Source organism: Eumetopias jubatus, unplaced genomic scaffold (genome assembly GCF_037043125.1).
Source record: "Eumetopias jubatus isolate StellerSeaLion01/CBP00866 unplaced genomic scaffold, mEumJub1_p1.0 scaffold_17, whole genome shotgun sequence".
NCBI lineage: Eukaryota > Metazoa > Chordata > Mammalia > Carnivora > Otariidae > Eumetopias > Eumetopias jubatus.
The window spans coordinates 12282721-12386545 of record NW_028274823.1 but is presented as its reverse complement, the minus strand read 5'-3'; the positions used below and the strand labels follow the sequence as shown (position 1 = coordinate 12386545).

The following is a 103825-nucleotide window of genomic DNA, read 5'->3' as shown; positions in this document are numbered from 1 at the left end:
CATGGGGTGGACACATATGGCCCTCTTGGGCTGGAAGTCCCCCTGATTCCTTCCAAGCCCCCAGGGGTTTGGAGACACTTTCCCCTCGGCCAGTTTTACCCTTCCCCCCAACCCCCGATTCCTGTTCCATCTTATGCCCCCACCCTCCTCCCCCAGCGAGGACAGACCAGAGGTTCAACAATCCTTATCAGACTGCGGACGGCAGCCGGCCAGAATAACAGGCCTTTATTTGTTTAAAAACAGAACTATAAACCAAACCAAAGAAATGCATTATTTTTTTCCAGATATGTAAAAGAAAATACATTCTTGTTATTGCAAGTGAAGAGTGAGGGAGAGGAAATGGGTGGTGGTCACTGAAGGGACAGATCCCCCCACTGAAGTGTCTGGGGTGGTGTTTGCTGGAGGGGCCCCAGCCCCAGAAGGTCACGGCCTCTCACTGTGCAGTCTGTGGTTCATGGGGTGGGGATGGCCTCGGGAAAGGAGGGAGGCATATCTGGGCTGAAGCAGGTCAACTCAGCCCTAGGAGGTGGCAGGCAGAAAAGGCAATAGATGTATGCAGGGTCAAGGCTCAGGGACGGGGGCCTTGACACCATCTGAGAGCCTCCGAGTACAAGGAGTTCACATTATTTAATGTAGAGATTCAACTCTACCGTCCCGGGAGTGAGAAATGACCATTTTAGGGCGCCTGGGTGGCTCCGTCGTTAAGCGTCTGCCTTCGGCTCAGGTCGTGATCGCAGGGTCCTGGGATCGAGGCCCGCATCGGGCTCCCTGCTCCGCGGGAAGCCTGCTTCTCCCTCTGCCACTCCCCCTGCTTGTGTTCCCTCTCTCGCTGTGTCTCTCTCTATCAGATAAATAAATATCTTAAAAAAAAAAAAAGACCATTTTAATCGTTGAGGCAGGCCCACGCCCTGTGCCATGCAGGGAGACTATCCCTCCTGAGTAAGCCCAAGGGGGATGCCTGGGTCTGATCAGCTGCTGCCCCTGCCCAACTCGGCGAGATCGTCTTGCCCCTGAGTGTAATTCCAGAGTGTGAGGAGGCCTATTTTTCACCAGGCTGGGCCCTCCTTTGAGGCCGACCACTGGGCTAGGTGTTTGTCCTCAGACCTGGGCATCTGTTCCACCCTGGTCTTCAACTTAGTGCCTTCTCAAGGGGCTTCCACGGGAAATTCTGACCAAGCGTGATTTTCACCTGACGCAAAGGAGAGAGGGCACAGGGACAATGAGACTCATGGAACCGAAGGAGGGTGGATTTAGGGGTCTGTTGGGTCTCGGGAACTTGGGAGAATAAAGCTCCATCCCCGCTGACCCAAAGTGGCCTCAGATGGACCTCACCTTGTCCATAGGAGGCTGGGCAACTCTGGCTACCAGCAGGCCCCCTTGGGGATTCTGGGATGAACCTTGGGCATTTCCAGGGGTGATCCCCCACTCCACCTCACCCTCACTGAGGCCTTAGCCCCTCCCCACTTTATGGCCTTAATTAAGCCTCTGGTGAAATGGGGTAAAAAGTTCCCCCCCAGAAAATGTGGGGACCCCTGAATTAGATGTCCACCGCTGCCCCAACAGATGAGACGCTTTTGGGTGGTGTTCAGACCCCAAGTTAAATGTAAATGGGCATCCGAGATAAAGAATTTCCTTGCTATTTATTTTTAAGTTTTTCTGGTTACAAGGGAAGCCTGTCTGGGAGGGCGACCACAGAGTCCCGTGGAACAGGGGCTTAAACAACAGATTTCTTTTCTCACAGTTCTGGAGGCTTAAGTGTTGGCAGGACTAGTTTCTTCTGAGGCCTCCTCCCGACTTGAAGATGGCTGTCTTGCCCCTCTGTCCGCACGTGGTCTTCCCTCTCTGCCGTTCCGTGCCCTCGTCCCCCCTTTTCAGAGGGACCCCAGTCAGATTGGATTAGGTCACTCTCATAACCTCGTTTGCACTGAGTCACCCCTTTAAAGGCCCTGTCTCCAAATACGGTCACATGCGGAGGCACTGGGGCTTGGGACTTCACCCTCTGAATTTTCAGGGGAGACACAAACATTCAGACCATAACATTTCGAGAGCGGGGTCTAACGAGTCTGGGCCCCACCACGTCCAGGCTGCGACACACCAGGCACGTTGTTTGAATTCCGTGTGCTTATGTCTGTATCTCACAGAGAGTGCTAAGGACCAAGACCAAGCAAGCTAACACACGCGGAGTGCTTAGCCTAGTAGCAGGTCCACAGTGAGTCCTTGATTCACATTAGCTATTGTAACGACCAGAAAAAGAATCCCGAAAGAGCTGAATCCCATGTGTGTGTGTTTGTTTATTGTGTGCGTGTGCGCACACGTGCACAATGTGGGTATTTATTTTTTAAAAGGAAAGAATCTAGGAACCAACAACCCATACAACTCTAGCACAGGTAGACGCTCACTCTGGGGAAGGAAAGGAACCGGCAAATAGTCAATGAGCGCGCGGACTCCATGGGCACCTCCTGGGGCCAAGTTCAAATGCACGTTCCCCGGGGCCCATCCCAGCGCAGGGACTCTTTAGGATGGGGGCTTGGGCATCTACTTTAACAAGTGCTCTGAGTAATTCTGATGTACTCCATGCGTTAGAACCACTGACCTGGAGCCAAGCTTGACTCCCTAAAGGGCCCTTCTCAGCAATGTCCCTTGTTAGGAGTATCCTCCCATAACTGACTGGAATATAGAAATGCAGGGGGGTTTGTTGCTGCTTTGCTCTGTTTGGTTTTTAAGTCAACTTTTTAAATTTTGAGATCATTGCAGATTCCTATGCAGTGGTAAGAGATCGTAGAATGAGGTCCCGTGTACCCCTCACCTGTTTCCCCCAATGCTGACATCTCTGACACACGAATATAGCAGCCCAAGCAGGACGTTGATGTGGATCCAGCTGACAGAGCACATCCATCGGCACAAGGGGCCTTAATGCTGCCGTTCTGGAACCAACCCCTTCCTCCTGCCCCACAGCCTCCTCACCCCCTGGCAGCCACCGGAGAAGTGGCAGGAAGGGAGGCTACAGCAGAGCGCACACGCTCCAAGCAGAATGACCAGTCCGGCAGTAGAAGAGCCCCAGGGCTCGGCAGCATGAGCCAAAGGGGCTCGTTGTTTTGGGAAAATACTCCAGAGACAAATGTGTTCAACAGAGCTGCGCGGATTTAGGGAAGCCCCAAGTGCGGTGTGAGCGAACTTGAAGTCTACGAAGACCCAGAGGTAGAGTGGAAAGGACACGGGCCTGGCCATCAGGGGCCCCACGCTCTCTGCCGGCCCCTGTTGGGGGGGATGGGGGCACAGTCCGCAGGAGGTCACAGCATTCCTGCCTCTCGGCGTCTGAACCGAAGGAATAAAGACGCCGCTCAGCCCCGTCCCGCTCTAGACCTCTGTGATACTTGAAGTAAGCTTCGTAGACTGAAGAGCATCTTGGAACCTGTTTTTTCTCCATGAAAATAAAAACGAGGCCAGTGAACCGGTTCTACCCCTAAAGAAACCGTGTGGTTTCTACAGCCTGAACTTGAGCAATGCTGGAACGTCAGGAAATTCTTTCCTTCTGTTGCATCTCATAAAATCTTCTGATGTGGTACCTGCTCTGTTATCCCCCCTTCGATTTCATGTAGAAGCTGGGCAAATGAGTTGTCTCAAAAAACGCATTTTATTGTCCCTCGTTCCCGCCCCTCTGCCCCCTTCCGTCACCCTTGCCTCCTTGGGGACCCACCAAAGGAGGTTCTTGCGAGAGGAGAGATGTGCAGAGAGTCCTCTGAGATGAGCTGCCACGGGGTTTGTTTGCTTTTCCTTTTCATCCAAATTCCTAATGCCTCCGATCCAGCACCTGCAAATTTTCCTGACGTATCCTTTGAACTTGCTGCACGTGAACCGGTGGACGGGTTCATCTTTCAGTGGCCATGTATGTGGCCTCCCCCACCCCACCTGTGTCGGAGAGATGCCCTGTTCCCCCTTTCCTACCCCACCCCCAAACAGCAACAACAAAATGGAAATGAGAAGTTCAACAGTAGACGTGGCTCTCTGTAAACACCCGGGAGAAAATAAAGCCCTTGGCTCCCTGGGCCTGCTCCCTTTCACGGCTGAGCTGAGAACCCTATCAGCAGTCCCCATGCTGAGGGACACGTCCAGGCAGGACAGATGTAATTTAGCAGCAGTGTTTGTGTGTGCAGAATAGATAGCAAAATCCCACATAATGCCTCAGCAAACATACTGTCACTCATGTTCACAAACAATTCGATGGGTTTTTTAAAAGTGCCTACAACCAGCAAAGAAAGGCCCGGGGCGGGGGGGGCGCGGAAAGAGTGACAATTCAGCCTCACATTCCAAAGTTACTTGAGATTTGTTCTGGGGACAGAGAAGCCAAACCAACTTGGTGACTCTTTAGGCCAAAGTTTGGATAGATGGAGAGCCAGGTGCTCAAAGGGCAGGTGGCGGGAGAAGCACCAGATTCATGGTGAGAAAAGTAAGCTTAAAGACCTGGGTGTTCCTTGCAGCTGTAATACATGCCTCTGAGTCTTACTTTTGCCATCTGCTTAATGGGCACAGTGATGCCTGCGTGTTCTCTCCAGACTTGCAGCGAGGCTCAAAGGACAGCACCTGGAGGAGTGAGTGCTTTGTGATTGATGGGGTGGGAGTTGTTGTTTAGGGAACTCAAAAGACAGTGCCATTGCCAAGGTAAATCAAGTGACCAGAGCCTCCCTAACCACACCCCATAACACAGAGCACTAACCCCTCCGCAGGGGCAGTCCCACCTGCCTCTCCTCGTGGAGCCCAGGGATTAACAAAGTAACCCTTATAAAACCCAGAACCTCCATGGTCTAGCCTCAGAGCACTGAAGAAGCACACACAGTCCAACATGTTTTCTTTTTGTTCCTTCCAAACCCTGAAGGAGATCAAAATGCCGAGTTCCAGGAACTTACTAAAACCCCTGTTTCTCTCCCACGCCCTTCCCTCGCCCCCTCCCCGAGTCACTGGGCAACCCCCCCCCCCCGCCCCCGCTCCTCCCTCCCTCCCGCTCCACCTTTCTGGGTTATGTGGCTCCACCTAACCTCTCTGGGTCCGAAAGAACCCTTCCTCTTTGTGTGTGGGATGGTGACCCAGCTTTTTGGCAAGGATGGGATTCTTGCAGGCAGCTGGTAACAGCGGAAGGCTCCCGGGTTAGTATTTATTATCCCACTGAAATTGTTTCGTTTGATGGTGTCCTCCAAGGTCTCCGGGGCCCAAACTTAAGAGCTTGTAGAAATGTTGAAATAAATCTTGCCTCGGGAATATCCTTTCTGTCCTAAATCTCCCCTAAGCTCACTTCCTGCTTTCCCTCAGGGTGAACATGAAGATGTGAGTTCCTGTCGCTGCTGAGAAGCATCTTCCAGAACATAAACCCGCCGCCCCAGCTAGTCGAATCGCCGGTGACATCTGCACATCCCCTGGCAGGCCACATTCCACCAGTGCGTGCCAGGCCTCTGCCCGAGTGTCTCCGGAGACGGGGGGCTCTCCTCCTGCCTCCTGAGGCCGAGCGCATGCTGCTTGGCTTCTTCCTGAGCAAATCCTCCCGAAGGGCCCCCTGGCCTTCACTGCCCAGGTTCTGCACCTTCCCACCCCACAGAACCGGCTCCCTATGGGGGATTGGAGGAAGTCGAAAGAGATGATCCAGAAGTGTCCACACAGTGCCTAGTGAAACAGATGTGCCCCAAATATCTGAGCATATGAATGTTTTTAAGGCACATGATTGAACCTTGACCAATCAGAATTCCGATGGCTTCTTGTCGGATTCGCAGCTGCAACTGTTCGTGAGCAGGGGACAGGGAAGTCGCTGCAGTGCAGAGGCTGAAGGAGCGGAGACCCCAGCTGCAGCTGCTGCAGAGGGCAGGTGCCGGGCACAGCCGGCCACTTACCACGGGGCCGCGGGGCTCCTTGTCTGTAGGACGGGGTTAATGCTCGCTGCACAGCCAGCCTTTTAATTTCAGGGGAGATGATGTAGGTGTGAGCTGGAAAGAACTGTGTAAACTTATGGGATATAAACTTATTAAGGAATGAGGAAAGAAACCCTAGAAAGACCCCACCCCCAAACTTTCCATTTAGAATTTTAAATCATTTACTCCAGGAATGTCAATAGTTGCTCAGAAAAAGAGCCCCCAGATCCTCCCCCCACCGAGATTTGGGGGAAATGGCCTTATTTGCTATGGAATGGGAAGGAGAAAAATACGAGGTCGCATCAGTCAATAGCCCTGGAAAACTGTGCCAACCACCATTAAGTTAAATCTCACCCGACCCTGAGTGGTGCCTTGAAGATACATTATTTGCACCCCTCTCCCCTTACCCCGCTGGGGGAACTCAAGAGCCGGGCCGGGCTTCTTCATCTCTGGGTCCCACACACCGCAGAGCTCAGGGACTGTCACATGAGCTGCGCTTACCCGGTGCTGGGCTTGAGAGAACAGGGGAGTGAGAAGCAGTCACAAGGCCGCCAAACTCACTCTCTTGGCTGGAGCAGGACCCAGGCTCTGTTGGAGGACACTCTACTTTCCCATCTTTCCCCATTTTCTTCTCTGCGGGTGGACTCTGTGTCAGAGATGAACTGGAAGGCTTGTCCTAACACAGGGTCTTTGGATTATGCGGGGGGTTGGGGAGGGTAGTGAGCTCAAGAGTGTTCATTTTAATTTTTTTCTAAGATTTTGTTTTATTTATTTGACAGAGAGGTAGAGAGAGAGCACAAGTAGGGAGAGAGGCAGGCAGAGGGAGAGGGAGAAGCAGGCTCCCGGCTGAGCAGGGAGCCCGACGCAGGACTCGATCCCAGGACCCTGGGATCATGACCTGAGCCGAAAGCAGCCGCTTAGCCAACTGAGCCACCCAGGCGCCTCCAAGAGTGTTCATTTTAATACGCTTCCCAGATGTTTCTGGAGCAAAGCAGACAGGAAGCGCAGCTCTAGGTTAGAAGGCAGTCTTTCTGTTCACCTAGCTGAGACACACCTGTCCTTGTTCCCGTGGACTTCAAACAACTTGGGACACTTGCTGAGGAAATTACCAGAGACTATATTCATCTCATAGTCCCCACAGATCCCACAGCAAACCAGCAGGAGTACCCTAGAATGTTCTACATTTTCAAGGGAAATACAGTGACAGCAGATGCTGTGAATTAGCTCAAGTTAGTTCACAAGTTCAACATTAGATCACGCTACATTCCTTTCCATGGAGTCCTATCTTTGCAAAGCTGGGTTTTTGGTGGTCGCTGTGACAAAAAGTCCCACACGAAAACCACTATGGGACAGGACATGAGGCTAGTGGCGTCAATCTGATTCCAAGGTCTGAGAAACTGGGGGGGGGGGTTCTGAACAGGTGCACACATTCCGTTAGTAAGTATTCTCAGTTATTTTTGAATGAAACAGAACTAATCTTGTAAATGTTCCATTTGTGTTAGGTTTTCTTTTCTTTTTTTCCAATCAGCTGCTAAGTGGTGAGACAAAAATGCTTATGAAGTTGTCTGGACCTGTTTAATAAATGGAATAAATTTTTGTTTGTAACCTTGGGACATTGAAATTTCCTGAGACACCAGTGGCATCATGAACTGAGAAAATTCAGGAGCCTCTGGGCTCACAGGAAAGGTCAGGAGAGGTGGTGTTCTCTCCTCCTCAGAAGCAAAGGAAATATAAGTTAGATGACACCAGGAAGAGACAAGAAATGGAACAAAAATGTAGGGCATTTTACACTACACTTAGCCTGGTTTCTTCATTATATAAAAACTTAAAAAGATGGGGAGACCGGTCTAACTGAGAGACATTACCATGCCTCCTCCTCAATTGGATCCTGGTTTGGAAAAAGGATGTTTCCAAGTATGCTTTAGCTCAGGAAGTTTGAATATGGAGTAGGTATTAGAGGATCTTGGGAATAGCTGTTCATTTTATTAGGCGTAATAAATATTCTTTTAGGTGAACCATCTTGTCTAATTTTTAAAATCTGGGAAAAATATGAACAGATAGAGGAAACACGGCAGAGTGTCAATTATCAAGTAGACAATAATTTTATTATAACCATAATTAAACTTTTATAAATATTCTGAAATTATGCCTATAAAACATTTTTTTTAAGTCCTGGTTTAGTGATAAGCTGAGCGAAAAAATTTGTCAGCACTGAAGAAGCTGGGATGTAAAGACATGGACAAGTGCCCTGAAAATCCCTCCCCAATTTGCCACAAAATTGTATAAAAGCAAAATGGCACCTTGGCTGCTAAGGGTTTTGCCACATGACTGATTTCTAATGGCAAAGAATCAGAAGAAAGTCTGAAAGAGCTCTGTGCATGGAGGAGAGGCCACTTGGTTCTCGCTCCGCGCAGCTGGACAAGGAGTTGGGGACAGTGCATGGACACTCTCCATCTGCTGCGAGCCATAAAATGTGGCAGGTAGGAAGGAGGAGAAGCAAGGTGGGAACTCTGGCTTCCTCGATGCCCCCCTGGTTTCAGGGCTCAGGTCAATGTTCCTGTGGGTTCCTGGGCATCTTAAGAAGGTGCCCCTTAAAAACTATACCCCAGGGGCGCCTGGGTGGCTCAGATGGTTGGACGTCTGCCTTCGGCTCAGGTCATGATCCCGGGGTCCTGGGATCGAGCCCCCCGTCGGGCTCCCTGCTCAGCAGGGAGCCTGCTCCTCCCTCTCCCTCTGCCTCTCCCCTGCGCATGCTCTCTCTCTCTCTCTCTCTCTCTCTCTGTATCTTTGTTTCAAATGAATAAATAAAATCTTAAAAAAAAAAAAAACTATACCCCAGATGCTGGTGGTGCTTCCATATTCCCTGAGCTGCCCACTTAAGATTTGTCTACTCTCCTGAACATCAGTTTTATCTCAAAAAAAGTCCCCCATCCCCCCCCCCAAATAATCAATCCAGAGAGCAGGGGAAGAAAGTAAAATTTTAGCCTCTTATCTTGGAAGCTTCAGGAATAATAACTACATTTCAGAACAAACACCAGAGCTGAAAGACGGGGATTTGGAGATATATTTTAAAATCCAGCCATGGGAGAGGGAGAGACTTAATATCTCCACTGTTTTAAACCTTTAAGCCCCTGCACACACAGCCAGTCATTTCTTGATCTCCTTGTTAATATAACTTTTAGTAGCAGGCAGTTTATTGCATGAAGTCCTAGAGTTCTTTAAGTAATAAACTCGCATCAAAACACTGTTACCAAGGGTTTAAAAAAAAATAGCAGACTTTAGAAATGAATGAAATGAAGAAAACAGTCTCCCACTGATGGCCCCGGGGGCGGGGTTAACTGGGGTCTCCAGAGGCCAAGGTAGGGGCATGGGGGACAGGTGCGGGGCTAAGAACCAGTGGAAAGAGAAAGAAAACCTCAGTGCAAGCCCCGAAAGTGCCTCATCCTCCTGCCTGAACAGCCCTGGGACTGTGGGAGCTAGGAAGGGTAGAGCAGCTACCCCACCTCCCTGCCCAGTCTCAGCCTCCGTGCCGCTCACACCTGGATGCCGAGGTGGTGGCCTTGGTCAGCGGACACACACGTGGTAGTTCCAGGGCTGCCCCGTCCCTAGGCCCATGCTCTCTGAAGCTGATTGGCCAGAAACCCCTTTAGGGCTGGACCTGGGGAGGAAGGACAGCAGTGCACCTGCGGGGGTGGGGCTGGGGGTTGGGGGGGTGCCCAGGGCCTCAGGGGGTCCCGCACCGCTCGCTCCCTCCACAGCTCGCTAGCTCCCCCGTGAGCCCAAGCCAGGAACTTCAGGAAGGCGATCCTGCCGGGATCCTCGGCCCGAGGACTCTGGGGCGTCCTGGCCATCCTGCAAAGCACGAGGGCAACTCCTCCCTGGCATGCCTGCCAAGGGAAAGTCACCGAGGATTCGAGTGTCTCCACAGAGGACACCTGGACTCCCGTCCCCGTCCTCCTGATGCAAAATGCCTCCAGGGGAGACTGCTGGTTCCCTATCTTCACTGTGTTTCCCTTGTGGGATGCCAAACCCCGCTGTCGGCTAACCCCTCTCAGACTTCTTTCCCTTTCTCTTGTCCACTTGGCTGGACTAGGAACCTGGCTCCAGGTGGGCAATGGAGCTATCTCCTGGCCTTGTTACTGAATCCCCAGGCCCTCTCAGGTCTCTCCTCACCGCCCCCCACTCTGCCCCGGCTGCCCTCTGCTGGGGCTTCCTCCTGGGCCCTCACCCTCTCCTGCTTGGAGATCCACCTACTTTCAACTTCCGTCATTTTAAGGACATGCAGATCCAGCTCCCTGGCCCTGGGTCTTTTCCTGCTGCCAAAAAACAGGGGGAAGAGCCCCAGCCAAGGAGTCAGAAATCAGCCCAGACCAGGAATCTAGTAGGCCTTCCCTGTGTGACCTTGGACAGATCACACAACCTCTATGGATCGCTAATAGCTATTGACCTGCTAAGGGCCAGGCACTGTGCTATGCACATTACGTGTATTATCTCCTTGAATCTTATGTTGGAACCAAGGTTATCCCCATCGAACAGTTGCAGACACAGGCTTGGAAAGATATGTGACTTGCCTAAGATCACACAGCTAAAAAGTGAAGGACAAACTCCATGACATGATCTTAACCAAAATTCCCATGCTAACCAATCGTAAAATAATAATAATAATATAATAATAGAGATAATTGAGAGAGTTTCTTCCACTGCTAAGATTCTAGAGGAAGCTACAAATTTAGTAAAAATGGACCCACATTTTCATGTCCAGATCACCCACCTAGAAAAATTCAGAGAAATGCTCCCTCTGGGAGGGGCAGGGTCAGCCTTCCTGGGGGATCAGGCTCTCCCCTCTATAATCATCAGGATCTGTGAATACAGATATTTATCAAGCAGCCTACAGCACTGTATTCTTCCCCCTTCTTTTTAGGAGGGTTGGGGTGGGGGCGCATGTGGACCAAAAGCTACATACTTGCAAAGGCATCCTTCCTCTGGAGACCAAGAAGCAGCAAATTCTTTTCCTGGGAACATCTCTATCATGCAGACATCTGTTACTCTTAGGCGATCTGTATGCCATAACAGTTTAAAAAACAGTGTTTAAATGCTTAAATAAGAAGAAAACAGTTTGCCCGTGTTGCAAAACAGCATATAAACCGTACCGGAATTAGCACAAGGGAAACATTTATCTTCCCTAGATAATCTTGAAACTGGACTTTTTTGGGGGATGGTGTATAATTATGTTTACTGGCATGGAAAGATGGTCATGATGTATCACTAAAGGAAAAAACTGGTGGCAAATACAAAACCGGTCTGTTTAAAGGAGCATTTGACTCTTACCTCTCTAGTCGGGGCAAAGCCCCTTCTGCATGTCCTGCAAAAGAAAAGTAAAAGAGCAGCTGGGTGGTGGCCTTCTCCCTGGGAGAACAGAGAGGAAATTCTCTTTTCTCTAGTTGGAATGGCCAAAGGTTGGCCCAGGCTGAAATCTGGCCCCACTCAGGACCATGACAGGAGGTGTCCTGTGGGGTCTGAAAGACCTGCATTCTAATCCTGCCACTATCAGCCATGAGCTGTGGTCCAGGTTTGGTGCCTCTGAAGAGCATTTCCCCGGGGATACGGTGGAAGTGTCCTACCATCTGCAGTGGGCCTCGCCCAATGCCCAGCCTCCGGGAGGCACCCAGGAAATGGTGGGTCTCTCCCATCCTCCCAGTTCTCCATTTTTATGACCATCACAAGAGTTGGCCATTAGCAATGGGCAACACCAAGGTGCTAGACTGTGCAGGAAATCAACCAAAATTCAAGATGCTGATCCATTTGGCATTTCATTCGCTCATTCAGGAAGCGTTTACGGAGGGCCTGCTGCTCTGTGGCTGCTCTGGGCCGAGCACTGGGCTCACGACCCAGAACACAGTGAAACACAGGTGTCCTGTTCCTTAGGGAGAGAGGTCACAAACCTGTAACAGATAAATAGTCATGTGCCAGGCTCCGAAGGGGCTGGGAATGGGCCTATAGGTGGAGGACAGCTTAGCAGGGTCCTCAGGAAAGGCCCCTCCCAGGAGCTAACGTGTGACCTCACACCAGGAACGGAGCCAGCCACACCAAGGTCATGAGGGCACAGCCCATGAGAAGCCGTGGAAAGCAGCATCTCGGATCAGAAAGTAGGTCCGGGAGCCGTGGCGGGGCAGAAGGTGAGGGGGCCTGGGCTCGGCTCTCCTGGCCTCGGCTCTCCCGGCCTCTGATTTTTTTCTTCTGCAAACAAGGAAGGCCTGGCAGGGGCTTGCGCAGGGGAGCAGCACGGGGAGGTTCGTGCTTCTACGAGATAGCTGCTGGGTGCCGTTGGGGAGCAGGAGTGCAGGGTGGAGGATGGGCCATCGGGAGGCTGTCTCGGGCTTTGGGGCTGGCGGGGAGGGAGGCAGCTGGGCCTGGCTGGGGCCGGGCTGTGGACTTGGGGAGGCATATTTGGGCTCGATTTTGGAGACAATCTAGAGGACCAGCTGATGAATCAGACATAGAAGTACGGGAAAGGGGAGGTTCTTAGGCTACAGCCAGGTGCCCCTACCCGGGGGCATTGTGGGAATTGGCCAAGGGCCCCCTATCCCCAGACGGATGCAGCACTGTGAACGCCCCCCCAAGCACCCAGGGGGGGCATGACCCGCAGGCCCCTCACTCAGAGGTCCCAAGAGGGTGGCCCCCCAGGTTTCTGCTTGAGCAAGTTTGGACTCGCAAAGCGTGCAGAGCCTGTGGGAATCCGAGGAGAACTAGCCTGCTGTGCCCAGGGTCTGGGAGACACTTGGGCAGTGATCTTGCCCCCGGCATGAGCTTTCTGCCCTCCTCACCCTGGCGCCAGCCTTCCCTCAGTGCCCACTGCCTTGGATGCAACCAACCTTAGGAAGAAGCACAAGTTTAAAAAACCTGGATGCTAATGGTACAACAAGACCATTTAGCACTTGAATAAATGCACGTTCTAGAACATCTGCAGCCAGAACGAAGGTAAATAATGAGACACTATGAGTCATGACTGTGCTTGCCTAGCAGTTTACAAAGATCATAAACAAAGCGTGCTCCCAAATTCAGAGCTGGGACCTGGCGGTGGGTACCAATTCGTCAGGCCTCGGCGCTGTAACACAGGAAGGGGCCTGTGTCCTTGTGAGCAAAACCACAACGGGAAACTTGGCCAAACTAATTCTTCACTTCCCAGAAGTCACCTGAGACTGGAAGGAAAAGCTTATGCTCACAAGAACAGAGCACCCATTCTCCTGTTTTTGGAAGCAGTCATTTCCCCAGAGTCAACATAAAAGCCCGATGTCCTGATATTTAGAGGAAAGATAAAACAACTGAGTTTACAAACTGAAGAGATGAGCACAACCAGCCAGTCACGTCCCAGTGGACCCTCTCCCGGGGTGGGGGGTGGGGGCTGGTCACTCCTGGGTCCAGTATTTGGCCTGGGATCTAGCAGGGGGTCGCTCAGCCTCTGTCCAGGCAGAGGGCGGGCCTGAAAGGGAGCTGGGGTCGGGGGCCAGAATGCTTGGTTCCAGCCTCAGACTCTCCCACTCACAGGCATGCTCCTGTCTGACTCAGGTCCCTGGTCCTTGTTTCCCGTCTCTAAAATGGGGGAAGTACCTATTCCCCTCCCCCTCCACTTTCTTTTTTTTTTTTCAAAGCAGGCTCCACGCCCAGCATGGAGCCCAACGTGGGGCTCAACCTCATGACCCTGAGATCAAAACCTGAGCTGAGTTCAAGAGTCGGATACTTAACGAACTGAGCCACCCGGTGCCCCGAGTTGCCCTACTTTTTAAGCTTTGGTGTAAGAGGCACCGGGAGAGAAGCCTTGAAGGGGGGCTCTGCGTGTAGGTTAGGCGCCACCCATGCCTAGGAGGGAGAGCTGCCCGTGAGAAGGCAGGGCAGTGAGGACCGTGCGAAGGACACGGACCATAGCCCCCTCCTAGAAAGCCAGCCAGGTCAGAGAGTGGATCCGGGGGTGTCCTTAAGGACTGCGAGGTCACAGAGGAAAATGCCACCCAGGCCGTGCTCTCTGCACAAAGGAAGGCGAGCTCAGGGCACAAACTCTGCAGTGGGCAGAGCATGTGTGAATGGCCTGTCACAGGCAATGGGGAGTGACGGGGCCTACAGCCACCTGGCGGGGACACTCACATTCTGTCCTAGGCATTTGCATGGAAAGATTTAAAACATCTGCCCTGTCACGCATCTATAGCCTGCAGGTTGAGAGTGTGAGACCCCACAGACTCTTGTACTAAGCATTTTTAAAAATTTTTTTTCTGACATCGGGGGCCTTGCTGACCCTGGAGTGAAGCCCTTCCCAGGGCTCGCCCGTTCCTAGAGCTAGCACACCACTGGGGCTACCTAACCGATCCAGAGCTCCTCTCCCAACCACATCCTTTCTCAGGTTCTCACCGGGCTCTCACCCTCTGAGCCACCTGCCCTCATCATCTGGGCCCAGGTACCGGACAACCAGGGACAGCCCCGGGGCCCCAGAGCCTGGGGAGGTGATTCAAACTGGCCAACCCCACGCCTGCTTACCTCGCTTGGCCTTTCCCAAGGAAACCACAACAGATGCCCTTGGCCACAGCTTCCCGCCGTTCCCTCCGCCTCCTGACCGGCCCTGGGGGCTCCCCAGCCCCAGGCAGCTCTGCATGGCATGGCCTGCCCCTCCTCTCAGGACCTGTCACAAACTCCCTTGGCAATGGTCATCATCTCCCGATCTCCTCCCCACACCTGAGAACAAAACCTCCATTTGGTAACACCTGTGCATGCCACGAGCACATGACTCCTCACGGCTGCCCCCCACCCCACCCCGGGAATCTTGGCACCCAGCCTGGCTGCTGGCCCCCTGCCGACACGACTGAGATCCTAATCAACACGTGCCTGGATGGTCAGATGAGGGTGGTCAGGGGGGTGAGGGTGAAAGCTGGGGAGAAGCTTCTCTCTGGCTGCCTGGATTCCCCCACTTCCGGCTTGCTTCCGCAGTGGCTTCAGGAAGCTGAGTTCTGTCCAGGCCTCAGCTTGGCTCTTGGCGGAGACGTGGGCAGCCAGGCCGGGGCAAGCCAGAGGGAGTGGCAGGAGTGCGCGTTAAACGTCCGTGGCTCGCATCCCCCTGGCGCCCAGCTTTTCAGGCAGCTCCTTCATGACCGGCTTCCCTTTGCTAGACCATCTCCTGTATGGCTCTGTTTCCTTTATTCAGGTGCTTATAAAGCGGCCACCACTCTAAAGGGTCTCGGAGCCCAGTAAGAGGGTTCCCGGCCCAGCTGCAGTGCCCCGTACAAGGCTCTCCCAGGGGAGCACCGAGCCACTTGCTCAACCCTCTGGGGACCCCAAGTTACCCTCGCTCCACAATGGTGCGGTGTGGTGGGTGTGCAGCCCTGCACTTTTCTGGTTAGGAAACCGCAAATTGCAAATAGAGGATGGCGTGTCCCTTGCTTGTCTGTCTCAGTGACAAGACCTCGTCCCAGGGAGAGAGAGCCTGTCTGGGATGTCCTGGGGAAGGCAGGGAACCCCCGTAAGGGGATCAAACATTTGCCGTTTCTGATGAATGCTCAGTCGGGTGACTTGGTTCTCAGCAATGAATGGCTCCATGAAGGCTGTCCCTTCCCCAGGCCCGAGATGGACAGACAGGAAACCTTCAACCACAGCAAGTGGACAATGACGCTGGGGAATCAGGGGAAGAGCAGAGGGGTTCCTGTGAGGGGAGGGTCATCGTCGCAAACTGGCTCACTCAGAACAGAACCTGTCTCTGCCCATTATCCCATAAGGACTAAACTCTGTTCCCTTCTCTCTCAAAACTATCCTGGTGTGATTAATAAACTACGCAGTCCCCCTCGACATCAGGGAATTTTGCAAATGGAAAAGTCTGAGTGGGAAAGCTCACAAGTAACAGTCTGGTTGCTCTGTTTGTACAAACAGGAGCTAAAGGTTTGGCAAACATGCTGGAGAGGTCTGGCAGCAGCAGATGGTGGGAGCAAGCAGCAGAAGGGAACCGGGCCTGACCTTGGGCTCTGCTCGCAAAGGGGCGGCAGGCGGGGGCGGGGGGGGCGGGTTCCTGGGCCGGCTGGCACAGCCCGGGCCAAGCAGGGCTTCACTCACAGCCTCTCCACCCAAGAAGAGACTTTCAAAGAGCATTTCTTTCCCCTTGTTGGAGTGCCAAGCCCGGAGTTAACAAATCCAGTAAAGGGTAGGGCAGAGGAGAAAGGGTTCCAATGTGTCCCCAGACGGGCTATGGGAGAACAGAACATCCCCCCAACTCCGTCATCGGCACGGGCCAATTCATTCAATACCACCTTGCGTTGTCGCGGGGACCCTGAGAAATTTTGCATTTATCTTTCTTCCGGGTTGAGATCTTGTTTCTGTCAAGATGAACTATTTATCTGTGTTTCATGACATGTCACGGACTGTAGGCAAAGCCAGGACAAACCCACACATAAGAAATAACCCTCCGAGGGTGCTCATACACAGCTCCCCAAATCTATAGAGGCTGTCAGTGATGACTTTTCTTTTCCCAGCCCCGAACTTACTCTTGACAAGTATTTAACCAAAAGGCGCCTGACAGACGACACTCCCAGGGGCCTGAGTTTGTCAGATCAACTCATTCTCGAGCTCATTTGCCAAGTGAATCTGTGGACATGCATGACCCCTCCCCCAGAGGCCAGGCAAAGACTTAAAAGGTAACAGGTGGCTCTAAGTTTCACCTGGTGGCCTCAGAGGACGTTTAATCAAGTTACAAAATGCTCAAAGTATCCAGTGTTTAAGGACTCTTCTGCTTGTGTGTGTGTGTGTGTGTGTGTGTGTGTGTGTGTGTGTGTGAACTAAAACTTCAAAGCTATTTGTTTTTTTTTATGTAAGATTAGCCATCATGCAAAACTCATGGTCAAGCAGTTAATAAAATACACATATCCCATGGGAGGGTTTTGTACATTTCAGTCCTTACAGATAACAAAGCAATTATAAACCCTGCGCGGTCCTGAGAGGGAGTTCCTTCGCTTCTGAAAGCCACCAGTCCTGCCAGCTCTTTGGCAGCTCATGTGTTATAAATTCTCGAAGCCCTTTTAGCTGCAGTTTGGGCATCAGGGGGATCTTCTTCCTCTTCCTCGGTTCGCTTGTGTTTTAAAAACAAGTCAGACTTCAAGAAGCGGCTGTAGCTGTCATACTTCATGAGGTTGAAGATCTAAGGAGGAAAGAAAAAGAGAGTCTAAAAGTTGAGGCTAATCAGACCATGAGTCATTCTACCAAATGTTTATTAAATACCTATCATGTGCCAAAGAAGGCAACTATGTGCAAAACACACAAAGCTAGTAAGTCACGTGCTGGGCAAGGAAAATTTCCTGGATGGTTTTTTGGTCATTATGAGACCGTCTCAACGGAATATAATAGTTAGCCACACGAACAAATCTACCTTTATCTTCCTCGGAAGTATAATTGCACACAGCACTGATTCATACCCTTGTGTCAAGAAGTCCGTTAAGAATCTCCACTTTATTTGGATAACACAGGGATGTGTTTCTCCAGAAACTTGAGATGGCAGAACAGAAACCATTCCTGTAGAGAGGGTGGTTATTGGAAAGGCCACTGTCCTCTCAGATGATGCCAATATTGTTAAGAATCCCCCGGAAGTCCGGCATCCAAGATCTCAAATAAACCTGTTATTATGCCAAGAAACAAAATGGGGCTTCTTTAACGCAGGCAGGGGAGGGAAAGGACCCTGTTAGCGAGGAGAGGCTCTGGGAACAGGCCCTAATTAAAGGAGCAGCTGGCTGCAGCATGCGGACCCCTGCACACTCGTTCAGCCCAGGAGCATGGCTCTGGGAAAGCGATGACTCTCGGGTATGTTCTGCAGGTACAAGGGGAGGACCCCGGATGGAGCCTAAGTATCCTGGATTATAGGGCTGCCTCCTGCACCACAGGTCCCCAGAGAATTGCCCCCTCTCCTTAGCCGTGGTCCCTGTTCCCAGCGTCCTCCCTCCCCCACTCCTACGCGACCCTTTGCCACCCTCCTCCCTTGCCCTACAAAACTGGTGGAGAAAAGAGAAGCTTTTCCCGGCTGTTGCGGAGTACCGTCTCTTGAGAAGTCTTCCTCCTCCTCTCTCTCTCAAACCTCTCAACTGAATTTTCAGGACATTCTGCAGATGAAAGATCCACACCGTGCACCCTGGTGTCTTCGCTTCCTGCACTATGATGGGCTCAACAAGTGGAAAGTTCCAGAGGTGTCTAGAATGTCACTCACAGCCAGGTGGGGTTATCAAGTGGGTGGTAAAACCCTGACACCTTTTAAATTTGACCTCTCCCAACACACACGCAAACTATTTTGAAACCGAATGTCTGATGGAGCCGAAGGACTCAAAACACCTCCCAGGGGGATGGGAGACCTGGAACCTTCTGCCTTTGTACCTTCCTTCCCCCAAGATGGCTTCACCCACAAAGAGAAGTGCCTAAATCATTCTGCTATCATCAGAGTCCACTGCTCAGGGAAAGATTTAGGGCTTTGTGTTTTCCTTAAACTCTTGCACTAGTGCCCGCCCTTCCTTCCCTGGGTGTCGCTCCAGTCCCGCCTCAGATCTGCAGCTGTTCAGGAAGAGCACACCTCCGTAAGTTCCCACCTTGTGCCTCTCCTTGGCCATCACCTCCTTCTATAGCAATCTTGCAATCCGAGACTGATTTGCTGAGGTTTGGAGAAAGCATTCGTTTTAAAACAACAACAACAAAAACTCCCAGAAAACACAAAAAGCAGAGCCAAGGGCAAGGCGGGGGACGAGGAATGCCATTATCGTTCCGCGGCCTCCCACAGATGTGCTGTGCAGGTGTAACCATCCCTCACCACCTGCGTTATTCAGCTTTTCCAAGCATAGAGCTCCCAGAGGGCACTTTGACATGCCCACCTAGCTGGGAGGCTGAAGCGAGGCTCCGAGTGACTCACGAAAGCCGCCTCGTGAGGACCCCTCCTTGCTCTCAGCCCTGCACCCTCTCCCACGCCAGGTCCGCAGCAGATGGGACCCACCACCGCCAGCAGGATGCGGTTCGACCCAAGTGTCTCGTCTGAAGTCTCTGCGTGTGGGAGTGGGACATCCTGTTTGCCTGCCGTGGCTCAGAGGCTCACACTTCAAAGAAGAGAAGAAAAAGGCTCCCCAGGACGGAGGAGGCGGGGGACAGAGGGCAGGGGGTGGCTTGGGCTGGGCGGTGGGCAGGACTCGGCCTTCGGGAGATCCCTAGAGGCCGCAGGCTCTCGGCACTCCGCGGTTGCCAGCCAGCTTGAGGGGACAGGGCCGCCAACTATTTAACAGGAGCGTAAGGGCCACTCCCTGCCATGGGCAGGTGTGAAATGCCCATGAAGGCTTTCGGGCTGGGGCTCCCTCCACCAGGGGCCTTCGCCTGCCCCTTGGAGCTGTGCAGTTACCAGGTGGTGGCCGCAGCCATCCGACCCCTATGGGAAAAGGAAAAAGCAAAATGATATCGCTCCCAATGGCCAGATTTTCCGGGGCTGCGAGCTGCCTAAATAGCTCATCGCTGCCACCAGCGAAGGGGCTCCTGGGCACTGGCCTTGGAGCGTATGGCAACAGGGTGCTCCCATCCCAGGGCCCCCCCATTGGGGGTGCTCAGTGAAAATGGCTTGGAGGATAGAGAATGCTCCTAAAAATTCCCTTCCCAGAAAGTGGCCAAAGGCAGCATACCCAGCTGCTGACCGCAGGCCACACCCTTATTTGTCACAGGGCAAATGGCCGCGACCAGGGTCCAGTAAATACCTGCCCAGTGAATGAACAGAAACCACCCGACATGCAGGGATGGAGGGCTGGCGAAATGAACCAAGGGGGTACCAACCCCACCAAGAGCACCTTCCAGCCCAGCGCAAGGCCGCGCACGGAGCATTCTCTTGTTTAATCCTCACTGAGACCCTATGAGACCTGATTGCAAAGAAGAAACTAGGCCTCAGAGGTTCAGTGCTTTGCCCCCGTGGGCGGCGCATTCATCTGCTGGGGCTGCCGTAAGAAGTAACACAGACTGCGGGACTCAAACAAAAGAAAGTTCTCTCCTCGCCTTTCTGGAGGCTGGGAGTCTAAAATGAAGGTGTTGGCAGGGTGGGTTTCTTCTGAGGCCTCTCTCCTTGGCTTATTTAGATGGCCCCCAACTGAGGAGGGTTCAACTTACGATTTTTTGACTTTATACTGCTGCAAAAATGACACACATTCAGCACAAACCATACTTCGAATGTCGAATTTGGATCTTTTCCCGTGCCAGCGATAAGTGGTCGGATCCTCTCTGGTGATGCTGCCTGTGATCACGGGCGCAAACAGCTCATACTGACAACCATCCTACGCCCATACAGCTGTTCTGTTTCCACTTCCAGTACGGTATTCCATAAACTATGTGAGATATCCAACCCTTCATTGTAAAACAGGCTTTGTGTTAGATGATTTCAATGAGCCGTAGGCTAATGTAAGTGTCGGGAGCACGTTCAAGGGGGCCAGGCTAAGCCGTGAGGTTCGGTAGGTTAGACGGGTTTAATAGCATCTTCAACTTGCAGTATTTTCCATTTATTGTCGGGATGCACCTCCATGTTGAGTCGAGGAAGATCTCTACGTGGTGGTCTTCCCCGTGTCCTCACACATTCTTCCCTCTGTGTGTGTCTATGTCCTAAACACCTCTTCTTAGAAGGACACCAGTTGTATTGGATTAGGGGCTACCCCAATGACCTCATTTTACATTCATTATCTCCTTAAAGGTCCTATCTTTAAACACAGTCACATTCTGAGGTACTGGGGCTTAGGACTCCAATATCAGATTTTGGAGAAGACACAGGCCATAGCAGCCCAAGAGAGATGGGCAGGATGCGAACACGGGCCACCTCGCTCCCGAGCCCACACTCCGAACCGCTAGGCTGTCCTGCCACTCACCTGGCAGACCAGGAGGCAGTCACTGAAAATGAAGTCTACAAAAAGAGTTAGACGTGGAAAGAATGCAACATGTGATTGTTACACGTCTAAACACTAAATTTAAAAAATGTGCTAAAATGAAAAACAATCCCAAATATGTTCCTCAAGATTGTATCTGTGGGGGCGCCTGGCTGGCTCAGTTGGAAGAGTGTGTGTCTCTTGATCTCGGGGTCATGAGCTTGAGCCCCATGTTGGGTGTAGAGATTACTTAAAAAAATAAAAAAATCTTTTTAAAAAAGTATTTGTGTGTATAATGGGAAACAAATGTCCCTAAAAATCAGTGTGGTGGGTTGAATGGGGGACCCGCAAAGTGTACGTCCACCTGGAACCTGAGAACGTGACCTTATCTGGAATAGGGTTAGTTGAGGATCTCGCGATGACATCATCTTCCAAAAAGTGGTGTCTTCCTAGGAAGAGAGAACACACGGAGGGACACAGAGAGAAGAAGTAACATGAAGGCAGAAGCAACGATCAGAGTGATGCAGCCACAAGCCAAGGAACAGCAGGAATGCCAGCCCTCACCAGAAACCAGGAGGAGGCAGGGAGAGATCCTTCCGTAGAGCCTACCAGAGGAACACAACCCTGCCGACACCTCGACTTCAGACTTCTGGCCTCCTGAACTGAGAGAATAGATTTCTGTTTTAAGCAACTCAGTTTGAGATCATTGGTTAAGACAGCCCTTGGAAACTAACAGTCGGCTTCTTGATTTCAGCTCACTCCTGCTTGTGCATAGACAATGAGATGGCCCTAGGCGTTCCAGAAGGTTCTACAAGAGAAGGACTCTCTGATGGGGAGAACTGGCCTCACGGGGCCTGAACTGAGAGCATCACCCTTCCAACACACCTCAAGTTGTCTGTGGGGAAGAGAAAGCAGAAGGTGGAGACCAATCGGGGGTGGGGTTGGGGCTCCAGATGGGCAGACGGCATCAGAGCAGAGCGATACAGCAGACGGACGGTCCTTCTGAGAGACAGGCAGCCGATGAAGCAGAAAACCCCAGTTGGCAGCTAAGGGGCATTCCATACATTTTTTTTTTTTTTTTTTTTTTGGCCAAGATAGCTGGGGCTCAGCAGGTTGCAGGTTTGGGCAGCCCCACATCTGTCAGTGGCATATGCCTCGACTATAAACTATTTAGCATCATTGCCTTGGGCTCCACTCCTGCAGGTGGCCAGAGGTGGAACTCTCAGCGATATAGGCAGAGGGAGCCTCCTGCCCACGGGCATCGATGTGCCGGGTCCCGTCACACAACCAGGGCCCCTCCTTCTCCAGATCCTGGGCCGCTGATTGATTAGGATTGGCCTTTCTGCGAGGGAGAATATCCATGCGGTGCTTCAGCTGGAGGTTGTTCCGAATCTGCTGCTCCAAGAAAGGACACCCTCCCAGAAGCACGCTCGTCCGTGGAGAAGACCGGACGCTTAAGCAGGCTTGAAGCCCCCTCGGGAAAGATTTCATCACTGTCTCCAGTAAGTGCATTTCAAGCCTAATCTTTTAATGCCTCTCAGACAGCAGGAACATGAAAAGACCTAAATGAGCATCCTCCCTCCTTTCCAAACCCCTCTGCCATGTTATTTCAACTGGATGCAAGGAGGAAAAGAAATCCTTTAATGCAGCAGAAAATTTTAGTAGTGAGATTTCATATTTGCTTCAAGAACTGGGTTCTTGAAAGAAGGTGGCAAGCGCCACCATCTCTGAACTGCGCCTTCTAGAACATGCTCTCTTCCCACGCACCCAGACCATAGACATGCTTTCCTACCCACATGTACAGACAGAAAGTGCAAAGAAAGCAAGCTGCCTCCCTCCAGCCCTGAGGCCATGAAATGATCAGAGGCCATGGGGCAGGGCACACACAGGGATGTCCCCACCACAGAAGTTCAAGACCGTCTCCGCCCACCCCCCATCTTCTGAGTGGAGTGCATCCAGAAGAAGGTCTGAGGGCAGTCAGCAGAGAGCAGCTCAGCTCAGCCCTTGTCCCAACCTGCCAGGCCAGGCCGTGGAAGTTTCTCTCCCGCTTCCTGGACAGGCTGCCAGAGAAGGATTCCATGCCGGGTGGGATCAAAACTCCAGAAGGAGGGTGGACATGGGCAGAGAAGGAGAGATCCCTGCTCGAGGGTGACATCCCCTCACAGACCCATGGGTCTGGTGTTGTCACACGGAGCAGCGGGGCACTTGGTTCACTTTTTCCTGGAGTCCATCACACTCAAATCCAAGGCTCAAATGACATGCTTTTACATGGAGTGAAGGTATTTTATTTTTGCCTTAACTCAGGAGGAAAGTGAAAAGCTATTCTAGCACCCACCGGAACTTCTTCCCCTAAATACCTTTTTAAAGGTATAAAAAAACAAACTCAAAGTATTTCAAATACTATCCTTCCTGCCCCACCCCAACCCTCCTAAGGCTGTGGTAGACGCAGGGAGCCAACTTTTCTTCCATTTGAATGAAAGCCCACGACCTGCCCCTTCGGGCTTTGCACACTGGCAAATGCCAGTTTCGGAACTGGACTTAATCTTCAGGGGCAGATGTCAGCTAGCACCCACGAGGCAGAGGCGCCCAGAATCCCCGGGCGCAGCCACCACTGCAGACTGGGAGATACAGGGGGTGGGGGAGGGAGTGGACCCCCACCTGACCCCGGAAGCATGGCAGCCCCTCCCCCACGGCCAGGTCCTCACCCACCGGCCCACCCCTTCTTGATGTCTAAAAAGGAAGTGTTTCTCACTTCTCGGGTTCTGGGGAAATTCAAAGTAAAGACGCTGCCAACAAGGGGCCGGGCGCATGGTTCCTTTCTCTGTCAAGGATGTGGCTGGGAGCACTGAAATCTCACCGAAGCTGTTTCTACATTTTTTTTTTTTTTTTTTAAGCATCAGAGGTTGAGGGCTTCCTTTCCCGTGGAGAAGGCCACCTGCATTCTGCCTTCCCCAGACCAGACTTAGCACCAAGCCTGGGTGAGAGTGTCCCGGCAGCACTTGAAACCTGCTTTAAGTGTAGGCCCTGGGATTCCTCAGGTTTAAGAAAGAAGAATGAGCAGCCCTGCTCCCCCTCAAACCTTCTCTTTCATGGTCCCAGAAAGCAATGATTTCAAGGTGCCATGTGCAATGATCTTGACCCTCCCATCACCTCCAATCTCCTCGTTGTCCCAGAGGGAACCAATCTGGCTAGTCTGTGGAATTCAAACCAGAGCCTTCAGAGCAAGAAAGGTGTGTAGAATGGTGCAGAAGAGACACTTCTAGGCGCAGAGTTGTGTTTTAAGTCATTGACATGGCACAATCTCAAGTCACTGAGCAGATTTCAAAGCGTTCCATTCTTACACCTTCAGGGAAGGGTCTGGAAGGATATGAAACATACGGGCGTTCCTGTTAGGGAGGGAGAGGGAAGGCACGGCCTGAGGGGTTTTAACGTTTTACTTCAGACCCTCCTGGGTTATGTGAATTTTCTTTTCTTCTCAACAATGAACATGTAGTTATTGAACAACTAAAATTCATTTTCAGGGGCGCCTGGGTGGTTCCATCAGTTAAGCGCCCGACTCTTGGTTTTGGCTTAGGTCGTGATCTCAGGGTCTTGAGATCGAGCCCCACATGGGGCTCCGCACTCAGCACGGAGTCTCTCTCAGCTCAGGTTCTCTCTCTCCCTCTGCCCCTCCCCCCACTTGTGCTCCCTCTAAATAAGTATATAAAATCTTTAAAAAAAAATAATTTTTAAAATTAACCCGCTCAGAATCTTAGGTGACACAGTAACGGGATGTGCTCACGGCTCATGCTGGCCAAGTGGGTCCCTGGGCCGGCCCTCCTCCCTGGAGCTCCCAGCCATGTGGCGGAGCGGCCCGGTGTGTTCACCCCACTGAGCAGACAAGGCCAGCAGGGACGGGCACTGTCATCTCTTGTACAAAGGAAAGCATGTTAGGCTGCTGAGACCGATTTGATCCCTTCATGTCATAGCTGACTCGGTGCCTGAGGGACCGACAGGGATGTTCTAGAATCAGCCAGGCCGGCGGTACACAAGAGCCCGGCGGGGCAAGGGAGACAGGTAAGGGAAAGGAGAAGGCGAGAGCCCTGGCGGGTCTTTCAAGGCCAAAGACAGCGCTGCTGTGAAGCATGTGCGGAAGGAAAGTGGCGGCCCCGACCAGGAGGAGGGCAAGGCCGGCTCCCACGGGGCGGCAGGTCGGTAGGAAGGGTCCAGGTGCGCAGGAAGCCCCACACCCACGCGGGGTCCCCTCTCAGGCTAGTCGGGTCGCCTTCCCCTGGGGTGAACTTTCTCACTTGTAAACCGAGGTGCCAGCTCCCAGCTTCAAACAGATGCACAATGAAAGCACTGTGGAACCGGTGAGGAGGCTCAGCCCCGATGTCTTCCCGAAGTCACGTCGGGGCAGAAAGCTACACATTATTGGCTGTTTCTAGGTGGGGACCCGAGGCTCAGTGAGGGTAAGCCACGGCCACTCTGCTATGGCTTTGGAAGCTGGGGTTTCTCAACCTCAGCACTGTTGATATTTGGGGCCGGATAATTCTGTGTCGTGTGGGGCTGCCCCGTGCGTTATATTTAGCAGCATCCTGGCCTCCACCCACGAGGTGCTGGTGGCGCCCCCACCCCTGTTGTGACAGCCAGAAAGGTCTCTCCAGACATTGCGCAGGATCCCCTGGGGAGGGAGGCAAAATGGTCCCCAGTCAAGAACTACTGCATGAAGTTAAAGTTTATCTTCATGTGACATTCTAAAGGACACGCGCAGTAACACTCACGGAGGGCCCTGAGTAAACACACCACAGATACGCCTGCGTTTCGCCTCCCAAGCGTCTTATCATAACCTCCATTTCACCAAAGAGGAAGCTGAGGCACAGAGAGGGACTGCATCTTGCCCAATGTTTCACAGCTACTAAATTCTAAAGTCAAAGGAAAGGGGGGAAACGTCAGGTCTAAGGAAATAGGGGTGTGGCTAGCAGGGAGTGACTTTTTAACATCAGGGCACTGGAGGTCTGCAGACGGCATCTGGTTACCATAGCTTCGGGGCCTAACCCCAGCCAGTCCCTCCTGACTTAGTTTCTACCATTCTTCCTCACTGACTATATACTCCAGCCGTACTGACCTCCTCCAACACACCTAGCAGATCCCCACCCCAGGGCCTCTGCACTTGATGTTGCCGCCCCCTGGAAGGTCCTGCCCCCTTCTTACCTGGCTTCCCCTTGCCAGTCAGGGCTCAGTCACCACCTCAGGGAGACCTCCTTGACCACGAGATCCAAAGTAGGCCCCTCCCAGTCACTTTTAGCCCACTACCTGCTGTATTTACTTCATAGCTTTTATCTTTTTCTGTCTTCATGGTTGGAGGGGGGCTGATTTCTTCTCTGCACACACAGTTCCTATAGCATGGTCCCTGGTACAGAGTAGGCTCTCCATCGAGATCGTAGCATAAGGGAGTGAATGAAAGAACAAATACCAGCAAACCAACCAGAACTGAAATAGACCTGCCAGCAGAGGATTTTTATAAGGAAAAAAAAAGGCCCTGCAGGGAATTGCAATTCATTGAAAAAAACCCAACTCTTTGTAAGGTCGCCTCCTCCTTCCCGCTTCCCACAATTTAAATTTGTCCTTTGATTCCAGGCTAAGGTTCCAAGGAAACAGCCACCGTCCAGCCCCCACCTCTCCTGGCCTTCCCAGTGTTGTGCTGAGCACACAACCGGGCCACGTTTGCAGAACTGAGTTAAATCAGAGAATGATCTCTCCACTTCCACAAGTTTTCAAAGTGATGGAGTTTTAATCCCCCAAACTTCTCTTAAGATAGCAAAATGTCTAACACAATCCTTCACAGGACATGTCAACCACAATTTCAGCCTGATGAATCGGGGATCGGGATCACTAATGGTGTCACCATCCCATAGCACAGGGATGCCTCCGGGGTGGTGCGTGGGGCTGGGGGCCCCCACACTCGGCTCCAGATATCGCTGTGCTGTGGTTTGAAGTTGAGTTTCGTTTTTCTGTCTCTGCCCTGCCTGTCAGTTGTTGCTTCTTGCTGCCCATCCCTGCCCGGCCTCCACCAGCATCTCCAATCTGCCATGACCTGAGAAGCCGAGGCCGCTAGAACTGTGTGTAAACCAAGAATAAACAGGACTTGAATGAAGACCCAAGAAGCTCTCCTTTAAATCAGATGCGTGGATGTGGGGTCATCTAATTTAATGCTCACGGAAGATTTTCCCACCCTTCTAGGCTCCAGCTGCGCCCCTGAGGAAGGGCTGAGGCTCCCTGAAGTCTCCCTGGTGAACGGGGTGCGAAGGGAGCGTGAAGGAGACACTCAGAAAGCTCTGTCTGAGCCAAGTGGTGCTCAACACAGCCAGAGCCACTGAGCGGGGCAGGGCTCGAGTTAGGTGAGCTCTGTGGTTCCAAACATGCTCCTCTTGGCTTCAAACTCCTGCACTTAGAAACACAGGGCCCTCCAGGGGGGCCTTTGGGGCACAGAGAGCTACAGGCCATGCTGAGCGCACATTTTGATGGTTACCAGCACGGCTTTTGAAAGGCAGAGTTTTCCAAAGTGAAAGAGAACGCAGAAGCCCTTCCCAGGCGTTCGCTGTGGAATCAGCTCTGATTCCAAATACCTTATACTTTAAAGTACCCTGGGAAGCTTTTAAAAGACTCCGAGGTCCATGGGGCGCCTGGGTGGCTCAGTTGGTTGGGCATCCGACTTTGGTTTCAGCTCAGGTCATGATCTCATGGGTCATGGGATCGAGCCCCAGGTGGGGCTCCATGCTTGGTGGGAAGTCTGCTTCTCCCTCTCCTTCTGCCCCTCCCCCCTCTAAAATAAATGAATAAATCTTTAAAAGAAAAAAAAAAGACTAAGAGGTCCAGGTGGGGCAGATATCCTCACGTAGCTATGGACACAAGAAGTGCCTTTTCACCATACATTCTATTTCCTTTCCCGCCACAAATCCATGTCCATGGTGTCCTTCCCACTGGCTCAAAACCACCACCTCCAGGAAGCCCTCAACAAGTCACCCACAGCCACTGGAATTCCTTCAACACCTAAATTTAGTTCAGGATTCAATTCACGTGGAGTTTGCCCTTGCCACCGTGTCAGCTGGAAAACATTCTCGAACTACTTTCCATCTTTGTATTTGCTACCTGTATAACTGTTCCTAATCTCACTCTGAGCAAAGATGGGGTGTCGTGGATGCTGGGACAGGCTCTGGGCTCTGTGCCCACTCCAGATGATCCAAAAAAGGCCAACCGAGGCACTGTACCCGTTCCCTGAGTGTGGTGCCAGGACCTGAAGCATCAGCAGCACTTGGGAACTTAAGGAGGCAAAGTCTCAGGCCACCTGGGAACCATCACATCTGAAGGTTAACTCTGGGGGTGAGGCCTAGCATCTGTTTGCACAAGCCCTCCAGATGGGTCTGCACTTGCTCACCGGTGAGGGCTGCTGAATGAAGCTAAAAACTCATTTGCACCTGTGAGCCAAGGATGGAGCCAGCAGAAGCTTGTTTGGTCTGTGTTCCATCGTCAACAAGGGTATAGATAACATTTCATAAGCGCACTCTGAATAGTCACATCTGTAAATTCATGTCTAAGAAATCTCTGGAGTGCAGTTTCGTCCCTTTTCCTATTACCACTGGCATATCTCATTAAAAAGCTTGCCAGAAAACTAATTTACCCCTTACAGGTCCATTTTTTAAACTCCATTTTTTCCTGCGTTAAGTGGAATAAAGTGCCAAACGTTAAGCTTTTCCTTATAACTCAGGAACCTCACTATGAACTAGCTTACAGCCTTGGGCCACCAGCAGTGGGTGGCCATGTTTAGATATTTGCACAAAAACAGCCCCAGTTTCCCTACCACTGTGACTCCTTGTGCTTGCTTTCTAGAATTTTCTCTCTGTTCCTACCTTCAGCGGTTACATGTTGCTTCCTCAGTGTGGGCTCCTGGAATAGCTCCAGCCTCCCTTCTACCCCTGGTTGAGAAGACAGATAACCCTGCTGGTTCAAACTGTGTGTAGACCAAAAGTAGGCAGGCCTGAGGGAGCCTCCTACAGATCAAATCCCGAGCCTGGCATTCCAGTCCCCTCTTGTTCACCAACCATGGCCCTTCAGGGTGCCTTAGCTTGCCCAGCCAGAGGGGATGGCTTCTGGAGTGTCTAACATTCTTCCAGCCTGGGAATAAATGTCACATCCAGGGGTAGGCAGGGAAGTCAGGTTACCTGGTCCTGGAGTTTCTGGAACATCAGTGGGTGTGGTTCTTCCAGTATCTTCTCATTGAGCCGGGACTGCCCCTCGACATTGACTTGGGATGAGGCCTTGCTGGACAGGAAGGTCATGTAGATCTCTTTTGCCTTTTCCTGCATCTGGAGGAGACACAGGGATCCTGTTACCTGGGAGCCCAGTTCTCTACTCCAGCCAGACCCAGAAGCAGCTCCAACACCCTTGGGGGCTCTGGCTGCCACCCCGGGGCTAAGCTCTGTGTTGGGAGGGCTCGTGATGGGCCTAGCCCCTACCCCCACCCCTGCCACACATCTGTCACGAAATTGCAACACTATCCATTTGGAAATGAAGAGAGAAAGAATCCCGGCCCAGAGTGAATGACAGTCTGCACCATTCAGGACCATCCTGTGAAGCCTCCAAATGAAGGACTCGAGGGAATATTGTTCAGTCATAAAAAGGAGCAAAGCAAGGACACACACTACAACACGGTGGAACCTTGGAAACTTTGTGCTGAGGAAAGAAGCCAGGCCCTAAAGGCCACACACTGCATGGTTCCATTCACGTGAAATATCCAAAAGAGGCAGATCCACAGAGGCAGAAGGCTGGAGTGATGGCTCAGAGCTGGGGGAAGGGGGCAAGGGGGAGCGACTGCAAATGGGTAAGGGGTTTCTCTGCAGGACAATAAAAGATTTCTGGAACTAGGGGTGCCGGGTGGCTCAGTTGGTTAAGAGACTGCCTTCGGCTCAGGTCATGATCCTGGAGTGCCGGGATCGAGTCCCGCGTCAGGCTCCCTGCTCAACAGGGAGTCTGCTTCTCCCTCTGACCCTCCCCCCTCTCATGTGCTCTCTCTCTCTCTCTCTCTCTCAGGTAAATAAATAAAATCTTAAAAAAAAAAAAAAGATTTCTAGAACTGGATAGTGTGAACGTACTTAACGCTGCTGAACTGTATACTTTAAAATGATTAAAACAGTAAAAATGAGAGCCCTAAAAAATGGTTAAGTGGTAGATTTATGCTATGAGTGTTTCACCACAATTTAAAAAATCAAGTTTGGGGCGCCTGCGTGGTGAAGTCGGTTAAGCATCCGACTCCTGATTTTAGCTCAGGTCATGATCTCAGGGTCGCGAGATGGAGCCCCACGTTGGGCTCCATCCTGGGTGTGGAGGCTTCTTTTTTTTTTTTTTTTAAAGATTTTATTTATTTATTTGAGAGAGAGAATGAGAGAGAGAGAGAGAGCATGAGAGGAGGGAGGGTCAGAGGGAGAATCAGACTCCCCGCTGAGCAGGGAGCCCGATGTGGGACTCGATCCCGGGACTCCAGGATCATGACCTGAGCCGAAGGCAGTCGCTTAACCAACTGAGCCACCCAGGCGCCCGGGTGTGGAGGCTTCTTAAGACTCTCTCTCTCCCTCTCCCTCTGCCCCTTCCCCCTCTAAAAAAATAAAATAAAAGTTAAAAATAAAAATAAAAAAGATAAAAAACCAAGTTAAACCATGCACACATATCCCAACCGGTCATCAAGCACCTAGTATGCCTGAGACACATGCTAGGGGTTTTACAGCTATGATCCCATTTCCTTAATCTCCTGATCATCCAGCAAAGGACCATTTCCTGTTGACGCCACTTCCCTGATGAGGACACAGAGGAGAGGCAATGTGGCTTCTTCAAGGAGCCTGCAGGGAGACTGAGGGCTGTTTGGCTCCAAAGCCTTGCATCCCCCCAACCCTCCTGGCCCCAGTCCACGCCTGTAAGCTACATCACCCCCTCTAGGGGTCCAGTCAGTCCACATTCCAGGACAGGAATTTTTTTGGTACTGGGATATGAGCCTAAGCAAAGCGGAGAAGGCTCGCTGCCCACCCTGAGTCCCAAGTGCCGACCTGCTGGAAAGCATCAGTCCTAAGTAGATACAGGCCCTTAAAATGCTTCTAAGCACAGTTGGAAAAGATACACCCACGTGCATTCAGGTTGCAGCGAAAACCTAGAGCAAAAACACTTAGGGTAAGTGCTCTCTGTCTTAAAAAGAGCATGCCTCCTTGCTGGGGCTGCACAAGGCAGCCTGGTCCTCCAGGGCATTCCCTGAGGGTTCTATTTTCTCCTTGAGAAAGGAGGCACCTCGCTGGTGGCCAAGATGGGGGTCAGTTCTCTGAACATTATAGCCTCACCTAGTACCTCACCCACAGAGCAAGTCGGGAGACCAATGCTTCTGACCTGCAGTCACGGAACCATGATGTGGGGGGTAGGGGGAACAGGGGGGCTTCATGGGGCCCAGAGAAGAGCCATTGTCTCCAGAGAGCCCACCTGGGACCCTGAACAGGCTGCAGAGCTCGGCTCAGGACAGCCCAGGCTCTGGAAACATTTGGCCTTCTGGAAACCACCAGAAGGCTTCAATACTTGGTGCTTGAAAGGAGGGGAGTTTAACTTATTTTGGTTCCAGGGACTAGTTGACAAAAGATGCCATGAGGCCAAGGCTTGACCACCCTACCCCCCTCCCCAGAAAGAAAGTCTTGACAGTACCATACAGGAAGACTACCCGGCTGGGGGATCAACACCCCAGGCCATGGTGTCATTTCTGGATCAACTATTGCTGTGAACCATTAATTGATGTCCAACTCAACAACACAGGAACATCTTAGGCTAAATATGGCTACTCCAAGGGACAAGTCCGGAGGCCATTGCAGAGATCCAGGCAGGGCAGCACTTTGGAGTTTCCTGCTTTCCAAAGACCCACCGCTCCATGAAGTCACGAGCCCCATTCCCACCACCCCTTCTGTCCGTGAGGAACAATTTTGGAAAACCACTTCCTGTTTTAACAATACTTCATGAAAATACAATTCCAACTAGTCTGATCAGCAAACTCCATGCAGAGCTCTGGAAATAGAAATCACTTTGGGTCTCCCCTCCCCCTTGAACATTCACACACACACACACACACACACACACACACACACACATGTTTTCCAGATGAATCCAGGCTATCTTGGGTGGTTCTGCAAAGGAGAAGTGTACCGAGTAGCTTGAGGCTTGGAGGTGGGGGTGGGAGGGGCCAGGAGGAGAGGAAGCAGGTTGGGGGGGTGGTGAAGGTATGCTAGCCTCTGGGAGGCTCAGCCCCACCCTGAGGTCACCAGCCACCCCTCCTGAGTCTGTCTGGGAAGAGTGTGGGGTCCCCGAGGCACCCAGTCCAGGGCCGACCTGGTGTATGGCTACCCCCACCCGTGGCTGAACACACACAGGGGAATGGCTTCAGCCACAGAACTTATCTGGGCTGGAATAGGAAGCGTGACTGAAAAGGGAAACCCTTAGACTGCAGACCACAGGCTAGTCACGGGAAGGCCTGATGCCCATGCCGAGAACTCTTAACAAAAAAGAAGAACCGGGTCTCTCGAGTTATTTTGGTAGATTTTCCATCGCTCTGTTAACCCTCTTCTAGCCTCCGCCGGGACGGGGACAGAACATGCACCACCAGACTGGTGGAGCTGCCCGGGTCTACGGTTCTGGGTGTGAGCTGGAAGGATGGCCAGCTTCTCTTCCCCAGCCCGGCCTGCCTCCCCCAGGACACCTGCTCTGCGGAGAGCCAACAGGCCCGGCATCTGACCCTGCCTGTCCAGAAGGTGCTAGAAAAGGATCCCCCCTGGGCCCATGTGATGACTCCTGGCATCAACCTGAGGACCGCCTGTGGGAATGTTTGCACCCATATGAGCTTCTCCCAGATAACCTGTGAGTCTGGGGCCTTCCCTCCAGCCTGGTAATGCGTCAGCCATAACAATGCTCAGGCAGAAGTCAGCGCTCAAGCGCTGCTCCCTCAGCGCATGCGTGTGGAGGGGACGCAAATTCACTTACTATCAGCCCAAGACACAGCAATCTACCCAGAAGAACAACAAAAGCATCAGCATCCCAAAGCTCCCTGCTCTTTCTTCTCTCCCCCATCCATTAAGGGGCTGAAACTTTTTCCACCGGGAAAAAAAAAACCTCCTCCTTCTCCACGTGCCCTTATTGCTAATGACTTCCCTACTCCTGACTTCTTCCTGAAACATCTCAAAGGAAAAGCATGCACTTTGTATCTCCATCATCCCTGTGCCCCCCTCCACGGCCTGCTCAACCTGGCTTCCGCCCACCTGCCGCCCACCTCCCAGCCTCCCACTGACAGGCGCCGGTGCCTCAGTCCCTCAGACCTTCTTCTGGTCTGCTCTCTGGCCCCTGGCTGCCCTCTCAGGATCCTCCAACACCTTCCTGTTTCTATCTGTCTCCTTCGTAGGTTCCCATCTCTCTGTCCCCCCATAAATTCTGGGGTTCCCATACTTCCACCCTAGCGAGGATGCTTTCCTAACCACGTGCTCTCCCAAGATTTCAGCCCAACCCTCTTCCCCAAGCTCCTGGCCATAGAGCTAACTGATTTCTAGAAATGTGGGCTTGGCTGTCCCACAGACACCTCCAACTTAACACCAAAAAGCAAAGCAGCCCCTCCTGGCCAATGGGTCCTGCCATCTCTACTTCAGGAAGCTGAGAGCCACAGTACCCAACACCTGTCTCACCCCACACTGCACCTGTCACCAAGATCTGTTCACTCAGTTCACTCTGCCTCCTTCACGTGCCTGCACAGTCCGTCCTTGTCCATTCCCAGCACTCGGCCCGAGACAGACCGCAGGAGAGGACACATGAGAAAAGTTAAGGATTGGGCCACTACCTTTATTCATATCAGCTTCAGAAAAAGAAGGAGGCAAAGAAAATATCAACTAGACGATGCGAGAATATTTCTGAGAACTGGCTCAGGAAATGGAAAGCAGTTGGAGGGACAGCGGATGGCTCTGCAGAGAGCGTGACAACAAACGTGCACCTGCACGGGTGCGGAGGGGGGTGCCAACAAGGAGCATCCGAAAATGGCAGGAACTCAGGGGGCATCAGGTGGCTCAGACAGAAGGGACAAGGAGGGCAGCAGAAAGAAGCCATTAGACCCCCAGAGCCCTGATACCCCCAACCCTGAGCAGTTATTCCCCCATCCCTTCTCCATGAGAGACTAGAGTTTTTCCACTAGAGAAACCGACTCAGGGAAGCTGCAAAACAGATGCGCGAGGAGGGCAAGGATGAGACAGCAAACGGGGAAGCGGAACTCTACCACGGACCCCCAGCAAAACCCTCCCAGCCCCGCGCACTGGATGTACGTGTGGTTTACAGGCATATCAGGCTTGTGGCCGCCAGGAAGAGACTACAGGGCCCCAGTCTAGAGAAAACAAAAGCAGAAAGAAATTCCACAGAAGGATGTGGAAATAAAGTTGAAATCTCCAAAAGAGAAGTGGGAACCAAAAGCCAAAGAGATGAAAAAAATGGGAGGGAAAAGAGGTAAAAGTGAAGGTCTCGCTCTGTTCAGGGGAGGAGGGCCGTCACTGGGAAAGAGGCCAGAGAAAATGGAAGGAAAGGAGTCACCAAAAGTCACGACAATCATAACAACCTAACATTGCCCAGAACTACACATTTCCAGATTAAAAGGCTCCACAAAACGCCCACGTGGTGGATGAACCCCAACCCCCCAAAGCCTCTGACTATACAGTTGTAGAATATTCGTGATGAAAAGAAGAACATATGCTAATCCAGAGGGAAAAGAGCAAAAGAAACAAAACAGTTTACATATAAAATACTAATTCTTAACAAAAATGGAAGACAACGGGGCAGGTGTGTTCCAAGGTCTAAAGCAGTGTCAACCTAGAATTCATTTCTGTTCCATCACAGTATCAGTGAAGTGGGAGAGTAGGGGAAAAAATAACATTTTCACTCAACAAGATCTTTAAATGTCCACCTGCCATGTCCCCTTCCGCAGGAAGCTGCTGCTGGCCGTGTCGCCCCAGGATGAGGGAGTGACTCGGGACAGAGGAGGTCCCGGGTCCTGGAAGCAGGCGAGGGGCCGAGGAATGCCCGTGGTGGCAAAGGAAGGCCTGGGGATGCCCCGGTGGGAGCTGTGGTCAGAGGGCCCCCAGGGGATGGTTCCCAGGTGAACCCCAGCTGCAGAGGCGAACCGAGAGGCCTGAGCCCACGCAATACCGTGTCGAGAGGCATTTTAGAGGGCTGCTGGAGGTTATAAAAATAAGAAAAAAACAAGATGGTCCAAGAAGAAAAAACATGGAAGCATCCCCTTTGGCTCAGCAGCAAACAGGAAAGAGACTTCATTGTGAAAATACAGTAGACAGGGATGTAAGTAAGTGAAAGCTCGGTTATAGCAAGAGGAAGCTGGTAGATAACATCTAGAAGTGATGAGTTAGCTCGGAAGGAACAGGGGCACAGGGCCAGCCAGTGCTGGGTCTAAACCACGCCGGGAGCAGCTGAGCTCCGCTCGGGCCAGCCTGGACCCAGTCAAACCCATGCTGAAAGGCACAGCAAGAACCAGAGGGGGAGTGAAATCTGGAGGGTGCTGCGGTGTGAAGGGCACCAACCCATCTTAAGGAGCGTGGGTCACTTGGGGATTTTTGAATATATATATATATATATATATTTTTTTTTTTTTTAAATAAAGAAGATGGTGTTGTAGCCTTTTAGGAAAACCTTTACTTTGGTACTTTATTTTTTTTTTAAGATTTTATTTATTTATTTATTTAAGAGAGAGCGAGAGCGAGAGAGAAAGAGCACACGAGTTGGTTGGGGGAGGGGCAGAGGGAGAGGGAGAAGCAGCTAAGCAAGAAGCCGGATGGGGGGTTCCTTCCCAGGACCCTGGGATCATGACCTGAGTTGAAGACAGACGCTTAACTGACTAAGCCACCCAGGCGCCCCTGCTTTAGTACTTTATATAAGAACCTCAAACACTCTAAATCCTGAATCAGGTTGTAGTGTTAAATAATATGTAATTAAAATCATAAATACCATAGATCCCTTCCCCTATAACCCTGTTAACTCTAAAACACTATAAAAAGGCAAGATACCATTATATTTAAATACCAGTACCAGTCCCTCTCGGAGCTATGATTATTAGAAACCTGCGCTGCGGGGCGCCTGGGTGGCTTAGTTGGTTAAACATCTCTTGATTTCAGCTGGGGTCATGATCTCAGGGTTGTGAAACTGAGCCTCACGTCAGGTTCCCCACTCAGCTCAGAGTCTGCTTGAGACTCTCTCTCTCTCTCCCTCTGCCCCTCCCCCCCACACTCGCACATTCTCCCTCTCTCTCTCTCTCTCTCTCTCTCTCTCAAATAAATAAATAAATCTAAAAAAAAAAGAAAGAAACCTGCACTGCCCCACCCCTCCCCCTCCCCCACTCCTGGCTTGGTTTTTACAAATCTGCACAAACTGCCATGTCCATCTCCACTCTGTCACAGAGTGAACAAGCCCAGTATGCACATGCTGCTGAGTGAATGAATGAGTGAATGAATTCAGGGATACCCAACATCTCGTTGGAGCTTTTCCTGAGGTTTTATCACTCATAAACGCTGCTCAGTTTTAGAAAACAGATCCATCTTTCATGCGAATTCATGAATTCATGGGGGAGAGGCACTTTTCAGAAAAATTTCAAGCCATAAAGAAATTGGGGAGGGAGAGAAGTGCTTTGAAAGCTGTGTGCTGATTATGAACACCCTGAAAGGTACAACAACCCTAGGTTCCCCAAGGGGGGCGGGGGTGTGGGGCATCACCCTCCCAACCTCCGAAAGCCCAGCATCCCTGCCGCACACGCAGAGTGTCAGGACCTTCCCCTTCCCTTGGCGAAGCATGGGCCAGGGAAGAGAGCGGGGCGGGCACAGTGCAGGTCCACTGCTCGGAGCTTCTGAGAAAACATGTCTGTCCCTGGGGCCATCACCGCAGCGGGAGGGGAGGGTGCTAGGACCCCGCCCCCGGTGGGTCCTCAGGTGCCAGCCTACCTGAGTGGGGAGAGCGGGAAGTAAACAGCACCAGGCGGCTCTAGGCACTTGGATACAGTGTGGGGTGAAGACAGACAAGGATCTCAGACCCACAGAGCCCGCGTGATAGAGGGAAGACAAGACAGTACAGACAGGAAATAAAGAAATCCTACACACAAGAGGCCAGAGAAGTTGTAAGTGCCTTGGAGAGATCCAGCTGGATAATCCTAGGGAAAGAATGAAAAAACAAGCCAGCGCAGAGCCTATTTAAAATCATGGAGGGGCGCCTGGGTGGCTCAGTCAGTCATAACCTCAGGGTGGTGGGATGGAGAGCCCCATGTCAGGCTCCGCGCTCAGCACGGGGTCTGCTTGAGACTCTCTCCCCTTCTGCCCCTCCCACTCATGCTCTCTCTCTCTCTCTCTCTCTCTAAAATAAACAAATCTTTAAAAATAAATAAATAATAAATAAAGTAACGGAAGCAACATAAGAGTCACATGGATCCCACCACCACCTCCATTCACTGTAGAGATACGCCCTCGACAGGCTCCCCGCTGGACCAGACAGGACGAGTCTTATTGTGAAACTCGGTTGGGCTCACTTCTCCCCCTGCCTCCATCCTCCTCCACTTTTTAAAATTAGTGCTTTGGAACTTACTCCTGGTTTTACTTCCCCTATAGCCAGACCCGCTGGAGAATACACAGGCCCCGCAGTCAGAGACCTGGGTCTGCGCTCTGGCCCCGTCTGTACCAGGCCGGGCAGCGTGGGCAAGCGGCTGCGTGCCCTCCCAAACCACAGCCCACACATCTGGAAGGATGGGGACAGTCATGAGGCTCAGGGTGATAACCCAGATGAGGTCTGGGTGCCTCAGGCCTCACGGATGCGTGCTTGCTTCCCAGCACTGTCTGCCTTCTCGGGCGGCTGGCTGGTGAGGCACTCACTGCATGTTCTAGGCTTCAGGACACGAACCTTCAAGGGGTCATATGCTGGGTGTCAGGGTGGGGGTGCAGCGAGGGGCTGGAAGCTCTGTCTGTAGGTTGTGGATGGGCCAGGGCAACCCAACCCCGTGGCCTTCCAGTGTTCACCTGGACTCCCAGGCTCTCCAGGTGTGAGCTCCCCTCCCCCCCAGCCTCAAGCCCAGAAGAACTGGCCTGCCCCTCATGCACCACTCTCCCACCACCTGGCCTGCCTTCGGCTCTTCTCTCCAGGCTGTCCTCTCCACATGCTACCCCCATCCCCAAACTCCACTTCAGGTGTCAGCTTCCCCACCGACCCCCATCTAGGCTCCCACGGAACCCACACTTCCCATTTCTCTGCTCAGCACACTTGCAAACGCTTGTTTAACAAGCTGCTTTCCTTCTCCATGCCTGTTCCCTAAAGAAGCTCATCTGTATTTGTCCCTGTGTGTCCCCCACACACTTTACAAGGCCTGGCCCTGAGCAGGCCCTCCACAGAGGTCTGGTGAACTCAACTGAGTCTAAGGACACACGAGCATGGTGTGCAGGGAGAGCATCCGGGGACCTCAGAATGCTGGTCCAAGTCCCAGCTCAGCTGTGGGGGGGCCTCCGTCCCGATTAGTACAATGTGGTGGCAGAGTGGTGGAGGGAGGGCCGGCCGACCTGTAGGCCCCTCTCACCCCCAACACATAAAGAATATGGCAGAAGAATGGACATCTGTTTGCCTGCTGGGCTCTCGCCTAGTGTTTTAGCCTGAGGCTGAACAAATCAAATTGCACAGTCCAGCATTTATGGACAGTGGCCCCTGGGCCCTGTCTTGGGTGCTGGGGCTGAAGGAAAACAATGAGCACTCCTGTCTCTAGGGTGGCATCCCAGCTTTCCAGGGCAGGCAGACTCACCTGCTCACTTTTCCCCAGAGGCCATTCACCACCTGGGAGGCTCAGACAAAGTCATCCAGGGAAGAGAAGAAGCCCAAAGGAAGCAAATGCCAACGGTCCTGCTTGGGAAGGCTTTCTAGGCTGACTTAGGAAATTCAAGCTAAAGGGAACCTAGCTTAGCATCCACCTTCAACCTCACAGAGAGGAAGGTGGTAGAAGGAAGGCCCCGCTGCTCCATCTTGGGGGAAGTGTGTCTGAGTCAGGAAAAGGCTCTAAACACACCAATGACAAACATTTTCCAAGCTGTTGTCTACAAACACGTAACGGCCGCTGGCTTCGTGGAATCCAGGTTTTGGAGACAGAGGCTCAAAAGCTGGCAGCCCACAAACTGCATCTGCCCATGGATGTGTTTTGTTTGGCGGGCAAGGTTTTACATTTTTTTACAAATTAGTTCCAACATTTATTCCTAAGAATCCAAATGTCCAACTTCTCTGGAAAACCAGGCAGCACTGGGCTGAAGATGGAAGAAGTTGCCTTAGGAAGAAAGGCCCGCCTCTTAGGGTTCTGGGGGCAAGGGTGGGCAAGGGAAGACCTGGGTGGGCAGAACTCAAAGCACGGAAAGCCCAGACAGCCACAGGCCCCAAAGTCAGCTAAAGAATCAGCCACAGCTCCTAGAGGCGGGGCTGGCTACCCACAATGGCTCCAGTCCCCACCACTCCCTATAACCTCACACCAAAAGCTTCATGGATTCATGTTTATTCACAGGCCCCTGTAGGCATTTAGCTGGTAGCCTCTTAGACATACACAGGCATAGGCCTCACAAACATACCCAGTCCATGGGCCTTCTTCCCCATAATCTCCTCCACCTCCCCTCGCACCCAGGCTTCAAGGACAGAAAATCTGCTGACATGAAAATTAAAGGTTACCTCCTGCAAAGAGCACACATCTACCCAGGAGAACAGTCAGAAACTTTCTATGTGGGACGCCTGCCAACTACAGGATGTTTTGTAAAGATACGTTGAATAATTGACAATCTATCTGATTCAAGTTGCACTTTTATCGCCACACATCTGTTTATTGTTTTACTACATCCATACAAAATGCCGACATGTCAAACTCTGGGGAAGCATCCTCATAACTTATTCATGAAGAAAAAAATCGTGCACAATGATAAACTCGAAATGACAGAAATCGTTATTTTTACTTTAACTATTTGTCCATTTGAACAGCTCCATTTAAAAATTAACACACTTTGGGGTGCCTGGATGTTAGTGAAGAGGCTGCCTTCAGCTCGGGTCATGATCCCGGGGTCCTGGGATCAAGTCCTGCAATGGGCTCCCTGCTCAGCAGGGGGTCTGCTTCTCCCTCTGCCCCTCCCCCCAGCTCGTGCACACTCTCTCTCTCCCTCTCTCAAAAATAAATAAAATATTTTTTAAAAATTGACACACTTTTTAAATTATTAATATTTGATCAACACAAGATACCCAATTTGAAGCTTCAGTCTTTCCCCAAATCCAATATGGCTCAGATTTCTTTAGGCAATTTCAAAGTCTATTGGAAAGGCAGCTGTAACTTTATAATGAGAGGGGGAAAAAATTATCAAGAACGTGATCACAGACTGGAAGGCATACCTGCTTCTTATCCTGTGTTTTCTTAAAGTCTTCACATGCTAGCCAAAATAAAACATTTTCTTCACTGAATTCCTTTTTTAAAAATTCCTATGGATAAAAAGAAGGAAAAACATCAAGCAGTATTCCACTTTAAGGAAAGAAAGAAAGAAAGAATGCATTTTCCCTCAAGGGCTGGTTTGGCAAAATGAAACTAATGAGTATGGTTCAATCACCCTTTGAAAACTCCATCCTGAAAAACAAAGCGTATGTTTAGTGTTAAAGCTAGAATTTCATGTGCATTTGAACTTAATGACTTGGACATCGTCAGGAAGAGTAAAAATGAAGCAGGAATCTCCTCACAAGTCTAAGACGACAATAAATTACCAAAGAGTAAATTTAAGTGGGAGATATATTAGTTCCTTCCAGACAGTGTTTAAACAAAGTACATTCCTCTAAAATCAGGCCCATTTTTTTTAAACAAAAGAAAAAAAAATATTAAGCATGTCTAAAAATGTCATGATTAAAACTATTTTAAGTTGGAGGTGTGTTTTCTTTTGTCAGCTGTTTGGGGGTTAGCAGCACAGCCCGCCATCCCGCTGTGCGCAGAATAGGGTCCTTCCCGAGATCTAGATGGTGTTCCCAGTGGCCTAGTGTCCAGGAATGTTAGTAGTCCAGCCGGACACCCCCTCCCTTGGCGCTGCAACAGGGACCAACAGCATCAGGGCTTATGCTGACCTGAGCCAAGACTTAAAGACAGAAGGCAGTGGGACTCAGGCAGATACGGGGGATTCTCGAAATTCACATGTGGTTCTTCTGACACCTGGGGTTTCTGCTACCCAAAACAGTTCTTTCTAGGCAGCGCCGACACGCCCCATCCATCAGCCCTCCTCTTGGAGTTCAACTTCACTTCTCCAGCTGTTGTCCACCTCTCTCACAGGGTTAATAATGAATCCCTTCACATCAGAGAGACCCAGACCACCTCCTCCCAGGTGTCACAGAGCTAGAAATTCTTTGTGGATTCTGCCAATGAGCAAAGTGCCTCTTTTCCCATCACCGCCTCCCCCTCCCATCCAACTATATAAAAACCAGAAACAGTTTGTGCGTGCCGCTCAGCTCTGGTCCAAGGCTATCCGGGAGAGCGTCTCCACCTTGGCCATGGCAAGTGAGAAGTCCTTATTCTCAGGTTGGGACACACACACAGTGAAAAACCAGCCTGTGTTTCCCCCACAGGTGTCTACACTTCTTCATGTGCTGCATCGATCCCGGTCAACAATGAAAAAGGCAAACCCTAAATCTTTTCACGCCTTCTGGGTCTTCAAGCAGATTCTCCAGAGAGGCCGCCCATTTGGCTGTGCTCTTGGGGTTCTGCTGGCTACTGCTGGAACTCCCGTCGCTGCCGTGGATGTCTGCAAAGCAAAGTTCAGACTGGGTATGTGGTCCAAAGATACTTCCATGTAAAAATATCTGCAAATAATGGTCGTCGTCATCACCACTGTGGCTAATACAGGTTATGTGCCAGAATCTATTCCAGGCACTTAATACGGGGAACTCGTTCTAGTCCCGATGATAACCTTAGGAAGGAGGCACTGCCATTTCCTCCATCTTACAGCTGAGGGAAACTGAGGCTTAGAGCAATGACAAGAGGGCCGTGTCCTTGCCCACCACTCTCCATCCATCCTTCCCCCCACCCACGTGTCCTCTGGCCAACCCTCAGGCAGCCCTCGAGGCTCACTCAGACCATCCTCCCCAGGACCCTGACACAATGGCAGCTGCTTCCCCGTTACACTTTGTGCACAGTCTTGTAATTATCGTGCTGTCTTGTGATGATTTGCATGACTGACGCACTAGTCTAAAAGCTTCTGCATATCTTTATGTTGTATCGGCAACATGTAGCTCATTGCTTGGCACATCAATAAAAGTTTGCACCAGGGTTGGGCCAAGGGTGGGAAAAGGGAGACACTGGCTGCAGGTGCAAGGTTTCAGGGGGTTGCTAAAAAACTCAGGCATCAAGATAAATGGTATTTTCATGCAAGATTTTGAAAAATCAAAATGTGCAAAGAATTCCATAACATGGGGCGCCTGGGTGGCTCAGTTGGTGGAGTGTCTGCCCTCGGCTCGGGTCATGATTTTGGGGTCCTGGGATCGAGCCCCATGTTGGGCTCCCTGCTCAGTGGGGAGCCTGCTTTTCCCTCTCTCTCTGCCTCTCACCCCGCTTGTTCTGTCTCTCACTCCATCAAATAAATAAATAAAATCTTAAAAAATTCCAAAACAAACAAAATACCAAAATTGTAAATAAAGACAGGATCGGTATTACTGATTTTTCCTTTGCCTCCAATATGGTTCAGCATCACACCGTTACTATGTGTGTAAGTTGAATGAATCTTTGTACTCGCACATCTGCTGCCTTCTCTTCCTCAAGACACCTGAAAAGTGTCTTGACTAAAGGAAAGGGGGCAGGGGACCTCCAACTAACACACTCTGACTACTTGCTGCGAGCAAGTGACAACACAACATGCCTCATTCTACAGAATTCGGCCCCTTCCTGGAGTCAAGGGAAAAAAACATGGAATGTCACTTCGGGTGGGCCCAGGTTCCAAACCCAGTTAGGCAATTCAAACTGTGTGGTAAGGGGCAAAATTCTGTGTGCAAGATAAAGCTAATCCTCCTATCTGGCTGGTTATCCAAAAGACTAAAAGGGGAAGCACATCAGGCATCTAGAAGCTCACAGTAGACTCAACAAATGTTAGTTCCTCTCTCTTGCCTAAATAATGATTTATCAAGTGAACTCTTTTCATAGCTAATACTTTTTCTCCATTGCCTTTTTTCATTTAAAGGTACAAACCTGTTTCTATAAAGCAAAGTTTGAATGTAGGAGAAAATACGCTTTTAACTAAAAAATCAGCAAAGCAAACCATTTGAAAAGGATAAATGAAAAAAGTCCTATGAATATTAATTGCTGCAAACAGCTAGGATGCCATACAGGTTAAAATGTTTTTGGAAGAAAGTTGTATCTGAATACATTGGCCTTAACAGGAACTCAGCTTGCATGATCTTTCATGTTCTATTGGGGGTCCAACGCACGTGTTAATTTCTCAAGCAGCTGGGACCCTGTCTCCCAGCATCTGGGAGAACTACCTGGATTTTAGACATTCGCTGGCTGACTGGGACTAAAAAGCAGAAGCCAGAAGCCCCGTGAAGGGTTGGGGACTGTGTTTCAATACGCACCGGTGAGAATGTAAGCACGTAATGAGCACGTAAGAGAATGATCTGGGACAAACCTATTCCTTCCATCGAGAAGCAAACTCGCTCAAACACAACACAAATGGACCTGATGCTTCTCTAGAGTGCATCTTCAGTCCGTGGATATTACATTAGTTCCCTGCTCTCTTTGCAAATGCTAGAACGGCAAGCCTCTGAACACTGAGTTTCTTCCCGACAAAGTACAAATCGAATCAAGAGATCACCATTATAAGAAAGTTCGGCGAGAGGGTTCATTCTGCCAAGCATTTCGCCAATTTACTCTCCTGTTCGTGAATACAGCTTGACAATTTGCTGCCCTCCCTCAGCAGATCTCCTCTGACAGAAATACATGCGGAGACACAAGTGGGCCGCTCCCGGGAACAGTCTTAGGCAGCCACAAATTTCTCCTGCTGTCACACACCACCTACTTTGCCCATAAGTTTTCAACCTTGGTCTGAAAGGGTTCCAAAGCTCCTGACATTCTTCTCAACAATAAACCAGACCACATTTGGGTTTTTGCTGCTACGCTCTCTTGCAAATAAATGCACTTGGTGGACTCCCATTTAAGCAAAATGGGAGATAAGATATCTGGCCCCACCATTTGATAGTTGCCACCTCCCCCAACCCTTAATTCGTACTCCAATCATTTTGCATATTAGATTTCTGTGCCAGCTTTCATTTGATCAAAGACTGTTATAACTCAATACCACTAGTCTGGTCTTGTCCCCTTATTTTATAGACTGGGAAATAAAGCTTTGGAGGATAAAATAAGGGGTTCAGAGGGTAAATGACCTACCCAAGGTGACCCAACTAAAGAACTGCTCTATGGAACCAGTATTGGGACTTCAAAGTGAAGGTGACTGTCCCTCCCAGGCCCACCTCCACAGAACCCCAGGGGCTCCTCCAGAACACGGGACTTGGCAAATAAATGGCCCTTCCTCCCAGTTCTCGGCTGGGCTACCATCTCCCTGCCATCGAGAGTAATGAAATACATCGACTCCCACACTGTTACGGAAGGGCACAGAATTTCTAGGTCTGGCTCAGGAAGTCCACCAAGATGCAGCTACTCTCCACAGCCATGGCCACTGGTGTCTGGCTTTGGTGCCCTTGATAAAGACAAATTCCTTCTTGCCTTTTTTGCCCACTTTCTGCCCCCACCATTCTTACCGTGGTTATCTTTTTCCCACACTCTGATGTGTTTTTGCTTTTCCCAGAAGTATTGTTTTGAATTTTTCCATGACTTCCTGATTGCCTTTCAATTTTGATAAAAGCTTTTGGCTATGCCTTTTTTTCCTTAATCCTTATTGATTGTTATTGATACAGATAGATAGCTCTAAATAGAACCACATTTGCAAACTCCATTCATTTAATGGTGTATCTCTCTTTTTTAAGATTTTTTTAAAAAGATTTTATCCATTTATTTGACAGAGAGAGAGAGAGCACAAGTAGGCAGAGAGGCAGGGAGAGGGAGAAGCAGGCTCCCTGCTGAGCAGGGAGCCCGATGCGGGACTCAATCCCAGGACCCTGGGATCATGACCTGAGCCGAAGGCAGCCGCTTAACCGGCTGAGCCACCCAGGCGCCCTTTAAGATTTTATTTATTTTTGACACAGAGAGAGTGTACAAGCAGGGGAAGCAGCAGAGGGAGAGGGAGAAGCAGGTTCCCGCTGAGCAGAGAGCCCCACGTGGGGCTCGATCCCAGGACCCCGGGATCATGACCTGAGCCGAAGGCAGATGCTTAACTGTCTGAGCCACCCAGGCACCCCTAATGGTGTATCTCTTTTCCAAGTCATGCTCCTGACCTCCAGAGAGACTGAGCAGAGCCCCCCCCATCTGGCACTGCCCTAGAGATCACCCCTCAAGTCGGGTCATTTCTATTACTCAGGGTCCCCCCACTCAGGAGACTTTCACTACTTCTCAATGCATGTAAGTAAAGGCTTCCTAAGACAAGTTCACCTTAAATGTTACAATCAGTCCAGCAATTATAAGAAAAAGGAATAACTTTTCTCTATAGTATGCAGGTTTACTTCTGAACTTAAGAATAAAGCAAAACCAAGAGTTCCCAGCTTCCCAACTCCTGGCACCTGGGGCCATAAAGGTATAATATTCTTTGTTTTTTCATTGATAAAAATTGACATTTTAGATGGATTACAACACAAGAAGGTAAGCTTGGAATGCACAGGAGGAAAAAGAAGTCAAATGTACTTTTCTAGCAGCTTTAAGATCACTCAAGCTAGTAAGGAACTATCGGTGACAACATTTGTTTCAATTTTGTCCAGCTCTGTTTATCTTGTCTTGTTTAGTTTACCTATAAAATATCTTTACAATGAAAAAAAATTTTTAACCTCCTGAGGTCTTTAAAGCATTTTAGATCAGATTTTTGTAGGCACAATACTTATTTTTCAATAAATTTATATTCAGATTAATCTGTCATTAGCTAATAACAACAGCGAACACTTACACATTGCTTACAGTGTGCCGGGGACAGCTTCAAGCTTTTTCTGTGGCTTAAATCATTCATACCTCACAATGACCCTGTGCTTAATATTATCCCCATTTCAGATGACGAAGCACAGATGAGGCACAGGAACTTGCAAGGGTCACCCAGCTAGGAAAGGGGGGGACCGTGCTCCAAGCACAGCTCCAGAGCCCACGCTCTTTATCACGAGACTCTACTGTCATTTTTGTTTTTGATAACTGCTGGTCTTCACACTCACAATGGCCTTGAAGAGAAAGACAAAAACTGCACCGTGGGAAAAGACTGGGAAAACCAAGAGGGAATTCAGTGCAAACAAAAACCCACACCAGACCGGGCCAGAATCATCTAGCATGCAAACACAATGTACATACGTTTTCCATTTACATTTATGCTGTTCTGTGTGGTTTCTGACTTCAGCAAAAGCCATTATTTCAAAGATACAGATGGCTGAGGCTGGTTGCTTGCAGTGTATTTCATAATGCATTATTTATAGATGCTATGATGTCATATCTACCAGAGACCTTCTCCAGACATTAATTCCTTGGAAATCCATACTCAAAAGGCATCTGTAACACTCATCGGAACCGAAGGCCTACAGCATGGATTCCTGCTATTAGTCTGCAGGAAGGTCTGGATAATGATCCTGCATAGACAATATTCCCAAGTCAAATAGTGTCCTAGTAAAATCTCAATACCCAACTTCCTCAAAGCAGAGTCAGCGTACATTATCAAAGAGTCTATCCTAAGTACCCCCAAAACTTACAGCATTATTAAAGAAAACAAACCAAACATTCAAGCCCAGGAAGAGGCCGAAATGTTCACTCTAAATTCTGAAGCAGTTTGGTGCAACACATACACACACTCACACACACTCACACACACACACACACACACACACACACACACACACACACACACCATACTCCCATAAATATTCAAGGAAAAGTGCACACCCCAAGAACCTTATTTAAAACCTCACATCAGGGGCACCTGGGTGGCTCAGTCAGTTAAGCATCCGACTCTTGATTTCAGCTCAGGTCAGGATCTCAGGGTTGTGAGATGGAGCCCTGTGGTGGGCTCCACACTCAGCACAGAATCTGCTTGAGATTCTTTCCCTCTCCCTCCCCCTCTGCCCCTCCCCTCCCTGTCTCTCTCCCAAATAAATAAATAAAATCTTTAAAACCTCATATCAACTATACCACATCAAACATTTTACATTTTTTTTTAAAAAGTCATCCAAAAAAAAAAAAAGTCATCCAAACTTAGAAGCAGAGAATCAGTTTGTTACAACTGGTGATCTATGTAAGGTTCCGGAGAAAGTGGGTCATGGAAACGCTCTATCTAAATATTACTTAAGTGTTTATCGGCTCCAGTATCTAACTTCTGAGAATAACTACCCTTCAAGGATGCAATTCCCTCGGTGGGGAGTTTTGCGTGAAGTGCAATTAGCAGAATATAATAATAAAAATGAAAAAGTTTTAAAATGATCATAATAATAGCAAGCATTAAAGACCAAAGAAGGCAAGCAGGCTACAGAGGGCTGGCTGGACTCAGAAAAGGCATCATGGCTTTTTTTTTTTTTTTTTTACAAGAAGCCAGAGACCTCAGAGAAAGCCAAGGGCTCAGGCGGGGCCTCCCAAGGGCACCTGTGTCCCTGTGTCTACACTCCACTCTCCCCCCCAGCCCCTGCCTTGCGCCGCTGTCGGCTGGGCGGTGGGCAAGCTGAGGACATCTGCCCAAGGGGGGTGGGGGCCAGTCCTTACGTTCCATGCTCTGGGGTCCACCTGAGGATTCTCACGAAGCCCAGGAACCCACTGCCTTCTCAGAGACGCTTCGTGGGAGACAGGCCGGGGGCTGCGGGGCTCCTGAGCACCCTTGAATCTGGAGGAAAAACAAGACTCCACATCCTCTTTTGAGTGGACTAAACAACAGATGGCCACTGGCTTCCAGTTTCTACCAGAGGGAAGGAAATCAGAACGCCAGACTGTTATTTGTAGCCTCCCTAGAATCTCTACTTTCTAGGCAAAGGCCCAGAAAAAAATAAAATTACCCAGGAGCTCTACCCTGGGGGTGAAAATGAAGACCCTGTCCTGATTCCCTTCACCTCCCAGAGGCCTGTGCTACCCGCCACCTCCCCCAGGGCCTGACACTTGTGCACAGATGTGCCCTCGCTCCCCCGGGGCCCCTACGGCCGGGCGGGCAAGTGACCTTCTCCCTCCAGCATCAGCGGGACTGTGCATTTCTTGAGGAGGATCTGTGTCTTCCCTGCGGTCCGCCATGTCTGGCGCTCATGTTCACGTTTACATTGATGGATGTTTTCTGATAGATTGGGGGCGAGACAGCGAGCAGGACCGCTGTCAAAATAGCTGCCTAAGCGCTTGCTATAGATCTCGTCTCCACCTCACAGCAACCTGCCCAGGTCGGGCTCATCGGGGGTCCATTTTACAGAGGAGGAAACTGAGGCACAGTGAGGTTAAGTAACATGCTCCGAGGAGCAAGCAAAGAAGGGGACAAGGTGCGACTCAGCCCCAAGCCCTCCGGCTGCAGCGCCTGGGAAGGGAAGGGCGGTGACAGACACAAGTGAAAGGCGGGGCCCTCTTTCTCACAGAACTTAAAATTAATTGAGAAGATGAGACCAGGAGTTCCCACATGGCTATCTGCCCACAATGCCACAGGCTGGCATGAAGTTTTTTTTCACTGGTTCATGAAGAAATGAAAATAAAGATAAGGAAATAGTTACCACTTAAGCTGTCTTGGTACCATCAAGGCGGCCTTGGGTTGTTTTTAGGAAAGAGATCATTATATTTATTTACATGGTCAAAAATTCAAGAGACACAGTGGGAGCACAGGGGGGGGCAGGGCTTCCTGTCAGCTCTGTCCCTCAGCCACCCAGTGCCTCTCCCCGGACACAACAACCTCTAGAAAATTCTGGTGGATCAGGACATTTCCTTACATGAGATTCTGTCTTTACTCTCTGGGGTGTTCAAATGCCCTTTCATTCATGGAATGATAGAGATGGTTGATGACGGCGTTGTTTTTAATGTCCTGACTGGAGAAAGGAAGAAAGGGGGGTAAAGGAAGAAGGGGCGGGAGGAGAGGAAAGAGAAAAGTTGTCAGCTCCATATTCATATATATATATATATATATATATATATGAATAAAATATATATATTTTAAACTCTAAATATATCTTAGCAAGATAACTAAATGGATACTGTGTGAACTCATGCAGGTAGCTCTGGGCTTGGGTCAGAGATTTAAGTTCTCTGGTCTGTCCCTTCTGAAATAGGTGGCTCCGGACAAGTCCCTGCCCCTTGGTGGCCTCTACAGTTGTCCAGGGAGAGAAAAAACAGGCTGCATTTCGGGGGCAGAGAGGGAGGGAGGCTGGAGGCTGGGGAGAGCGGCCCTGCTGAGGCAGGGGGAGACCCAGCTGTGGGAGAAGACTCAAGACAGAGGACACCCTCGGAAGCAAAGGGGCAGAAGTGGGAATGCGCAGCCCCCACGGGCAGAGTGAGAGCAGGGGGGCTGGGCCTGGGAGAGAAGGCAGGCCCGAGGAGGGGTCCCTGAGCGCTGCGCAGAGGGGACAGCACAGCTGACCCGCAGGCCCTCGGCAAGGCCCTGGAGGGATGGGAACTTGCTTAGAAGGGAAATGAGTCCCCGGATGTCTGCAAGGGGCTGTTCCCCCCGCAGGGGATGTCTCCTGACCACTCTTATCAGGGAGCTGCTGCTGTCGCCTTCCCGCGGCCCCCTTTGCCCCCACCGCCCCTCTAGGGCTGCAGCAGAGGAGAGCTATCTGGGGGAAGCAGAAGACAACCAGCAAGAGGAAATTTAGTACAATTTAAACAGCAACTTTCTGAGCCCAGCGCCCTGGGCGGAGGGGATTACTCAAGCACAGCGGAGGATGTGCCTAAGTCCACCCAGGAAGCCCCAGGAAATGGCCCACCAGGCACCTGCCAGGTTCGCCAAATTTCTAACAGTGCGGGAAGGAGATGTCAATCACATACAAAGTCAATGAAGGCAAATAGAGCTCCAGTAGCCCCTGACACCCACCCGTCTAGAGGGTGCTCTTGGTGGCATTCAGAGCTGACACCACGGACTCAGTCGGCTCATGGGCTGACCACGCTGGTCTAAAACAACAACCCCTCAGCCCAGCCCGGCCTCTCTGTCCCTGAGCTGCTCTCCCTGAACCCACAGCCGGGCCTGTGATGTTCCGCAGAGAAAGTTTCCCCAGAGGCCAAGACTGCCCTGCTCGCTGCTGGGTTGTTAAAACAAAGACATGAAGTTGCTATGTTGACTGTCATCTTTAAATAAAAACTTAAGCCCAGCAATAAATCCGAAACTGGTCCCAACGGTTTAATGGGATGATATACAACAGACCCCCAGGGGAGGGCCAAGGCCTGCCCGGCAGGGTGGGGATTCCCTCCGCGGGCCACCCCTCAGTCTGCTCGCAGCGGGAAGCCTGTGGCCTTGGCTTTGCTTTCCAGGTGAGTGGCACCACGATTACCATCAACAGTGTGAGCCGTCGTGCGGGGCGAGGGGGTGGGCAGACAGACTTCAGTGGCATAAGAATCAACCTGGGCCCTTACTGAAAATGCAGCTTCCTCTCCCTTCCACCTCGGACTCCCAAGACTGAATCAGTGGGTCCAGGTGTGGCCTGGAAAGCTGCATTTTATCCACCCCCTTCGCGCTCCCAGTGGGTTCATGAACACACTTTGAGAAATCTCCAAAAGGAAAAACAAGGGAATTGCACTTTGAACCTTGGAATTAGGGGTTAGGAACTCCAAACTCTGAGCTTGAAGACATGGTCTCCAATAAGGTTTTGCTGAAAAGCAAGGAAAGTCTAGACAGTAGAAGGTTCTGGGAGGCAGGACTGCGGCTGGGTCCATATCAGGAGTCTGCAGGGCTGGATCCACCACTGGTAGGGCTGGAAGCTTATACAATTTGGAGAGCCAGTTTAGGAAAAATAATTTAGAGTTACCAAATAAAAATGTAGTACAGGGTCCCATGGATCGCTTGGCTAGCTTCCCAGTACCTCTGCCTTGGGGCCCACATTCCCTTTCTCACTTGACTCCTTTTCTCACTGCTGGATGGTGATGCCCAAAAGGCAGGGCCTCATTTGCCCTTTCCCATCAGTGGGGTACACTTTAAACCTAAAAATCCAATGGCGTTTGGGCTCTTGGAGGCCAGGCACCCAATACCAAACCATGATGCTTACTTAGCTACTAATCTTTCTATATGCCACCTAATCCCACGTCGTAAGGCTGAAAAGTGGCTGCCCCAAAAGAGGTACACTCCAAGAGTGTCCTCAAATTGCCCATCTTTCTGGGGTACAACCCTCACCCATATAACACCCCCCAAACCAGGGATGCCCCAAAACATTGCAAAGCAATGAATAACCAGGCAGAGATGTTCAGAGCAGCTCTGTTTATAATACGAAAGGGGGAAACCAACCATTATTACTCATTTATTACGTGCCAGGCATTGCACTAGGGACTTCATATGTTCTGGTGTGTCTAATCCCAGGACTCTATGAAACCCACTTTATAGATGGGAAAACAGACACAGAGGTGTGTCAGTAAACCAGCTCTCCTAGAAAAAAAAAAAAAAAAGCTTGATCTTTAGCATTTGCCCATTTCCATGGTAAAAATATCCACCAAGAGCCAATTTCAGGCTATCTGTGATTTAGCACCCAGTTCTTAAATTTCCCGATAATTTAGCAATTGGCTCAGAGGTCAGAAACTTGCCCAAGGTCACTGAATGATAGAGTCGGGGTGGGAACCAGGAGTTGAACTTGAGTCCAGGCTCTGACTACAGCTCCACAGGCCTGTGAAGAGCCACCAAAAGGGAACGGCTAAAAGAAACATCCGAAGCAATCCTTTGACCCACAGACAACACAGCAAGATGTACAAAGCCCACTGACACAAATATAAGCTCTTTACAATGACCCTATGAAGTCCTACTTTATGACGGGTGTCCTGAGTATTAAACACAATGATTTGCATCAGTTGATGGACAGGAAACCAGCTCCCTCTTTAAGGGCTCACAGAGGGATAGCTGTTTTATTCCCATTTTGCAGATCCTCATTTGCACAGAACTCGAAGTTTTCACAGCGGTGGAGGTGAGATTTGGTCCCAGCCGGTCTGGTCCCAGTCCATCCTCTTAATGCAATGTCCCTCATAAAATATGATATTCAGGGAAAACAGGACACTGACCAACATGTCCAGACTCCTAGCACTAGGAAGAAGTGAGTCTGCTAGTGGAAGGCAGCAGAAAAGCCTCTGAACTCCACCGTCAGGCCAACGTGGGTTTCAAAGATTCTCCATCACCCCCTAAGTGTGACTTGGGGCAGGGTACCTAACAGCTCCCCGCTTCAGTTCCCTCTTCTGGAAAGTAGCCTTAACAGTACCTATCTCACAGGCTGGCCCCTAAGGGTGGAGAGAGAACACAGAACTGGGTGAACAGATTCCTGGGCCCACATTAAGAGCTCAAAGGAGCATAGCCACAACTGTGAACGAAAAGGGTAAGGTGGCTGGCATCAAAGGCATGGTCTCATCTTCACCGTGGATTCTTTGTCCTACCGAATTGCTCCAAATTGTGCCTCAGGCTGGTCCATTGTGACAGCCAAGCCGAGTCCACCCACGGTAAGGTCAGCGCTCCCCTGGCGCGAACTACAGATGTGCCTTCTCCACCCTGGTTGTTCACCCTCCTCGGCGGCCCCATATTTCGGCCCCGCAGCGCAGAACTGAAGGCGCCGGGCGGCCCGGGCCCCGCTGCCAGTCCGATCCCGGGGGTCCAGCCCTGCCTGCTCCGGGCGCTGCGCGGGCATCGTTCGCACCAACGCCCGCAGCGGAGAGAGGCAGAGAACTCCAGAAGGGAAGGAGCCCGCGCGACTTTCTGCTTTCGGATCTAGAGCCCGTACTCCCTCCAAAGTTTGGGGGTGTATGGGATCTCCTTTTTTCTCCCAGACCATCACTAAAAAGAAAACTCCTGTTGTTCCCCCTTTTCTCCAAACTTCCCCCCGCAGCGCCGCTCGGGGCTCTGCGCTCCCGCGGCGGCTGCGACCGCAGGGACGCCGGACGGAGCGAGGAGAAGTGGCGCGGTCCGCGGGGACCCTCGCCGGGTGGGATCGCCAAGCCGCGCCCGAGCACAGGAGGGAGGGAAGGATGCCCGGGACCCTGGGCGGGCAGTGTCGGCAGAAGCGGCTCCTCTGGGCGCCCGATCCCCAGCCCGCGGGGCCCGGAGCCGCTTACCTGACGGCGGCCGCTTCCTGCTGAGCCGGCTCACGGCGCGGTTAAACATCGCCGCGGTCGCCCGGGGAGGAAGGAGGAGCAGCCGGGCGGCGCGGCAGCTGAGCCGGAGGACCGAGAGGAGGAGGAGGCCGACCAGGAGGAGGAGCCCGCTCAGCACCGCCCCGGCGCGCCCGCCCCCGCCCCGCCGCCCTCCCCACCGCCAGGCGCCGCGTGGCGCGCTCCGTGCGCCCTGCCCGCCCGCGCCGGCGGGGGCCCAGCAGTGCACCCTCAGGGGCCCGGGTGGCTCAGGGCGGCCCCGGGTGACCAAACGTCGAGGCCCGGCCCCGCGCTCGGGATGGAGTGCACTGGCCTGGAGGGAGCCCGCGCCGCCCGTGGCTTAGGAACCCTGCCCGGGCAGCCGCGCGCCCCGGGGGCCCCCCCGCCGCCCCCGCGGAGGTCGCCAAAGCAGCCGCCCAGGGCCCCGCCCCGCCCGCCTCGAGACTCGGCGTCCATCCCGGTCTCCCGCCCTCTTCCTGCAGCCGCGAGAAATGGGCACGGCGCCGCAGGCGCACCGCGCTCCGTGGCTCCGTGCGCCTTCGGGAGGCGGCAGGCCGGGGTCCCCTCCCGCTACACGGACGCGGAAGCCGAGGCCTCGAGGTTCTGCAAAACCCGGACGCGGCCCACGGCCTTCGCCTCCTCGCCCCCGGGATCCAGGATCCCCGCGGGCCTGGACCTGCCCGCCCCTCCACTCCGTGGCTGCCCGGCCGTCCCACGGCCGCGAAAGCCGGTGGGGCATGGCCAGGGTCCGGGCCGCGGGGAGCGAGCCGAGCTGCAATGCGCGGGCGCCGGGTGAACTTGGATGCCTTCTCCCCGTGGCCTGGAGGCTCCAGGGGCCTGCCTCGGTGGAATTCTGCAGGAACCCTTAGGGTTCCAGCGCCGAGAGATGCCTCTGCCCCTCACAGAGACTGGTTGGGGACACTTCTCTAACTTTGGGGACACGTGGTACAGCTTCCGGCAGGGCCTTTAGCTCAACTCTCGGAGTCACTCAGGTCCACACTGAGCTCCGGCTTGATTTCTCCTCTCCCACCACCAGTCACCTGCTCAGCGCGGCGCGCCCCCTCTATCTATTGTCTCATTTCTGTGCAAAACAGCCCCCAAGGGGGTGTCATTAGCCTCATTTTCTTGAGCGTTCGGTTTGCGAAGAATTGTCTTTCTGGCGAGTCTTATTTCTCTCCTTGTGTATCTGGCTTTGTCTCCAAATTGGTCTTTTATTTTTAGCTGTGCTAATTGCTATTTTTCTAAACCGCTCCCCAGTCGTCGGGCCCTGCCACCCATCCTTTTGCAGTGTTTTCTCTAGCTGGCACTTTCTTTTATATCTTCTATTCTGAGCGGCCCGTTCTGCTCATTTTTTCTCCCTCTTCTACCCACCCGCTCCGTCCCAATTCCGCCCCATCGCTGGCCTTCTGTGGTTGCTTCTTGTTTCTGGCCCTACCTTTGCCCTCTCAAAGCCACTTTTCCCCCGAGTATTTCTGAGCACCCACTCTCCCCTGCTGCCAGGAGAGCTTTTTCTGGCTCCTGAAGATAGTGAAGATTACCGGGGTTTTGAGCTTCCCTGGAGGATGGTCACTACGGGGACCAGGAACAAACTTAGAACCCAGCAGAAAAGCTCAATTTAAAAAACGCCTCCTTCTGTCCTTGGCCTACTCTGGGGGTGGGCTCCCCACCTGCTTCCACACCCTTTGTAACATACTGCAACCACAGGCGGCAGCTTCCCCGGTTGGAAGAGCAGGGCTTTGAAACTCAGGCAGAGTCCTGGATCCAAATGAGGTTGCTACATTCTCGAAGCACTGCAGAGGGTATCTGCGCTGTGGATCTCCCCAGAAAACCATCCCAGAGACCAAATTACGTAAGATGACAGGTAATCCTAACACAGGAAACGAGACTGGCACAGTGGGTAAGTACCAGGCATAGCTAAATATGCCAGCTGCCAGGTCCAGCCCCACAAGTGTCCTGAAATGCCCTGAGGGTGGCCTAAGACATACCCATGAGTGCCTCCTGAGCTAAGAAGGCGGCTAGGCCTTTCTGAAATAGGGGGAAAATAGCCCAGCTTCAAACCACTTTCACTGTCCTGTTAGCATATTAGATGGTGAGTTCAAAAATAAAGACCATGGTCAAGGTTTAATGTACACAGTTTAGAATTTCTGCTTTGGAACATTAAGAGACTGTCTGGGTGAAGTTGTTTTAAATATCTGTTTTAAGTGTCTAAAGATCCAAAAGTCAGTTTTCAACAGGCACTGTAGAAAAGACCAAATATACAAGTATAGAGCTTCAGGGTTCCTAAAGCTTGCCAAAAGAACACACACACACACACACACACACACACACACACACACACACACACACAATTAAGTTCTGCCTGCGGTTTGCATGTGGGCTGACAGTGCCCACCATCCAGATAACATCACTCACTTTCTGTAGCTCATCTCAAGCCTTCTCAAATGATGATAACCAATCTGGACAGGCAGCTTGGCCTCTTCCTATCCCTGTTGGGTCTCAGCTTTGGTTGAACAATCTTCATCCAGGCAAGCAAGGAGAAAGAGCCTGGGATGTCAGAGTGGTCATTGACTTCAAAGTTGAATATTTTTTGTTCTATTCAGAAACCTTTAAAAATTAGTAAGCTGTGACTATATTATGGAATTTCTTATATTTTATTATATAGTATTTTAGAGTCTCTCATAAAGAATATTCTAGGCCAGTTGAGGCAGGTGAATTATATAGTGAGATAAATAAATAAGTGCAAATAAGTGCCTGACTTGGAGCCAAGAGACCTGGGTACCAGTCCTGGGCGCATGCCAGCCCAGCTGAGCGTCTTCAAACACAGCCTCACGGGATTGGACAAGGAAAGGATGCCACCTACATTCTAAGGGTGTGGTGTTCACCAGCAATAAACAAGAAAGCCACCTGGCACAGTGCCTGACACATGTAAGCTCATAAAAATTTACTGGAATCTGAATTACTCTTGCTCCCCCTTACAGTGCTGCTTTAATAAACTTTAGCCTATGTGCAGTGAGAAGTGACATTTTAAAAAGAAAATATGGGGAATGGGCAGGGTTGGTAACAACCTGGCAGAGGGAAAGAAGGACAGGCAGAGAGAAAGGAGGAAAGTAAATTGTTACAACCTCTCTGGAAGACAAGAGAGGCAGATATGTTAAGATACATATTTGGCAACATGTGTAAAAGCTTTCAAAATGTTTATACCCATCGGACCAGTGAATACTCCTACAACTAGTAATTTATGCTGAAGAAAGACTAAGAGGGGCAAAGACTTCTGGGTACTGTTGAACATCCCAACTCCTCTTTCACTGCTGCTGTTTATAGTGCTGTAAATACTCATTAATGGAGTGACTAAGTGACAGTATATTCCTATGACGGGATATTTAAAAGTTGTAAGAACTGTTTTTTTTTATTGAAAAAAATCAGGATACAAATATAGAGAAATTGTTCACTGGGGAAGGAGAGGAAATACAGTCGATTTATGTAGAGAAAACTTGCAGAAAACTATACCAAAACGTTACTAGCACTTATATCTAGATGGGATAAGGGGTGGTTTTAATTTTCATTATTACATTTTCCAGTTTTGCAAAATTTCTGTGATATATATGCTCTTAAATCAGGAAAAAACATCAGTAGTTGGAAACTGGTCAAAATCTCTATGGGGTTTAATATACCGATATTTAAACCCACATTCTTACAACATGAGTTTTGCTATCTTTAAACTCTGCATTTCCCATGGAGGGAGCAAGCAGACACCAATGGCCTTTCCCATCTTTGATCTCCCTTGCATATCAAGTCACACATTCATGGCATATCACAGCTGGAGGTCAGCGGATTACCCTGCAGATCAGGAAACTGAGGCCCAGGGTGCTTGGGTGACTCAGTCAGTTAAGCTTCTGCCTTTGGCTCAGGTCATGATCTTGGGGTCCTGGGATCGAGCCCCACATCGGGCTCCTTGCTAGGGGTAGAGCCTGCTTCTCCTTCTCCCTCTGCCTGCCGCTCCCCCTGCTTGTGTGCTCTCTCTCTAATAAATAAAATCTTAAAAAAAAAAAAAAAGGAAACTGAGGCCCAGAGAGCTTCGAAGAGAATGAGGATGTGTTGCTAGGTCTCCTGAGAGATTTGAGCCCGTTCTTCCCTCCCCGCTCTTGAACCACTCTCCTAGGTTTCCTTCTGCCACATTTGCTGTTCCCCCCCCCCACCACCACCACCCCTTCTTCGCAAAACTGGGCACCGCATGCTCAGTCTTTGGAGCTCTTCTCTTGCACACTTACTCCCCTGATCATCTCATCAAGTCTTGTGTTTTTATTTTATTTTATTTTATTTTTTTTGTTTACAACAATACCATAATACAACATTGAATTATTACAGTGCAGTGGTTATAATTAAGTTCACAATCGAATATTCGCAGCCCAAACCCCAGACACACTACAATCACCCAACTGCTTACAAACGGGAGGGATCGGTGCAAGCAGCTGCCGTGTGAGGAGCGAAAATCAGAATCGGTACGGCTTTGCTGGCAGCGGGGCTCGACACCGAGGCTCGGCACCGACAGCCCCCTACTACTCGGGGAGGCCCCGGGCCGCCCTCACTTTGAGTCTTGGTCTTTCTTTTCATCCAAAAGGGCCGGGCGGATCCCCAGCTTTTTCAGTTCCTCCACCAGGTCCCCATTCTGGTGCATCTGCAGCAGAATGTCACAGCCCCCCACGAACTCGCCTTTGAGGTACACCTGCGGGATGGTGGGCCAGTTGGAATAGTCTTTAATGCCTTGTCGGAGCTGGGGGTCGTCCAGCACGTTGTAGGCCGCGTAGTCGCGGACGCCGTGCAGCCGCAGGATCTGCACCACCGCGTTGCTGAAGCCGCACTGGGGCTGCTCCGGAGTCCCCTTGAGGAAGACCACCACCTTGTCCTTCTTCACCAGGGCGTCCAGCTGCTCCGCCGAGCTGCCCCCGCCGCCGCCCGAGCCCGCCGTCCGCACGCCCGGGCCCCGCAGACTGCCGCCGCCCGCACCGCGCCCCCAGCGGAGCAGAGCCGCCGCTGCCCGGCTCAGGGATCCGCTCATCCCCGCACGCCCGCCGGACCCCTCGATGGCCCGGACCTCGGCTCGGCCTCCCCACCCGTAGCCTTCCCTGGGCCCAAGTCTTGTGTTTTTAATACCGTTTAAAAAAAAAAAAAAAGACTTTAGAGCAGTTTTAGGTTTACAGAAAAATTGAACAGAACATACAGAAGAGTTCCCATATGCTTCTTGCCCCCCAACATGCACAGCACCCCCATATCCACCTCCCCCACCAGAGGGGTATGTTTGTTACAACTGATTGAACCTACGTGAAACGTCACAGTCACCCAAGCCCATATGAAATCCCATCTTTATACCACAGAACTCCCACACTTCTCTCTCCAGCCTGGACTTGCCTGCTTGATATCTTCTCTTGGATGCCTAATGAGACCTCTCAAACTGAGTGTGTCCAGAATGGATCCTCCTCTTCTGGCCCACACCTGATCCACCTACAGCCTTCTCATCTCAATTAAGGGCAACTCCACCCTTCCCGTTGCTGAGACCAATTATCTGGGAGTCATCTCTGATCATTGTTTTTCTCACACCTCACATCTCATCCATCAAGTCATCCTGCAGGTTCGACCTCCCAAATGAACCCAAGGGAGTCTATGCTTTCACCATTTCCATCTGCACTATAAGCACCTTGTCCAAGGCCCCACCCACCGCCTGGACTAGAGGCGCGGCTTCCTACAGGTCTCACTGCCTCTGCCTCGCTGCAGTCTGTTACAAACCCAGCACCTAGAGGGATCATTGAAACAAGGGAAGTCTCACCACAACCTTCTGCTCAGACTGCACTGGGGCCTCCCTGTTACCCCAGGAGAAAGCCCAAGCCCCTTATAAGGACCGACAAGGCCGCATGTGACCAAGACCTCCATTCCCCTCTGACCTCCTTTCCAGGTCTTCCCTCTGCCCTCCAACTCATCTGCTCCCGCCCAACCTCCTTATCCGCCGAACACCTCCGCACGCTCCCACCTCATGACCTTTGCACCGGCTATCCCCTCTGTCTGGCACACTCCCTCAGTTGCTTCAGGTCTTCGGCCAGATGTTACCTCATCAGTGTTAAAATGGCAACCCCACCTCCTGTACTTCCGCGTCCCCTTTCCTCCATCCTGGCCATGGGGCTCCGCATAGCATGTAGCACCTTCTAGCATAGTGCATTTTACTCGTTATGTTTGCTGACTGTTTCTCCACACGGCCCCTACATCTTCCCTACCTTCCATTCTCCCTGGAGTCCCAGCCCCTGGAGGAGGGCCTGTCACACAAGAAGCACTCAACAAAATGTGTTGATGACCCAAGACAACCCTGATCTCTTCTCTCCCAAATCCCCAGTCAGATGACAGAGAAGCTGCTAAACACAAGGTATATTTTTATAGTAAGGTATAAATCTAGACAAGGTGTATGGAAATGGAGGCAATGATGGAAGAGAGATTTCAACCAATCTGAAAGCAGATGGGAATGCAGAAACTGTTAAGTCAGAAATTCTACTTTTTACATATCTACTCAAGAGAAATGAAAACAAATGTCCACACTAAAACTTGTACACAAGTGTTCATAGCAACATTGTTTTTATTTTATTTATTCAAGAGGAGAGATAGAGCTCACAAGGGGGGAGAAGGGCAGAGGGAGAGGGAGAAGAAGGCTCCCCGATGAGCAGGGAATCCAACTCGGAGCTCGATCCCAGGACCCTAGGATCATGACCTGAGCCGAAGGAAGACGCTCAACCAATTGAGCCACCCAGGCGCCCTCATAGCAACATGACTGATAATAGCCCCAAAGTGGAAACAGCCCAAATGCACATCAACCGACAAATGGATAAACTGTGCCGTATCCTTACAATGGAATATTATTTGGCAATAAAAAGGAATGAAGTCCTAACGCATGCTACAACACAAATGAACCTAAAAAAAATGTTGCACTGGGTGAAAAGAACCATCACAGAATAGCATACATCATATAAAGTCCAAAATAGGCAAATTGGTAGAGACAGAAAGTAGATTAGTGGTTACCTAAACCCTAAGCAAGGAGAGCGTGGGCAGGGACTGTTGATAAGTACAAGCTTGCTTTGGGGAGGATGATGAAAAAGTCCTAAAATGAGATTATGGTGATGGTTGCACAACTCTGTAAATATATCAAAAATCATTTAATTGTGTGTTCAAATAGGTAAACTCGATGGTATACAAATTATGTCTCAACAAAATTGTTTACTTTTTTTTAATTAACAAAGATCAAAAACAGATCACATACAAAAGTTCAGAACTCAAACTGTCATCGGACTCCTTGGAAAGCTACTGGAAGATATGTTGCACCAAAAATGGGGGCACTTACTATGTGCTCGGCACCATTCTAAACTTCTCATTTAACAACCCCTTACAGGGGGCTCAATTCTAGACTGCCTCTACAGGTGGCTAGATCACCAACTGCAAGTAAAATTGTGGCTCTTCGTGGATTAAAAAGCACATCCACACATATTTTTATTCAATCTTCACTAACACGGTGATAGGGGAGTTTATAGATGTAGAAACCGTGTCCTAGAGGTCTGGAGAACGGCTCAATGTCACAGGTAGAGGTGAAAGATGAAGGCTGGAGTTCAGGTCTCTTGGGTCCTGGTGCTCTTTGCATGACTGCCTCCCACCCCAGGAAAAAAATGATTTAAAAAAATCCCTGTTCCAGGTGTCTACTTTGTAACTCTGTACCCTGGTGTTATTTTTAAATGTTGAAGAATCCAGGATTCTTAACATGGACCTTCCTTCAAATCTAGATTCAAAAACGTCCTCTGAAAAGCAAACGACAGAAACAACAAAAAATGCGTGGGTGTAGGTGCACACCTACACCTACACAGACGCATATAAGGTGTGACCATTAACATAATACTATTCTGGGGTTCCTGAACATCACACTGCCAACACCCATCTCCCATGAAGTACTGCCGCATTCCGTGTAATCACAGACACCCCACAGAGGCGACTGGGTAGCCACCACTGCTAAGACCTTTTCAAAAACTTCTCCTTTGGGATGTCATGTTCTCCTGGGTATTTCTCACAGTGAATGCTATCTTGTGGACCTATCCTGCGGTTTTGGGAAACCGCCAAAAGCTATTTGATAAAAACCCGCGTACTGAGGTGCAAGAGATGGCAGGGTGGGGCTAGAGCAGGGACAGAGGACACAGCTGTAAAATCCCTGAGCCAGCTGACCGGTGTGCCTTATAAACCAAGCCCCAAAGTGAATTCAAAAAAACCAACATTTGGGAAGAGAATTCCAGCTGACTCCTTTTAAAGATAAACACATATTTCACATCTTGGATATGTAAAATCTGGCATGGTTAGGAGAAATTCACTTTACAAAAGCAAAAAGTTACATTACTAAAGTTTATGGCCATCATATAATATACCCACAAGTGTTCCTTACAACTTAATAAAAACAATGGACACTTTGTGAACTAATCAGCCCCATAAGACAGAATTCAATTAGAAAAAAATTTTTTTAAATCATTTTTAACCCAAGCCTCATAGATATTAAAAAATGCAAAAGTTTTAATGATTTTTATTCAGTCTTCTGGTTATTCATCTATGCTTATAATCTCTAAAACTCTTTAAAATGCTTTTTAAAATCCTAAAACCCTTGGGGCACCTGGGTGGCTCAGATGGTTGGGCAACTGCCTTCGGCTCAGGTCATGATCCCGGAGTCCTGGAATCGAGTCCCGCATGGGGCTCCCTGCTCGGCAGGGAGTCTGCTTCTCCCTCTGACCCTCTTCCCTCTCATGCTCTCTATCTCTCATTCTCTCTCGCTCAAATAAATAAATAAATAAATCTAAAAAAAATAAAAAATAAAAAAATAAAATCCTAAAACCCAACCAAGATACAGTTAGAAAGCAATTTTCAAAAGATAGATCATTTGTTAAGCTATTCCCATTTATGATTTCCTAGTACCTTTTGCCCAGCCATCAAATTTCACTTAAAAGCTATTTGATAACTGCTTTACATGTGGTTGTAGAAAACATGTCAAAAAAGGTAGTAAACATATAAGAAAATCATCTGACAAAAACACAGGGACTGCAAATCATGTCATTCTCTCTTAAATTTTAGCCAGATGGAAACTTCCCTGAATCACTACTTCCTAGATATATGTTGACCAAGTTCTCAGGGAATGTTGACCATGTTCTCAGGCTCACAAGTTTGATATTTTTATCAGTGTTACAGAACATTACATGTGAATTTTTGCACCGTGAAGAAAAAAAAAGCTGAAATAATATACAAAGCCATAACTCAGATTTTTAATATACTTGGGGTGGAAAAATACATGTGTGTATATATAAATAGGTGTGTATACACATATGAACACGTGTGCCTGTATACATATTTAAATGGACGTGTAAGCAAGCTGAAAAGCAGTGGGGATTGTTGGCACGGCCACTAAATGCTGTTTTTTAAAGTTTTTTTTTTTTTTTAGCAATCTCTACACCCAAAGTGGGGCTTGAATTCATGACCCTGAGTTCAAGAATTTCATGCTCTTCCACCTGAGCCAGCCAGGCAACAAACAGCTAACTGCATTTTAGAGACAATCTATGCAGCTTACATCTCTCAAGAGTAGGCATTAATTCCACCTGGAGATCTAGCATCATCAGATCTGAAGTTTAAGCCCAAAGATCTTTTCATAGGAAAGAGTTACCTGTATAGGGAGGCAAATACCACAAATTTCTGGTTATTAGTATCATTAGATGATCTCTATTGATAAAAGACAAGAGAACCCATTAACGGTACTTTGTTTTATATGCTTCCAGTCATAAATACCAAAATGCTTTCTTTAATAACTGTAAATCCCACACATCTACATAATAGGCTATAAAGTGCCATTTTGGATCCAGTCCATATTTTGAAGGGATTTATAGATACAGGTAAAATTTGTTGCCAGCCACCACTTACAACCTCGAACAATCTTTTCCAGCTGAGGCCAAGTCTGTTCTCAGCCACCACTATCCTCAACCTTTTTTAGTCATGGTCACCAGAGAGTTTTTTCACCGTTAACATAAACAGCAGTAAATTCTCCAAATGCAAACATACCAATTGTGCCTTTATAGGCTAAACGGATACAGAGCAGTTGAGGAATAAAGATTGTTATCTGCTACATTTTATAGGCATTTAGAACTTCCTGGTACTGGATCCACCTTCTTTCTTCAGGTCTAATATTTTTATGCCATTGGATTAAAAAATGCCAGTAGATTAAAACCACCATAAAGCAAGTTAAGTCAAGAGGAAATCCACTAATAAGCTGGTGACTGAGATCTTAACTCTCCTAATGTCATATAAAATGGACAAAAAGGCAAAGATGTGGGCGCCTGGGTGGCTCAGTCACTAAGTGTCTGCCTTCAGCTCAGGTCATGATCCCAGGGGCCTGGGATCAAGCCCCATGCTGGGCTCCCTGCTCAGCGGGGAGTCTGCTTCTCCCTCTGCCTCTGCCCCACCCTCCCCTGCTGTGCTTCTCTCTCTCTTGCTCCCACTCAAATAAAAAAAGGCAAAGATGTGGAAGAATAGTGTTTCTCAAGAGGAAAAGTATCTAAGAAGAGTCATCTAACAAAAGGAAAGCTGAGTAAATTTGCACAGAGACCCAGATTTGGTGAGCAGGGGACGAACCTGAAAGGTAAATAAGTAGCCCTGGGCAGGAGGGTTCTCCTGCTTATTACTTTTATTTTATTTTTTATTTTTAAAGATTTTATTTATTTATTCATGAGAGACAGAGAGAGAGAGAGACATAGAGAGAGAGAGAGGGAGAAGCAGGCTCCCAAGGAGCAGGGAGCCCGATGCGGGACTTGATCCCAGGACCCTGGGGCCATGACCTGAGCCGAAGGCAGACGCTTAACCATCTGAGCCACCCAGGCGCCCCTGCTTATTACTTTTAAATGTGATCTATAAAATTTAGAAATCATATACTTTTACTGTGGTGAAAATACACAACATAAAATTTACCATTGTGGCCATTTTTAAGTATACAGTCCAGCATAACTGTATAGGCGGAATATCTCTCATGGTTGTGAAACAGATCTCCAGAACCTTTTCATCCTGCAGATCGGAAACTACACCCTCTTCCCTCTTCCCTTCAGCCCCTGGCAACCACCATTCTGTTATCTGTTTCTAGGAATTTGACTACCTTAGAAACCTCGTGTAAGTGGTATCATTCAGTGTTTGTCTTTTTGTGACTGGCTTATTTCATTTAGCTAATGTCTTCAAGGTTCACTCGGGTTGTAGTGTGTGTCAGAAGTTCCTGCCATCCGAGGCTGAGTACTATCCCACTGTACAGATAGACATTCTGTGTCTCCATCCACCGATGGACGTTTGAGTAGCTTCTCCATCTTGGCTATTGTGAACAGTGCTGCTCTGAACACAGGTATACAGCTATCTCTTCGAAAATCTGCCCTTTTTTGGACATATACCCAGACGCAGAATTGCTGGATCTTATGGTAATTCTGTGTTTAATTTTTTGACAACGTTCCATGCTACTTTCCTCAGTGGCTGCACCGTTGTTCTATCTCCTCCAACAGCGCACAAGTTTCTAATTTCTCCACAGCCTCACCAACACCTGTTAGTTTGGGGGGGTTCCCTTTAAAATAAAATACACATAGGGTGCCTGGGTGGCTCAGATGGTTAAGCATCTGCCTTCGGCTCAGGTCATGGCTCCAGGGTCCTGGGATCGAGTCCCGCATCGGGCTCCCTGCTCCTTGGGAGCCTGCTTTTTTTTTTTTTTTTTAAGATTTTATTTTTATTTATTTGACAGAGAGAGACACAGCAAGAGAAGGAACAAGCAGCAGGGGTGGGAGAGGGAGAAGCAGGCTTCCCACCGAGCAGGGAGCCTGATGCAGGGCTTGATCCCAGGAGTCTGGGATCATGATCTGAGCCGAAGGCAGACGCTTAATGACTAAGCCACCCGGGAGCCCCTGGAAGCCTGCTTCTCCCTCTGCCTCTCTCTCTCATGAATAAATAAATAAAATCTTTAAAAATAAAATAAAATACACACATATATATACTTTTTACATCCATGGTAAAGTTTTCGGTTTCAGTTAAGTTACTGAATGTGAAAAAACTTGGAAACAAACTGTCCAAAACGTTTCAAATATTTAAAAATGCACATCGCTAAGTCACTGTTCCCAGAACTCTTAAACATTTTAACTTCAAAATCTTTTTCTTAATTTTAGATTTCACCTTCTTCTCTTGAACACCTGCCTTATTCTAGTGCCCCGGGAAGATAAGGGCGGGCCCCTCGGACAGTAAGCACAGGATGGGCGGGGCAGCGGCAGAGCAGGGACCAGGGCGCGGGAGGGAGGGTCTTGCACCCACACTGGCTGCCCTCAGAGACTTCCTTTCCAGCCACTGCCACAAGCACCGTCAGGAACACCAACGGGAGCTCTGAGGAAGAAGCGGACTTGCCCGCTCCCCAGAACAGCTAAGAAGTGGGGCTCCCATCACCAGCAGTAGCCCCCCCCCAGGCGGCCAGAGGAGGCTCTCAGGGGCCCCCTAGACTTTGGGAGATACCCAAGCAACACGGTGGGAGGCACAGGAACTGTCTTGGAAAATAGAACAGCCTGTACTGCTTCCTTTATTCTAAGCATCAGACTGCTACTCCAAATTTGTACACACGCATCTATTTCTCTCCTGTCCCAGTCCGACCTTATCACTTGCCATTAAGCCCTTTGTATTAGTTTGCAAATTTACCTCCTATAAATCCATTTATTCACTCAATAACTATTCATTAAGCACACAGACACCATGAGTGGTAAACGAGACAAAGTCCCTACTCCTGTGGAATTTATATAATCTAGTAGAATATCATTAATCAAATAATCACATCAATCCATATCTAGAGTAAGGGTCATAAAAAATACGGGGATAATAAAAACAACTGAGGGATCCTTAAATTATGTGTAGAGCTGAGGCACAGTCAGACTTCTGAGAACAATGACAGGCTGATGTAAACAGCCAGGTAGGTGGTGTTAGAAGCAGCTTCTAGGTTAAGAAGGCATATGCAAGGGCCCTGAGGTGGGAGACCTCCGTGAATAAAGGAAGTGAAAGATAGCCAGGGTGACTGGAGCTTGCTAACAGAGAGGAGGGTGGAGGCATGGGGGAGGCTGGATGGGTAGGTAGGCACCTGGTCCTGCAGAGCTGGAAAGCCTGGAAAGCACTTGGGATTTCATGCTAAGTGCAATGGGAAGTTACTGAGGCATTTTCAAGTTACATGTTAGTAGGTGTTTAAAAAAAATTAATGCAACTGTTATACTACGATTTAAGTGAATAAAGAAAGGTGCAGAACAGTGTATACAACATGTTATCGTTTCTGGGGAAAGGGGAAAATAAACGTTGATATATAAATGGGTATCTCTGGAAAAATACCAGAGACCGGTAACACTGGTGTCTCCTGAGATGGGAACTACATGGTATGGCTAGGAGAGAGGAGTGGGAGGAACGGTTTTTACTGTATATCTTTTTGTATCTTTTGAATTAGGTATCATGCTTAAGAATTACCTACATAACAGTAAGTTAAATTAAAAATTAAAAAGTCACTCTGGCTGTGTCAAAAAGACTAGAAGGGTTAAAACTTAGGAAAGATACCAGAAGAGTTAAAATGAAAAAGGCAATGTGGGGAGTAAGTGGAATTTTCATATGCTGCATGCAAGTGCAAACTGATGCAACCATTTTGGGAGATTGTGGGGCAGCATCTACTGAAACCCTTTAGACACACATGGTAGAACCCCAAATTCCATCCCTAGGTATATACTCAACAGAAATGAGTATGTTCCCCAAGACATTTATAAAAACTCATTACAGCACTATATGTAAATCCCAAATGGAAAGCCAAGTGTTTAATGAAGAATAGAATGGGTAACTACAGCACACTCACACAATACCATACACAGCACTGAAAACTCGGTGGCACGCAACAACACATAGCGTTAAGTGAATCAGATACAAAAGGATATAAACTGCTTAATTCCATATTTATATAGCTTGAAAAAAAGCAAACTAATCTATGGTCACAGCAATCAGGCTAACCAGTTATTTAGGGGAGGAGTGGAGCTAGCCAGAAGAGCAGGCAGGTTTCTGGGCGCTGGCAACACCGTTGCCCAGTCTCCTGCCACCTTGTGACTGTGTTCACTTTGTGAGAGTTTGGAGCTGTGCACACACGTGTACTCTTCTGTAGAATGCTCGGGTACATATTAGGTCTACTGGTAGGAGCTCTTGCAGGGGTGCAGATGGAGGACAGTAGTGGTACTGGGGGAGAAGGGGGATGGAGAACAGGGAGTGGGTGGGAATGAGATCTATAAAGTGACAGGCTTTTGTTATTTCCGTTTTTGCATTTTGTCACCAGCCTAGTAAGTCTAACAAAATCATCAGCAAATTTAATGTCAAAACAAAGCATTTGCTTGAAAGAGGTAACAGACTGGAGTAAGGTTATAAATACCTGTGAGTAAATGCAAGTAATTTCCAGATACGAAAATTTAAAACCTTTCTCTTTGACAGCAGAGCTAGATTCAGGGCACATTTAAGAGCCAACCAAACTAAGAATACAGAATATAAGGTCTTCAATAAATACTCACCCTTCGGGATAAAAGGGCAAACCAAATTTTAAACAAGACACTGTTTTAATTGTGCACTCACGTGGCGGACACCATGCCATGAAAGACCAACACCGTTCAGATAACCTGTTTTCCAACACTGTACAAGTCTTTTATAAAAAAAAAAGTTGTCTTCTCATCCTCATTTAAACAACTAAGAAACTGTCTTCTGCTCTAACCAATCAGTAAATACGCTGAAGCACACACTGACTTTAGATCTAGTCTATGTGCTATATATGTAATTGCCACTTTAAGAATCTCAACTGTGTTATTTCCCATCGCTATTTCCAGGTTGTCTGTTATACTCAGATGCTGCCTGTCCAGGAACCCAATTCCTGCCTTGCTGGTAGCCCCTCTTCCTAAAAAAGTAATCCCCCCTAAACTATCTGGCACCACAGCCCATTCTTGGAAGAGGGCTATGCAGGGGCAGCTATGGTTCCTACCTGGTGCACCCCAGCGCATTACCAGAGGGGTACATCCATTCGAAAGATGCTTGACAAGCTATAGTGGGTAGCAATCACGAAAACCACTTTTCTGGAAAATGTGTGACCATGGCCAATAGGATTTTCTTCCCCGGACAAGAGTTAGAAGAGGAACAAAGGAATCCACACCAATTAACTTTATTTCAGATTACCTTCATCCACAACTGTGGATCCTCAGAATCTGCCTTTTGACAAGCACCCAGTTGATTCTGGTCAAGTTCTACTCCAGTAGAACACCAGGTGGTGTTCTGGTTTTAAGAGGGAGACTAAAATATGTTTATCTTCACTTCCTCCATCGTAGTCATGGCATTCAACATTTACTTAACATCTACCATGTGCCAAGCACTGTTCTGTAAGCCCTAGGGTTCAGGTAGTCACCAAAAGAAAATCCCTGCCCCCATGGAGCTTACATTCTAGTGGAGGGTGACTGACAGAACCAAAGATACAAAAATAGCAAAGCAATCTGGAAATGAAGTGGTCCATTTTTAAAAATAGAGTCCTGGTTATAATAAACTAAATGTGGATTTTGAACCATATCTTCATCCCATTTTAATGAAATGCTCAAAGGCAGTATTGAGCACCTCAGCATCTACCCAACATTCTAACAGAAGTGTAGACACATTAATAGATACACACGTTAAAGGAAACTGAAAAGAAATCAGGGTCAGTAAATAAGACAAAGGTGTTGGTAATATTTTATTTTCAATGACCTGCTAAGTCTCCTAGTCTTCCTGGTAACATGTGCATGTGGTCTTAAACCAAACAACATGAAATATCAGCACTGAAGCCCTGATCACTAGGGTTTGCTACATCTGCCCGGGGCCGTCTGTTCTCATGTCAACACTCTTCCGAATCAAGGACCTCTGCCCCCTTCATTATCCTAGTCACCACCCCTTTCCCAGTCCAAATCCTCATTAAACAGATAACCAAGGCTGAGCGGGGCCGTAGGCTAAAATATAACCTAGCCAAAGGAAACTAATTAACAATGTTTTTTACAAGTTTAGTTTTTTTCCAAAAAGAAGCAAGCTAAGATTATTAAATGGGCATTCTCAATTTTGTTTAGCTATGTTAAGATTTATAAATTAGCTTTACTTCTGTGAGCAAAAGTAATCATATAAACCACATACCAAACAATTCAACTCACAACTCTTAACCAGTAAAATGAACTATGAAAATCTAAAACATATACAATACTAGTATCAACTCTCAGAACAGGCAGAGTTGCATATGGCCACATACTTCATGCCCACTTTGTCCAGATGGTTTTGGACTTTTATTCATTGGTATACCAAAACCCAAGGAAGAAAGATGGAAGAACAGGGGAAAAAAAAAATCACAGTTGGGCCAGTTATGGTATCGACCGGTTGTTTATAGCAAAACCTGGGTTACCTCGAAAACGCAATTCTCCAGTATCACCTGGGAACTAGGCTCTTTGCAAATGCCCATTAGTTCCCCAGACCAAAACAGAGTCGAAACAGGAGATCTGCAGGCAAGCTGAGTCCAGCTGCCAAGACCAACTGGACAGCTCCACCACGTGAGGTTCCTTTCCAACGTGCCGCTAGCCTCCCTCTCCTCTAGCAGCCAGCAGACAGCACTCCAGCTCCATTTGTCTGGCAGACTTTCCAAGCTGACTTCAAAATACTAGAATATGGGGATCATTTTCCCAGAGGAACACTTCAGAGAAACAATGGTTAGTGAATCGCAAAAAACACAATTCGGAAAAGTTAAAATTTAGCATCTGTATTAGAATTGAATTAGAACATTAAGGAAATCATTTATTTGACACATACCTCTTGTTAACTGTTACTCTCATTGACATTCTTGTTTAAAAACCAAACTGTGAATGCTATGTGGATTAAGCTCTCTCTTCCCTCGAATAAAATCCTAACCTAGATCAAAAATTACCATTAGTGCCCTGACACTTTTGCCCAAGATTACAAAAAAAAAAAAACCCAACTATATATACTTCCCCGCGCCTCCTCTATTTCCTAGATATAAACTGAACTTCCTTCACATTTAGGCCATTTAGAAACCAAAAGTCATTCTTGCCCCCAAGAGATATTTACACAAAGTACCTTGGGAATTAGTTTCCAGCCTCTGTACTAATTGTCAAAGTAGATCCACTTAAGTAGACTGGAGCCCACATTTCATATTAACCTGTACTAATTAATTAACACATTTGTTTGAAGTTGTAATTATTCACATAATTTCCTCATTTCAAAATAGAATAGATGGCAATCTAATTCAATAGTAACCTATTTGGACACGGTAAGTAGGACACTTTATTACTACACATAGAATTCGTATTTAACAAAACCTGCTCATTTGGACCACTTAACAGAAGGCTTATATAAAGTCTAAATCATTTTCGCATCTTTCCAATGCATACTAAAAATGAAATTTCAACGTTCAAAATGTATTAAGTAGGAGTCTAAATGCTGATCTTTAACAGGAAGATTTAATTTGGGCATGCCGGCTAGAAGAGTGTCTATAAATTCTTTTCCTATTTTTTTCTATTTGTTGAGTGCAAACTTTACTCAGATACTACCAAAGATCAACCTAGATGTGGTAAAGCAATGGTTTCCATCACCTGGAGACTCTAAATCAATGAAATTTTACTATACTAATATTCAGTAGAGCATTCATTTTTATTTTTTTAAATGTAAGTTTATTATTTTTAATCATCAGTTCATTTTTATTTATTTTTTTAAAGATTTTATTTATTCATTCATGAGAAACAGAGGGGGGAAGAGAGAGAGAGAGAGAGAGAGAGAGAGAGAAGCAGAGGGAGAAGCAGGCTCCCAAGGAGCAGGGAGCCTGATGCGGGACTCGATCCCAGGACCCTGGGATCATGACCTGAGCCGAAGGCAGACGCTTAACCATCTGAGCCACCCAGGCGCCCGAGCATTCATTTTTAGAAGGATGAAAATTTCTACTGTTCCATCCAGAAATTAAATTTTAATTAAAAAATTTTTTTAATTCAACAAAGCTAATGGACTTTTGATACTTACACAGAACATAGAAATAGACCCTGAATGTATGTTTATTCCACAGACCTTACTAATAAAATAAAATTGCTTATTTCATGGCAGCCTGGAAGGAATAATTAAGTAATAAACGACAATAAGAAAAAACCACTTATCAGATAGTCTAGTCTTTATTGAAAGACTTACTTCAACTGTGGTTTACAGCTTTGGCTTACGTTGGCCAGTCATTTCAGCCTCTCACTGCCAGCAGACATAAAAATCACGTGGGAATGGTATGGGGGAAATACTAATAGAGAGATTATTAGAGCAAAGAAGATGGCAGTCAGAAACACGTCACCAAAATAAATCTCAAAATAATTAAGAAATAAACATTTTCTCGCATGCCAAAGAATCTCTGCTGTTGTTTTTAATGAACATGGAAAAGGCAACGATTCTTAGGCTTAAATTGATCAAGATAGCACTGACTTCACTTTGTTATAAAATAGACTTGAGTCTGTGTTAGCTTGACAGTTGTATTTTAAAATGGTGCATTTCATTTGGCTAAGTAGCTCTGCATTTTAAAAACCATTTAATATGAAATAACTTCCATTAACTGAACTGATCATGAAATCTTTCTTTTGGATTGAGACGAAGGACACTTCAGTAATAGGTTTTCTACGGCGCTAGAACTAGTTTGGATCATTTTATGAAAATCCTAGAAAAGACAACTAGGAAAACACTGCAGCTGCAGTTACCCGCTGCTGCAATAAGCTCCTTAATTTACTGGCAGACCAAAAAAGGCAAACTGAGAATACTGATATGTAAAAAAAAAAAATCTTTAGTTGTTCAAGTTTCACATATATTCAAGAAATTTTAAACTAGGAGGCATAATTGATATAATTTGAGTGTTCTCCTTATAAAATATAAAGTAACTTTTCCATAACATCCCCCAAGAACACTAGCCATAAACAAAGAAATAAGGATAATTTTTATACAGAAGAGGGTCACAGAGGACTCCCGTGGTTAAAACTAAAGTGCCGTTAACAAATCTGGCCCAAAGATGAATCAGACCCCGCAAATACTCATGTTTAATACATTTGACTGTTTTTCTAAATGGGGAAGAAAAATACCAGAATTATCGTAGTCACCAATTTATAAAACCATCATTATTTTAAAGCTAACTGTAAGACCTTAGACGTTTAAAAAATAGTACTTTGTGGGTATTAATTGCATCTTACTACTTAACTGGTAAGGGTTTTCTCATTTTGGTGCCCAGACCTCAAAGCAACATTTTAAACACACTGCCTAGACATCTGCACCCTCTAGCTGTCAGAATTCGAATACATAGGATTTTTATCTTTTACATTCTTGTTAGGATAGAAATTTGAGGCAGATTTTATCCACATAGCCTGAAAAATACCTCAGAAGCAAAATTCAGTCTTCTACACCTACCCAATTGGTTCATTTACAAACTCTGCACACATACAACTCAGCCTCTGAACAGGCTTGTCATCCCATGCACACTACCCACAAAGAAAAAAAGTTAAATAAAAATAAAAGCCACAACTCTGTGTACTACTTAAGCTGAATATCCAATTATAAATTGGTACATCAAACTGTCTAAATAAGATGTTTTAGCAATCTTGTTAAAAAAATTCTTGGGCAAAATATATCTAATTTTAAAAAACACCCCAAGATTTTTTTTAAAAACACTTGTACTATACAACTTATAGGAACCTTGGAATAGGTTTACAAGGTTTTAATCAAGGTATTTACATACCAAGTGATGTAAAGAAAGAAAAAAAAAAAGAAATCTGATTTCCAATGACATTTTAAAATGTACTAATGCATCAAAGATTTGTATGAAATTAAAATTAAGGCTTTTTCTGTATAGTAATTTGTATAATTTTAATTTTACATAGTAGCCAACCTTGGAAGTGTCAGTCAAACATTCTTATCAATCCATTGCATTCAATGCAGTGGAGTGTGTTAAGTGTTACTTCAAATAATTACATTGCTGCTACTTCTATGTTGAAGCATGCTTTTTAAACACTGTAGTTATTCAATATTTACAATGTATATCATTTAAACTTCATGTAAAAGCACAAGTATGACTGTCTGACTTTAATACAAACACCATACTTGGAATTTCCCCCCAAAATGAAATGTAATTTACTACAGTTTTAATAATCAACACTTTTTGAAGTTTTAAAAACATGTCTTAATGTGGACCACCAACATTCGCTCAAGTAACTCATAATGCTGTTCCTTATTTAGTTTGTAAAATTTCTTTATCAGTCTGGCTTCAGTTTCTTTAGGCATAAATAAGTATTTCCTCCAAAGCGACTCCAAAATCATGCAATTTCTTCTCAATATCACACTTTTTTCTGCTGACTTCGAATGTGGTCCACCTCAGGGGAGGGGAGGGGAGTATCAAGGTTCAGGATGAACTTATATGTGATTCCCAGTTTTCCACGATCCTCCCTTTTTTTGCTCTTTTAAAAACACAGTGAGTTAAAATACTGAACAGCAAGATAAAAATGGAATAGTATCTAAGAATCAAAACTGTATTACCCATTTCTCCTATTATATCAAAATTTGTAGTCAGAATTGTCTTTATTGACTTTATTTTAGTTTTTGTACACAAAGAAAAATCATGTTCATATCCATCATGAACAAAAACTTAAAAAGGCAGAACTAGAAGACATGTGTCCTTCACCAAAGCAAAGCTGTGCTAAAGGTTCCAAACATTTCAATTTTTAAAATAAATATTTTCATTTTCCGATGTCTACTTTCATGTCTTCAGAGTGTCACAGGAAACTGAAGCTATCATGAATTACAATTTTGTTTAGAGTCCCAGCTCACTGTGTTTGGTAACTTGCCATACCATATCCAGCTTGGTTAGGAGGAGGTATTACAGGGGGAGGAGCTTGTCCTTGGGGAGGCTGAGCACCAAATCCACCCATCCAAGCAGCAGAAGGTGATTGACTTGGGGGAAAAAAAAAAAAAATCTTGAGCAAACACAAAAGAAAAAACTGTCCATATATTTATCCAAAATCAAGCAGAGCCCCATCATAGAATAGACAAGAAATCAACACACCCACAACAAAGAGCGAAGAAATAAATGACACGCATCCACACATGTAGAATACATATCCCAACATCGATCTTACATTTTTGTTAATATAATCACAACTTAACACAATGACTTCTCTGAAGAACATCTCAAAACTGATTTTTAAAAAATGACGAATCACCTACCTATCATATATTGCACACATAGTACATCAATATAAGAAATTTAAAAATCACAAAATTCATGTTGGAAAGAGAAGGAAGAAGGAACCAGTAAAAATAAAGATCTGGGCTGGCCTGGGGAAAAAGGTGCAAAGGACCAACCCACTCTATGAACAAAGGAAAAAAAGCAAGCTACTTTGTACCACATAAATCTCAGACTTCTCACACAAGCCAACAGACACAAATCATTAAATTTCTAAACATATCTAGACAAAGACCTTTTCCAGGTGAAAATAAACGAGATAAAATAGATTAGAAATGTAAATGAAATTCTACCAACAGCTTACAGAGGTAGTAGGACACACCAAATGTTACCCCAACCTCCCCTTTCACCTAGGTAATAAAAAGCAAATTTTTAGCACTATAAATCATTTTTCATAAGGTTTCTGTAACACTACAATGTCGAACAGCCTGATGAATTTACTTTAAATAGATTCTCCCTAGAAAAACACACTTATGATTTCTTTTGTCACAACTGTATCGGTTTCTACACTGGAAAAACCCAAACAACTTACTCTACTCCAAATCCTTGTTGGTTCCACGGCTGCCCGTATACTCCATACGGCGGTACTTGCCACCCATTTGCCATATACTGTCCGTACTGTTGTGGGTTTCCATAAACCTGGCTCCACTGCCCCCACTGACTATAGTCGACCTAGGAAAAAGCAAATTACCGTTTTAGGGAGTAAGTAAGAAACACAGTATTTGAAGAAAGTGGGAGACAAGGAAGAGAAAAACTAAGTAAGCACCCTTATGTGAATAGGACTCTGTTATTTATCATTGTCTAAGTTTATTGGGGTGGTGACACCTGTGGAAAGAAAGTATTAAGATTCAGTTAATACCGCAAAATAATCACTTTTGAAAAAGCATTAATAAAATAAACTGAAAGCAGCTATATGCTTTATTTTGTTTGTTTATTTTACAGAGTTTTTAAAGCTTTTATGTAGATATGTAAGATGGAAACCTTAAAAAGTGCTGTGAAAAATCGAATTACCTGTTGGAAGTTTTTAGTCATATCAGGAGATTCTTTACCCCAATAGCATTTAACAACATGTCCTTCAATTGTAGTGCCATTCACCGAAACAATGGCGTGGGCAGCACTTTCGTGGGTTGAAAATCTAAAAGGGGAAGATAGGAGGATTTTGTCCTTTTTTTTCAAAAGAACTTACACAGTAAATAACAGAAACTCAGTTTATAACTGTCAACTTGGTATTTTCCTGAAGTACATCATGTAGGTAGGTTAAAGTTCTACGTTGCAAAGAACTACTAAAACAACAAAGGCTGACACACCTGAGGGGATCAAATAATGTAACTGAAAGGAATGGGTCAAATAGAAGAGTAACCTGTAGGTAGAATTTTACCTGACAAATGAATAGCCTTTCTCTGGAAAAACTCTTATTTCCATAATTTGTCCAAATGGTGAGAAAGTCTGTCTCATAAGCTGATCTGAGAAACAAAAACACACAAAATACTTAAGGCTCATGACACTGACACTAAGAGTGATAAAGCTCCCCAGAGAAGGGGAGGAGAAAACCACACGTTGTACCTGTTAACCCAGAGGCAATTCCTCCACAGTACACAGTACAATTTTTTGGACTTGACTGGTTTACTACATCTTCAAATCTCAACTGTTTAGTGTTATCTATATGCAGAAAGAAAAGAAAAATGTTGATGATTATACAGTAGTATAAAACCGATCACTATGTACGAAGATATACCTCACTGAGGGAGAAAATAGAATTTTTTTTCTTGATGCCATGATTTGATCTATAAAATCACTGGTTCACAACTCCAAATATACTGATTGTCAAAGCCCAAATTATTGTTAGACAATTAAATTTCAAGATGAAATGAGCCTACAATGCTAATAAAATTTAAATTTTAAGAAATTAAGACTACACTACTTCATGATTTTGTGACGTATCCGTAATTTTAACATACACAGTAGACGTATCTTACTTTCTTGTGTACTTTTAGGTGCAGGTGGTTTACGTGTGGCCCAGTTGGTTCTGATCTGACGACCACCCAACCACTGACCTCCCATATGCACAATTGCATTTTCTGCATCCTACAGAGAAAAAAAGAGAAAGAAAGAGCAATTACAAACACAGAAAAGAAAACTGTGGCATGTAAGACCCAGTAAAATGAAATAAAATGCTGGCACCGCTGGATCCAATAAATCTTACCAGTACCGGGAATGAATTCACTAAGCATCCTAAATAAACAAAACTGAACTAAATAAACAAAAATGATCTGAACTCCAGTGATACGTCAAAACTATTTTTCTTTAAGCATCAAGGGAAATTGATAATTCAAATATGCAAGAAAAAACATCATAACCCCACTCATTACCAAAAAGAGGGAAAGTAAGAATCCCACAAATACCTTAATGTAATGGCTGATCTGAAATGTAACTTTTACTGAAGGATACACAGAAACTCCCAATACTACGGTCTAAATTACCTACCCCAAAATCTACATTCCAGTAGCAATGGATTAGGACTGTGACACAAGATTAAGAATTCATTTTAAGACAGAAGACCTCTGTATTAGGATTTAGAACGCTACCAATAAAAATAAGTTTAATTATCACAACTAATGTGAATTTGCAATGAATCTAAGCAAAGAAAGAATATAGCTCCTAGCCTTATCTTGCCACTTCAATAAGATGTAGGTAATTTAAGTTGCTAAAATTGGTCTAAAATGCTACTACCAAAGCCTACTTTATCATCTTACAGTTAATGCAAATGCTTAGACATTTTGGTACCTCTTTAATACATGCAAAACTCATGATGAATTGTTTTAATTTTCATTTACATAATTTGCTACAGTCATTAATATCCTAGCTATAAAAGTATGGATGATAATTTAAAAGTTTTAAAATGAGATTTTCATGGTTCAGACTAAATGTAATTTAACTTCCCTCCAAATTCTGAGATTAGTTCATATATCCTAATCTTGAGTTTGACTGCCAAAACATCTTACCTTCACCAATGCATAAATGCAACTGTGATACTTTCTTATAATCAAGCCTATCTTTTTCCAGCTATTTATTTCCAAGAAAACAATTACACTCTACTATTAAAACACACAAAATTACATAAAAGCTGTTGTAGGCAACATCTAAGAATATTCAAGATTCCGATTAACTAAATTTTGTATTAAATTTACACTGAGTTGAAAAGAACATACCAGTTTGTTATAAAAAGATACAAAACCATAGCCTTTGGATTTTCCAGTTGCCATGTCTTTAACTACTCGGGCATCCCTGTGAAAAGAAGCACAGCTAAATGAGGGAAGTAAGAGTCATCCTCAAAATAAAAACTAAAAGGAACCACACACACTGTATTGTGAGCATTTTTTTAAATAAAATTCCAGTTAGCCCTAATTAACTACTGCCATTCCTGAACTCTCCCTAACGCTTCTTTACCTGTTAGAAAAAAGCAGTAGGACAAAAACATGTAATAAACATGCAACCTAATCAAATAGCCTGCACTTTCTAAACTAAATGCTCAAATTTGAAGATTAATAGGAACAATAGTTTCCTTTTCTAATATTCTATTGGCTAGTGTCTTCTAAGGTTTACTGGTTCTATAAATTACTGTAACAATGCTAACTACTTTACCATGCAATCTCTAAATAGTTAAATGTCTTCTGCCTAGTGATACAAAATATATGAAATATTAAAAAATTGAAAAAGAGGTAAAAATAGGAATTAAAAAGGCATACATGGCCTGTTAACAGATTTCTTTATTTTTCTTGGTCAATTCTCTACCATCATTTTGGAGTTTGGGCAGCTGTAAATTTTGAAAAATTGACATTTTCAGAAATTTAAGAAAGGAGAATAAAAAACTAACAACAATGCTAAGCACACCAGTACGAAAACAACAAATTTACACAGAAATTTTAGTGAGTAAGTTAAAATGATTGGAAATATAGAACTCCACTGAATATAGAATGTTAAAATGTAAATACTAAAATATGTATATATAAATAATGTATAATAAGAATAAATAGAAATGAGAAAAAAATCTACAACTGAGTTCCAGTGTGCACAGTTCCTTGCAGTTAGCCTTCAAGATCCTGTCCATTCTTATGAGCAATTCTGCAAAATAACCAGAATGCTATTACTTTTAATTGTGACTTGGACTTTAGAAAAACTGCAGGTCTCAGGTATAAATAAAGATTGAAAAACAGCAACCTGTATTATTTTTTATACTGATTTTTAAAACAGTACTACTTACCACATTTAAAGATTAAAAAGCAAAGCAAGTATCAAAATAGAAAATTAAGAATTAAATCTTTCTTTCAAATAAATCTACAGAACAACAAATTGTATACAGAAAAATATTGTTGTTCTTAGGTGAAACATATTCCTGTAAAGTAGTACTACAACCTTTCATTTAAATCTACAGGAAGTACATAAAATATACGGATTTTAATCAGAAAGATATATTGTGATAAACATTTTACAGAACTTATAAAACCACTTTTAATTTTCCAATATATTTGATCACATAACATACAATGAGACTGGAGCATAAACTCTGTTAAAAATCAAACCACATTTGGGCCCTAACTAGCAGAATCAAATACCAGTAACAAAAAAACATCCACTAATTAATTCCACATTTATGGCTCAGACAATGAAACATTTTAGTATTATAATAGTACTACTTTTCAGCTAAAATATCAAAACACATTTATCATTATAATTAAACACGTACATTTCTAATTTAACCGCAATATACCCAAGGATTTACCTACTTTTCCCAATTTATAAACTCTTCCTATAAAAGTTTAATACACAGTATACATCACATTCACTTTTGGTTAACCACCAAATTTTGAAAACATTTGACAGAAAGTTGGACTTTATAATAGGCTGTACCACCCAAACATGTGCTTCAAAGATAACAAACGGAATCACTTAAAAAATTTTAACATATTATACACAGGATTAGATGAAAACAAGACCCCAAAACATTGAAATGACATTAACATTTTCAACAACATCTACTAATCAAAAAACAAAACAAACCAACAAACAAACAAACAAAAAAAATCACACTAGGGAAAGAAAATCTTAATTCCAGTACAAGTTAATCATATAATACAATTTTGCCTATCACTACTGAGTATAGTATTGACTATGATACTTACGATATTTTACCAAAGGGGGCAAATGCTGATTTGATATCTTCTGTTGTAATTTCTGGACTCAAATCCCCAACAAACACATGGAAGTGATCTGAAATCAAAGCATTTGGTAATCAAATACTTAAAAAGCCAGCTACTAATAAGCCCTTTCAGGCAACACTAAGGGAAGAAAAACCCTATTTAAGCTGGTAGCGCTGCCAGGATAATTTCAGAACTCTTCCACAGTAAAATGCAGCAGGAGTACTTACTGGAAGTATCTTTTTTCTGGCTACTTGGTGTTGTTGCCCAGTTTACTTTGACCTCCTAAAAATAAAGATTATATTTAATACAATTATTAGGCATGTCGTTATGAACCATAACACTTACCACTTATTAAATCATTTATCAAACAGGATAATTTTTGTAAAAACACTTAGGCTGAATAAAGCAAAACCATCACTCAGCAGAGCTGAATATTTGTTTAAAAACTTGCTAAAAAGAATACAAGCTAAAAAAAAAAAACACACACACAAGCTAATTCGACATGCAAAAATATATACTCATGAGGTGCCATCATTGTATTATCTTACCTTTCCCAAAATTTTTCTCCCATTCATAGCAGCTAATGCAGCAGCTGCATCTCTGTGTTCATAAAATTCCACAAAGCAATATGGGTCATTGCTTGTATGCTGCAAAACAGAAAATCCAACAGAAGAGTTGACCCTTCTGCTATCGGGTTGCTGAGAAGAAAATCCAGGAAAAAACATTACTGACAGCTAGGAATGTACAAGGTGAGATTGCATAAGCTTATGAAAGCCTAACACTTATAAAAATAAGATTTACAGCTACACCTGACTTTGCACCTTAGAATACTGTTGTACTCAAATAGAACCATCAAAGCAGTATAGAATCATGACTATCAGTATTAAAAGCAAAATAAAATATAGAATTCTGGTGAAATATGTTAAATATAAAATAGAAATTTATATTAGACCAAACAAAACCTTAAGGACCACTCCTTACCACTGCTCTTCTCTCTCCCAACTTTATTTTCAAAAGGATGAATTCTATTTATGCCTCATAATCCTTCATAAACTATATCCCATGACAAAAAAAAATACAGAAGTGAACCAGCTTTACAAACTTTACTTATGATTGAAACTAGGATGAGTACTGCATAGGAGATGAGATTATGTACTCCTTTTCTGGATAAGGAATGAGAATAAAAACAGAAAAATTTCAAATTTATAACCAGCTATTGAAATGAACTCCCCATCTTTCAAGCTATCTTAATGAACAGGAGATTCTATATACTTTGAATTCAGTCTTCAAAGACCAGAAAAATATGCCAGAAATCAAGAAAAGAACATCTGAAAATATGTCTGAATAAAATATTCCAAGACAAAGCTACAATTTGTATCACAAAAAAACCAATATAAGAAATCTTTATTAAATATACTCTACAATACTATACTTGACAAGAGTTGGCAAAGAGACATTTATAAAGATAATCAGAAAGTACGACCTAAGTTATAGCAACTTTATAATCTAACAACCAAAACGGAAATGAATTTTATAAAACTCCAACCTGCATTGAAAAGCTACACAACCATACAAATACATTTTTTTGCATAAGGCTAAAAACATTCATCACTGTTCAGTGTAAAATGCCCTAAAAAAATAGTACTATTATAAAATGTGGAATGCTAGTTGCACTTACAAGGGGTACAAAATACCAGATAAAATAAAGATCTTTTCAACAACCACTGTTTTTCATTCCAGGAAAGTTTTAGAAGAAAAATCCAAAATAAGACGTCTAAAACAATAGTGGCGAGGCAACCAGAAGGCATTTCCTTGAGGGAAAAAAAGTGTGATCATTAATACTGACAAGAAAACTATGGGCTCTCATACAAAATCCTACTGTAGCCATGTGAACTCTGTTCTTAAGAGATAGAGAAAAGGAAATGGAGAAAAGATTCCAAAGAAAAACATGCACTTAAATTCCTCTTGTAAAAGAGTTAACATTTACCAATGACATTCATTTGTAGAAAGGATTTAAAGGTAAATAGCAAACTAAAACTCTGCCAGTCAATTTGTCATTTTACTCCTATCTCTTCTGCCCTGATGGTCTCTACAGAAAACACTGGTAATTACAGCAAGACATACAGGGGTCCAATGGTAGATCCATGATAACAATAGGCTTTATTTAGTAAACTACCCTAACTCATGTAGACTGACTTCAAGTTTACCTAACAGGCCAACCCCATTCAATGTATGAACATATGTGCGCGCATGCGCGCGCGCACACACACACGCACACACACACGCGCGCACACACACGCGCACACACACACACACACCCCACACTGCATTTCATGTAAGACACCACTGATTTTTGTCACAACCCAACTGTCAGAGAATTTTTTAGCCTTAAAATCGGTAACATAACATTATAGTATATAGAGAAAGCTAGAATCTAAGATAAACAATATCTAAAGTAAAAAATCACAAAACTGAGGGGAAAAAGCATTTTTCATATACTGAAATGGAATTTATGGAAAGGAAAATAAACGCCTAGATATTCTGTGCTAGAGTTCATACCCTCTGGAAGCTTCCCATTTATGCCACCAAGAGACACTCTAAAAATCAACCATGTGCTTACCTTAATAATTATTGTCACCAATTTTTGTTGGGTGACATAAATTTCAAGACAGAGAAATATGAGATTTTACAGCTATATACAAGTTTGAATGTAGGAGTTGTAGAATATGGATAAATTATACAAATTCATTTCAAATCCTTCTCCCACAAATGGCTGATTGTGCACACAAGTTTTAAAAAGAATACTATTAAAATAAATCTTTATCAAATGTTCCTCAAAAATTTTCTAGAAGTCCCTCCACTTTCTCACATCCCAGTCTCTCCTGAACCCACTCCAGTTGGCTTCCTACCCAACGAGGCCACTGAAACTTTGTGTTGGGCTCACCAGTGACCCCTCTGTCACCTCTGTGATCTCTTTTCTGTCCTCACCTTGCCTTTCAAGCAGAATTCAAAACAGCTAACGACTCCTCCCCTCCTTTAAATACTCCATTTTAGATTCCACACAGCCTCTTGGTTTTCTGGTTTTCTCACTGGAGGATCTTTGAGAAGGCAGTTCTTCCCCCTTAGTTCAAACTCTAAACGTCACCCCAAGTGTTGACATGCTCCAGGGCTTAGACCTAGACCACTCTCCTCCTCTCTATCAGCACTCTCTTTAGGTCAAGGAACTAGATCGCATCTAGTCCCATAGGTTCCAATACCACTGCAAGCTGCCATCATCAGCGCTGGGCTCTCGGTTCATCCAACTACTGACATATAATGTTCCTGTGGACGTCTAATGCACACCTTAAGTTGAACACTGCCGAAACAGAACTCCTAATTCCCAGCACTGCCCCCATCCATCCCACACCTCCCCTGTCACGCCCATTTGAGCAAATAAATAGCATTACCATCTATGCAACTACAAATAAGAATCTTAGCGTCTTTCCTGACGCCCTCCCGCCCCCAGCCAGTCCAGCCCCGCGGATTCCACCTCTAAATTATATTCCAAACTTACCTATTTCTCTCTCTCCACCTACCAATCTAAAAAACAAGCCCCCATCACCTCTTACCTAGACTAGTAAAATAAACCCAGCTGCTTTCCTTCCTTCCATTCCTGCCCCGTACAATCCATTCTCCATGACAGTCTCCAAATAACCTCAAAAACGCAAATCAGAGAGTGCCTTATTACTCTGCTTAAAACTCCCGCCGCCACTGAGTAAAATCCACTGTGTCAGGACCCACACATCCCTAGGGGATTCTGAACCCCGCCTGCCGCTTTACATTCATCCGCACCCCCCGCCCCGGCTCTAGCCCTCCTGGTTCTTCGGTTCCATGAACTCACCAAGCTCATTACCGACTCAACAGCCTTGGTACGTGCCATTCCCTCCGCCTCCAACTCTTAACACAGATCGCACCCTCTTGTTATTCCTGTCTCAGATCGAAGAGGTGACATCGTCCCCTCAGCACCCAGCCCTGCATAAACACCAAGCCTCCAATCCCCATCGCAGAGCTGCTTTATTCCCTCCATAGCTCTCCTCCCTATCCGCAATTACCTCGTCTGTCTGTTAACAATGTTCTCCATAGCGTGTAAACCCATGGGAGTCTCCTCCCTTTCGCTCTCCACTGTGTCCCCAGAGCTCTGAAGAGTGCCGAGCACAAAGTAAATTTTTGATGAATGAAAGAATGAATGAATGAATGATCAAAGAGAGGAAGGAAAGAAGAGGTACTGGAACAGAGTAAGGACTATTTTCAGTTAGAAAAGAAGATCAAAAGGCCAATTTGCTTTATGGGTTTTTCACGGTTCCCCTCGCAGAGTATAACACAAATTCCTTTAGCACAGCTCCGGCCCCTGCCGGACACTGGTGCCTCATATCCTGGCATCTTTTATGATTAATCCCATTCGGAACACCAACCGCACTATAGTCTCTACCTTCCCAATTCCTCTCATGAGCACTCCTGCTCACTCTGTCTACCAGACTGGATCCACATTCTTCTCTCACCTGGAATCCCTTCTTCCTCAGATTCCACTACTCTCCTTCAGTCTCAGCCTAGATGCTGACTCCTGCAATAAAGCCTCCCCTGACCCGAGACTGTCCTGGACCTCTGTGCTCCCACAGCACTTGACACTGCCGGCTTCCACGGCATTTATCATCCTCTGTCATTTGCGCCTGTTACTCCTCTGTCTCCCTCATTAGGCTGTAAAATTCTACGGCACTAAGAACTGTCTTATTCAGCAGTGCATCTCTAGCACTTACAGGAACAGCTGGTACATAGTAAAGTCTAAGAAGTGTGTGGATGAATAAAGAAAAAGGAAGAAGAGAATGAATTGAAACACAAATCTTTGGGCTTGTATAGGAGAGTATAATGGGGCATGCAAGGTCACATTGATTTCTTCTTTATAAAATGTCTGGAGAGTATAAAGAGAAAGTTTTCTTTGCAAAAAGGAAAATAAAATGATTGCCCTAACAATTTAAGTCCAGTCTATGTAAAGCTGCTGTTATTAGTATTTATTAGAGATACACAAGGTGCATGGTGCTACATTAAGCACACAAGAACCTAATAATGTTCTTTTACTACACCAATTCCTAAACTTTAAATGTCTATCATCTGAATCAGGAACATTCTTATTAGAACTGTATGAAATATTATATAGTTTTTCAACACTCTTGAGATAAGTGCTAACAATTTTTTACAAGCAGAATCACTTGAAGGTAACTATATCCTGAAGAATGACCATGTAAGAGTAACAGAACACAAACTTTGTCCTCTCAAATAAAACTCCATTCCAAACCTAGTTTATTTGCCAAATCAGTAAGTCAACACAACAAACATGAATCTCTCCATCAGAATAACTTGAGGCTTAAAAATGATATTTTAAAATGATACTAACCAACTCATGTATCTCACAACATTAAACATCACGCTGTCAGCACATGGAACTGGGAAGATCTTACCTCTGTTATCATTTTACAGCTTTTACAGGGTCCAATCTGACTGAATAACTGAAGTATAAGGACTTCTGTCACATCTCTGGAGAGGTTACCTACGTATCTGTTCAAGAAGAAAAAGAATACATTATCAGCAATTTCCCTTCAGCTCTGGCTCTCATGTATTATCACTTAAGTACCTTTTATTTCATTTTAACTTCCTCTGTCTTCAATAAAATTTTTTCCAATTAAGCCTAATCCTATGCAAGTAAAATTAACCCTTATTTAGGAAAGCAGCAAGTGTTCTTAGGTACTAAATTAGGCCACTAAAGTAACACTTCAAACATTTGTGATAAAGAAGAAATCAATGTGACCTTGCATGCCCCAAAAGCATTATTATTCTGCATCCTACGTATCATTGCCTCATCTTATTTATTAGAATAAAAATAATAAAATTTAAACCAACCTCCAGATAACTATAATTTCTGGATGTAAAACACAATTCAAAATAGTGTGTGTGTTGTGTGTCACACACACACGAATACCACCAAAAATACTGATTAATTATAACACCCAATCAATAAAGAGACATTAGACATAAGGTGAGTTTATCTTAGACCCCCAACAAAAGCAATTACATGAACAAAGAAGAGAGAGTAAAGTTAGCAAAACACACAGAGATTGGAAGCTTTTGTTTTGTCTTGCTAAACAAGATTTATCAATGATGTATCTTCATTGTTTTGTTTTAGGAACACAGGGCAAAATAATAAAATTTCCTAGTCTAAAATACATCAGAATCAACAAAATACATCATTATGTAGATAAAAAAGCAAATACAAAGATGTCTTCAGAATATCAGAGAAAATATAAGACAAATCTAGGTATACTTTTCACTATGCCTATTTAAAGATTTGGGATTATTTTTTTAAATTACATATTGACTATATGTATTCTGCATTAAGAAATTCAGAATACAGATAAACTCAAAAAAGAAAAGAACACCACTACCCAGAAATGACCACCTGGTTTCTCTTGTCTTAATTTAGCTTAATAAACTGCCAAACTTTTAAGTCTTTCTGGTACTCAGTGTATAATTCCTAAAACTCACATTCGTTGTGAACAACCTCATGAACCAAACAATATTTATAAAATTTAACATAGCTTCTCCTGGAAATTAAAAAGACGTAAGTTTTCTTTTCCTAACGATAATATATAACATCTGGAAACTGAGTACTGAGACCAAAATAAGCCTTGCATCTATGGTTACCATATTAAATACATAACTGCTTTAAGCTGGAACATTCTGAAAGGGAAAAATAAACCGAGAAAGGTAAAGTGTAAAAAAATGATCTGATGAAGAATGAGTAGCAATTTCCCAGTTCAGCTAAGAATTTCATTGCAATGGGTACTAATGTCTACATATCTACATTGTACTAAAACTGAACCCCAAGTCCAACATTACTTAAATAGAAGACTAAACCAGTGACAAATGGTCCATCTTTTTCTTATAATTAAAGTAGAGCAGACCCATCGGTAGGTCACAGAATGACACACTTTTTCCAGCGGTAGCAAAAGGTTATAGGATTATAAGCTCGCCAGACAACTGCCTGTCCCTTTTTAACTCAGAGGGATTTGTGAGCCTGTATCCAGGGAAAATTTCTTTTTGTACAAGGTAGAACTATCTATAAAGTAAACGAACAAGTGACCTTGGGCTCCTAAATGTTATATTCATTTAGCCTAAAGTGCTAGTTAGCTCACCTCTAAGAGAACAGAAGAGGAATGGATAAAACTGATTTTCACGTATTGACACTAATAATAAAGTTAAAATAGATCGCCACTTCTATATAATAAAATTTAAATAAATAGTTTTAAATTTGCATTACTGTTTAAACATTGATTTGTTCAGAAAAAAACTGCATGGGCATTAATTACCTTCCACATCTAACAGTCACAATTAAAGCTGTTACTGTTTAATAGGATTTTTATTCCAAGTCAACCTTTTTTGAGTGAGCTATAAATTTTGGAGAATTTCTAGAGGCACATTTAGATATAGTAATTTACATTTCAAGCACTGATGCCAAAGAGCAAAATGGTCATCTAAGTTTAGAATGTCATGAAATACAAAAATCCAGTTCTAAGGTTTCCTATTTTTCAAATATCTCCACTAAAAGTTCAGTGGTAAAGCAGCAAACTAAATTCCAAAGCTAATATAAAAAAGGCCTTCCATAACAACACACAGAGCTCTTAATTTACCAGGATAAAAAGGATGTAATTTACCATATAATTTCACCTAAATGTTACCCAAATCTGACTCCCTTTTCCTTTACTCGAGTTCGGTAATTCATTCATTTGCATGTGTCTTCATCCTTCCTAATATTCAATAGAGAAACTTCTTATAGCTTTAAAAGTACTGTACGGCACAGCTTAAGTACCTTACGTTACCATAAAATTATGTCCCAAAATAAATACTAACAAAAATATTTAAGGAAGATGTTCAACACCTGACCTGGAAAGAACATCATCTCTTGGCAGTACCCTGAAGTGTATTTTCTCTTCCTAAATTATAGTGTCTACACTTCACTCTTTCTCTTCTGAAGTAGTCAATATATTCTAAAGTTCTAAGTGCTTAAAGTATAAAATTTCTAATTGAAGAACATACAAAATAGCAGAAAAAGACAAATAGCTCAAATTCTTGTATTAAGAGGCCAATTCAAAGAGTAAACACTTAGGAAATTCTAAAACAATTTTTTACTGAAGAAAAAAAAAGGCATACCTTAGGTCTATTTTGTCTTCTATGAACAGGAACTGTAGGAACTAAAGCATTAAAAACGGAAAATGATGCTTTTATCCCTAACGTAAGGGTTAAAATCCAATTTGAGACTAGAAACTTGGCAGTTTCACAGTAGGCAAAAGTTCACATTGCCAAACTACTTCCTATGTCCAACTGGGCAGAATTTTAAGTTAGGAACATCATGCCTTTCAGAAGACTAATCAAGCTTTTTCAACACTGAATGTGCTCTCACTCAAAAGAATAGCCCTACCAAGGTTGAAATTAATTACGTGCACTTTTGCACAAGATACTATGGCTAAATTTCCATGTAAGTCACATTTTTGCTTTTGTTCTTGACGAGTTCCTATGTAAGAGGAGATTTTATAACATTATCCTTCAATGGGCCTCCAATGAACTGATCAATTTGTATTTCATTTTAGGAAGGAGGCAAGGTGGAGGAAAGATACAGGGTGGGTATAAGTGAATTGACCACCTACATAAGGGATATCGACACACATACACACACATTTTAAAGAAACAGAGAATATGATTAAGTTGGCCGAGGTGCTTAATTACAGCCACAACATAGCCAAATCCATCATATAGCTAGTCAATTTTATAACAGGATCTAACAGTTTCTTCTGCTATTGCCCTCTGATGTTCAGATTATATTCTAAATCACTGCTTTACTTCCTCCTTTTAACAGCCTCGATCAGAAAGAACAGCCTTAAAGGATGGCATTGCATAACATAGTGTAATCCCAAATCCACAATTCCTACTCATTTTGAGGCATCAGATAAATTAAGAAAGTTAATTAAACTACAATAGAACACCACCATAATTTAATGTTGTATTATAGATTCAGATATACCATGGATCAAATCTCTTGCTCTCAAAAGCTACCCACAAGTTTGGAAATGTGGGTCCCACAAGGTCGGTGTCAGGCAGTTTAGTTCCAACACCAGATTACATAGCATGATCGCGTTTGTTTTTTTAGATCACAAGTTATTGAATACATATTACCCCAAAATAAATGTCAAATAAGAACAAAGAACATCAGAAAACAGACCTTTAAAGGATAAATAAACTTTAGGCTCAACATCAAAGCAATTCTATACCACTTTAAATACCATCAAATAAATTAGTAATACTGTAGGTAATGAATATTTAAAGACCTACCTAGGCTATAAACACCATATTGTTTTCTGATGATAGAACCATATGTCTTAGCTTGTGTGTGTCTGCAGGAAAAAAACCTCACTAGTAACACACAGGCATTTTAAGGAAACAGTTTAAGATAAGCTTTGTTAAGAGTACATTCTTTTAAAACATACTAGCCACGTGAAAACCTAACCCACAGATCACAATGTAAAATAAAAGGATCTCCATAAACAAAATAAAACCCTACTAGATGTCAACCTCTAAAGTCATGTTCAAAGTTTTTGTCATGTTACTTACACCTAAAAGAACCCTTTGAGGGGAATTATGTAAAATGAACGCTTAGAAAAAACTATACTATGCATTATTTTTATTAAAATCTGACCAAGAAATCCCAATTCTGAAACATTTGCTTTTATCTCAAAATTCCACATTCGAAGGTTTTAAAAAAATATATAAAAATCAACAGACCACACCATGTATGACAGTCATGTCTGCTCATAATTTTACATTAATCAGGACTTTAAGAAAACAAACTTAATACTAATTCAATGAAAAGAAGTATAATCATTGTAAAATATTTGAGTACCTCTTGTCTTCCAGGCAGTGAACTAAGTGCTGCAGGGGTAAGACCTAGGAAGATGTAGCAGTCCTTGTCTAAAAAAAAACCCTTCCCATAGAGAAGAGTGGGAGAAGGAAAAAGGAAGACAGAATAGTAAACATGTACTGACATACAGGTACAACTAAGCTCAAGATGTTTCTTTACTCACATGTACACATGTCACGTTCTTAGACAACTGTAAACGTAGACGACTTAAGTGTACTTCAGAGAAAGAACAGGAGATTGGAGAAAGTAGAGGTTAAGAAATAAGTGACAAAGTTAGCTCATTAGTCTACTGGAGAAGGGTCCAAGGTCTGATGGAGATAAAGATAAGGCAAACGCAAAGATAGTTATATGAATTAAAGGTAGTGAAATGGCATATTATTTAGCCCGACAAAACCAGGAATTCCTCTTCTTAAGGAATAAATACAGTTAATGAGAAAGGTACAATGAGAATTTACCAATTATTCAGTAGCTATTATGATGCAATGATGACATTTCAGATGTTTAGATACAATGTAACTTTTATCTTTGTTAAATACATGCTAGCTAGGCACTAAAATTCAACTTTCCCAGATGCTTCCATCAAAGCACACATGGCTAACTATCAAGCCTTGGCTTCAACAGATCTTAAAGGGCAAATTTCAAATTGTCCCAATTCTCTCTTTTCTGGGAAAAAAAAGTTAGTAATGGGAGACAGCACAAAATATAAAAGTTCTCCGAAACAGACTTTTCACTGAAACATCTGATGTGCTTAAGTTGGCCTCAAATTCTCAAAACAGGATGACAAATACTTTAGTAAGACATTAGAAAAATAGGGATACAAAGAGTGCAAGCCCACCCCCACCCTCCCCAAAACGAAACAAAAAAACCCCAAACCTGTATCAATATTATAAATAGGTATCTATCTTCTTTACTGAGCGGAGTTTCTTTGGTAGAAGAGATGAGAAGCTAGTTAGATTTTCCTGAGTACCCATCCACCTTCATCTATTCCCCAAAAAGTAATTTCCCCAACAGATAGCAGAGCCAAGTGGCCTATGATCATATCAATACCAGGCAGAGGCAAGAGAAAACAAAGCAGCGATCTGACTCCTCGTACTCGAGGTAGGTGTGCTGAGCTTCCAAAGGCTAGGAAAAGCGAAGGTGGCCAACTTAAACATTTAATGAGAAATTACTCAGACTTTTTTTTAAAAAATGCAGAAAAAAGAAAGGAGTGCCACACTATCCGGAAAGGAATGCAAATGCTGAGTCATCACTCTTCATTAGGAAAGAAAGGAAAACTCGAATAAACGGTTGGAAGATGGAAATTCATTCATTAGATCGGGCTTCAGGTAAAAAGCAACAGCAAAGATGGAAGAAAAGGTGCTCAGAAGACACACATCGAATAGTGAACAGACATCACTTTATCCAATTCTGAAGGTCTCAAAACACAAACAGATTAGGAGGAGGTAACACCAAAAGAGCAAAAGCAGTTTAACAACTGGTTGTCAGTTTAGCGTAGGTAGCGCTCAAAGTAAACTTCCAAGAAGGGAAAGATGCTCCGGCGGCAAGAGGCATCCCTTTTGCACTTCAAAAGTAGCGGGCGCTTGGCGAGTGTCTCTGACAGCGTGGGCGGGGGCACGTGGGACAGAAAGAGAAAAGGGGCTTGAGTGGAGGAAGAGTGTCCAGTTTCCTCGGAGAGCTTAGCTTGGGAGAAGAGCCGGGAGCGATGGAGCTGGGGACTTGCAGAGCGAGAGCGCTAATTCCTCGGGGCCCGCGGGGCACGAGGCTGCGGTCCCACCCCCAGTCCCACCCCCGCCCAGGCCCTGCCCCCGTGGGGACCGGCAGCTCCCGGCCCAGTCCAGGGCCCCCACAGCAAAGGGGGAGCAGGAGGTCTCCCGGGCCTGACAGCCCCAGCCGTGCAGAAGCCCGGCCTAGGAAGGGTGTGCAAAGAAGGGCGCGAGAGGATAAGGTCGAAACAAACCCCAGACCCCAGGAAGTGACTGTGTTTGGGGGAAGGGAGGGCTTCCTTCCCAAGGAAAAGGGGACAGAAGAGGAATGTACTTCGCGTCCGCGCCACCCCGGCCAGGGAGCCGCCGTAAGTCCCAGCTTCGGCCCCGCTCTCCTGCTCCCTCCCAGAGCGTCCCGCGGTGCCCGGGCCTCTCGGCGCCTGGCAACCCCAGTCTCGGGTACTCACAGAGTCCGGGGCTGCCCGTCGTCTTCCATCATGGTGGGTGCGACGGAGCGATCCCGGGACAAGGGGGAGGGCAGGGCTGGGGAGGGGAGGGGGTGGGGAGGAAGGGGAGGGGGGCTCCGGGCACCAGCTGGGGACAGAGGAAAAGCCACCGAACCCTGCTCTCGGGCTCTCTCCCCCCAGCCCGCTCCGGACACTGCGCTCCAACCAGGAGGAGCAGGAGGAGGAGGAGGATGAACAAAATGGCCACCGCCACCAGCCAGGCAGGAAACGGGGCAGAGCGCAGGCGCGGCCCGCCAGGTCACCGCTCAGGCCAGCCGCGACGGCCTGTAAAGGGAATAACTGAGTGGGGAGAAAAACAGGCCGCTAAGGAAACCCTGTGCCCAGTACCGACGAATCACGTCGTCGCTGAGTGCCTGCTGGCCGGCTGAAGCCCAGCCAGTTCAAGAAGAGATCAAGTGAAAAGGGAACCGCGGTGAAGCCGAAGGTTCTGGGAATTGTGGTCCTGGAAATGAGAGAGGGAAGCACTTCTCCAGAGGACTTCTGGGAACTGTAGTTCACAGGAGCCGGCCGGCGCCCGCGACGGCGCTGGGTCGCGAAGAAGAGACTTCTGGGTAGTGTAGTCATACGTGAGGACGTGCGGCGACCAGGAAGTCGGCGTGCTGGAAAGAGAAGCAGAGAATAAAAGCGACGTTGAAAGGCGGGGAGACGGGACGGAAAAAAAACGGTGACCGGGAAGTAAACTACAAGTCCCAGAGTGCCTCGCGCTGGGGGCTGTCCTAGGAGTGCTCGGAGCCTGTTAAGGCTCTTAAGTCGGCTCAGCTTGTGCTACCCCCTCCGCCTCCGTCCAGCCTGAGAGCGGTTTCTTTAATTGCGTCTGAATCCCTGCTTTGGCTCCGCGTGGTGTCGGAGTCAGGTTTTTCGAGCCGTCCCCTATTCATCAAAACAGCCGACCCGTGGTCATCAACCGCCGACCCGCGCGACGGGCTGGAGGGCTGTGATGGACGTCGGGTCCGGGCTGAGCTGGGAGCTGCGCTGGCTGGGTCCCCTCGGGCTTCCTAAGGTCCGGCCTTGTCTTTTGAGCGTGTTTTCCCGCAAATAGGTATTCCTGGCCTAGATAGGCTGTTTGTAGATTGCTTTATAAGTTTCAAAGGTTTCCCCGTCCGTTATCTCATCGGATAAGATGGTAAGTAGAGCAGTCCTCCATTAAAATAGTCATTTTTAATGGAGGACTGCTGCCAACATCGAGTCAGTGTAAGGTGCAGTGATAATGCCCTCCAACCCCTTATTTAATTCTTGGAGTGGAAAAAAATCTTTGGGCGGAGACGTGCAGACATAAGGTTGTGTTTGCAGATATCCATCATGTAGACGGGAAATGAAGTCTTGCTTGAGAATGGAGGGAGTCGTTTTCAAACTGCTCCTGTAGCTCTGTAGAATTCCGCCCCCCTCCCCCCGCAACAGTTCATGGTGCGCTTACATCCCCTACCCCCAGCATCTTGAGTTTGTACCCCATCTTAGTGAAGGGGGGTGATAAAGATTTTTCAGCCTGTTGCCCGACCTTAAAGGTCCCAGTTAAACAATGCCTTAGGAGTTGGCTCTGCCAACATGTACTGAGGGGGAGGGGGATTTGAACCTGGAAAGCTTCATAGACTCCATGGCAAGGAAGTTGAACCCCTTAAGAGTCAGTGGGAGTAGCAAAAGGGCGCAGAGACCAGGATCCAGGGTTAAAGTATATAGTTATTTGGGGAGGAAGAAGAGGGGAAGTCATGGCGAAGGGGTCTTGAGAGTTGAGAGAGGTAGGCTTAAAAAAATCGTATTGTGAAGGATTTGAGGAGTTGAGCTTTGTCTTTGAAGCAGTGAGGAGTTATTCAAGGGTGTTTGTTTGCTTTTATTGGACTTAGGTATAGAACTGGATTTATCATAATCCAATTAATCATTGATCCATGCCTAGCCCACTGTATTAGTTTCCTATTACTGCTGTAACAAACTTAGTGCCTTAAAATAGTAGGAATTTATTATCTTACAATTCTGGAGGTCAGAAGTCCAAAAATCAGTTTCACTAGGCCAACATCAAGGTATTGGCAGGGCTGGTTCTTGCTGAAGTTTAGGGGAGGAATGGGTTCCTTGCCTTTTCCAGCTTCTAGAGGCTGCCAGCATTCCTTGACCTTTGGCCTTACCCACCATCTTCAGAAACAGCATAGCAACTTCTTTCCTCTCTGACCTCTGCTTCTCTCCTGACACCCCTTTCTGACTGATCTTCCTGCCTCCCTCTCACCTACAAGGACCCTTTGTGATTACACTGGGCCCAGGATAATCTCCCCAACTCAACACCTTTAATCACATCAGCAAAGTCCCTTTTCCCCCTTGTAACACATTTACCAAATCTGGGGATTAGGACATGGACATCTTTGCTAGGCCATTATTCAGCCAACCACACACAACCCGTCTTTATTAATTTAGTTGCTTTCAATGTAATAATAGCTGTGAACTCTCTACCCTAAAAAAAAGTTATAATGACAATTTACATCCAAATGTATGGTTTGCCTCCCTCAGCCCCACGCTAGGTGATCCTCTTGCCTCCCCTCACATGGGGTGAACGTAATCACAAATCTTCACCAATTCTTGTTCTCCTTTTTATAAATTTTTATTGCATATACGTATTTATACAGAACACAACTACATATATATATATATATAAAGTGTGTATGCAACGTATTTTTAATTGTTTTTAATATAGTAAAAAAAAGTCTGCTCCCCCCCCAAAAGAAAAAGAATATGTCCACTACACACCTATTAGAATGGCTAAACTCCAGAACACTGACAACACAAAATGCTGGCAAGGATGTAAAGCTACAGACACTCTCATTCATTGCTGGCGGGGGTGCAAAATGGTACAACCACCTTGGAATGCATTTTGGTAGTTTTTTACAAAGCTAAACCTAGCTCCTAGGTATTTACCCAAATAAGTTGAAAACTTAAGTCCACACAAAAACCTGCACATGAATATTTACAGCAGTTTTATTCATAATTGCAAAAAATTGGAAGTAACTAAGATGTCTTGCAATAAGTGAATGGATAAACTGATATATTCAGACAATGGAATGTTATTCAGTGAAAGAAAGAAAAAAGCTATCAAGCCAAAAAAGCCCATGGAAGAATCTTAAATGCATATTGCTAAGTGAAAGAAACCATTCTGAAAGGGCCACATACTGTGTAATTCCAACTATGTGCCATTCTGGAAAATGTATAACTGTGGAGACTAAAAAGATGTATGGTTGCCAGGGGCAGAGGAGGGAAGAGAAACATGTGGAGCACAGAGCATTTTTACTGTGTTGTAACTATTCTGTATGATACTGTTTTATGGGTCCCATAGAACTGTACAACTCAAAGAGTGAATCTTAATGTAAACTGTGGGGACTTTAGTAAATAATAATGTATCAATATTGGTTCATCAGGGCGCTTGGGTGGCTCAGTTGGTTAAGCAACTGCCTTCGGCTCAGGTCATGATCCTGGAGTCCCAGGATCGAGTCCCACATCGGGCTCCCTGCGCGGCAGGGAGTCTGCTTCTCCCTCTGACCCTCTTCCCTCTCGTGCTCTCTATCTCTCATTCTCTCTCTCTCAAATAACTAAATAAAATCTTTAAAAATATATATATATTGGTTCATCAGTTGCAACAAACATACCACATAAATGCAAGATAGTAATATTACGGAAACTGTACACTGTGGTGGGGGAGAGGGTGTACTGGAACTTTGTACTTTAGGCACAGTTTTTCTGTAAACCTAAAGCTGCCCTAAAAAAATAAAGTCTGGGGGTGCCTGGGTGGCTTAGTCGATTAAGCGTCTGCCTTAGGCTCAGGTCCTGATCCCAGGGTCCTGGGATCAAGCCCCATGTCAAGCTCCCTGCTCAGTAGGGAGTCTGCTTCTCCCTCTCCCTCTGCCCCTCCCCCCGCTTGTGCTCTCTCTGTCTCTCTAATAAATAAATAAAATCTTGAAAAAAAATTAAGTCTGTTACAAAGGAAAAAATGTGCTTTTGTATCCTTGTGAGATTTTTTTCGCCTAATGTAAGATTCAGCCATATTTTATGTATTTGGCTTATTCATTTTCACTATTGTATGATTTCCAGTATGTGAATATACCACACTTTGATTTCTCATTGATGGACATTTGGATTACTTCTGGATTTTTACTATTATGAACAGTGCTACTATGAACATACTTGTGCGTATCTCATAATATGGATAGCTTTCTTTGGTCTGTTTGGGTTTATACCTAAAGTAGAATTGTTGGGTTATAGGGAATGTGAATATTCAATTTTAAAAGATAATGTCAAATATTTTTTCCAAAGTAGGTACACTAATTTACACTCCCAGTAGCATTGTGTAGGAGGTCTTATGACCAGATCCATGTCTTCTTCAGCACTAGCTTTTGTCAGACTTTTTGCATTTTCAATCTTAAGTGTGAGCTCAGTGTGGTCTTAATTTGCATTTACCTAATCACTAAGACTGAACATCTCTCCATATTTTATAAGCCATACGTGTTTCCTCTTCTGAATAATGCCTGTTGATACCTTTTGCCTGTTTTTCTATGAGGTTATATGTGCTTTTCTCCTTGACTTTTATGAATTGTCATGCTAGTTTTTTCTCAGTTATTTATATTGCAAATATCTTCTCCCAGTTTTCTCTTTATAAATGCCTTTAAAATGGTCAAATCTGGGGCGCCCTGGGTGGCTCAGTCGTTAAGCATCTGCCTTCGGCTCAGGTCATGGTCCCAGGGTCCTGGGATCGAGCCCTACATTGGGCTCCCTGCACCGAGGGAAGCCTGCTTCTCCCTCTCCCACTCCCCCTGCTTGTGTCCCCTCTCTCGCTGTGTCTCTCTGTCAAATAAATAAAATCTTTAAAAAAAAATGGTCAAATCTATCGTGTGTCTGTGTGTGTCTTATTTAAGAAATATTTCCCCACCTTAAGCCTAAATTACAGACTCAGAGAAGCTCATCCATGGAGTCTACTAAAATTTTTTAAACTTTGTATTTGACATTTAAGTCATTAATCCACCTGGAATTTTATATACATGTAGAGTAGGGATCCAATTTCACGTTTTTCCATATGGATAACCATTATTTTTTTTTAAGATTTTATTTATTAGCACAAGTGGGGGGAGGGGCAGAGGGAGAAGCAGACTCCCTGCCGAGCAGGGAGCCTGACAACATTGGGTTTCCATCCCAGGACCCTGAGATCATGACCTGAGCAGAAGGCAGATGCTTAACCAACTGAGCCACCCGGGCGCCTGGATAACAATTATTTTTTAACTGCAATTACTGAATAGCTCTCCCCTGCCCCCAGTTAATGGGACATGCTCCCTCTGTGTAGTTTGGGTCCTCTAAGGAGACACCAAAATGGGATTAGATGTGCAAAAGATGCACCGAGGGAAACTTGCAAAGAATGGAAGGAGGAGAGAACTGGAATAGGCCAGGACTCCCACAACAGAGGTTGGACACTTGTCAAAGGAGAGAAGGAAGGAAGGATTGGCTAGCAATTGCCTCAGACATTGTGTGACTCGAAGAAGGTCTTGGCTAAGCAAGCAGGGTGTCCCAGGGCAAAGAGTGACCCTTAGAAAAATTCTGTTCCGGGCAGAAATGGCCCAGCTCCAAGAATTCCGCCATCTCAGTGACAGGCTGAAAACAGCCCTGGGAGACAGCATGGCGTCTGCATGAATGCGGCACTGGACATGAAGGTGCCGTCGTCTATCCTGAAGAAGACCTGGAAGCTATCCACTAACTACACTCCTGGCAGCAGCTTCTCTCGCAGGGAGGCCTGAGTCGGGCACCTTCTTGGCCACCAGAGTTTCCTATCTGCACAGGTTTGTTTCTGGGCTCTGTTACGCCATTGGCCAACTTCTCTATGCCTGTGCCATTACAAAAGGAGATCCTCCTAATACGTTCTGATCCTGGTGGGGTTAGTCACTTCTTTAGAACTGTCCTTGTTCTTGGTCCTTTACTCCTTCATATGTATTCAGAGCTTTTAAGCAGAGGAGTCAGATCTGTGCTGTAGCAGAACTCAAGCAGATGTGTGGGTTATTATAGGGATGAGAGATTTCAGGCTGAGAGAGCTCCTGGGGCATACCCCATTTCCATAGTCCAGGCAAGAGATGAGATGGTATAGATGAGTGGATTTAGACAGCAACAATGAGAAAAGACAGAAGGTTACGGATACAAGATAACAGGGAGGCAGAAGGGTGGGAGACAGGGAAACCTGAGGTAATCCCCGTGTTAATGTCTTGGCTGTCTGCCCAGATTGTGGAGCCCTTCACTGAGTCAGGAAATACAGGAGGAAGAACGGGTTTCAGGGAAAGTTAGTTTGGTTTTGCATCTGCTGATGGGGCACGTATTTAAAGCTGCTCAATGTACACATGGATATAGACATCTGGAGCTCATGCAGAGGCCCAGACTGGCTTTGGGAGGACTCAGTCTGCAGGTGTCATTGTCATCTCACCGTCTCAGTATGGGAGAAAGCATCACCTGGGGAGGGTGGAGAAGACCTCCGGAAGACTTAACAGATTCCTGGTCGTCAAAGTCACAGACCACAGATTTGAGGATGTCTTCCTTTTCATGTGGATCAGAGACTTGTCATTTCTCTAAATTGATTCTTGAGCATGGGAAGACACTAACCTATGAAAAGAAGTCTGAGGAGGAGGAACTATCTAAAAAAATTTTTTTGATAAAGAATAATCAAAAGGAAAAGCTTCTATCCGAAACCCCTCAGGATGGCTACTATCAGAAAACAAAAATAGAAAATAACAAGAACTGACAGCAATGTAGAGAACCCCTGTGCGCTGTTGATGGGAATGTTGAGCGGTGCAAGTGCTGTTGTGTAAAAAGTATGGCGGTTCTTCCAAATTAAAAATAGAACTGCCATATGATCCAGCAAATCCACTTTTGAAAACATATCTGAAGGAATTGAAATCAGGGTCTTGGAGAGATATTTGCACACCCATGTTCATAGCATTAATCATGATAGCCAAAAGGTGAAAGCAAATGTCCATGGTTGGATGGATGGATGGATGGGTGGATGGATGGGTGGATAACCTAATGTGGTATCTACATACTAATGGAACATTATTTGGCCTTAAAAAAGGATTTCTTTTTCTTTTCCCCCTTTTTTTAAAGATTTTATTTATTTTTTTGAAAGATCGAGGGAGAGAGCGAGAGAGAGAGCAAGCTGAAGGGGAGGAGCAGAGGGAGAGGGAGGAGTAGACTCCCCGTCGAGCAGGGAGCTGGATGTGGGGCTTGATCCTGGGACTCTGGTATCATGACCTGAGCTGAAGGCAGACGCCCAACCAACTGAGCCACGCAGGCGCCCCAAAAAGGAAGGAATTTCTCACACATGCTACAATGTGGAGGAACCTTGAAGACATCATCTTAAGTAGAATAAGCCAGTCACAAAGGACAAATATTGTTTGATTCCATTTACATTCAGAGAGACAGAAAGTAAAATGGTGGTTGCCAGGGTGGGGAGGAGGGTAATGGGAGTTGCCATTTAATGGGATGATGAAAAAGCTCTGGGGACAGAGGCCAATGATGGTTGCACCATAACGTGAATGCATTTCATGCCCCTAAACGGTATACTTACAAATGGTTCAAATGGTGAATTTCATGTTGTGTATTTTACCACAATCTTTTAAAAGGCTCTGAGAGAGATTTCTTCAAGAGGATGAAATGTAATGAACACCTAATTTGTTTGATCTTATTGAAAGGAGAGCAAACAACTGAGGGAGTGTTTTGGGATATGTTAATAATAAGTACACAGAAAACCCAATGAACAGAAAATAAGACATTTACCAACTCCTTTAAAAGGAAGTTGTATAGGGGCGCCTGGGTGGCTCAGTCAGTTGAGTGTCTGCCTTCGGCTCAGGTCATGATCCTGGGGTCCTGGGATCAAGCCCCACTTCGGGCTCCCTGCTCAGCGGGGAGCCTGCTTCTCTCTCTCCCTCTGCCTGCCGCTCCCCCTTGCTTGTGCTCTCTCTCTGTCAAAGAAATAAATAAAATCTTAAAAATAAATAAATAAAAGTACAGCCCATAGCAATCTCAGCCCCCACTGTTATCAGAGGCTGCAGTGTGTAAAATCATCTAGAATCAATTTAGAGAAATGACAAGCCTCTGATCTACATGAAAAGGAAGACGTCCTCAAATCTGTGGTCTGTGACTTTGACGCCCAGGAATCTGTTAAGTCCTCCAGAGGTCTTGACATGCTCCCCTGCATCGTCCTTGGACTCGCTGATCTCAGAGTCAGTGAGACCAGGGTCCTACTCAACACAGTCATCAGTCAGGAGACTGCCTTAATTCCACACCCCCTTGTCCTTCACCCCAAATTCCTAACCTTGGATTCTTCTACTTGCTCCTTTTCACTGGCTGTCAAGGATTGCCAGAGAAAAAGTGGATAACCTTGCCAATGGACACCATTACAAATTTAATGTTTCTGATCTCCCCTGGGCTCTTAAATCCACTCAGTGTTCCTTTGGTCCTTCCATTTCTCCTTCGTCAAATATGTATAAAATAGCACCACAGGATTGCTGTAAAATGTCAATGGAATAATGTATGTAAAACATTTGGCCCACAGTCTGAGACAGGCGCTGAATAAAAAATAATTTTTATATACAAATTATTCCCAAGTCTTTCTCTCTCCATTTCCTGAGCTCCCTACTTGAATTCTGAATAATCTCTTCACCCCCCTCAAAATTCCATTCTTGCAACTGCTATCTTGATGAATGACATCATTCCTGCAAACCAGAAACATGTATACTGTGTACTTTACCATCTCTCTTACTTCCTATGTTCCTTTGATCCCAGAGTCCCTGTCCATTCCATTTCCCCTCTAACTTGTCATTTAAATCTCTCCCCCCCCAACCGTTGGTCTATAATTTCCACTGATTATAGGAATATCTTGCCCTCCTGGTCCTTCATGCCATTACTCTCTCCCACTTCTAATACACTACCCATTTTGCCACTCGGCTTTCTTTTCCTTTTTTTTGTTGAATGAGACTTCAAGTGTACAGAATTAGATTTATCACAATCCTTGGTTTTCAACACACTGTCATCATTGGTCCATGTGTGGCCTTTTTAAAATTTATTCATGTTTTAATGAAATAACAACTGGGGCGCCTAGGTGGCTCAGTCAGTGAAGCGTCTGACTCTTGATTTCGACTCAGGTCGTGATCTCAGGGTCATGAGATCCACGTGGCATGGATCCTGCTTAAGATTCTCTCTCTCCCCCTCCCTCTGCCCCTCCCTCCACCCCTGCTTGGGTGCAGGCATGCTCTCTCTCTCTCTCTCTCTCTCTCTCTCTCAATAAAGAAATAACAACCATGATCTCGTCAGCTAACCTGGGAACCATTACATTGATAATAACATAAGCACTTGTGGGTTCTTTTATTTCTCATTCCTCTACCTTCTCCCCACAGACGTTAAGTCCTATCCTTAAGTTGGAGTTTACCATTATTTTGCTTTCTAAATTAGAATTGTAATGCATGTATATGTGTGTTTATATATCATTTAGTTTTCCTTCTTATAATGGAAAAGTATGTAAGGCCATATGTACTCTTTGCTTTTTTCACTCCTTCATAATTTTTACCTTGGCTAAAATTTTAAAACAGATCTGACAATTCCAAGTGGGCAGCTAGCTTATATGTTGCTGGTGGAAATGCAAAATGGTATAACCACTTTGGAAAACAGTTTGGCAGTTACTTATACAATTAAACATATACTTACTCTATGATCTATCTATCTTACTCCAAGTTAGTTACCCAATTGAAAAGAAAACATATCCACACAAAACCCATACAGGAATGTTTACAGCAGCTTTATTCACATTCAGCCAAAACGAGAAATATATTTTAATAGTTAATTTTACGTGTCAACTTGACTAGACTATGGTGACCAGCTGTCTGGTCAAACATTAGCCCAGGTGTTGCTGTGGGGGTATTTTGCAGTTGTGATTAACATTTACAGTCAGTTGGCTTTAAGTAATGGTTACCCTCAGTAATGTGGGTGGGCCTCATCAAATTAGTTGAAGGTTTTAAGAGCAAAAACTGAGGTTTCCTAAAGAAACATTTCTGCCTTGGGCGCCTGGGTGGCTCAGTTGGTTAAGCGACTGCCTTTGGCTCAGATCATGATCCCGGGGTCCTAGGATCGAGTCCCACATCAGGCTCCCGGCTCAGCGGGGACCCTGCTTCTCCCTCTGACCCTCTCCCCTCTCATGCTATTTCTCTCTCTCTCTCTCTCTCTCTCTCAAATAAATAAATAAATAAAATCTTTAGGGAAAAAAAAGAAACATTTCTGCCTTGAAGCTGTAACCTAGAACTCCTGCCTGAGTCTCCAGCCTGCTGGCCAACTCTACAGATTTTGGACTTCCCAGCATTCCTCCCCCTCCAATCACATGAGCTAATTCCTTAAAATGAATTCTTTCTCTTGATAGATAGATAGATAGATAAGGTATTGATACAGGTGTTAGAGATATAGATGTCTGTATGCTTGTATATGTATACATGTGTATATATATCCGAATGGATACACAAACCGGTACATCATCCATGCAAAGGAATAATGCTTAGCAAGGAAGAAGAATTAGCTGGGCAGGCAACAACAGGAATGAACCTCATGCATCACGCTAAATGAAATACACTGAGTTCAAAAGGCTACATCCTGTATGACGCCTTTTTGTATGAAATTCTGAAAAAGGCAAAGCTGTAGGAATGGAAAGCGGTTGCCGGAGGCCAAGAAGAGCCGGTGGAGGAGTTGACTACAAAAGGATATAGGGAGATTTTGGTGAAGTGTGATTCAATTGTTCTATAGCTGGATTTTGTGACAGTTACACGACTAAATCACACCTTCATAAAAATGTGCTAAAAAATGAAACTGCTATGACCTTTCATGTAAAGAAAATTATTCTACTGAAAAGAAACTTTATGGCAACACAAAATTGCCAACTTAAATATATTAAAGATACATAGAGATTGAGAATAATTCTGTATTAATCCTGCAATAATTCTGCTATCTTTTATTTACTAAGTTTTAAATTTTAATTCTAGTATATTTAACATACAGTGTTGTTTTAGCTGCGGGTGTACAAAAGTAGTCATCTTAAAAAATGCTCTCATAAAAAAATGGTATGTCCGTTAAACTTAAGATATGTACCCTACTAAAGTAAATATGCTTTGATATTTAATTTAAATATTGTTATTTAAGAAATTTACACAAAAAAACACCAATAAACTGAGACTGGTAAAAACAATAAAAAACCCATGTTGTGTGGCTGCAGTTGATTTTTCGCTGCTGTATAATATTCCCATGTGTGCTCATTGTGACTTATTCATTCTTCTTGTAATGTGCATTTTACGCTATCATGTATGGTGCTGCTATGGATGTTAAATAAAGAATGATTTAATGGAATATTTGTCCTTTTCCTGAAAATCTTTAGTTACTTCCATTGCCTACAGGATAAAACCTAAGGGGGTCTTTGGGGCTACATCAGTAGGATGTCCTGGGCTCTGGCTTCTGTCTGGGTTTAGCCAAAGGGGAGTACCGGCTAGGCTTGCCCGATAAAATACAGGACACCCCGTTAAATTTGAATTTCAGATAAGCAACAATAATTTTTTTAGCAGAAGTATTTCTCATGTAATCTGGCAACCCTTGTACTGGCAGGAAAGGGAGAAGAGAAAAGATCGCATTTATTCCCCAAACTTCCCACCTGCTGGGCCACTGCAATGGGCTGGCTGTATGCCCCCAAATCATAACTTGTCTGGCAGCCCTCAACACACAGCTCACCAGGTTCTAGGAATTGGTCCTCCCTCTTGCTCCATCAGGCCT

The 103825-nt window shown here is 46.1% G+C and overlaps 2 protein-coding genes and 1 pseudogene across 5 annotated transcripts; all 3 read right to left on the bottom strand.

The window, feature by feature from the left end:
• Positions 1-16712: 16712 nt before the first annotated feature.
• Positions 16713-53264, bottom strand: RGS10 (regulator of G protein signaling 10). The gene is made up of 5 exons (XM_028121738.2): positions 53190-53264; positions 41510-41628; positions 40244-40330; positions 28975-29118; positions 16713-17058 (listed from the first exon to the last, which is right to left on the bottom strand). Exons 1-5 carry the CDS (start codon positions 53236-53238, stop codon positions 16912-16914), a joined length of 546 nt encoding a protein of 181 aa, XP_027977539.1. The 5' UTR covers positions 53239-53264; the 3' UTR covers positions 16713-16911.
• Positions 53265-57566: 4302 nt separating this feature from the next.
• On the bottom strand, positions 57567-58308 carry LOC114223073 (glutaredoxin-related protein 5, mitochondrial pseudogene; annotated as a pseudogene).
• A 15623-nt stretch (positions 58309-73931) lies between these two features.
• On the bottom strand, positions 73932-92473 carry TIAL1 (TIA1 cytotoxic granule associated RNA binding protein like 1). Of its 4 annotated transcripts, none has more exons than XM_028121760.2 (13): positions 91970-92472; positions 89214-89275; positions 85292-85388; positions 80348-80497; positions 80027-80081; positions 79782-79869; positions 77811-77886; positions 76578-76686; positions 76165-76260; positions 75980-76064; positions 75613-75736; positions 75134-75273; positions 73932-74309 (listed from the first exon to the last, which is right to left on the bottom strand). In XM_028121760.2, the coding sequence occupies exons 3-13, from the start codon at positions 85301-85303 to the stop codon at positions 74183-74185; spliced, it is 1062 nt and encodes a 353-aa protein (XP_027977561.1). In that variant the 5' UTR covers positions 85304-85388; positions 89214-89275; positions 91970-92472; the 3' UTR covers positions 73932-74182. The 4 variants fall into 4 exon arrangements, with proteins under 4 accessions (XP_027977561.1, XP_027977562.1, XP_027977559.1 ...); XM_028121761.2 differs by lacking the exon at positions 91970-92472 and adding an exon at positions 89782-90187; XM_028121758.2 differs by lacking the exon at positions 89214-89275 and having other exon boundaries at positions 91970-92473.
• Positions 92474-103825: the final 11352 nt, after the last annotated feature.

Excerpts from the sequence above, each read along its gene's own strand:
- RGS10 (XM_028121738.2), bottom strand. The coding sequence starts at position 53,238 with ATGTTTAACCGCGCCGTGAGCCGGCTCAGCAGGAAGCGGCCGCCGTCA. Across the intron at positions 41,629-53,189 it reads CAGGAAGCGGCCGCCGTCAG|ACATCCACGGCAGCGACGGG; the intron begins GTAAGCGGCTCC and ends TTTGCTTTGCAG. Across the intron at positions 29,119-40,243 it reads AAACACAGGATAAGAAGCAG|ATGCAGGAAAAGGCAAAAGA; the intron begins GTATGCCTTCCA and ends TGTCTCCTCCAG.
- TIAL1 (XM_028121758.2), bottom strand. The coding sequence starts at position 92,001 with ATGATGGAAGACGACGGGCAGCCCCGGACTCT. Across the intron at positions 76,065-76,164 it reads AATTGCCTCTGGGTTAACAG|ATCAGCTTATGAGACAGACT; the intron begins GTACAACGTGTG and ends TTTGTTTCTCAG. Across the intron at positions 75,737-75,979 it reads AAAGGCTATTCATTTGTCAG|ATTTTCAACCCACGAAAGTG; the intron begins GTAAAATTCTAC and ends TTCCCCTTTTAG.